The 144,179-nt window shown below is 33.7% G+C and overlaps 13 protein-coding genes, 1 long non-coding RNA gene and 1 pseudogene across 15 annotated transcripts; 7 read left to right on the top strand and 8 right to left on the bottom strand.

The window, feature by feature from the left end:
- Nucleotides 1-1,358: 1,358 nt before the first annotated feature.
- LOC121204924 (pentatricopeptide repeat-containing protein At1g03100, mitochondrial) lies at nt 1,359-4,760 on the bottom strand. The gene is made up of 2 exons (XM_041075742.1): nt 4,216-4,760; nt 1,359-3,881 (listed from the first exon to the last, which is right to left on the bottom strand). Exon 2 carries the CDS (start codon nt 3,826-3,828, stop codon nt 1,492-1,494), a length of 2,337 nt encoding a protein of 778 aa, XP_040931676.1. The 5' UTR covers nt 3,829-3,881; nt 4,216-4,760; the 3' UTR covers nt 1,359-1,491.
- Nucleotides 4,761-6,054: 1,294 nt separating this feature from the next.
- On the bottom strand, nt 6,055-7,420 carry LOC121204923 (COMPASS-like H3K4 histone methylase component WDR5B). Its single transcript, XM_041075741.1, has 2 exons — nt 6,535-7,420; nt 6,055-6,438 (listed from the first exon to the last, which is right to left on the bottom strand). Exons 1-2 carry the CDS (start codon nt 7,195-7,197, stop codon nt 6,148-6,150), a joined length of 954 nt encoding a protein of 317 aa, XP_040931675.1. The 5' UTR covers nt 7,198-7,420; the 3' UTR covers nt 6,055-6,147.
- A 7,795-nt stretch (nt 7,421-15,215) lies between these two features.
- On the top strand, nt 15,216-18,735 carry LOC107960931 (RAN GTPase-activating protein 1). The gene is made up of 3 exons (XM_016897182.2): nt 15,216-15,329; nt 15,579-15,641; nt 16,915-18,735. The coding sequence occupies exon 3, from the start codon at nt 17,526-17,528 to the stop codon at nt 18,540-18,542; it is 1,017 nt and encodes a 338-aa protein (XP_016752671.1). The 5' UTR covers nt 15,216-15,329; nt 15,579-15,641; nt 16,915-17,525; the 3' UTR covers nt 18,543-18,735.
- A 2,870-nt stretch (nt 18,736-21,605) lies between these two features.
- On the top strand, nt 21,606-26,691 carry LOC121204922 (DUF21 domain-containing protein At4g14240). Of its 2 annotated transcripts, XM_041075739.1 has the most exons (13): nt 21,608-21,994; nt 22,353-22,429; nt 22,556-22,639; nt 22,986-23,099; nt 23,317-23,400; nt 23,706-23,777; nt 24,314-24,381; nt 24,845-24,932; nt 25,069-25,142; nt 25,210-25,540; nt 25,626-25,672; nt 25,767-25,851; nt 26,346-26,691. In XM_041075739.1, exons 1-13 carry the CDS (start codon nt 21,745-21,747, stop codon nt 26,370-26,372), a joined length of 1,401 nt encoding a protein of 466 aa, XP_040931673.1. In that variant the 5' UTR covers nt 21,608-21,744; the 3' UTR covers nt 26,373-26,691. The 2 variants fall into 2 exon arrangements, with proteins under 2 accessions (XP_040931674.1, XP_040931673.1); XM_041075740.1 differs by lacking the exon at nt 23,317-23,400 and having other exon boundaries at nt 21,606-21,994.
- A 78-nt stretch (nt 26,692-26,769) lies between these two features.
- LOC107960923 (uncharacterized) lies at nt 26,770-27,806 on the bottom strand. Its single transcript, XR_001701179.2, has 2 exons — nt 27,517-27,806; nt 26,770-27,135 (listed from the first exon to the last, which is right to left on the bottom strand). It is a non-coding gene; the product is annotated as an uncharacterized lncRNA (long non-coding RNA).
- A 4,422-nt stretch (nt 27,807-32,228) lies between these two features.
- LOC107887586 (myosin heavy chain, clone 203-like) lies at nt 32,229-32,801 on the top strand. The gene has a single exon (XM_016811859.1). It carries the CDS (start codon nt 32,229-32,231, stop codon nt 32,799-32,801), a length of 573 nt encoding a protein of 190 aa, XP_016667348.1.
- A 13,009-nt stretch (nt 32,802-45,810) lies between these two features.
- LOC121204921 (CSC1-like protein At4g02900) lies at nt 45,811-58,417 on the top strand. Its single transcript, XM_041075738.1, has 12 exons — nt 45,811-45,979; nt 46,090-46,430; nt 46,570-46,719; nt 47,306-47,441; nt 48,867-48,968; nt 49,172-49,288; nt 49,433-49,513; nt 55,047-55,387; nt 55,856-56,101; nt 56,672-56,996; nt 57,228-57,461; nt 57,875-58,417. Exons 2-12 carry the CDS (start codon nt 46,117-46,119, stop codon nt 58,097-58,099), a joined length of 2,271 nt encoding a protein of 756 aa, XP_040931672.1. The 5' UTR covers nt 45,811-45,979; nt 46,090-46,116; the 3' UTR covers nt 58,100-58,417.
- A 21,234-nt stretch (nt 58,418-79,651) lies between these two features.
- LOC107887501 (mediator of RNA polymerase II transcription subunit 33B) lies at nt 79,652-90,033 on the bottom strand. Its single transcript, XM_041075737.1, has 12 exons — nt 89,484-90,033; nt 88,240-88,350; nt 87,558-87,905; nt 87,023-87,342; nt 86,827-86,918; nt 85,698-86,058; nt 85,030-85,237; nt 84,000-84,114; nt 83,699-83,860; nt 82,227-82,887; nt 81,299-81,505; nt 79,652-80,916 (listed from the first exon to the last, which is right to left on the bottom strand). Exons 1-12 carry the CDS (start codon nt 89,747-89,749, stop codon nt 79,799-79,801), a joined length of 3,969 nt encoding a protein of 1,322 aa, XP_040931671.1. The 5' UTR covers nt 89,750-90,033; the 3' UTR covers nt 79,652-79,798.
- Nucleotides 90,034-91,047: 1,014 nt separating this feature from the next.
- LOC107949949 (BTB/POZ and MATH domain-containing protein 2) lies at nt 91,048-95,615 on the bottom strand. The gene is made up of 4 exons (XM_016884708.2): nt 94,935-95,615; nt 93,081-93,429; nt 92,319-92,595; nt 91,048-91,452 (listed from the first exon to the last, which is right to left on the bottom strand). The coding sequence occupies exons 1-4, from the start codon at nt 95,348-95,350 to the stop codon at nt 91,274-91,276; spliced, it is 1,221 nt and encodes a 406-aa protein (XP_016740197.2). The 5' UTR covers nt 95,351-95,615; the 3' UTR covers nt 91,048-91,273.
- A 6,279-nt stretch (nt 95,616-101,894) lies between these two features.
- LOC107949940 (cyclin-B1-2) lies at nt 101,895-104,504 on the top strand. The gene is made up of 4 exons (XM_016884700.2): nt 101,895-102,207; nt 102,517-102,617; nt 103,995-104,086; nt 104,213-104,504. Exons 1-4 carry the CDS (start codon nt 102,082-102,084, stop codon nt 104,311-104,313), a joined length of 420 nt encoding a protein of 139 aa, XP_016740189.1. The 5' UTR covers nt 101,895-102,081; the 3' UTR covers nt 104,314-104,504.
- A 2,908-nt stretch (nt 104,505-107,412) lies between these two features.
- LOC107949932 (E3 ubiquitin-protein ligase SP1) lies at nt 107,413-112,838 on the top strand. The gene is made up of 11 exons (XM_016884691.2): nt 107,413-107,935; nt 108,072-108,124; nt 109,410-109,534; nt 109,621-109,716; nt 109,901-110,038; nt 110,126-110,191; nt 110,742-110,854; nt 110,952-111,062; nt 111,237-111,280; nt 111,360-111,465; nt 112,423-112,838. Exons 1-11 carry the CDS (start codon nt 107,862-107,864, stop codon nt 112,523-112,525), a joined length of 1,029 nt encoding a protein of 342 aa, XP_016740180.1. The 5' UTR covers nt 107,413-107,861; the 3' UTR covers nt 112,526-112,838.
- Nucleotides 112,839-113,036: 198 nt separating this feature from the next.
- Nucleotides 113,037-125,497, bottom strand: LOC107949918 (sugar transporter ERD6-like 16). Its single transcript, XM_016884681.2, has 17 exons — nt 125,268-125,497; nt 124,086-124,148; nt 123,377-123,466; nt 122,724-122,783; nt 122,509-122,640; nt 116,278-116,353; nt 116,110-116,174; nt 115,110-115,205; nt 114,934-115,014; nt 114,769-114,853; nt 114,650-114,696; nt 114,042-114,104; nt 113,887-113,946; nt 113,701-113,754; nt 113,579-113,638; nt 113,385-113,499; nt 113,037-113,315 (listed from the first exon to the last, which is right to left on the bottom strand). The coding sequence occupies exons 1-17, from the start codon at nt 125,400-125,402 to the stop codon at nt 113,200-113,202; spliced, it is 1,398 nt and encodes a 465-aa protein (XP_016740170.1). The 5' UTR covers nt 125,403-125,497; the 3' UTR covers nt 113,037-113,199.
- Nucleotides 119,339-120,319, top strand: LOC107949926 (agamous-like MADS-box protein AGL80). The gene has a single exon (XM_016884687.2). The coding sequence runs from the start codon at nt 119,433-119,435 to the stop codon at nt 120,174-120,176; it is 744 nt and encodes a 247-aa protein (XP_016740176.1). The 5' UTR covers nt 119,339-119,432; the 3' UTR covers nt 120,177-120,319.
- Nucleotides 125,498-130,015: 4,518 nt separating the features above from the next.
- On the bottom strand, nt 130,016-136,448 carry LOC107949910 (serine/threonine-protein phosphatase BSL1). The gene is made up of 21 exons (XM_016884676.2): nt 135,864-136,448; nt 135,707-135,767; nt 135,531-135,609; nt 135,354-135,433; nt 135,156-135,250; nt 134,751-134,850; nt 134,581-134,650; nt 133,591-133,692; nt 133,402-133,483; nt 133,140-133,310; nt 132,779-132,968; nt 132,500-132,701; nt 132,242-132,409; nt 131,921-132,159; nt 131,690-131,774; nt 131,491-131,589; nt 131,214-131,413; nt 131,057-131,132; nt 130,835-130,970; nt 130,624-130,763; nt 130,016-130,528 (listed from the first exon to the last, which is right to left on the bottom strand). Exons 1-21 carry the CDS (start codon nt 136,066-136,068, stop codon nt 130,445-130,447), a joined length of 2,664 nt encoding a protein of 887 aa, XP_016740165.1. The 5' UTR covers nt 136,069-136,448; the 3' UTR covers nt 130,016-130,444.
- A 6,222-nt stretch (nt 136,449-142,670) lies between these two features.
- Nucleotides 142,671-143,482, bottom strand: LOC107949903 (histone H2AX-like; annotated as a pseudogene).
- Between the last annotated feature and the right edge of the window lie 697 nt (nt 143,483-144,179).

Genomic DNA, 144,179 nt, shown 5'->3' with positions numbered 1-144,179 from the left:
AAAAATGAAGATGTATTTAATATAAGTTTATGTTTAATTTTCAATAAAATTTAAGTGTTTTTCGAGAATCATATGTTAAATTAAATGAGCACAAAACATTATCTCATATGTTAAATTTAAGTGTTTTCAATTTAATTTTAGCATCACACATATTTATATTTCAGTATATTATTTAAGCAGCATAGCCTGTTCAGCACACCATTGTCTCCACAGCAGGTTTCGTAACTGTCTGCTAGGCCTACGATGAAGTCATGTGCATTTGCTGCTTTGGACGCTTCCATAATTTCAGTATATTACAAACTAAAAAAGAATGATTTGACTTGCATATTTTAAGTAACTTGAAGCCTTTTTTTAAGTTCAATTAGGGGGAAAATACAAAACTTTTGACTTATAAAAAAATATTACCAGCAAAGCAACAAATCTGATGATATTTAGCATTTAATTATTAGCTATAAATTAGTAGAAATTTATTCATATGTTGTATATTTTTTTGGATTATGAACTCGGATGAAGCTAATTGTTATGTAGGTTACTTTCTTCTAGAAAAATGAAATGATACTTGGTAAACTGCGGTTACTCATAGTCAATAAAATTTTATAGTACTACAATTATAAAAAATTTTAAATTGGTCACTAAATTTATTGGGCTCGTTTCCTCTTTTTTTTCTTTTCTATTATGTGCTATTAAGCTTGTCATATATTTGATTTTTAATAATAACGCATTCTATCAATTTGATCATGATTCTAAAGAAATTAACTTTCAACATTTATAAATTATCTCGATTTAATTCTCTAACTTAGATTACCATGTGGATGCCATATTAGTAATTTGTTAACTTTTTCATTCATTTTGATGTAATTTAATAAATAATACAAGTTTAAAAATTAAAAAGAGACAAAAAAATTAAATGAATAATTAAAATGACCTTTTTTATAAAATTAAAAGGCCAAATAAATCATTATGCTGAAAAGATTTAGATCAACTTAAAGCATGCCTAAAGTCGACAACCATAAGTATCCACTTATTTATTAAAAAATCATCCATGAATTTGATACACTTAGTCGAATTCCTATTTCATCGCATCGATACAAAGAATTAGGATTTTCAATGCTCACTAGTGTCAGGTATGTCTTTTCGACAAAGAAAATTTATACAAATTCAAAAAATGTACTTTAAGAAATAAATATAAATGTAGCTAGAATTGGAAATAATATTTTATTTAGTTAAATTAAAACAAAAGAACTAAATACTCTTACAAATTTTTTTTTTTAAATATTGTTTTTATCAATGAAGTTTTGGCTCACTGATAGAATTGCAGAGAATTTTAATATTATTTAACTCGAGACACAAATGTAAAATACCTAAAACACAAAAAATTTACATATTATACAAATGTAGAATACCTTAACATGAAAAAATGTAAGGATATACGAATTGCCATCAATGCAGTTGTAGCTCTAAATTACATGTAGCACCCAAATGAATCTCCTTCTAACATATACCAATCCACTTCTTGAAACTCAAAGCAGCTTCCCTCTTCTTTAGCTGGGATTCTGTCAGGAATTTAGGAGTCTTGCCCTTATAAAGTGTTTTATGGTACTTCAAGTAGAGGGTTCGATACTTGTATTTGTCAATGAACATGTTTCCTTTTTCCATCATATTGACAACTTCGTTAGCTCGAACGAAAAATCCGCCCCTCACGAAGGTATATAACAAAGAATCCAGAAGTTCCTGATCAAACTTAATTGGAGCGGAAGAAGCAAGTGATTTCATTTCACCCCAGAGCTCGGTTACCTCGATGTATTTTCCTCCAATAGCAGCGTATCCAGTGACCATAGAATGGAAGGTTTGAGCATTCGGAGTATGCCCCAGGCTCCTCATTTTTGCCAAAGCTTTTTCGGCATCTGCCATTAACCTTTTCTTACAGAAAAAATGTATTACATTATTCCAGTCATGTACTCCACTATCCAGTTTCTGGCCTTCCCTGATTTCTCGCAAGAGCTTCGCCATTAACCCTGCTTCAGCATTGCCTGCACATCCCTCGACCAACTGCTCGAATTCAGGATTACCACCTCCGGGTATCTTAGCCTCCTTCATCTCCTTGAATAGATCAAGAGCTCCTTGAGTATCCTGTTGAAGCACTCGGGATTGTATCAATGTGTCATAACAACTAGAATCTAGTTGGATCCCAGCCTTCTGAGCATCTCGTAAAAGTGAAGTCACTTCTCGTAGGCGGTTTGCTTTACAATATGCTTTTAACAGGGAGGCATATACCGAAGAACCAGTTCTAACTCCAGCAAAACGCATTTCATCCAAGAGGTCATGCGCTTGATCTAACCACCCAAGTGAAATGCATGACTTGATAACGTGAACCAATGCCGAATCATCATTGGAAACTGGGGAATCTTCTTTTTCAGCCTTGATAAGAAACCGAGCCAAATCCTTGAGCTTCCCTGCTTCAAGGAAAGCCTTAACCAATTTCACGTAAATTTTTTCTGTTGGTTGTAGAATGCCATGTTCAGTAGTAATCAATTCAACTTGTGTCTGCAACTTAGCTAGCAAACTAAGAAGTACTTCCTTAGCCTCATTTCCAAGTTTAACAAAATTTCTATCTCTAGAGAACTCCTCATAAGATATAATCTGGTGCTCTATTAATCTGTCCTTATGTGATCCCTCTGGTTCATTTTGGCTCAGATTTGGCCCAGAAATACGTGCAGTAAAGGCTCTGTTATCATTTCTAGCAGCTTCAAGCACAAGCGTAGCAACAGCAAGAGAATTTCGCGCATCCTTTGCTTTCCGTAGCATTTCCAAGACCATATTAGAGGCAGAATCAAGATCACCAAATTTTAAATGGCATGTAAGCAAGCAATTATAAAACTGTCGGAACTGAATATCAGTCAAGTTACAAGCTTCGTCTATGTGCCTCTGAAGTTTCTTCAGCTCTTCCCTTCGCCCATTTCTTTCATATATGTGTGCCATTACAATCAGTAAGTTTGCATCAGCTTTTACACAAATTCGAGGCATTATGTGAAGGAGCTGCTCTGCTTTTCTTGTTGTGCAGAATAAAAGGCACCCGGCCAAAGCAATGTTGAAAGCGGTAGTATTAGGCTTCATAGCAATCAATGGTGCATTACTCTTCTTACGGGGGTCCACCCTCCCATCCTGGAACAAATAACCTATCTCAAGAATCAATTCAGCAGCTAGGTAAGCACCGGGAGCTGTTTGTGACATGTGGGCCAAGATGGCCAACCAGGCTGTTACAGGAGGAAATTTTTCAGTTTCTACCAATTTTCTCAGAATGGTCGATGCAGGAACCGGCAAACCGCATTTGGCAAGACCAAGAGAAAGATATATCAGAGGCTCCTTCTCCAACAAATTCTGTTTACTTTCCTCAAAGGCTTGTTCAACCATCGCATAAGCCTTCTCAAGCCATTTAACATCAAGGGTTTCCGCAAAACCTGCCAGAAGTCTGTTCACAACAGATTTTCGAGGAAACCCTTCCATCTGCATGTGCTGTTCATACAGCTTCCATGTATCTATATATCTTCGTTCATCAATTGCATTAAGTATTTCCATATTTAGTTTGGCTGGGTCTCGAGCCTGGACCAAGATTGTACCAGCCATTGTTGAAAATAGCATCAACCTATAAGGAGAACTTGAAGATGCGTTTAATGTATTGTTTGACAACGAGTCGGAAATCCCACAAACCCACCTATGAGTCCCATAAACAGGAGGCGGGCATCTGCAAATCCTAGCAACACTAAAATGCTTACAAGAAAGTAAGGCAGATAAAAAGGAAGGGGAGACTGACGCGGTTGAACGTCTCATTTTCCTCTTGGCAAGCAATTTCCCGGATATAAAATGTTAACAAGGATCAGAACCTGCAATGTTAGTAGATTTTCTGAGAAACCTAATAGGCTGAAAAAAAAAAAAAACTTGAACTGACTTAAAGAGAGTTCAAATGAATATAAACCTAACTTCTACGTTTAAGAACCTTACAAAAAAAGGTGCAACATGGCAAGGACTCAATCAGCATTTCTATACGAAGAAAAGGGTTAATCATATTTAATCGATTTATAGAAAATAACAGGTTTAAAATTCATGCAAGAAGAAGATAGAAAGCAGCAGTCTACTTCTCTCTGAGACATTTTATCAAATAAATCAAAGACATAAACCAACTGATGACACTTTTGCTACGAAATGCTAAAAACTTACAGTGTAAAAGTCAAGCTAACAGTCGTTATTAAGGGTCATCAAAATTGGCACAGAGAAACAATGCAGGTGAGCTAGAAACTGGAAATAAATGATGAAGAGTTTCCTGCATGCTGTTCTTCACTTGCAGTCTGATTCTCGGTGAGGCATTTTCTCAAATAAATCAAAGACATGGCCAAACTGATTATACTTTTTGCGTAATAGAAAAAATGAAAAAACACCAATCTTCATTAAAGGGTAAAGCAGAAAATATACAGTAACAAAGTGAAGTTGGAAACCATAACTAAGCAAGGGTCATAGAAATTCGCACGATACTGGTGAAGTCGACTCTGCATGATGTTCTTTAAAGGAAGGCGCACAGAAAAAGAAAATAAAGGAATTGGGGGGCCTTTTTTTTTTTAGGTTTGGGCTCCAAAAAAGAAGAGTCCACTTCAATTTTCCTAAACAAGAGAAAGAATCGAATTGATTTATTTTTTTTAGATGATTTTTTTAATTACAATAACATGACAAAATTCGAACAAAAAATAAAATTAGTGCAACTCAAACCTAAGTTACAGCTGAGATGGTGAACTCCCTTAATCATCAAGTTATCACATGAGATTTAATTATGCATTGATTTTAAATCTTCATTACAAAATTCATAGCATAAAATTAATAAAATACTTTCATTGCTAAGCGTTCGTGTAAAATTAATTCAATTGGATAACATTTTTAAACCTTATTTTTTTTAAATCTTGTTAAATCGCTAATTAATAATTCAACAATTTATATGTAATGAAGTAACAAAAATTAGCTGTTCAAACATTTATATGTAACAAATTAATAAAAATTAGTAGTTGATGTGCTAACGACAACTTGAATAACTTTTAAATTAGCACCACAATTAGCGTCGCACTTCACCTCTCCATAGGTTTTGCCATAGTCATCGTTCTTGCATTTTTTGTTACAACCTTCAAAGCATGCATTGAAACGATCGGAGTCTGCCTCGATTGACTAAATGCTTGCCGCCACGAGAACAATGCACATCATAATTCATCTTACAACGAACTCGTTGGCCATTTGTTTTGTTTTCCATTTGAAAATTTAGATAAAATTATTCGAAGATAAAGAATCTAATGATTAGTATTTAAAGAGTGTAACTAAAATTAGATCCCATGATATTTAAATGGTAATATTGAACTTAGTTGCAACCTCCTTCACACCACAATCATCGTTGCACTTCACCCCTCAATAGGCTTTGCCATAGTCTTCGTTCTTGCACTTTTGGTTACAACTTTCGAAGTATGCATTGAAACGATCAGAGTCTACTACTTCGATTAGCTAAATGCTTGCTGTCACAAGAACAATGCACACCATATTTCACCTTACAACGAACTTGTTGACCATTTATTTTGATTTCTATTTGAAAATTTAGACAGGATTATTTGAAGAGGCAAACAAATGCTTATTTTGATTACTCATCCGTAAGATAAAGAATCTAATAATTAAAATTTAAAGGGTGTAACTAAAATTAGATACCATAATTTTAAATACAACAATATCAAAAAAAACTAAAACCTAACTCAATATATTTATATATTCATCAGTCCAAATAGTCAATATAATGTAAACCCATAAAAAGTAAATTCAAATACGTTCAAATAGAAACTGATTTCAAAATCTAAAATATCCCAAAAATTGTTAATCAAATGATTAAAATTCCAACTACATTTTACCTATAACTATTAATTTGACAAAATTTCCTTAGCTAAAGCAAATGAAAGTTGATTTCTAAAAGCTTTAGTTTTTTCCATCATAGGGCGTCTGAATATTAGATGATTATAGACTTTTGTAGATTCAATATTCATAAAATTTCTGGGAGTTCATGTTATTCGAAAATCATTTATGGTGTGGGAAACAAAGGTGGGGACAAACAGATTGAATTTAATGGCGAATTCAAGCATTTTGAACCCAAACCCTAATTGTTCGATCCCCGTCAAGCCCAGCAGAGGCGATTTTATTCTCAACGGGATGGCAAGTCACGGATATAACAGTATCCGAATGGCCTTCGAGTCTCTGAATCATGGCTTTGGATTGAAGATCCCATAGATAAACACATTTATCCTCTGATCCACTAACGATGTACTTCCCGCTCGTAACCGAGAATGTTGATGTTATACAGTAAACTTTGTTTGTATGTCCTTGATAAATTTTCAGAAACTTACCAGTTGAATAATTCCACAGCTTCTGCAATCAAAATCAAGAGGAATTAGGGTTAATTTCTAAAATCTCAATCGGATTCGGTTTGATTTTGAAAGGTTAAAAGATGTTTTTTTAACTTACAAGAGTGCTGTCGAGGGTTGCGACCAGAATGAATTTCCCGTTGGGGGAGAATTTGGTGAACGAGACGGCGGGATCTTTGTCGTCGATTAGGGTTTTCAAGCAAGTACCTTCTTTGGCGGCCCAAATCTTGCATGTCCCGTCGTGGCTGCCTGATACAATCAGCGAACCGTCGCGGTTAAAATGAACCGACGTCACCGGCATGGAGTGGGCTCGGATTACCCTCAAGCACTTGCCGGTTTTCACCTCCCAAATGCGAATCGTCTCGTCGAAGGAGCCTGAGACGATGAGATTCGACTGCGGGTTGAAGTTCACGCAAAAGACGAAGTCGGAGTGTCCCTTGAGGATCTTGAGGCAATCGAACGGGGGTCGTGCATCCCAGATGCGAAGGGTGCGATCGTCGGAGGCGGAGCAGATGTAGTGAGAATCGGAGGACCAGGCGAGGTCTGATATGCCTTCCGAGTGGCCGACAAGGCGGTGGAGGAGGGAGAGGGTCGAGGCGGACCAAATAATTAGGGTTTTGTCGAGGGAGGCGGAGGCTAAGAGGGTACCGTCGTTGGAAAATTTGACACAGGATACGGCGCGTTGGTGGCCAGCTAGCGTTTTCAGGTGACGGTAGGGTTTGTAGGCGGCGGTTGGTTGCTGGTTGGTACCACCACTAGCCATTGTTCAGATACGGCGGAATGAATGTCGAAGCTTTAAAAACCTTTACGATCTCTATATTCTCCACGCCAGCGAGCCTGTTAGCTTGATGAGCACCCAATGTCGACCGCCTTAGAAATGCCATTGGCTAGTTTTTTAATAACCTGATTTTTCATTTTAATCAAACCCCATTATGAAAAGTTAGCATTTGATTAGGGATAAATATCAAAATGTTAAAATTTCTCATAAATCTATATACTCTTCAAACTATTAAATTATTATTTTTATTTATTGATGTGATATTTTAAAATAAAAAATATTAATTTGATAATTATAAAATTAAAAAAATGATGTTTTAATAATATAATTTTAACAGTGTTAACAATTGAATCTGATTTTTAAAATCTGAAAAATGAATAACTAAATTTTTGGAATAAAAGTACAATGACTAAATTCCAAATTTGTGAAGAATATAGAGATTTATTGTTGATTTTAACTATATTAACCTATACTTAATCTTTAATTTAATGTACAATTTGACATATTAATTTTGTGCAATTCTAAACTTTAAACTTTGATTTTGTGCAATTATAAACATAAACTTTGATTTCGGTATAAATGTGTACATAAAATTTTTATTTTGATTCAATCATTCACATTTAAAAATAAACATATCAATTTACTTTTTATATTAGATGAGTATAATTATTTTTACTGTAATATGTAAACATAAAATGATGTTATATTGATAATAATGTTAAGAATTTGTGAAAATTAAATTAAGTCAGAATATCATATATAAAATTACATAAAATTAAACTTCATATATAGTATTGCACATTAAACAAAAAATCATGTATAATTTTAATATTTATCTCATTTGATTATCCATCTATTTTATATTATATTTGTTGACCACGCATGTGTTAATGGACTAAAGGACCAAATGGAAAGAAATTAGAAAATTTAAAGTTTTGAAAAATAAAAAGATATAAAATTTATATAGAAGGATTTTAAAATATAGAAAATTTGAAGGATGAAAAAATAATAAGATGGAAAATATATATTTTTTGTGTTTTGTTGGAAAAATATGGATATCACATCTATAATAAGAATAATTGCATGTTAGTACTTACTATCATAAAATGCTAGCCCAAGTTAAAAGTGATCTAATTTGGTTAAGGCTTATTGGGCTTCGTTATTAAATAAGTTATGAGTCAAATATGTGCAAATACTTTAGTAACTAAATTCTAATTGATGATGGATTGATTAAAAATTAAGGTTAATGTGCAAAATGTATATATTATAGTTATGGTCCCAAATTATAGATATAGATAACTTTTCTAACATTCTATCTTCAAAAAAAGAGAGAGATTCTTTAAAATATTTGTATGTTAATTTGGGAGAACAAACCCACAAGATTCAAAGATCTCAACAAATCAATAGATTCAAGTACGCTTTCACATCTAGTTTTTGTTATTGATGATCTAATATGACAAATTTTGGTTTACGATTTTAAATTTCATATCAAAATTTTATGGTTCTAACATGCTTGGTAAGAAATATGAAAATTTTGAAGAAAAAAAAACATTTTTTCCCATTACTCGGTATAATTAAAAAATGACAAAAAAAATGAAATTATAGATTTGAACAAACATAAAAACCATTCTCATTATCTTTTCTCTCATCATTCTAATTTGGAATGATTTGTTTTTATGCATTAGAATAAAAAATGTCAACTCTCTCTTTTTTTTCCAAACTTTTCTTCTCTATCAAGCACTTCAAATCTATTTCGGGTAAACTACTTTAATGGTAATTGATTATTTCTCATGTATCTGTTTTGGTCATTAAACAATAAAAATTTTCAATTTAGTCACTAAACTACCCAAATTCCCTTAAAGTATAAATGGTTGGATGGCGTGGAATTTTAAAATTTTTATTTAAAGTAGTGGATCCCACCACATCCTTATATTTCTTTCTTTATTATTATTTTTTTTCTCTTTTCCCCTCTTTCACATCATTTTCCTTCATTTATTTATTTATTTCATTTTCATTTTTCATTTTCTCTTAGGGTTCTAAAACCGTTTTTTCTGCACTAGTAAAAATCGCGCTGTTACAAAGTGCATCTTTATTGGATCAGAGGATAAATGTGTTTATCTATGGAATCTTCAATCCAAAGCAATGGTTATATAATGCCTCGGTTTCCAATGGTATTGAAAAATGCAATTTCGAGATCCTATTTTCTTAAATCGAGCCATAGGCTAATTGAATTTTGGATAATTAATTTAGTCGAATTTGTGATTAATCAGGGTCCAGTAACTAAATTGTAAAATCCAATCACTATAGATTTTTAATTAGGAAATGACCTAGGGACATAAATTGCAATTAACTAAAGGTTTAAAATAACAATTAGACCATGTCAAATTAAGTGTTAGTGGACAGTAAGGTTAATCAAGAATTAGCTTGATTAAAATAAAGTTGTTTAATTAAACTAAGATTAATTAACTTAATTAACCTAATAATCCTATTATAAAAGACCAAATTCGATGGATGGAAAGGAAATTCCATCTTGATCAACCGAATGTGAGAAAGAAAAGGGAGCTCCACGTCATTGTTAAAGGATTCCAAGATTTTAACCTTAAATTCAAGTAAGTTCCTAGCCATTTTAATTTGATTTTTATGTTTTTAAGGTCACGGGAGCTTGATTTAGCTAACACATGTGCCAATTTGTAAAAATGTTATAATTTTGTAAAGCTTAGATGTGAAAAAGGAGGTCCCTAATGAACAAATGTGAAATCGGATTTCAATTCAAAGCTTTAAATTGAAAGTTATGCTAGTCTAGGTTTTAGGAACTAAATTGAATAAATTGTAAAATAAGTGTGAGTTTATAATTGACTTTGATTTGAGCTAGAATTTAATATTATGTATATTCGGATTATAATTTGTAGCTAAAGACGACGTGAGAACGTCGAGAGGGAAAGGAAAGACTAGATCTTACGACGAGTAGCTCGATTGTTTGATTTGTATTTCTATAATTCAAATCACTTTATTTGTTGCATATTTCTATTGTTTAGCATGGTAAGATGTGGAGGTAAGCTGAGATTGGTTAGTTGAATCGAATTGGTATGATTATGTTTGATTATAAAGATAGAGGACTAAATTGAATAGAATTAAAAATAGTGAAATTTGCTGAAATTATGGAATTGACTTTGAAATTGAGCTGAAATAGGATATGCTATGTGATAAATTGATGATTTGAACTATGAATTGAATTGATGAGATGCGAATTGAATAAAATGATAATTTGAATAAATTCTTACCTTATTAACTGCTCGGGTAGAGTTGGATATAGTTGGCATGCCATAGGATAGATTATGTACGAGTTACTTTGCCTAGGTGTCGATGAGTACTGGCACAAATTTTACTTTGGTTATTCCAATGAGTGTTGGGCGCAATCTATTTACTTCGAATTTTCCGATAAGGCATTAGGAGTCAAATTTTGTGTGTTGGTTAGGTCTATGTATCCATTCGAATCGGAGTCAGGTTAATAAAGATTTAAAATGTAAAGTTGATAATGATATAGGATTTGAATTGCTATTGAGAAAGAGTATGTGAACTGGATTTACAAGTTTAGAGGATTGATATGCAAATGAGACGAATCAATTGATTCAATTTGGAATTTGGAATGTTATTATGATGTCACACCCGACTTCCTTTGAACCCAAAAATTTGGAACAAATTAAGGATTAAATTGAAAAAAAACCGTAAGTTGGAAGTCTCTACCGAAAAATCAAAGAAAGATAGTAACTGAAATTGGACAAGGTTGAGAACCAAGTCTAGTTCAGTTGGATTAGACCCAACCGATCCCTTAGTGGGAGACATAATGATTTTAAATGGATGGCTCATAAACAATTGAAGACCATATGAGAAGGGTTATAAATAGTTGAGAGGTGACTTCCAAGAATGGATTCATATTAATTCTGTTTCATTTTCTTCTCTTTATTCATCTTCTTCGTCGCTCCGAAGATGGGAAGCTTTGCATGGAGTAATGATCATGAGTTTTAAGTCGAGAAAATAGAGGATCCAGTAAGCTGGTAAAGTTCTAAGTCTTTTAGTGTATGTAATGTTTAAGAACCAAGGTTAAAGGCTTCCAGAAACCATTTCAAGGATTTTGCATGTTTTTGGAAAATTAAGTTTAAAACTGGGATTTCTGTGTTTAACCCATGAATTGGCTGTCTTGCTTAGCTGCCAGAAGAATAGAAGCTCCAGTGTTTGAAAAAGCTAAGCGGACAAGACAAAGATGCATCAAGTGAGTTTTTGCACTCGACCCCTTAAATGCTAGGTATACTGTAAGGTTGCATGGGTTTATGAGTATCTGCCATTTTAGTTCAATGTGTATGAATTAGCTAAGATTCCATGGTATTGCATCCATGAAATGCTTGTAATGCATGTAAGGGAAACATTTTCGAGTTTAGGTGAAGTTAGGAAGGGAAAATGGGATGATTCTGTTAGATACTGTCATATGGTGTTGTTGCGTACACCCATGATGAGCGAAGCATCGGGCCTTGCGGAGGGGACACTGCGGTGTTCGAGCATCAAGGTATAAGATGGTGAAATTGAGGAATTGATGGAATGAAATGGGAAGAGTAAAGATCATATCTAGGCCATAAGACTGGTCAGAGGCTATACGCCTAAAATGAGTAAGATCATAGCTGAAAGATGCTATGGCACCATGACAAGGATGAGTATGACCATAGTTGAAAGATGCTTTGGCATCATGACATAATTAAGTAAGACCATAATTGAAAGATGTTATGGCATCATGGTAAGTAGGTTAAGCTCAGTTCGAGATCTTGAGCATCGATTTCAACATCCATTCAAAATCCTAGACTCAACAATGTTTGAGAACCTCTTTTGTTAATTAAATGGCATATACCTAGTAAAGCCATTTTGGTATTTTGTTATGTTTGATGATGTTGAATTTAAATGTTTGGCATTTGGATTTGAATCATATGAATGCAAAGCTGGTATGTGAATTATCATATGGTATGTAAAGAATAAAAGGTTATTTTTTCTAATGGTAATTGTGGATTAGCATGTATGTATGTGATTGGATAAGTTGTGTTAGGTTGATAGATTATAAGTAATATGGCATAGGTATGTTATTGATTAAGGAACTAATGAACTTGAAATGATGCTTGAGAGGTATTGGTATTGGCTATTTATGTGCTAAGCATGTGTAATAAATGTTTGGGATGAAATTGCAAGTTGATGCCTAATAGAATTTGCAAAAATAGTATGTGATGTAGTGATGTCATACAAGTGTCGTCACGACAAGATATAGGCTCCAGGCCACGACGTGATGAGGAACCCCATTATCGCGACGAGGCCATTAGAGTATGTCACGGTAGGACGAGGAACCCCCTCATGTCATGACGTCCACCTGATGATTTGAAGTTCTTACAATTTGGTCCTAAATCTATTATGAGTTAGCCTTAAAGCTTTCGTAAGCTCGTATAAGACCTGAAAATGCTTGTATATCATATTGAATGCATGTTTTAGCTGAATATAACCATTAAATGGTATAAATTGTTTGTGAATGTTTGTAGTTGTTTCGAAATATGGCACCTTGTAGCTCGGATCCAGCGATCGGGTTAGGTACTTGGTGTTCTAGATTCAAAGACTCAAAAACCATTTAGATATTGTTATATTCGTGACTTGCCATCACATTGAGAATAAAATAACCTTTTCAAGGCTTGAAGGGGATCCAAAAGTTAGGATTTGAGTTCAAGATACTTGAATTCACCGTTAAATTCAATCTGTTTGTCCCCATATTTATTTCCCACACCATAAATGATTTTTGAATAACATGAACTCCTAGAAATTTATAAATATTGAATCTAAAAAATTCTATAATCATCTAATATTCACTACTTTAGAAATTAACTTCCATTTGGTTTAGCTAAGGAAAATTTGTCAATTTAATAGTTATAGGTAAAATGTACTTGGAATTTTAATCATTTGGTTAACATGGGATATTTTAGTTTTTGAATTGAGTTTCTATTTGAATTCATTTTGATTTGAGTCTTATAACGCGGGTTGTATTTGAATTTACATTTATATGGGTTTTTATTTATATTGAATGGATTTTATATTGATGAATATATAAATATTGAGTTCCATTTTAGTTTTTTTGATATTTTTGCATTCAAAATTATGAGATCTAATTTTAGCTACACCCTTTAAATATTTCCCATCTTGCGGATGAGTAGTCGAAATAAGCTTTCATTTGCCTCTTCAAATAATATTGTCTAAATTTTCAAATAGAAATCGTAACAAATGGCGAACAAGTTCATTATAAGGTGGATTACGGTGTGCATTGTTCTCGTGGTGGCAAGTATTAAGCCAATCGAGGCAGACTCTGATCGTTTCAATGCATGCTTCGAAAGTTGTAACGAGAAATGTAAGAACGATGACTATGGCAACGCCTATTGTGAGGTGAAATGCGACTTTGATTGTGGTGCCAAGGAGGTTACAGCCAAGTTTAATATTGCCATTTAGTTACTTTCGTCGTTTCCGTTGACGGAAGTTAATTCCTCTAATGCTTCTTAGTTTAATTAAATTTATGTTTTTTTATTATGTAATATAATTTTGGTCTTAGTTAATTACTAGCTCAATTCTTTTCTTTTTTTGGGTATTTCATTTTTCTCTTCAAAAAAAAAAATTCCTTTTATTTTGTTCTACTCAACACTAAACCTATAGCGGACCAGGTCGAATCTTGAATATGTAATTCAATGATTTAAAATTTGGAGCAAATTGTTCCAATTTTAATAACTAGAAAACAATTTTCCTTTTATTTTTTTTAATCAACATTAAAATCCAAATTAATATTTATATAAAACTTGTAAATATTTAATTTATTAAGCCATATTTTTTAGGTTTAATTATATATTTTTTTCTTTCTACTCTACAATAAAAAAAATTAATTTATCTATTTTAATTTGTCAGAAACGAAAATTTAAAAGCTATTCAAGTTGTCGGTAACACATGAACTACTAAATTTTGTTAATTTATTACATATAAATAATTGAAGTGCTAATTTTTACTAATTTCTTCTGTATAAATTGTTGAATTATTAATTAGAGATTTAACATAAAAATTTTAAGAGGTTTATAGGTATTATTCAATTGAACAAATTTCGCAGGGGCGCCTAGTTTTAAACGGTGGAGGAAGAAGATGCACGCATCTTTTAATTTTCCACCCACTTTCAATTCATCTCCTCCTTCCATTGTTTTCATCAAAGAAAGAAAGAAGCTAAGGTTCAACATTCGACCATTAAAAAGCAAGGTTTCAAGCTATTTTTATTAAATTTTTATAGGTTCTTGATTATAGGAATTTGAATTAGCTAGCTCATGCATTAATTTGTTCAATTAACTACTATTTAGTAAGTTATCATTAGAGAGAAATTGATAATTTAGAGCTTAATTTGAAGGAATTGATAGTTAATATATTTAGATGGTGAAAAGGACTAAATTGTAAAATTAAATAAGTTTGTTTGTTAACTTTGTAAGAATTTGTTATCCAAATGGTAACAGTTAAATTTGTTAGGTCAAATCTACTATTAGTCATGTATTATGCGTATTATGAATTAAGTATTGTTTTAATTTGATAATTTTAATTCTTATATTTTTCAAAATTTAAAATTTCAATCATAACTCAAACCACAGTCATTAAATCTATTAAAAAAAATAACACCATATTTTTAGTATCATATAAAAATAAATAATAAGCTAATATAACATTACATATGTAATAATATGTTTACCCATAAAATTTTTTAAAAAGTATGATTTAATTTAACAAATTTAACATTTAGGTAAAAACTAAAATTTTAAATTTAAGAAAATAATAAACTAAAAATCATCGAATTAAAGTATAAAGATTACATCAATAATTTATGCATACTACAGGGACCTAATAAGACAAAATAATTTTATCATTTGAATTTAAAAACTTAAAAAGAAGCCATCATTTCCCTCCAATTCCGCACGCATTCTTTTGATTTTTCTTATTGCCATCTTCTTCATTACTCTGCACTACTCTTCACTATTATAAAAAAGAAAAGATCAAAAAGAAGAAAACAAGAGAAAAAGAAGGTATTTTATTCTCCGATCTCAATGGAACTCTATCAATCTTTTTTTTCTTTTCTCTTTTTTCCATTCTACGTTTTTGTTATTTCCGTTTGCTTCTCGAGATTTTTTTTTTTAAAAAAAGTCGACCGTTTTCGTCTGTTGTTTGCTTTTTTATTGTATATATAAGATTGCAGATTTGTCTACTTGACTGATAGAATTGAAACCAACTAGAAAATCAAGTGGATAAATATTCGGATTCTTGTTTTGTTTCAGGTTCTCGGTGAAAATCGACTCTGCAATATCAAATTTTGTTTACAAAACCAAGGAGTGTTACAGGTGAGAAATTGAACGATTATTTAATTTAATTTTATATACAAATTTTATGTTATGAACTAAGTAGTTTTGCGAATTTGCATTTTAGGGTTTCGAGCACTATTTTTACTCCCTTTAGGAAGGTTTTCTCGCTTAGTTTCTCACTTATTTTATATTATTTTATTTCATTTCCATATGATCTAGTAACAAGCTAGTAATGAATTTTAGTTATCTTCATTATCTGATTTTGATGGGAAAAAAGAATGATAAGCAGGTTTTATGTGTGTTATACTCTTCATTTTTCTTGAGGTATCCACATCAGATAGATATCTAGATACTGATACAAGGATATAATTCTTCATTTTTCTTGACGTATCAATTTTGGACACTCAGTCACTTCTGAGTTTGAGTAACTTAAGATGTTGGAGTTTTGGAACAATATTAATTAGTCTTATGGACCATTGGAAGACTAATTCTATATTAATTAGGAATAGAATGGAGATGAGTTTTGTCATAAGTGCAAACAACCTTGTATTTTCATATGCTTTGCTCAATAACTATAGAATTTGGGAATATGAGATAGGTTGATTCTTTGTCTAAATCAGAAGTTTTAACCAGTTTGTACAATTTTGCAATTAACAAGGTTCATGTAAGAAAAATACAGTCAATCTGGATCAATACATTAGTTTGAATATTGACTAGTTTCAAGCTTTTTGGCTGTGATGTAACATTATTTACTTTCATCCGGAATTAGCATCGCCTCTGTTATTGCCCTTTTGGTTCTTTCAATCAAGACCGTGGCTTTGTACATTGGGATTTCTCATAGAAGTATATTGCTAACATATTTGATGCCGTTGGCATAGCGATTGTTATGTAAATTAAAGTCTTTTATTAGCATATGGAAATTGTTGGGATTTCGTTTCAGATATTTTATCTTTCTATGCAATTTTTAAGTGTTGCAATGAGCATTTTGTTTCATTATGTTGAACAATTATTTCATTTAACAATACTTCGGAAACCGGCTTCATTTCTCATCTCGTTTGTTCTTGCATTTAAAAGTCCTTTATTTTCTGATTTCGTCTCTATTAGCTGTTTTGTTTCATTCAATGCCACTACCATGTAAATAATATGTAAATAATACTTGTATGATCAGAATGCTGCATTTCTGAAATTGTGGTTTATAGAAATGGTTACAGATCTCTTTGGCCATCTTCATTACTCTTATTTTGTCCTGTGCATGCACCAGCAAAGTATCCTGGTTTTGTTATAATGTATTTGCAACATGTCATGGTCTTAGGTTAATTAAACATGGGATCTGGAACACAAACTTTCCAACACCGCTCGCTGTCTGTGAAATTGTGGCCACCTAGTCATAGCACGAGGCTAATGCTTGTAGAGCGGATGAAGAAGAATCTTACTACTCCATCCATTTTCTCTAGAAATTGTGGCCTATTAAGTAATGATGAGGCCGAGGAGGATGCCAAGAAAATGGAAGAGTTAGCTTTTGCTGCTGCGGATCAACATTACAAGAAGGAGCCTGATGGTGATGGAAGTTCTGCAGTGCAAATATATGCCAAAGAATCCAGTAGACTGATGCTGGAAGTTATTAAAAGAGGCCCAAAAGTTAATTGAGGGTTGGCAGATAGAGCTACTGATCTTCGTGGAACCGTTTTTGATATATCAGGAGGTCGCCGGGCATTTATAGGGGCAGAGGAGGCTAAGGAACTATTGAGACCACTGGGAGAGGCAGGAAATTCCTATACTAAGATATGTTTTAGCAACAGAAGTTTTGGTTTAGATGCTGCAAATGTTGCTGCACCTATCTTATCAACCATTAAAGATCAGTTGACAGAGGTAGACCTTTCGGATTTTATTGCAGGAAGGCCAGAGTTGGAAGCTCTCGATGTTATGAACATTTTTTCTTCAGTCCAGGAAGGTTGTCACTTGAGGTACCTGAATCTTTCAAACAATGCCTTGGGTGAAAAAGGCGTCCGGGCATTTGGGGCACTTCTAAAGTCACAGAATAGTTTACAGGGACTTTATTTGATGAACGATGGTATATCGGAAGAAGCTGCACGAGCCGTTTCCGAGCTAATTCCTTCTACTGAGAAACTGAAAGTACTTCATTTTCATAATAACATGACAGGGGATGAAGGTGCGTTCGCTATCTCCGAGATAGTGAAACGCTCCTGTTCATTGGAGGATTTCCGATGTTCTTCTACAAGAGTTGGCACGGATGGTGGTCTGGCCTTAGCTGAAGCACTAAAGAGATGCGCACATTTAAAGAAACTTGATCTACGTGACAACATGTTTGGTGTTGAAGCTGGAGTTGCTTTGAGTAAAGCAATCTCTCAATTCACAGATCTCACCGAGGTTTACCTCAGTTACTTGAACCTTGAAGATGAAGGAACCGAGGCACTTGCCAATGCTCTAAAACACTCTGCACCTTCACTTGAAGTTCTTGAAATGGCTGGAAACGACATTACAGCCAAAGGCACCGCTTCCTTAGCAGCCTGCATCGCATCGAAACAGTTCCTTACGAAATTAAACTTAGCCGAGAACGAACTTAAGGATGAAGGAGCTATTTTGATTGCCAATGCATTAGGAGAGGATCATGGTCAGTTGAATGAAGTTGATATGAGCACGAATGCCATTAGGCGAGCCGGTGGTAGACATTTGGCTCAGGTGGTTGTGAAAAAACCCGGGTTCAAGTTGCTGCATATCAATGGAAATTTCATATCCGACGAAGGGATAGATGAGGTGAAGGAAATATTTAAAGGTTCCCTCGATATGCTGGGACCTTTGGACGAGAATGATCCAGAAGGAGAAGATGATGAGGAAGAGGAAGATGAAGACGAGGAGGAGAATGCAGAACATGAGAAGGAATTGGAATCCAAGCTTAAGGATCTCAAAATCAACCAATGAGAAGAGTTTGCTGGGAACTGGATTCATTTCAAGCTTTTCTATTCCGTTTGCTTCATGTTCTATATTTAAAATTTAATCCAATACTTTTAAGTAATTTAATTAGGTTAAAAACTAATTTGTATTCTTATGCGATGGATGGATCATGTATATTAAATTTATAATGTTTTTTATAATATTAATTTTCTTTAAAAAATTTAATAAATTTCTTAAAATTCATTAATAAATTTAAAAAATAATATAATTACAAAATGTTATTAAAAATATTTAAAATCAATTATATTAAAGTTATTTAATTTTAAAAATATTTAATATTAAAATAATACAAAAAGTTCATCATGAATATTAATAATATTATATTACAATTTAAATAATATTATTTATAATTTTTTTACATGTTATTTATTTTATATATTGTTAAATTAATCTATTTTAATATTATAAATTATTAATATTCTATTTTTGGTAATTTTGTATTTATATTTGTTTTAGTTTAATAAATGAGTGTAATTAATTTTCATTATATTTGAATTCAATTGGATAAATATTATTATTATAACATTAAAACTTAATTCAATTAAGTAAAATATTAAAAATAAAGAGATAATTTATTTAAAATTAATTTTATATTTTAACATATAAAATTAAAAAAAAATTTTTAAAAATGAAATAACTTTTAAAAATTAAAAGGTAAGAGGTAAAAAAGTAATATATCCAAATTATAAGTAAATGTTTAAATTGAGTGCCATATGTCAAAAAAAAACATATAAGGTAAACATGATTATTATTTTAAGATCATATTGCTATTGCTATAGTATATATACATTTGTCAACGTAGCATGCTTACTTTCCATCAATTCCATCAATTATGTGTCACGTTAAGTTGGGATAATTTAATTAACATGCTACATTGAAAACTTTTGATAAAAAAATAAAATTTTGGATTTTTTTGTAAAATTCATGTTCTTTGTAACATTAAATTTTTTGGTTAAAATCTAGCATAGCTCTTTGTACGGTTTACAAAATAGGAATTCAAGTTTAATTATTACTACTGTTAATTTTTTGTTAAATTTATTGATGTGAAATTTTGAAATAAATAAAATACTCACTTTATCGCAATATAATTAAAAAGTTGACATTATAATGAATTTAAATTTAATAAAATAATCTTAATAATGTTAACGGTTGTATCTAAATTTTGAAATCTTAAAAAAGTATAAAGATTAAATTCTTAATTTATAAAAAAACCAAAAATTTATAACATATTTTAACTTAATTTTTTTATTATATAATTATAAAATTGATATTTAAAAAGTAAATTTCTTTAGAAAAAAAGAAACATCAAACTGTAAATCAAATTCCTTAAAATAATTTAAAGTAAATGAACTACCAAATGGGAGTATTCCAGCTTAAAGAAACTCAAGCTTGACTCAAAATTTAAGGGTGAACTGAATTTTACTTTAAAAAATAAAAACTCGATATCGATTCAATTTAAATATTGAATTGTCCGAGTAGGTTTGAAAATGTGAATCCTCAGAGTAGGTTTGAAAATGTCTTTAATATTATTTTTGTTTTTAATATATTTAAATAAAAGGTTAAATATAGAATTAGTACTTGAATTTATTAACTTTTCTTAAATTGGTACTTAAAATTTTTTTAACCTAATTTGATACTTGAACATTTTTTTCATCCACTAATTTAGTATTTAAACTAACGGTGTTAAAATTTTACTGATGTGACAGCATTAACCACTAATACACTGCCACTTGTCGCCCTCCCAAGACTGGACATTTTTATTTTTTTTACCGATTCTTTTAAATATTATTACTTAATAATATTATTTCCTTTTAAGACATATTTTATTCCTTTAAAAAATTTTCTTCGTCATCGTCTTCAACCTCTTTTTTCTTCTATCTCTTTCGTTTTTCTCTCTTTTGTTCATTTGTTTCTTCCTATTTGATCATCTCTTTCGTTTTCTCCTTCACTTTTTCGTTTCCTATCACTTTCGTTTGCAACGTGAATAGAGTTTTGTGCTCTCTTTCGTTTTCCATCTCTTTCACGTCTTAACGGAACGCGCTTAAGGGTTTTCTACGACTATTGCGGTTTAAGGGCTCCCGTTTGTAATGCGAATACTCCACGGAACAAAGGGAGAAACTTTTTTGGTTGTGCAAACTGAGCGAACTTCAAAAAGATAAATTTTTGCTTTTTAATTGTTGGGTTGATGGAAATTAGGGTTCAAATTTTGGTCCGTTATTGTTGGGTGTGTAAAAAATAAAGAGTTTTGTGATTTGAGTTGAAGCATTTGTGCAATTTTGTTTACTTTCATTTTGTTGCAACTTGGGTTGAAGAATTATTCTACAAATTTTAATATTTTAATGTGTTTATTGTATGTAAGAAAACAGACCGGGGGTTGTGATAATGACTCAAAATTGAAGCAGGGGGAAAAACTTTGTTTATGAAAAAAAATCCAATATAAACCACATCACATGGAAAAAGAAAAAAAAATGAAACCTCAATTGAATACTCAAGAAGACTGAAAAAGATTGAAGATTGAAAAAAAAACCCAAATTAGAGTAATCGATGATGAAACCAGAATTCTCTCAGTGAGATAATGAACAATTTTTTTAGATCATAAAGGTTTCTTCAGGAATCTATGAAAACCCTTCACTAACCTATGCATGAATGTATTTGAATGGATCTTTAATCTTTTAAGAATTATTTGAATCGTTTTTTTTCTAATTAAAGGAATCCCGTCAAACAATTAAAAATTGTTTTTGGGAGTGCGATCAAAATCGTAATGCCGTTAGTTTCAGGACTAAATTTTTGGATTAAAAAAAATTAGGGTACTAATCTGAGATAAAAAACTGTCAGTACCAATTCTGAAGAAATGGACAATTTTGGATATTAATTTTGTATTTAACCCTGGAATAAAATAAATAAAAATGAAATAAAATCAAACATCTATTTGGTTTTTTTTTTCTTTTTTCAAAGACGTAATGTATTAAACGTGGAAAACCCGTATCATTTAATTGAAAGCAGGTGATAGTGAAAGAATGATGAAAGATATGGTTGATACCGACAGCTTCACTGTCTGTTGTTTCCAAATGTCAAAAATTGTCTCTTTCTCTCCCACGTACATAATCCACCCAAACCCACCAATCCTCAATGCTCAAATCACCTTACCTGAAAGAAACAACACAACAAAATGGTGCGAAACGTCGTCGCATTAGCTCCCACAATCATGATGTCGTTGTCGTCGCCGAGGGACATCGTATTTGGCCCCGATGACCTCCCTTTTGGCACAGTTGAGTGGTTCGCTTACGCCGGATTGTCGTGCTTGTTGGTGATCTTCGCCGGGATAATGTCGGGACTTACCTTGGGGTTGATGTCTTTGGGTCTCGTCGAGCTTGAAATTCTACAGAGAAGCGGTACCATCGTCGAGAAGAAACAAGTTTGTAAGACCTTACGTATTTTGCTTTTATTAGTAAATGACAGTACTTCGCTTCACTCGTTCAATTGTAAGTGAGTTCCGAGTTATTTGAGTTTGAATTCAAATCGGTTGTGGTTGAGTGAATTATCTTTTTGTTCTTTAATCGAAGCGTGCATGAGCATTGTATAAATGAGTCTACCGAAGCCAGTTTTATTAATTTAATCTTTAACTTCAATTGAACTTGAGCTTTAAAAGTGGGACTCGGGTCACATTCGAGCTCCTGTTTCTTACTATTTTAGTTTCGGGTCGGCTCGATTACATCCATAGTTTTTAAGTTTTTCTTTAATTCTCAAGAGATGTCTCTCTCTTTCATGTCTCTGCAGCTGCTATTTTACCAGTCGTGAAAAAACAGCATCAACTTCTTGTAACTTTGCTTCTTTGCAATGCTTGTGCAATGGAGGTGAACAATTTATCTGTTTTCTTTACAAAAATTAGTGATTTTTTTTATTTTTATTATTATTTAAAAAAAAAAAAACTAAAGCATTCCTGGATTTATCCTTATTCGTTGGATTTTGTGTTTCTGCAGGCCCTTCCTATATCCCTTGATAAAATCTTTCACCCCTTTGTTGCAGTGTTGCTGTCTGTTACTTTTGTTCTAGCCTTTGGAGAGGTACTATGTTTTTTTGTGCTTCACTTTTCATGTATTTATGTTCGGACTTTGATGCAAGTGTTGGACAAGGGAATGTATCGATACGAGTATATTCATTTTTCTCTAAGTTTACCATGGATTTGGAGGATCCTTGGAGGCTCATATCTCCAGTCATATACACCGGTGTTTCAAGAAAAATGAAGAGTTGGACCCTCTAAGGACACTATATCTGCATGGAAAAATATGGGAAACTTGAACATGCCCGTGTTTAACACATACTTGTGTACAACACTTGCACATGAGTCCGAGTAGAATAACTTAAGCATGTAGATTGAGATTTGTTTATTTTATTTCCACTGTGAATCAGATTATTCCACAAGCCATATGTTCAAGATATGGACTCTCTGTTGGTGCAAGTTTCGTGTGGCTTGTGCGTATTCTGATGATAGTTTGTTATCCAATTGCTTACCCTGTTGGAAAGGTAATATCCCAATGAGTTGTGTTTGAAATTCCTTAGATGTATTATATTTCTTGAAAGCTGTAGGTTTATTGGATATGAAATAATGTTTCAGATTTTAACCCAGCAGTCCTGGACTCGAGAAAATACATGAACATGGCATGAATACATGAATTGTTATGGTTAAGAAATAAACATGTGTGCTTGAATTTCATATTGCTTTCATGGACATGGTTTTTAGGTTCTAGATGTTGTGATTGGCCATGGTGATGTTTTGTTTAGACGAGCTCAGTTAAAAGCCCTTGTTTCTATCCACAGCCAAGAGGTAATTGCTTGGACCAGACAAGATAGTTTTGCTTAAAACAAGTTTAGTCTTATGTTACTCACTCGGGTTTGAGTGTCGATTACAGGTATCTCTCCGGGCGCAAATATGTTCAATCATTTCTAAGATTTTTCATGTATTTCGAGGGTAGTTGGAGGATCAAATCCTTGTACCCATGTTTGAATGTGTGTTGGATATGAGTGTTAAACATGAGTATGTAAAAGAAAAATGAAGAGTCGGAACAACACAATTTGTGTTTGGTTAATTTGAATTTTCAGTAACTTGTCACTATTTTTGTACTTGCTTAGGCTGGCAAGGGTGGTGAACTAACACATGATGAGACAACCATCATTAGTGGTGCACTGGATTTAACTGAAAAGGTAATTATACCATGTCCGAAAATGTGTCAGAAATTAGTGTTTGATAGCTAAGTTACTCAGATTCAGGTGTGGGTCTTGAATATGAGTATGAGTTAGATATGGTATTTTTATTTTTTTTAAAAACTCTTTCAAGTATTTGGAGGGTTCTTGGATGGTCATACCTGTATACTCACGTCTGGAAATGTGTCGGACACATATATCAAACACAAATACTTAAAAGCACAGACACATACACATATTATGTTGTTCTGGCCCTTCATTTATCTTGAAGCACTCGTGTTTGGCATTCGTGTCTGACACATGGTATAGGGATATGACCTCCAAGATTTTCTAACACAAGGAAAAACTTGGAAAAATCTGATTATGCTCATGTTAGACTCATACCTGTATATAACGCTCACCTGAGTCCAAGTTATATAGCAATTAATTAGTTTGACGTCCAATTTTCCACTTAGGGATAACTAAGAACCTGATAAGAGTTCATTGCACTGTCCTTTTCAAAGTGATTGAATCCTAATGCTTTTTAGATCTTGCAGACTGCAGAGGAGGCTATGACACCAATTGAATCGACATTTTCCTTGGACGTAAATTCGAAATTGAATTGGTGAGTTTCAGTTGGATGGTGTTCTTTTATGTTGCCAAATCATTAGTGCTTCTTCATCTTGCATGGTTGGTAACTCATATCACTTGGGCTCGAGTGTGATTGTTGGACATAAGTATGTGTTCCGGTATCTACTTTAAAGATCATCTCCTCTTAAAGTGGTAAAGTTCTGGTGAATAATAGGACCCCTCAAAGGTGGTTTATACATAAAGTGCTTTGTCTACTAGTATACTGCTATGTTGTTCCAACTTTTTATTTTTCATGAAGTACTCATGTTCAATACTTGTGTCTGGCACATGGGTATAGGGATATGATCTCCATTTGGGATGGAAAAACTAAGCAAATTTTCACTATACCTGTATTGACACATATTGTATCCTACACTCGCACCTCAGTTCAACTAACATAGATGTATTATACTGAAGTTAGGTTTTCAATGAATTTGTCTACCCTTTTTCTGATGCAGGGAAGCAATTGGAAAAATTCTTGCACATGGTCATAGTCGTATCCCCATTTATGCCGGGAATCCAAAAAACATCATTGGGCTATTATTGGTGTGTTTAATAACGCATTGAATTTCTTACAGTTTTATTTATGTTGAAAATTTTGTGTTAAAGGTTGCTAGTTTGATGTGGAATCATTTTCCCTTTCTTCGGTTCTTATAAATCCTCCTTTGTTTTTGAGATGTAGGTTAAAAGTCTTCTCACTATACGAGCTGAGATGGAGACTCCGGTCAGTTCTGTTTCAATCCGGAGGATTCTTACGTATACACATATTCTCTCCATTACATTATAATGTTTCTGAATAAATTCTCATGCATTGACATACCAGGGTTCCAGCACAGATGCCTTTGTATGATATCCTCAATGAATTTCAAAAGGGAAGCAGTCATATGGCAACTGTAGTGAAGGTTAAAGGAAAGACCAAAGACCTTCAATTTGTTGATGATGGAGAGAGATTTGGCAATCATAAAGTCACCAACCGGAATTCTCAACTAACTGATCCTTTGCTGACCAAACAAGATAGTGTTTTAGTCGATGTCGAGAAATCTTCAGCCGTCAAGGAAACTATGAATACTTTGCAACGCTTTTCAGAGGATACCGAAGATGGGGAAGTCATTGGTATCATTACCTTAGAAGATGTATTTGAAGAACTTCTTCAAGTAAGTGCTGCTTCCATCACTTTCCTCCATCTCTTATTTATCTTCGAATATGTCATGCATTTGATGATATCTTTCTGCATTGTAGGAGGAAATTGTAGATGAGACCGATGCATATGTTGATGTACATAAAAGGTACAATACCATTCGGGTTAAGTAGCTTTTTTATTCACTGTCACTCTTTCAGTTTTGCTAATTATATCATCCAACATGAAACAACTTCTTCAAGGATACGCGTCGCTGCTGCTGCTGCTGTTGCTTCATCTGTTGCACGGGCTCCATCGGATCGAAGATTGATCGGCCAAAAGCCTACAGTAAGTACACAATGTTTATTTCTTCATATCATGTTTCTCTTGCATGCATCATTTGATCATATTGAGGTGATGTGGGACCTAGGAACAGTGTGCATGTTGGATATCAATATATGTTTGATATGGGCATATTTATTTTAAAACTTGTATATGTATTTGAAGGGTTATATCTATATCCATTTCTAAATATGTGTCAAACATGAATACTTCAAAGAAAATGAAGAGTCGGAGCAACATAAATTGTATCTCTGTAAATTGCACAATGAAGGGAAACTTTTGAGCTATGCATCTTTGGAGGGTTATATACTTGCACCCATGTCCAAATATGCGTCAAATCTCGAAAGATAAAACAAAGGTTCGGAGCAACATAGTATTTGAGACTTTGCCAGATGTGGCTAATAATTTGGAAATAGAACATATAAGCTTGTGGACTTTTATCGATCAGCAAATGAGAAATTTCCGTTATTCATTAATTTTAGCTTTCAATATCCTTTCAGGGTGTTCAAAGCAAGCAGGCCAAATGAACAAAGAAGATTCAAGAACTGGGAGATCTCTAGTTTAACCAGGGAACCCTTTGCAGTTACCATCTAGAGATCTTAGCTAGTCGAAATAGAATCGGATTCGTGTGTTTTTTCGATCTTGCTTTTGTCTGTTGTAAATTCTCGAATTAGTTTGTGTATATTGCAGATTATGCATGTAGTTCAGAGTGAGAAAATTAGGGGAAGTCTTGTATGTGGTAGTGTTACTAGTTCCACCAGCAAAACCGGCTACCTATGTATGAATATGAACCCTAAATATGGTTTTCTTGTACTCAGAATCGAATTCGTGTTTTTCTCGATCTCACTATCATCGGTTGTTAATCTCAAATGAAATTTTTATATATTTGGAGGACACAAGTATAATAAATATTTTTTAATTAAATTAATAGAAAAATGACTTCATTTATTAATAATATAATTTTAACAATTAATTTGATGAAATTAAAAATATGTGACTGATGTTAGAGTTTGAAGACTGTGAGAACCCAAATTTTGAAGACTGTGGGAACCCAAATTTACCCGGCCCCTACAAAACCCAATTAAACCCATTAACCCCAAAATCTATTTCCTAACCCTCAAGCCCAATACCCAAACAAAAGCCTAAACCCTCTAACCCAATGACATACCCCTAAACTGACCCAACTAGCCTAAAATTAGGGTTTCAGAATCTGAAACCCTAAACCACCTAATTCCACCGCCTCCAATCACATCGCCAGTGCAAGTGGCACCTGCCTCCACCGCCGTTCACCTGCAGCATTAAAAGAGAAAGGACAGTGTGCAGAAGAAAAAGAAAAAACACTTGTAAAAATAGGCTATATAAACGAAAGAAAGATGGGGTGTGAGGGACTTTTTTTTTTCTCTTCTCTTTTTCTCTCTCGGGCTCTTGATATTTCTTTCTTTTTTCGAAATATAAGAGGAAAATAATAACAGAGGGCTTCAAGCAAAATTCAGATTTACAGCAAGGAATATTAAAGACCAATCTAAAGGTCTATTTACCGTTTTATTTTCCCCTTTTCTCGTTTATTTTTTTCGAATTTATTGGCATATATCATTGATATTTCATTAGAAATAACACACATACATTAAATAAATATAAAAAAATACAGCAAAAAAATAAAAAGGATCATACCTTAGGCGATTTCACGGTGGCCGGCGCGGCGGAGCCACGGCGGGGCGATGGCCGGACCCCCTGGCCGATTTCGGTTTTCTCCAGAGAGAACCCCCTCTTCTCTCTTCTTTTTTTTTCTCAGAACACAACAAAAATGAAGTTTCAAAAAAAATTTGACTTTTAAAGGCCCCTGATGCGACGCCGTTTTGGGGCAAGCACTCAGCACCCAAAACGGCGTCGTTTAGACAATGACCCGATGACCCGACCCACCTATGCCCAGGATCCGCGTGTTTTTAGACTGAGGGGTTATTTGCGCCCTCAGTCCCTCCGCTTTTGAGGCTTAGTTCAATGGGGTCTCGTCTATTTCTTTTTCCTTTAATTTTATCCCTATGATTTTACTTCTATTTCATTTTAGCTTAGATTAAAACGTTGCGTTTTGGAGAGGGGGATGATTTCCTCCTTGGTCCCTCCTGGTTGTTCGCGCGCTCAGATTAATCCCCTTCTCCTTCATTTATTTTAAATTCGCCACAAAATTCCATTTTTAATTCGATTTCATCCTTTTTTTTTACTTTTCCTTATTATTCTAATTTAATTTTAATATTATTGTTGTATTTTTATTAACAACTCACTATTATTATTTTATTTAATACTTGTATATATATATGTTATAAAGTATTATTAATAGTTTTAATATTATCATTCTTATTAATGCCTACGTATGATAATATTATATGATGTCTATATTTGCATACATATGTATATATATATTATGCACATTTCCCATTTTTAATAATATATATATATTCTTTTTATACATTATGTATATATGTTTTAATATCTAAATATATATTATGCACACACTGTTAGTATCACCATATATTTATTATATACGTATATATATATTTTTTATGTAATACCTTTAATAATTGTTTCCTAACATTATTATCTTTTAATATATATACGTATCTTATATACATCCTTTTAATATTGTGTTCTTCTATATGTCATGTATATATTTTTAATAAATGTATTATACATTACTATATCTATATAGTATTATTTTTATTATTGTTGTTATTCCTAATATATATATACGTCTTTTAATATCGTATTATATATATACTTTTATATCATATTATTGTTATACCTATTTTCACCCCTATTATATTTTATACATGTATATATACCCTTTATATATAGTAATATTATTATATATATATATGTCACATATTATGGCTCATAATATTTTCATTTACTTATTATTTTACTCAAATATTATTATTTATATCACTATTATCCTTACATTTTCACCTATCACCTTTTAAATATACTTATTTTATTCTTTCCTCACTCACATCATATGTTATTTACTTATACACGTACGTATATGCACTTTCATACATTATTTCTAAATCATTACCCGTATTATTACTATTAATATTATTATTACCATTACTATACTATCATTCTTTAGTTTTACATAATAATTGTTTATTACGAGTTCTTTTTTTTTCGAACATCTCCTGCTTTATTCATTATTTTTTTTATTCGTTTTATTCGTTTATCTTTACTTATATCGTTATCATCACTTTCATTATCATTGTCATTTTATTTCGTCATTTTTATTTATTAATTTACTTATGTATTCGATCGTTTCCTTTTCTTCATGCATTTACTTATTAGCCTTGTCATTATTTTACCTATCGTAATTGCTCGTATTATTATGTTTGACACTGTCACGCTTATTTTTACGCATTCGCCTCATTGTTTGCTTTTATATCTCATCATGCTTTTTATTCGATACCTTAAAATAATTCCTTCATAAAAGTGATATTCCATATTTGGTAATTCGAGACAATCGTGTCCTAACTTACTGGGTCTCGATTTTTCTCATTTAACCTAAATAACGGAATACTCTTTTAAATCACTATACGAGTTTTGAAAAATGCTTATTCTCGAAGATGTGAAGTGTTGTGCCCTAACTTACCGGGTATGACATTTTGTCATCTCGAAATAAGAATTTTGTTTCGAAATAAAGGCAATATTCGGTGTTTGAGAATTTGAGAAAACGTGTCCTAACTTACTGGGTTTCGACTTCTCTCGTTTATTCTAAATAATCGAATACCCTTTTAATAAAATACACAGATTTTATAAAAGGCAAACTCGCTCTTGAAAATGCAAGATGTCGTCTCCTAACTCACTGGATGTGACATTTCATATTTTGGGACGGGAAGGTCTTTAATAGTTGAGCATTTTCTTTACAAAGAGGGATCGCATCTCAAAAGCCTTCCAAGTTTTCAATTTTCGACACTAAGACACTAATTAATCAACTAGGTACCAATTTTGGGCGTATCAAGGGTGCTAATCCTTCCTCGTGCGTAACCGACTCCCGAACCTATTTTCTTGATTTGCGTAGACCAAAATTGTTGTTTAAATAAATCCAACTATTTATTAAAAACAACCACTTTTACGAGATGACCCGATCACACCTCGTCAAAAAGGATCGGTGGCGACTCCCGTTCTTTTATTTTTAAAATCCAAGTCGATTCCCGTTTTCGTTTTTCCAAAAAATGGTCACGACAGCTTGGCGACTCCACTGGGGATACGAATGAGAGAGTCAAGCTATAAGTTGATTAACTCTTGTCTTTTTATCGAAAATTGAAAATTTGGTTTTGAAATACGATCTTTTCATTACATTTCATCAGCTATTTTTGTGGTACAATACCTGCTGCGTTGTTTTGAGTCTTTAAATAGTTTTGTATATTGCATTGCATGGCCGCTGTGGTCACACCCCTTTAAGTGGGAGTGAGAAACTACTCCTTCGTGAGGTTTTCACCTCCGTGCAGGATAGTGGATCACTTTCGGGATACATCCGTACCTATGTCTTCGTAAGATTTTCATCTCCGTACAGCCATAGAGAAATGTATTCCCCTGAACTGAACTCGGTCTGTATGAGCCTGTAATGGGTGAAGATCGAGGAATCTGCTGGTTTAGGTATCCTTACTCTAGAACTAAACCCCATGTAGCAAGCCTTAAGAACCCGCCCTAGGTAGAGCCACTCTGAAACCCTAATGGTCACCTGAGCAAGTGCTATATTTATTATTCTTTGTTTGCTTTGAACTGCGTATAAATTACTGACTTGCTTTGTTTTACTTTGATTGTATTTGCATGGCATTTTCATTGTAAAAGGTGTTGATTCGCATTCGGTTCCTAAATAGATAGCTTATCATGGAAAATGGGTTTTTTGGTAAAGTAGAAGACAACACGGCTGTCCGGATATGGGCTGAGACAATACAACAAGAGAAAGGTAACAGTCTTATCGAGGGGTATGTGTCAGAATTGTGGAATTTTACTCGGATCAGCGTAACTCAAAATAATCTCCAAGAGATGAAAGAAATTTGGGGTCAGTGGGATGGTGAGGTCAAACAGCTATTCTATTGTCATTACGGTGATTTACCTTAACTGCTCGATGTCAAGGTAGATGAACACCTGTTTCGAGCCCTTGCCCAATATTGGAATTCTGCTTACAGTTGCTTCATTTTTGGGAAAGTAGATTTGGTACCTACTATAGAAGAATACACGACCTTGCTCCATTGCCCAAAGATTTAGGTTGACAGAATTTATGCCAGACCTGCTAACGTCCCAGCATTTTCAAAAAAGCTGATGAACATCACTGGGATGAGCGAACAGTGGGTGACAACCTGGATCAAACAAAAAGGAGATTGTAAATGCATTCCTTGGAGGAACCTGAGGGATCTAGTCTTAGCGCACCCTGACGTGAAGAAAAGGGTAGATGTCTTCGCCTTGAGCATTTATGGACTGGTCATCTTCCCCAAGGCATTGGGGCATGTAGACGAGGCTGTTGTCGACCTTTTCGACAGGCTTGGTAAAGGAACCACACCTGTACCTGTAATCTTGGCTGAAACTTTCAGATCATTAAATGTTTGTAGAAGAGCGGGCGAAGGGAGATTTATTGGATGCGCACAGTTCTTGCTATCCTGGTTCCACAACCATTTTTAGAAAGTGGAAAAGGTCTCGTATCGCATCTTCTCTGAAAATTACTCTCCGCTGAAAGAGTTAGTGGCTACACCGAGGCGAGATGATGTGACAGAAGAAAATTGGATGACGGTGCTCCAAAATCTGCAAGAAGAAGATGTTGAATGGAGAGCCCCGTGGATGGTTCCTGATGAAATATTATACCGATACGGAGACTTCGATTGGGTTCTCTTGTTAGGAGTATGGGGGGCCGTCGGGTATGTTCCTCTGCTCGCATTGCGACAATACAGATCCAGACAGTTTACACCACCAACATACGGGTTAGCCCAGTGTGAGTTCGTGTTCACAGGGAATAATTACAAAAAGAAAGTTCGCGAGATATCAAATGCCTAGAACCAGACTCGTAGAATGAAGAAGTTTACTACCAATCCCATGACTACTCCTGAGTACGACAGAGGATTAACGACAACATCCCTACATCAGATCAAGGGAATCCTCAGTCGATGGAAGAGCACTTGAAAGTAATCCCATCTAAGCTAGAAATCATCAGGCAAGATTTCGAGAGAAAGAGTCTGGAGCTAGAAAAAAGGATCGAGCAGTTGGAAGAAGAAAAGATGCAGTTAGGGTTATATGTCGATGTCTAGAAACTAAAAGCTAAAATACTCAGAAAAGGGAAAAACAAGGCTGAAGAGGACTTAGACAGTTTGAAAGCAGACTATAAGAAGCTGCGCAGATCAATGAGAACCACTAGGTTAGGAAAAACATCCGAACAATGGCGACATGAAGTTAAAGAAGAACAAAGCAAAGCCAACCAGTGGGAGGAAAAATTTCGCGATGCTCAAGCTCGAGAAAGTGCTCTAAAAAGAAGTTTGGTAGAAAGCCAGAATGAGAAAGAAGGGTTAAAGATCCGGGTATCAGAGTTAGAGAGGTCATTGTATCAGTATCGCTCGCGTAACTCTGCAATCGAGTTGAAAGCTAGTCAAAACAGAATCGAAGAATTAAAAAAGAATATAGAAGAACTCAAAACAGAGCTGCAAAATCGTGAACTTCAGATAGAACTCCTCGAGGTAAATAACGAGCGATGGAAGGAGCAACTTCATCAATCTCAAGACCAAGTCAGGAGCAGGGACTACGTCATGGGCGAAGCTTTGACTCAAGTGCGAGAAGTGGCTGATCACTTGCAAACATTAGCAGTACAAGCCGATGTGCTGAGTTTAAAATACGAGTCAGAATCGGACCGAGGACGAAAGCTAGCTTGGCTTCTTAGGCAGGTCAAAGCCTTAAGTATCAGGGCCAAGCCTTATATGTAATCTATTTTATGTAAAGAAACTTGTTTTCTAGAAAAGTTACTCTAATGAAATCGAATTGGAATCAACGCTTTTTTGCATTCATCGCATTCATTGCATTCATGCATCAGCATTGCATCATACGCACTAAAACTCACAAGAAACCCTAAAAATCATGGCAGTTACCTTGGAACATCGTTATGGTACAAGGGGAAAAACAAGGGCAATGGACCAAAGGTTAGATAGACTGGAACAAATGCAAAAAGAGATGCAGGATCAATTACAAGCACGTATGCAAGAACAGCTTGCCAAAATCCAGTAAGATATGAGGGACCACATGTTGGAGTCCCAGAAAAGCATGATGGACCAATTAACTCATCTATTGGCTAGCGGATTAGAAAAAGGGAAAAGCCCTTTGATCAATGCGGGAGAAGATAATGAAGATCCTACCTACCCTCCGGGTTTCGCCCCAGCGGATGTTCAGACACAACCTGACATGTACCCAAGAAGGCCATCGGTCACAATTAGGCCCCAACCATTTCAGGCCGGTGTTTCAGCACCGATGAATTATCAGGCCAGCTCAGGCTCTAATCCGGGGGACAACCCAACCAACCCTGTGGTCCTCAATCTCGATAAAGTAACAGAAGTAGAAAAGACAAGGGTAGAACTCCCGAGAGAGCTTGAAGAAAGGTGTAGATGGTTGGAAGAAAAAATTAAAGAAATGGAAAACACCGACTATCGTGGTGGAATTGACGCTAAGGAATTAAGTTTGGTTCCAGACTTGGTACTCCCTCCCAAGTTCAAAACTCTGAAATTTGAGAAATACAACGGAACTAGCTGTCCCGAAGCTCACATCACTATGTTTTGCAGACGAATGGCAGGCCATGTCAACAATGACCATCTATTAATTCACTGCTTCCAAGAAAGTCTGGTTGGGGCCGCTTCTAGATGGTACAACCAACTGAGTCGCGCCCAGATCAGCTCATGGAAAGATTTAGCACAAGACTTCATGAAGCAGTACGGTCATGTGGTAGACATAGCCCCTGATAGAATCACTTTACAGAATATGGAAAAAAAACATAATGAGAGCTTTAGGCAATACGCCCAACGATGGAGAGAAGTGGCCACAGAAGTCCAACCCCCTATGTTAGAAAAGGAAACCACTATGCTCTTCATCAATACCCTGAAGGCACCTTTTATTAACCACATGCTGGGTAGCGCAATCAAGAGTTTTTCAGACATAGTAATGTCTGGAGAAATGATAGAAAATGCCATAAGATGTGGGAAAATAGAGGCTGGGGAAAACGCTAAGAGGTCAGCACCGAGAAAGAAAGAGCACGAGGTGAATAATGTGAGCTCATATTCGAAGTCGATCACCGTAAGCCAACCAAGGTCGACAACTACTGGACAACAGGGCCCACCCCGACAAGAGCCCAACATAAAATAAAATAGGGAGAAACTTCAATTTACGCCCATTCCAATGACGTACAAGGAGTTATACCAGAGTTTATTTGATGCACATGTCGTGTCTCCCTTCTATCTAAAGCCAATGCAACCTCCATACCCCAAATGGTATGATGCAAATGCCCAATGCGAATACCATGCGGGAGCCACAGGACACTCGATAGAAAACTGTACCACTTTCAAGAAATTGGTTGAGAGACTCATTAACATAGGGGTTGTGAAATTTGATGATACATCCAGTTCAGAGAATCCATTACCTAACCATGGGGATAAGGGAATAAATGCGATAATCCAGAGTTCGGGGAAAGAAATTAAGATGAATGTTGCAGAAGTGAATACCTCGTTGAAAGAAGTATGGGAAAAAATAGTGGAAAGAGGTTTGATGGCACAGAATTCGGGGGTCAGGCCTCGAGAAGCGAAGAATTATTGTGAGTTCCACGAGCAAGAGGATCATGAGATTCAGAAATGTAGCCAATTCAGGGCTTTAGTACAAGGATTGATGGATAATAAGGAGCTGAAATTCTTCGAATATGTCGGGAACCTGGAAGAAGCAGATGTGTGTACCTCCGAAGAGGGGTCGACGAAGGATGTTTACAAAGTCAACCACTCAGTGGTTATCATATCACGTTCGAGAATGAATGAAGCCGGGGCACGAGTTGCGCCAAAGGTCGTGATCCAAAAGCCCGTCGCTTTTCCTTATAAAGATAGTAAAAGGATCCCGTGGAACTATAACTGCAATGTGACATTCCCGTGAGAGGAGACCCAATTAATGCATCAGAGGAAGTTCAAGACAAAGGTTTTTATACGCGCAGCGGAAGGCGTTATACCCCAAATACAAAAGTCGAGCATGTTAAAGAAAAATTATTAGCAATTGAGCAAAAGAAAGAGAAGCCGGCAGGGCATGAACCAACTGTTAATGAATCAGTGACAGAAAAAGAAGCCAAGGAATTCTTAAAATTCCTAAAGCATAGCGAATATAGTGCCGTAGAACAGTTGCACAAATAGCCAGCGCGTATATCGGTACTGGCCTTACTTTTAAGTTCCGAAACTCATCGCAGCGCATTGATGAAGGTGCTGAATGAAACTTATGTTGCTAACGATATCTCTGTAAACAAACTAGACCGCTTAGTCAACAATATAAATGCCGACAACTTTATATTCTTCAATGACGATGAGGTACCGCCAGAGGGCCGAGGATCAACTAAAGCTTTGCACATCACGACTCGCTGTAAAGGGTACACGTTACTGGGGCTATTGATTGACAATGGGTCTGCACTGAATGTCCTACCCCTATCTACGCTGAGTAGGTTGCCAGTGGATAGTTCCCATATGAAGACATGCCAAAGTGTAGTGAGAGCATTTGATGGCACGGAAAGGAGAGTAATGGGGAGAATTGAAGTACCCCTCTTAATCGGGCCGAGCACATGCGAGGTATATTTCTTGGTCATGGACATTAAGCCTTCGTATAATTGCCTATTGGGGAGGCCATAGATACACTCAGCGGGGGCAGTCCCTTTATCGCTGCATCAAAAGTTGAAATTAGTGACCGAAGGTCGGTTAGTAATAATCAATGCTGAAGAGGAAATCATCGCGGCAATAACCAGTGATGCCCCATATCTGGAGGCAAATAATGAAGTAATCGAGTGCTCATTTCGATCTTTGGAGTTTGTGAACGCGACGTTCATCATCGAAGGAAATAAGATTCCAATGCCCAGGTTATCTGAGACTACAAGAATGAGACTACGGTTAACTGTTGGAAAGGGGGCTCTACCCGGAAGAGGACTCGGGAGATACCTCCAGGGAAGGATTAATATACCAATGATGAAGGACGAACAAGACCATTTTCGGTTAGGGTTTAAGCCGAACATGAAACACAGAAAGAAAGAACTTGAGAAGAAGCAAGAAAGAAGGAGAGCGCGATTAAGCGGGGGAGAAATCGAATGGGAACCAATGATCTTCTCCCAGATATCGAAAACTTTTGTGTCTGGAGGGGACATTCACTCCTAGCAGAAGACGTCGGGAAAGGAAATCTTGGAAGGAATGATGGAGAGTTTGGACATCAACGCCACATATGAAGAAGGGACGGGGGTAGAGAATTTGGCAAGCATTCGCCCCTATGAGCCGGAAAGTGTTCTGAATAATTGGACTGCGAAAGAGATTCCTGTAGTCTTTAGAACTAACTCAGAGTAATGTCCAAAACACACTTATTGCTCTAGGCCTAGGAGTAACAAGTGTCATTTTGTGAAATAGGCTTATGTTCGAAATCGTTATTTCAATGAAATACATCCTTTTGACTTATTCCGTGCAAATATTTTTTTATTCTTTCATTCATGATCATACCACACATATTGTTGTTCTTAGATTCTCTTGTTCTTTGCATCTTCCTTCACACCTACAACAGATCTCCAGATATCAATGATGCGAGTGACGTTGCTACTAATTCAGAATCTCCTTTTGAGCGAGATATGTGTCTGGAGGGATCCCAAGACTTTGAGGATGATGGAGACTGTAACTTATCCCCTGATTTGTTAAGGATGGTAGAACACGAGGAGAATCAGATTCTACCCCACAAAGAGACCGTAGAAGTTGTGAACTTGGGAGAGGAACTAGAAAGAAGAGAAGTAAAGATCGGAGCTTGCATCACCACAGAAACAAAGCGGGACCTTATTGAGTTACTCCAAGAGTTCAAGGATATCTTTGCATGGTCATATCAGGATATGCCTGGGCTAAGTACTGACATTGTGGTACATAGGCTCCCCATCAAAGAAGAATGCAAGCCAGTTCAGCAAAAGCTTCGAAGGATGCGGCCCGATGTTCTGTTGAAGATAAAAAAGGAGGTCAAGAAGCAATTTGATGCTGGTTTCTTACAAGTAGTTAAGTACTCGGAATGGGTAGCCAACATCATCCCCGTCCCTAAAAAAGATGGAAAGATACGGATGTGTGCAGACTACAGAGACTTAAACAAGGCCAGCCCGAATGATAATTTCCCGTTGCCTCATATCGACACCTTAGTGGACAACACGGTAGGTTACTCACTCTTCTCCTTCATGGATGGTTTCTCGGGGTACAATTAGATCAAGACGCATCCTGAAGACATGAATAAAACCACATTTGTGACCATGTGGGGAACCTTTTGCTATAAGGTGATGTCGTTCGGATTGAAAAATACGGGAGCAACATATCAGAGAGCCATGGTAACCCTGTTCCATGATATGATGCATAAAAAAATTAAAGTCTACGTCGACGACCTGATCGCTAAATCTCGGACTGAACAAGAGCATGTGCAAGTCTTGAGGAAGTTATTTTTGAGGTTGAGAAAATTCCAGTTGAAACTCAATCCCGCAAAATGTACCTTCGGGGCCAGGTCAGGAAAACTGCTAAGATTCGTGGTCAGTGAAAAAGGGATTGAGATTGACCCAGATAAGGTCAAAGCCATACAAGAGTTACCTCCACCACGTACTCAGAAAGAAGTTCGAGGATTCCTAGGAAGACTAAATTACATCGCTCGGTTTATTTCACAACTAACCGAGAAATGTGACCCCATATTCCGTTTCCTTAAGAAACATAACCCTGGTGGTTGGGACGAGGAATACCAGAAGACTTTCGACAAAGTCAAGCAATATTTGTCTAATGCCCCAGTGTTGACACCACCTAATCCAGCTAAGCCACTGATACTGTATTTGACGGTATTTGAAAATTTTATGGGATACGTGCTTGGCCAACACAATGAATCGGGAAGGAAAGAAAAAGCGATATATTACCTCAGTAAAAAGTTTACTGAGTGTGAGACGAGATACTCGTTCATTGAAAAGTTGTGCTGTGCTTTGATCTGGACAACCCGAAGACTGAGACAATACATGTTGTACCATACAACTTGGCTGATCTCTAAAATGGATCCTCTGAAATACTTGATGGAGTCGACTACCTTGAATGGGAGAATGGTCCGATGACAAATTCTACTTTCTGAATTCGATATAGTCTATGTGAACCAGAGGGCCGTAAAAGGGAGTGTGATAGCAGACTTCCTAGCCAGCAGAGCCCTAGAAGACTACGAGCCTCTGAACTTTGATTTCCCAAATGAAGATCTAATGTGCATAGCAACCACTGAAGAAGACCCTCAAGAATGTCACCCTTGGAAGCTAAACTTTGACGGAGTATCAAATGCTGTGGGTAACGGAATCGGGGCAGTTTCGGTGTCCCCGAACGGAGATCATTATCCATTCACTAGTAAATTGGATTTTGACTGCACGAATAATATGGCAGAATACGAAGCATGCATCATGGGAATACGCGCGGCCATAGAACGTAAAATCAAGGTGTTAGAGGTATATGGAGATTCTGCCCTAGTGATTTATCAACTCAAAGGTGAATGGAGACAAGAGACGCCAAATTGATCAATTACCGGAGGTTGATCCTTGAGTTAATTAAAGAGTTTGATGATATTATCTTCTACTACCTCCCACGAGAAGAAAATCAGATGGCTGACGCCCTAACAACTTTAGCTTCTATGATTAAGGTGAACCAACCAGAGGATGTGAAACCAATCCAAATGAGCATTTACGAGGCCCCGGCTCATTGTTACAACCTCGAAGAAGAAGAGGAAAATTATGATCACCCTTGGTACCACGATATCCTACGATATATGAAGAATCGTGAGTACCCCGACCAAGCTACTGAGAACGACAAAAGAACGTTGAGAAGACTGGCCAGTGACTATGTCTTAGACGGGGAGATCCTATACAAAAGAAGAAAGGATCAGGTACTGTTAAGATGTGTAGACGCTATTGAGGCTAAAAAAATCTTGGAGGAAGTCCATGAGGGCGTCTGCGGGACACATGCTAATGGTTTTACAATGGCCAGGCAAATTATGAGGTTCGGTTATTATTGGTCTACCATGGAAGGAGACTGTATTAACTACGCCAAAAAATGTCATAAGTGCCAAATCTATAGAGACAAGATTAATGTACCTTCCTCACCTCTGCATGTCATGACTTCGCGATGGCCTTTCTCGATGTGGGGCATGGATGTAATTGGGCCAATTTCGCCAAAAGCTTCAAATAGGCATCGTTTCATCTTTGTGGTCATCGATTATTTCACCAAATGGGTGGAGGCCGCTTCATATGCCAATGTCACTAAATCAGCAGTTAGCAAGTTTATGAAAAAGGAAATCATCTGTCGATATGGAATGCTGGAAAGGATCATATCTGACAACGCATTGAATTTGAACAATAACACGATAGCGGATGTCTGCAGTCAGTTCAAGATCAGACACCACAACTCATCATCGTATCGCCCGAAGATGAACGGTGCAGTCGAAGCAACCAATAAGAACATTAAGAAGATTGTAGGAAAGATGACAGAAACTTATAAAGATTGGCATGAGAAGCTACCATTCGCCCTCTATGCTTATCGAACGTCTATCAGAACTTCTACTGGGGCAACGCCTTTTTCATTAGTCTATGGAATAGAGGCAGTTTTACCTATCGAGTTCGAGATTCCTTCCCTCAGAGTTTTGTCAGAAGTAAAGTTAGATGAAGCAGAATGGATCCAGTCCTGATACGATCAGTTGAATTTGATTGAAGAAAAGAGGCTACGGGCTATTCGACATGGTCAGATGTACCAAAAGCGAATGATGCGAGCTTACAACAAAAAGGTTCGTCTCAGAGAGTTCCACGAGGGAGACCTAGTACTGAAAAAGATCCTGCCCATACAAAAAGACTTCAGAGGAAAATGGATGCCGAATTGGGAAGGGCCTTATGTGGTGAAGAAAGCCTTCTCTGGCGGAGCATTGATATTGGCTGAAATGGATGGCAAGACCTTATCCAATCCCGTGAATTCGGATTCGGTTAAGAAATACTTCGCCTAAAAAAAAAGGAGAGGCCAAGGTGAAAACTCGCAAAGAGCACCTTGAGATAAAAGGGATTTTGAATTGAAAACCCGTAAAGGGCGATTCAAATTTTGATCAAAGGTGGGGCATGCGATGGCCTTATGGTACCTAAATTAACAAGGAGGAGAGATGTTACATCTTGGGGCATCTGCAAGAGTACTCTAGATTCCCTAAACACATATTGGGCAAAAAAAAAAAGAAAAAAAAGGGAGTCCTCAAGAAGTCAGTACAGAGAAACTCACGCTGTGATATCTGGGGCACCTATTCCCTTTTATTCATTTTGTATTCCAGCAATGTTTGTTGACTGTGATTAATCTATTCCCTTCAAATGTTGTTTCTAATAAATTTCAGTTTTGTCATTGTTATGATCTTTTTCAAGCATTTTGCATTGAAATGATGATTAATGGACTAAAGCCATTTTCGCAAAAAGAGTTCTTCATATTACTCTGAAAGTTTCTAAATAGTACAGGAACCTGAAACAGGACTATTTTTTAGAACTAACCAAACTCAAAGATTGGAAGCATCTGAGAAGAAAGAGTTTAAATTGGGACTACCTCTTCGGATTTTCTGTTCAAAATTTGAGCTGAACAAGAAGACAAGGTACCATTTCAGTGAAGGAACCTTGATGAACAAAGAGCAATGGCAACCTAAACGGGGATTCACGCTCACAACATGCTGCACTCATACATTCATCATTCATAAGTGCATCTAATTAGGAACATTTGATTCATTTTGATCATAGCATCCTAATTCCTTGACATAAGCATAAATACATGGAACTGATTCTACAGGTCATGTCCCTAGAATCAGTGAATTCACAGATCTTACCCCATAAGCAGTAGGGAAACAGATCGAAGGCAACGAGCTTTAACCCCATAAGCAGTAGGGTAACAAGCTAAAGTTTATAGATCTTATCACCCTAAGCAGTAGGGAAACAGATCGAAGATAATGAGCTTTAACCCCCTAAGCAGTAGGGTAAGAAGCCAAATTTACAAGCCTTAACCCCCTAAGTAGTAGGGTAATAGGCTGAAAATTACAGATCTTGTCTCCCTGAAGTTGCAGTGGAACAGATCGAATCCAGCAAGTTTCATCTTCCTGAAGTCGCAGTGGAGCAGACTGAAGATTTACAGATCTTACCCCCTAAGCAGTAGGGAAACAGATCGAAAGTGATGGGCTTCAACCCCCTAAGCAATAGGGTAACAAGCCAAATTTTCAAACCTTAAACCCTTAAGCAGTAGGGTAACAGGTTGAATTTATAGATCTAAACCCCTAAGCAGTAGGAAAATAGATCAATGATGACAAGCCTTAACCCCCTAGGCAGTAGGGTAACAGGCTGAAAATCAAATATCTTCTCCCTGAAATGGCGTTGTAGCGGCTGAAGCCACAGCAGATCTCCTTGAAGTTTCAGTGGAATTGATTAAAGCTATAGCAGATCTCCTTGAAGTTTCGACGAAGTTGATTGAAGCCACAGTAGATCTCCTTGAAGTTTCAATAGAGTTAGTCGAAGTCACATGTCTTATCTCCATAGAGTTGCAATAGAGCAATGAAGCGGAGCGAAGCAACAAGATTGAAATGAAGCTACCTGGAGAAAAGGAGCGCTAAACAAGTCCAAACTCGGCAGGTCCCGGCAAATTTGGCCATTTCTATAGTCTTTGCTCTATTCTCATTGCACGAAAATGAGCAAAAAGGGGCAGCTGTGGGAACCCAAATTTACCCGGTCCCTACAAAACCCAATTAAACCCATTAACCCCAAAACCTATTTCCTAACCCTCAAGCCCAATACCCAAACAAAAGCCCAAACCCTCTAACCCAATGACATACCCTTAAACTGACCCAACTAGTCTAAAATTAGGGTTTCAGAATCTGAAACCCTAAACCACCTAATTCCACCGCCTCCAATCACATCCCCAGTGCAAGTGGCACCTGCCTCCACCGCCGTTCACCTGCAGCATTAAAAGAGAAAGGACAGTGTGCAGAAGAAAAAGAAAAAGCACTTGTAAAAACAGGCTATATAAACGAAAGAAGGATGGGGTGTGAGGGACTTTTTTTTTCTCTTCTCTTTTTCTCTCTCGGGCTCTTTATATTTCTTTCTTTTTTCGAAATATAAGAGGAAAATAATAACAAAGGGCTTCAAGCAAACCTCAGATTTACAGCAAGGAATATTAAAGACCAATCTAAAGGTCTATTTACCGTTTTATTTTCCCCTTTTCTCGTTTTTTTTTTGAATTTATTGGCATATATCATTGATATTTCATTAGAAATAACACATATACATGAAATAAATATAAAAAAATACAGTAAAAAAATAAAAAGGATCATACCTGAGGCGATTTCCGGCCACTGTGTACGGTGGCCGGCGCGGCGGAGCCACGGCGGGGCGATGGCTGGACCCTCTGGCTGATTTCGGTTTTCTCCAGAGAGAACCCCCTCTTTTCTCTTCTTTTTTTCTCAAAACACAACAAAAATGAAGTTTCAAAAAAAAATTTGACTTTTAAAGGCCCCTGGTGCGACGTCGTTTTGGGGCAAGCACTCAGCACCCAAAACGGTGTCGTTTAGACAATGACCCGATGACCCGACCCACCTATGCCCAGGATCCACATGTTTTTAGACTGAGGGGTTATTTGCGCCCTCAGTCCCTCCGCTTTTGAGGCTTAGTTCAATGGGGTCTCGTCTATTTCTTTTTCCTTTAATTTTATCCCTATGATTTTACTTCTATTTCATTTTAGCCCAGGTTAAAACGTTGCGTTTTGGAGAGGGGGATAATTTCCCCCTTGGTCCCTTCTGGTTGTTTGCGCGCTCAGATTAATCCCCTTCTCCTTCATTTATTTTAAATTCGCCACAAAATTTCATTTTTAATTCGATTTCGTCCTTTTTTTTACTTTTCCTTATTATTCTAATTTAATTTTAATATTATTGTTGTATTTTTATTAACAGCTCACTATTATTATTTTATTTAATACTTGTATATATATATGTTATAAAGTATTATTAATAGTTTTAATATTATCATTCTTATTAATGCCTATGTATGATAATATTATATGATGTCTATATTTGCATACATATGTATATATATATTATGTACATTTCCCATTTTTAATAATATATATATATTCTTTTTATACATTATGTATATATGTTTTAATATCTAAATATATATTATGCACACACCGTTAGTATCACCATATATTTATTATATACGTATATATATATTTTTTATGTAATATCTTTAATAATTGTTTCCTAACATTATTATCTTTTAATATATATATACGTATCTTATATACATCCTTTTAATATTGTGTTCTTCTATATGTCATGTATATATTTTTAATAAATGTATTATACATTACTATATCTATATAGTATTATTTTTATTATTGTTGTTATTCCTAATATATATATACGTCTTTTAATATCGTATTTTATATATATATACTTTTATATCATATTATTGTTATACCTATTTTCACCCCTATTATATTTTATACATGTATATATACCCTTTATATATAGTAATATTATTATATATATATGTCACATATTATGGCTCATAATATTTTCATTTACTTATTATTTTACTCAAATATTATTATTTATATCACTATTATCCTTACATTTTCACCTATCACCTTTTAAATATACTTATTTTATTCTTTCCTCACTCACATCATATGTTATTTACTTATACACATACGTATATGCACTTTCATACATCATTTCTAAATCATTACCCGTATTATCACTATTAATATTATTATTACCATTACTATACTATCATTCTTTAGTTTTACATAATAATTGTTTATTACGAGTTCTTTTTTTTTCGAACATCTCCTGCTTTATTCATTATTTTCTTTTTATTCGTTTTATTCGTTTATCTTTACTTATATCGTTATCATCACTTTCATTATCATTGTCATTTTATTTCGTCATTTTTATTTATTAATTTACTTATGTATTCGATCGTTTCCTTTTCCTCATGCATTTACTTATTAGCCTTGTCATTATTTTACCTATCGTAATTGCTCGTATTATTATGTTTGACACTGTCACGCTTATTTTTACGCATTCGCCTCATGGTTTGCTTTTATATCTCATCATGCTTTTTATTCGATACCTTAAAATAATTCCTTCATAAAAGTGATATTTCATATTTGGTAATTCGAGACAATCGTGCCCTAACTTATTGGGTCTCGATTTTTCTCATTTAACCTAAATAACGGAATACTCTTTTAAATCACTATACGAGTTTTGAAAAATGCTTATTCTCGAAGATGCGAAGTGTTGTGCCCTAACTTACCGGGTATGACATTTTGTCATCTCGAAATAAGAATTTTGTTTCGAAATAAAGGCAATATTCGGTGTTTGAGAATTCGAGAAAACGTGCCCTAACTTACTGGGTTTCGACTTCTCTCGTTTATTCTAAATAATCGAATACCCTTTTAATAAAATACACAGATTTTATAAAAGGCAAGCTCGCTCTTGAAAATGCAAGATGTCGTGTCCTAACTCACTGGATGTGACATTTCATATTTTGGGACGGGAAGGTCTTTAATATTTGAGCATTTTCTTTACAAAGAGGGATCGTATCTCAAAAGCCTTTCAAGTTTTCAATTTTCGACACTAAGACACTAATTAATCAACTAGGTACCAATTTTGGGCGTATCGAGGGTGCTAATCCTTCCTCGTGCGTAACTGACTCCCGAACCTGTTTTCTTGATTTGCGTAGACCAAAATTGTTGTTTAAATAAATCCAACTATTTATTAAAAACAACCACTTTTACGAGGTGACCCGATTACACATCGTCAAAAAGAATCGGTGGCAACTCCCGTTCTTTCATTTTTAAAATCCAAGTCGATTCCCGTTTTTGTTTTTCTAAAAAATGGTTACGACAAAGACTGTAAATCACTATTAATTAATTTACTCAATATTTAATCCATTTACCTTAAATTTTATATAGGGAAATTAAAAAGCAATTTTTCTAAAGGGGGAAATGTTTTGTACCAATAATAAAATAATTTAACATATAATTATGCAAATTACTAACGGCAAAGTTAGAAGCATCAAAAGTCCAAGTTCTTCGTTTAAATATTTGTCCAAATTTATTTTAGTTTATATTTCAATATTTATTTGATTGAACTGATATCATTTCAATTGAGATATAATTACAAAAATTATTTTTTACAAAATAAATTATATTATTAAAAATATATATTTATTTTTATATAAAATTAATAAAAATCCATGATAAAACTTAAACATAATACACTATAATTTTTCGACATTCAACTTATTATTTCAACCAAAAATTTATATAAATTTTTAATATATATTTTTCCCACGTCATTTGAATGATTATACTTGTAAGGTAAAATAAAATAAAAAATATCGAAGTATTAAGGGGGTAATTTCGTCAACAAAGGAAAAAAAGTGGTTTTACAAAAGTTAAATTGTGCCATAAGTCCCTGTACATTTCACGTTTTTGGAAATAAATATATAAGGATTAAATTTCAAAATTCAGTAGAATACAGGGACTTAATACGTATTTTAACCTTTTAAAAACGCTTCGACTTTAATTGAGTTAGTTTATCAGTTGTACGGACAAGGAAAAACGGTTTTCCGTGCTGTTTTATATTTTTGCCGCCAAATCCCCCATTTCTCTCTCTCCCCCCCAAAACTCTCTCTTCTCAAGAAAAAAGCGGAGACGAGAAGAAAATAAAAGAAGAAAAATATAGAAAAAATCTTCCAAAAAGTTCAACGCAATTTCCAATAGAATCAAGTTCTTGTATATCTCTGAGTTCCGTCGATTCAGGAAAGTCCGGTTCAGAAAAGCTACGCCATTGTTAGGTATCGTTGCTTTGTTTTTGTTTTTAAATGTTTAAATTTTTTTATGCATAGAATTCAAAATTTAAGATGGTAGACCTGATTGACGTTTTATGACGTTTGTTTGATTTCAGAGTGAATTGAATCGGCGAAGGAAAAAAATGGCGTCTCTTCGAGATATAGTTACATCAGCTTCTATCAATCTTCTCTCAGCCTTTGGATTTCTAATGGCTTTTGCAATATTGAGGATCCAGCCGTTCAACGATAGGGTTTATTTCCCGAGATGGTACAAAAAGGGGACAAGGAGCAGCCCTACTCGATCTGGAGCATATGCATCAAAATTTGTCAACTTAGATTGCAGGACATATTTAAATTTTTTGAATTGGATGCCTGCGGCTTTGAGAATGCCTGAACCCGAGCTCATTGATCATGCAGGACTTGATTCTGTTGCCTACATTCGGATTTACCTTCTCGGGTAAGTTCTTTTAGATGCGGTCTGCAACTTTGGTTGATATGTTTGCAAAGAAGGAACATAAAAATGAAATATTTATGTTAGAATTTATGAGCATCATTTATAGTCTAATAATATGATTATGACGGCATTTTTTGCGCAGCTTGAAAATATTTGTCCCCCTCGCTGTGTTGTCGTTCATGGTTTTGGTCCCTGTCAATTGGATAGGGGATACATTAGAGCGTGCTAAGGATTTAAACTTCAGCAACATTGACAAACTCTCAATATCAAATGTTCCAGATGGATCAAAAGGGTGAGTAGTAGTTGTTTTTACTCGGTTCTTTTCGAATGCTATACTCTGGTTTTCATATGGAATTCATCAGTTGCAAACATGGAAAATGTTGGTGTCTCCGTTTAATTTATGCGAAATACTAGACCTTGCCGTTAACACTGGTGCATATGTTGTATTCAAAGCAGACTATGAGACAGATTTCTATTATTTCAATATCTGTGTTATATGCAGCACTGAAGAAGTGGGTTTCAAGCTATACTATATACCGAGTTATTGTATACACATTTTGGTTTCGTGTACCTGTTCTCAAAGTCCTTATGCAATAACTTACATTTTTGGGTTCCATGGTTGAAATCTCTGGTGCTGTTATTCTAATATTAATAAAAGGGCAAAGTAAAGTTTATTAACTGCAAGGCACTCTCATTTGAAAGGTTTGTGCATGAGGAGGCACTATTAGAGATGAAAATCTAGCTTTAGGCCCTGATCAAAACAATATAGTACATTGTCTCTGCTGCTTATAAGCTTTTAAATGAACCTGGGCATTATATCATAAAATTTTCAATTTTCATTTCTCAGTTAGGAGAAAGTCTCAACTTATTCTTTTCAGGTTTTGGGCACATATCGTTATGTCATATGTATTCTCGTTCTGGACATTTTATGTGCTATATTCAGAATACAAAGTGTTAGCTACCATGAGGGCGGAATATCTAGCATCAGAAACTCGTCGTCCTGACCAATTCACAGTGAGTTTTTTTCCGAGGGCTTATTAATTACAGTATTGTTGTTATGCAGATATTCATATGCTTCTTTATTTTATAATATAAAATGCTGCTCATCTGTTTACAACTGTTGATTATCTTAGACAGGTCGATTTGTTGAATGCTTGAGAATTTTTTATTAGAAGGGGAAAATAAATATTAAACAGATACATATCTAGATACTGTCACAATATCTAACGTAAACATTGAAGGGGATTACTTGTCATATTTCAGAAGGTTGTAATTAAAATTTCCAATCATTAAAGGGTATTTGTTTCTCATTTAAGGGCGGCTTAAGATGTTTTTCACTTCTATGAAGAATTTCAGGGATCTCCATCTCTGACTAGACTGGTTATGCACTTATTTGTAATATCTAAAATCAGATGTCAGACTTAATTTAATCTCATAACATAGCATACAATTAGAGTGGAGAAGCTTTGCTTTATATTAAAGGTACTCCAATATTTTTTGTCCATTAATATTAATCATCATTCATAAGTATAGTTTACATAATTCATATGTGGGCTTACACATATAAATGATGATTTGTGTATTGAAAAGCAATAGACAAAAATGTAATAGATCAGATCTCAACAATATATTAATTTAGTATAAATAATTTTTAGGTCTTAGGCCATCTTGTATCTAATAGTGACATTGGGTTTTAACTAAATCTGGAGGGGAGCCAGGTCAGATTTCTAAACAAAGGGCAAAGCTCTCTCAACATTGTTTTCTTCTTTTACAAGACTCAAATTTAGAGCATTAAGTTCCTTATTAGTTGACCCAACAAGCTTTGGTCTACAATTTAGTATGTTAACACATGATTACATACATATATCTTAAATGATGTGAAATATGATCGTATACTGATAAAAAAAATATGTGGTCGTATACTTTCCTATTTATCAGGCTATGACTTTTGAAATGCTTTATAGATGGTTTTGCATCATCATTGCTAATAATTTTAGCAATCATATTTGGGGTTTCCCCCTTTTCTCATTCCCAGTTACGGTGTTGCTGGACTTTTTTTCTATGTAACCACGTATTATTGCTGCCTTATTGAATCATAAACAAATTTTTGGTACACTGACCCTTGGACTACATGACGGGATGTAGCCGTCCCATTCCAAAAACCACACCTCTGTTTAAAACCATGAGAGCCCCGAGTGACATATATGTAAGTCCTAAAATATAGATAGTGGTGTCTGCTTGAGGACCTTTCTGTCATTCTACTTAAAGTTGAAGGAACCAAAGGGCATTGCTGTTTGTGGCAGATAGACGGTAGTTACGGAAAATACCTATCACAATCAACATACATGCGCATGCCTGCTAGAGCAGTTTTATCTCATCCTTCTTTAGTACTTATCTTCCATTTTGCCTTTTTCTGTTTACATTTAAAATGTTTTGCAGGTTCTTGTAAGAAATATTCCTCCTGATCCGGATGAATCAGTTAGTGAGCACGTCCAACATTTTTTTTGTGTAAATCATCCTGATCATTATCTTACTCATCAGGTGTGTTTTCCTTTGACAAGTTTTCACCTATGATAATTTGATTGTTAAATAACTTCTAAGTAGCACTACTGCAGGGAATAAGAAAAATAGGTGTTCTAACAGAAAATTCTATGTTACAGTTTTTGGATTCAAGTATTATATTTCTATTTGCCAGTGATATAAATTTCTATAGCATTAATTGCTTTACTCTGTAACTTTGATAGATTGTATATAATGCAAATAAGCTAGCGTCATTGGTTTCAAAGAAGCGCGACTTGCAAAATTGGTATATTTACTACCAAAATAAGTTCGAGAGAACTTCAAAGAGGCCGCTCACAAAGGTAATATCTTTTTATGACAAACTAAATTTTGCTCGATTTCCTTTCTTGATGGAATAGTTTGTTTAATGTTACAGCAATTGCCACTTAGTATTCCATGTTAATTTCAGCTGTTTAGTTCATTCTCCAAATTTCTTGTTATTATAGACAGGTTTCATGGGTCTCTGGGGCACTAAAGTTGATGCAATCGATCATTATACTTCTCAGATTCAGAAGCTGAATGAAGAAGTAAGTAACATGGTGACTGTACTAGGATTTTTTAGAAAAATATCTTTGTTATGCAAAAACTATCATATGATGAGGAAATAATTATATGATTAGAATTTCCAATTAAGAGTTTATAAATATATAATATATTAATGGTCTATATTACCCGCATTCCCTCTTTTTTTTTTTTTTTGAGAAACGCATTCTCATTTTTTTTGGTATCTATCTATGATTTTCAACACATATCTAGATTTTGGTATGGGGTATAGTACCGTAAAAAATCTCCTATTTGTTAGAAAAAGGCAGCAGCAACAATGAACAACAAAGAGCATAAGCTCATGAAAAACAGGAAGCAAAACAAAACAAAAGAACAAAATCCAAAGAGAAGCAGCAAGTAACCGAATGAGAAAAGTCATAGCTTTCATTTCCATTTCAAAATATAAAGGGGTTACAAAAATAATAATAATAATAAGTAAGTTACCTATACTGTAACTGCTCCTACCAAATTTGGCAAGTTGCCAACTAAAATATTACAAAAGAAAAGCTGAAAAAATTCAGCTGTTACATCCATCAATTTCAAATCTAAAATACTATCTTTAGATATCAAGCAACTTGCCAACTTGTTAACATCACAAAAAATACAAAATTTAAACAAAAGAAAGTAGCTTCTGGTTCAATCTTCAAACATGCTGCTGCTGGAAGTTTGTTGCATTGCAGGCCAATGCTCAACACTCCTCCTTGGACTGTAGGCAACAAACACCGATTGAATCCCTTAGAAATTCAAACCTGATTGTGCCAAGAGGCTTTGTCAAAATGTCAGCCAATTGATCTTGTGAGCTGCAATGTGTTAGACACACTTCTTTGGATTGAACAACTTCTCGAACAAAGTAAAACTTGAGCTTAAAATGTTTGGTTTTGCCATGAAAAACAGGATTTTTGGAGATGGCAACTGCTGACTGGTTATCCACCATAATTTCAGTTGGCTTAAGCTGTTCTTCATTCAAATCACATAGCAACTTCCTAAGCCAAATGGCTTGATTCACTGCTGCAGCTGCTGCTATGTATTCGGCTTCAGCAGTAGACTGAGCAACAGTTTGTTGCTTCTTTGAACTCCAACTGAAAACTCCCAAACCAAGTGTAAAGAAGTAGCCTGAAGTACTTCTCATATCATCAACTGATCCACCCCAGTCACTATCTGAGTAGCCAGTTAATTTCAGCTCACTTCCTTTCTTGAACATTACACCAAACTTCAAAGTACCTTTGACATACCTGAGTATTCTCTTTGCTGCTTTCAAATGAGTTGTATTTCAGCTGTGCATGAATCTAGACAATAGACTTACTGAATGCATAAGATCAGGTCTGGTTGCTGTCAAGTAAAGTAAACAACCAATCAAGCTTCTATACTCCTTTTCATCTACCTTTTCTTCATTTCCAAAGCTGCTTAGTTTCTCCCCCCATAGCTAATGGTGTGCTCACTGGTTTGCAGTTTTCCATATGAAACTTAGTGAGAATTTTTAAGGCAAATGCATGCTGGCTGATAAAAATGCCTTGATCAGACTGGTCTACTTCCATACCAAGGAAGTAAGTCATGATTCCCAAGTCTGTCATGTCAAACATGTCTTGCATATTCTTTTTGAACTCCTGAATCAAATCGACCCTGCTTCCAGTCACTAATAGATCATCCACATATATTGAGACAATCAGCAAAGTCTCATCTTTGGACTTCTTTATAAACAAAGTTGGCTCACTCAAACTTTTCTCGAAATTGAGCCTAGACAGGTAAGCATCTATCCTGTCATACCAGGCTCGAGGAGCCTATTTTAGTCTATAGAGTGCCTTCTTCAGCTTGTAAACCTTGTCCTCCTTTCCTTGGACTTTAAATCCATCAGGCTGTTCAACATAAATTTCCTCTTTAAGGAAGCCATTCAGGAAAGCTGACTTGACATCAAGCTGATGGACCTTCCACTGTTTTTGTGCAACCAAAGCAAACAGGAGCTTTATGGTGTCCAGCCTTGCTACTGGAGCAAATGTCTCCTCAAAATCAATGCCAAACTGTTGATTGTACCCTTTCACCACAAGCCTTGCCTTGTGTTTGTTCAAAGAGCCATCAGCATTGAATTTGGTCCTGAAAACCCACTTGACACCTATAACCTTCTTCTGATTAGGTCTGTCTACTAGATCCCAAGTGTCATTCTTATGGATCATGTCGATTTCAGCCTCCATAGCCTTCTTCCAGCTCTTGCTTCGTGCAACTTCTTCATAGCTTGAAGGCTCAACAATGGCCACATTGCATCTTTGGTAGATATCAGCAATAGACCTGGTCCCTCTCACAGGAGCATCATCTACATTGGCATTACTAACTTCATTTTCTGCCAATTCCAGATTGCTGTCAATCTGCTCTTCTTCAAACTGACTTGTGTTAGAGCCATCTAGACTCCAAACCTTCCTTCATCGAATTTGACATCCCTGCTTACCAAAATCTTCTTGGTTGAAGGATCAAATACTCTGTAGCCCTTCTTGCAGCTACTGTAGCCAACAAATATACCAGGAACTGACCTCTTCTCGAGCTTGGTTCTTCTTTCTGCAGGGACAAGTACAAAACACTTGCAACCAAACACTTTTAAATGGGAAACAGTTGGTTTAAGATCATACCATGCTTCAAAAGGAGTTTTATCATTCACAGCATGTGTTGGCAGCCTATTGAGCAGGTACACTGAGGTGTTGACACCTTCAGCCCAAAAAATGCTTGGAAGCTTGCTTTGAAACAACATACACCTGGTCATGTTCATCACTGTTCTGTTCTTCCTCTCATACACTCCATTTTGCTGAGGAGTGTACACTGTGGTTAACTGATGATGAATCCCAGCCTGCTCACATAGCTTCTGAAATCGTTCAGACAAGTATTCAGAACCATTGTCTGTCCTCAAGGCCTTAATCCTGCAGCCTGTTTGATTTTCTGCCAATGCCTTGAACTTTCCAAAAACTTCAAACACTTCTGACTTCTATTTCATGAAATAAACCCAGCAAAATCTGGTCAGATCATCAATAAACAGTATAAAATACTTACTGCCATTCAGTGAAGGGGTCTTCATTGGTCCACAGACATCTGAGTGCACCAACTCAAGTCTTTCTCGAGCCCTCCATGCTTGGTTAGCTGAAAAGGGCAACCTGGCTTGTTTGCCAAGCTGACACACCTCACAAACACCTTCACTTGCACTAATCTTCACCATGTCCTCTGTCATGTTCATTTTGCGCAGCAAATCAAGTGATTTGAGGTTAACATGGCCAAACCTCTTGTGCCAAAGATCAGTATTGTCAACTGAGCTTGTACATGCACTTTTCTCAAGCTGACTCACATCCAGCATAAAACATTTGTCTCCCATAGGTGCTGAGACAATCTCCCTACCATGAGCATCACTTATAACACAAGAATCATTCTTGAAAACTAGTGAAAAGCCTTTCTTGACTAGCTGGCCTACACTGAGTAAATTTTGGTCTATTTCTGGCACATAGAGCACATCAGAAATGATTTTGTTACCTGAACCAGTGTGAATCACCACATCACCTCTACCTTTTGCTTCAATCAAGTTGCCATTGCCTATCCTGACCTTCGAGACATAGCTCCTGTCAAGGTTCTTGAAAAGGCTCTCATCTGATACCATGTGATGTGAGCAGCTACTATTCACAAGCCAACTGCTCTTGCCGTTAGTTGTAAAACATGAAGCTGTAAATACATGCTCCTCCTGAGCTTGGACATCTTCGGCAGACTTGGCTTGTACTGGTTGTGCTTGTGCATTCTCATGACTTCTACAGATTTTCTCATGATGACCATACTTCTTACAGCTTTTGCACTGTATATCTGGTCTGGTCCAGCAAAATTTTTCCAGGTGATTGGTCTTCTTGCAGTGAATGCATGGTGGAAACCTCCTTCTACCAGCATCTTTCTTTAATCTTTCCCTCTTTTCAAACCAAGGTTTCTTAGCTTTCTGACTCGAGCTGGATCCTTCTCTGACCTTTGCTTGAAAGGCACCTTCAGGACTCTCCTCCTGCCTACTTGCTCTTCTCTGCTCAAGTGCATAGAGTGAGTTAACCAACTCAGACAAAGAAATGGTTGTGAGATCTCTCGAGTCCTCCAATGAGGAGATTTTTGACTCAAACCTTTCAGGTAAGGTGGTAATAACCTTCTCAACAACCCTACTGTCACTGAAATCTTCTCCAAGGAGTCTAATATTATTGACAGTAGCCATAATCCTATCAGAATATTGCTTGATAGTTTCTGACTCCTTCATCTTCAAATTTTCAAACACCCTTCTAAAATTAATTACTTGTTGCTGCCTTGTCTTGTCCGATCCCATGAACTCCTCTTTCAGCCTATCCCATGCTTGTTTAGGTGAGTCACAAGCCATGATGCGAGTAAAAATCACATCAGACACTCCATTCTGTAGGCAGGCCATGGCTTTATGCTTCTTGGCTCGCTCCTCACCATGTTGCCTGATCTGAGCAATGGTTGGATTTGCTCTCAATGGTGGTGGTTCGACGTCATTTTCAACTGCACTCCACAGATCAAGTGCTTGGAGGTAAGTTTTCATTTTAACTACCCAAATGTGGTAGTTTTCTCCAGCAAAAACTGGTGGTGGAGGAGGTGCAAAGCTCATGTTGCTGAAACTAGTTTGACAAACACGATTTTTGAGTTTATTTTGAAACAAAAAAAACTTAAACAACAGAGGTCCTCAAAGACAAGAGGCTCTGATTACCATTTGTTAGAAAAAGGCAGCAGCAACAATGAACAACAAAGAGCATAAGCTCATGAAAAACAGGAAGCAAAACAAAACAAAAGAACAAAATCCAAAGAGAAGCAGTAAGTAACCGAATGAGAAAAGTCATAGCTTTCATTTCCATTTCAAAATATAAAGGGGTTACAAAATAATAATAATAATAAGTAAGTTACCTATACTGTAACTGCTCCTACCAAATTTGGCAAGTTGCCAACTAAAATATTACAAAAGAAAAGCTGAAAAAATTCAGCTGTTACATCCATCAATTTCAAATCTAAAAATACTAGCTTTAGATATCAAGCAACTTGCCAACTTGTTAACATCACAAAAAATACAAAATTTAAACAAAAGAAAGTAGCTTCTGGTTCAATCTTCAAACATGCTGCTGCTGGAAGTTTGTTGCATTGCAGGCCAATGCTCAACACTAATACATAAAAGAAAAATTTAGACATATCCGTGCTGGACACATTCTATATTCGAGACTTACATGGATATTGGCTATAGCTACATTGTTTCTCTTGGTTAAGCATCACCTCCCCAACATCCTTCCAGGCACATATACATTCTATTTTCTATCTTTTTATTCTACTAAGGTAAGAATATCTAATTATGATCGAAACAACATTAAGATGATATACGGTTTACCTTCCAGACAACATAATGTTATCTCCCTCGTCTTGTTTCTTCCCTTAGTATTTGGTTTTCTTTTTCTTTTTCCTGTTGTCAATGTGTAATTTAATTACTCATGAGAAAACTGAAATTCCTTCATTCTAATTTAGGAAGCCGTAGAAAGAGAAAGAGTCAAGAAAGATCCGGATGCTATAGTTCCAGCGGCATTTGTTTCATTCAAATCGCGATGGGCGGCAGCAGTCTGTGCTCAAACACAGCTCTGCCGTAATCCTACACTTTGGTTGACGGAATGGGCCCCCGAGCCTCGTGATGTTTATTGGGATAACTTCGCTATACCATATTTTGAACTCACCATTCGAAGGTTGATAATAGCCGTTGCTCTATTTTTTCTAATTTTCTTCTTCATGATCCCTATAGCTTTTGTTCAATCTCTAGCCAATATTGAGGGGATTCAGAAGGTTTTCCCCTTCTTGAAGCCATTAATACAAATGTAAGTTTCTTGTCGCTGTTTTCTTTCTATTAACAAAGCACCTCCTCATGTCTCTCTTGATATTTTCTCATAGTCATTAAATATGATACTCTGAATTTTCATTTTGCTTGAAGTACCTGTATCTGACATACATTTGGATATGAGTATGGAGATACAACCCTCCAAATAAATGAGAAAACTTAGAAATTTTGAACATATCCGGTGAAGAAAAGGTTTAAAAGACAACTATTTAGTTTTCAGTTATGCTACTTCGACTCTTATTTTCCGTGCTAACACATTTAAATGTGGGTACAAGGTACGATCCTCCAAATTTTATAGGAAAACTTTGAAAAACTTAATTGTACACACTCAAATGTGACACTCAAGTCCGAGTAACTAGGTTTCCCTTCCCTGCTTGCAACTAATACTATGATGTTTTGAGACTTGTAGCGGCTAAAACTTTCCAACTGCTTTAAAACTTTGTTTCAGAGAGTCAGTCAAATCCGTTATCCAAGGCTTTCTCCCTGGGATTGTACTGAAGATATTTCTTGCTGTACTTCCCCAAATCCTTATGACAATGTCTAAAATAGAAGGATATCCATCCATCTCAGCTTTGGATAGAAAATCAGCTGCGAAATATCACATGTTCATTCTTGTCAATATATTTCTTGGAAGCATTATAACTGGCTCAGCACTTCAGCAGCTTAAAACTTTCATCGATCTGCCTCCAACAGAGTATGTACTTTTGCTTTTCCCCAGAAAAATGGATGGGTTTAAATATTTTTACTTAATGATATTCACATGCAACTTGAGTACTGAAATAAATTTATGGTGGACAACCATGGTTGTTACATGAAGAAATTAAGTTAGATCAGCAATTATTGGTAGCTTATTGCACGGAATTCATACATATCGCACAGATATACAACCATAATGGTTCTAAATTGATGCTGGAGATGAACTGATGAATTTCTTCATTTTTTCATCCTTTGGTTCCTTATGTTTTCTTTTCAATTGCAACATTCTACCTTTTTCTATATCCTCCATTAATGTGTTTATGATTTACTATTCTGCTGATGAGCTCGTATACCATTATGTCCGCCTAAATTGCTCGAACTTTTCATTTTTCTTGAAGTTTACACACCACTTGTATTTGATGCATATCCAAGCCCAAGTAATAAAGATGTCCGCACGCAAGAAACATAGCTATCTTTCTGAATACTATTTACATTATATCATAGTATTTTATCTTAACGTATCTGATAATATGGACGTGTGATTAAATTACTTTGCTACTTTGTGCAGGATTCCAAAAACCATTGGGGTATATATCCCAATGAAAGCTAATTTTTTCATTACTTATATAATGGTGGATGGATGGGCAGGGGTTGCTGCAGAAATCCTGAGATTAGTACCATTGGTGTTGTTCCACTTGAAAAATACATTTTTGGTTAAAACAGAACAAGATAGATATGAAGCAATGGAGCCTGGTTCCATTGACTTTCCAGTAGGTGAACCAAAGATCCAATTATACATCTTGCTGGGACTTGTTTATGCTCCCATCACCCCTTTTCTTCTTCCTTTCATCATCATTTTCCTTGCTTTTGCCTATGTGGTATTTCGTAACCAGGTACACTACTAGCCAAACCAAATATCACATTGTCCTCCTTGCATGGTTTATATTGTATGGAGCGTGATATATTCCTTGTTAACCGGATTAAGTGTTGGATATGGATGATGTATCAATCCTAAGTTTTGCTCTTAGTGTAAATCTACTTTTATGTCCAGATATGGGTCGGAAGACAAATTCGATTATTTCTTGCTTTTACTTGAGCGAAATGTTGTTGTTTGTTTGTGCAAGGTTATCAACGTGTATGATCCAAAGTACGAGAGTGCAGCAGCATTTTGGCCAGACGTGCATAAGAGAATGGTGATAGGTTTATTCATATCTCAACTTCTTCTACTGGGATTGTTGAGCACAAAGAAGATCGGGCGTAACTATTTTGCATTGCTTCCCCTTCCCGTTCTGACGATCTGGTTTTTCATGTACTGCAAGGGCCGCTTTGAATCTGCTTTTGTTAGATTCCCTTTACAGGTACCTAACTATCATCTAATCTTTTATTATATCATACTTTTAGTTTGCCATGACCGTGAGCTTAGAGGCGCCTCTTGATGGTTGAAAAGGCAAAATCATGAGTGCTAAGATATAGAGGTCATGTGAGCAAATATCCTAGAGGTTATAGATTAATTATGGACACCGACCATGTATAAAGCTCTTCGTATCATGGTTTCGCAGCATGCAGTGTCATATTTGCCCACATGATATTTATATTCTAGAAGCTGCAAAGTTGTTTAATGGTCATAGTTTCGCTTATTCAGGTATCGAGAGAAGCTCTCTATAAAACCAAACACGATAACATTGTCACCCCAATGCTGCTATACTTTTTATACAAAATGCTTGCAGGACTTATGATATTTGTTTGAAAACACACGCACACACATATACAGGAAGCAATGGTAAAAGATACATTAGAAAAGGCAACGGAGCCACAGTTCAACTTAAAAGCATACCTAAAAGACGCATATATGCATCCTGTATTCAAAAGCAGCGACGTGGAGAAATCAGATTTCACATTTGAAGAAGAGAAGAGCCCACTGGTTGCCACAACCAGGGTAGCCACCAAACTTTCTCCCGATGTGAATTCTTCCTCCTCCGTTCAATCGGATGCTTAATTTGTTTTTCTACTTTCTAACCCGAATACCATCCCTAATTCGCTTCCCCATTTTCAACTTCACATCATATATGTGTATTTATCCTTGTATATATGTATATGATATAACTTTAGCTTCTCAACACTTGATTTATTGGCCTCTCAAGGGGGACAAAAAAATAGAAAACAAAAGGGGAGGGGCAGTTTGCTTAATTGATATATTGTCAGTCACATTTAAATTTAGGGTTTCTTATGTCTTTCTTCTTATTCCTTTTATTCATATATACTTGTACATATATATATATGACGGGTCAGGAATATACACAAAACGTTTCATAGAGATTAATTGATTAAATTAGGTTTATTTAACCTCACTTGAACTAACTCGATTTGTGAAACATATGGAGAAACTCATCTATTTGAAGTCTTAGTAGCCAGGGGTGAAGCTAGAACAATTTTGTAGGGGTGCTGGATGAAATTTTAATTTTTTATAGTTTATATCTTTATAATTTGTAAAGGATTAAATTGAATTTTTATAATTTTAGGGGGTCAAAGTGCAATTTTATCTTTATTAATTTAAAATTTTTAAAAAATTTTAAGGGCCTAAATAGTAATTTTATATTTTAAGGGGGCGGTGCCCATGCCAACCCCTGGCTTCGCCCCTGTTAGTAGCTCAATGAAACTCTTCAATAAAACTGGATAAGATTGTATAGTATTAAATTCCTTAAGACTCATATTATAGATAGACTATGATATCGACTATCGATGTAATTTAAATTATATTGTTGGATTTGGGGACTCAATTATAGATAGAACTCTTCCTTCATTTGCAATTATTCAATTGTATTTCTTCGTTTGTGAGTTTGCTTCTGCTTTATTTCAGTGTCTTAGAGATTTTTTTTTTTAAATTTTCGCATTTTCGAGAGATAGGCTGATTTAGGTGAATTTAAAGCAAATTAATCATCTAAGGTTGTGCGTGATTTGTCAGACTTAAATTTTGGTCTCGTACATATACATGAAAATCAATTATTTTCAAAAACCCAACTTAACGTCAAAATGATTTGATGTTTTGAATCATTCATTTTATTGGTTAGATTCGATTATACTTGAGTTTGGACATTGAAAATGATATTATTGGAAAGAACAATCTCCAATAATTTTTATGAATCATAAAACTAAGATTGTTTGAATTGGATTGGACTGGCCAGTTAGACCAGAAATTAGCGGTGGTATCGGTCCAAAGATGCGCATTGAACCAGTTGATCTGAGAACTGGTATGAACTGGTTGAACAGAACAAAAAAGCAATTGAAGGATTGTTAATATTTTATTTTTATGAATTTTTTAATGATTTATTTAATCGAATCAAATAGATTGTGTAACAGTCCGTTTTTCAATGGAGTCGGAAATAGTGGTTTCGGGACCACAACTCCAACATGTCGGTTCGTAAATATTAAGTAATTAATATTTACAAGGTTATTAGTTTAGTATTAAATTTTAGTTAAGAAATTATATCGTTTAGATAGTTAATTAAGTAAAAAAGACTAAATCATAAAAGTGGAAGAAATTGGTCTCATTAGTTAAAGTTATTAAATAGTTGTAGAAAACTAAATTGAAGGATTAGAATGGAAATTAAACCATCATTATCCTTAGTGGACTGTAATGGACTTGAGGTTGTGAATTTTAGATGACAATTTAAATGGAAAAATGGTAATTAATTAATTAAGTAAATTATAAATTAAAACATGTAAAAATTTCTACCATCTTCTTCCTTGCAATTTTCAACCGAAACCCTAGATGAACTAGAGCACACATTCGGCCAAGCTTGGTTTCATAATAGATCAAGAACGAGCTGAAGGTCGTGGAAAAGAAAAGGTTGTAGAATAGTCCCCGTATTATCGTTAGTGTTGTAGTTTAGTCCGGTAAGTTTTTTCGGTTTAATACTAATGTATTTACACGCATGATTGATGAATTAAATTTTTTTTATTTGAACATTATAATAATGTTATGTATATGAGAATTGAAGTAATGGATTGTTATAGCATTGATCACTAATGAAATGTTCTGAGCCGGATGAACTTAGAATAGAGTACGATTGGCATGCCAATAAGTTATTTGAACGCAGTACGAGATTGATCTAAGTAGTGGAGATTATTTCTATATTTTCCCTATTCACTAGATAAACTGAGGTCCTGCATTAGTTGCAGACTATCATGTTATATTACAATGTTATATAGTGTATTGGTTGGTTTGGCTCATATGAGCATCTGGTGTGTTGGTTGGTTTGGTTCATATGAGCTTCTAGTATATTGGATGGTTAATCGTGTACTCGTATCCATTTATCATTCATCGGGCTATATTTTTATTAATCTCTATCTACTACTGAATTGTGGAAACTGGTTTGCACAATCGTATTAAGCATTACTTACTGTTGTGAGCTGTGATTAATAGGAAATATGTTATTTAAATCTTGTTATTTGAATTGTTATGTTTAATTCGGTAAGATTTTTCGTTTAATCGATGAACGTACTAAGCTTTACGTAAGCTTACTCGTATCTTGTTCCTTTTCTTGTAAATTACATTTTATGGAAGGGAGATTGGATCAACTTGCAAAAAATCACATTATCCCGAGGACTCTTTTGGTAGATTTTGTAAACATTTTGGTTATATGACATGTAATAGGGCAAATGATTATGTTTGTAATGTTTCATAGCCATGTGTGGTATTTTGATATGTTTAATGTTGTAAAATGGTAACCTTATATGGTATGCTTGTTAAACTCAAAGTTGAGGTTGAGTGTTTTGTCCAGGGAATGGTAAATGTCATGTTTAAGTATGGTATAATGAGATTGAAATAGATTAGTTGGTGTGTATGTTATGACTTGTAGGTGATATGAAATGATAATTTTTGGGTATGGGCATTATTTTGTAACTTCATGTATGACACATTGGTTTGGTCATAGGTGGTTGAAATTGGCATGTTTTGGTTACTTTTAGGTGTGGTTATAGTCTTGTGATCATATGTTATGAATTTGTTTAGGTATCTATGTAATTTGATGAAAAATGAGCATAATTTTGCTCACTTTTGGGTACAAACGGCATTTCGACCGTGTGTTACGCACGGGTAACCCACATGGGCATATGCCACTAGCGTGTTAGGTGTAGGGTTCACACGGGCAGACATACAGGCTGCAACGGCCATCTGACCCAAGTCAGAGAGTTACACGGCCCATACACATGAGCGTGTGGGATGGCCACACGACTATGTCTAGAGCTACACAATCTGGGCTCTGTCACACGGCTTGGACACATAGCTGTGTGACTCCTATTTTAATTTTTTTTATTCTTATCCCAAATCTCCTATTTTATTCCGAATTGATCCCTGATTGTTCTTAAACTATTTTTAGGACATCGTAGGCTCGATTTAAGTCTTGTGAATGTATGTATTGCTTCGTTCTGAATTATTTATTAATATTGTTAATTAATTTGATGAATTGGATGCTATTGTTGTGGAATGTTCCAAATTGTATAGTAATACTCCATAAGCTTATTCCAGTGACGGAAACGGGTTATAGATGTTACATTTGTGGTATCAAAGCTACGGTTTAGTTGGTCCTCAGACTGAATGTAGCGTGAATGAAATATAAAAATTACTTGTCATATAAACCTGTGATAGTGTGATATTGATTGATCCAATCTAACCCCAGCTTTCTTGTAGATTTTAAAGATGTCATCTGGTTCTAATAGTGATGAAACTGATGAGGTTAACAGTAATATTCCGACTACTTGTAATAACCCGAATTTTACCGTTACCGAAACAGTGTATTTTCAGGTCTCCGTTTCTGAAAAACGGATTCGTAAATATTTATTAAAAATATTTACGAAGTAAAATGAGTGGTTAATTAGAGTTTAATTAAGTAAATTTAGCTTAATTAAGAGTAATTAGGAAAAATGACAAAATTGAATAAAGGATGAAAGTTGAATTGTAGATTAAAAGAAAATAAAGAGGACCAAAATGGCAATTATGCCATTTGTCCTAAGTGAGGCGGCATAAACATAAAAAGCTGAGATTTTTATGTGTTAAAATATATATTAAATTATTATTATTATTTATTATAGTTTTATATTTAATTATTATTGTTATTGTTATTATTATTTAAATTGATATTATATTATAAAATGAATAAAAGTAAAACAAGTGTGTGGTAAAAAAAATAATTTATATGTGTACCAATGATATACATACACTTGTAATACACATATATGTTTGCTTATTATATAAGTATATTATCTATTATTATTAAAAGTAAAGTAAATAAAAAGGAAATAAAGGAAAGAAACAGAATGAAAAGAAACAGAATGTGGAAACGAAACAGGGAAGAAACAGGGGAGAAAAAAAGAAAGAAAAAGAAAAAGAAAAAGAAAAATTTGGGGTTTCAAGGTTCAAAGTTAATTTGGTAAGGCAATTTAGCCCCTTTTCTTGTAAATTTTGAGTTTATGGAATCCTAGAGATGAATACTACTTGATTTAAGTGAAAATTTTGAAAGTTGTTAGATTTTTAGATATTGTTCTTTTTGAATAAAAAGATGAATTAAGGGCTAAATTGATAGAAATTCAAGTTAGAAATGAAATAAGGATTAAATTGTAAAGTGATTCATAAGTTTTATGCTTTAAGGACTAAATTGAAAGAATTTTGAAATTATGGTTTCATTATGAAAAATAGATAATTATGTCTAAGTTTGGTTAAAAATTGAATAGAAATGAAGTATGAATTGAGATAGAAAAAGTAAGTGAATCTAGTTAAGATTAAATTGAAATTAAAGTAGAAATTGAATAAAAATTGTATTAATTAGATATAAATTAGTAGTGAATTAACGAATATGAATTGTTTTAATTCCCGTAGCTAATGTTGTCTCAAGAAGTTTCGGCTAAGTAAGGAAATAGCAAAGTCGACGAGGAAAAGTTTGGAAAAGCTCGGAAAATATGGTTTGTATTTCTATAATCCGAACTCAGTCATTATTTGTTATATTTATATACATATGACAATTCTTAGTGTTAGAATTATGATGTTTTACTGCTGAAATTGATTGATTTTGGTATGTGATGAATTTATCAAATTTATATTGATTGAAATCATTTTGATTGAATTTATATTGATTGAAATTATAATATATATATATATATATATATATATATATATATATATATGATCTATGTAAAAATTTGAATATTGAATGAATGTTATATTGAAAAATTATATTGATTGGAAATATGAGGGAATTGATATGAATATATGAGATTTGTGATAATTGAATATTTGATATTGAAAAGTGAATTGAGTTATATTGGATTATGAATTAATGTGAATAATTAAAAATATTGTTGAATTGAATGAAATTTTATGAATTGTGAAAATGGGTGAATATATGTAATTATCTGAATGAGATATTGATGAAAGAATTATTAAATTGAGAAAGTGAATGAAATACCCTATTAACTAGTCGGGCTGAGTCGGATATAATTGGCATGCCATAGGATCTGGAAGTGTATGGGATTTGCCGGCTTTATCGATCAGGCACTTTATGTGTCGTATTTCAGGCACCTCGTGTGTCGTATCAGGCACCTCGTGTGTCGTATCAAGCACCTCATGTGTCGTTTTAGGCACTTTATGTGTCGTATACTGATCAGGTACTATGTACTGTTTTAGGCACAATGTGCCGTACTGGTGTGTTTGGGTTGGAATCCGTGTATCCGTCAAAGTCGGGGTTTGTTAATAGGGGTAAATAAGTGAAAGATAAATCGAGTGAATTTGATTGATTGAGCTATTGGAATGAAATGAGAAATTGAATTGAGAATTGAAATTGAGATATGAGATTGAAAACATGAACCAAAAGGTTCATGAAATGAGTGAAGTTCAAATGGATGATGATTGATGTTAGACTGAATTCAAATGGTATATTGTTAAGAAGTAAAGTGTGAATACAAGTAAATTGTGAATATATTGTATATAATTTATACGGTAAGTAAATGAAAAGAATTGAACAAATATGTTATTGTGTTTGTTATATGACTTGTATAGAATTTTTATGGTAAGTAAATGAAATTTATCTATAAAACAAATAAATGAATACTTATAATTGTTATTGTGATTTTAAGTTTAATTGTTATATTATTAAGTGTTCGGATTATGGAAATACCACTGAGTATACCATACTCAGCGTACGGTTTGTTTCCGTGCGCAGGTTTAGTAAAGATAGAACGTTGAATCAGCATCCCAGCTCGATCCCGAATTCATTAAGGTAAAGTGTGTTAATTATTGGTAATGGCATGTACCTAGGATGTCTTATGTGTGTGTCATTTTGAAATTGTAAATGTAAGGATGAAATGATATTGTATGGATTTAGTGAATAATAGTGGTGAATGAATAAATATAGCCTTGGCAGTTTTGGGTTACTGCAGTAGTGTAAATTTTGAAATTTACCATAAATTTTGGAAATTGAATTAAGGGCTGAATAAAATATGAGATTAAAGCCTGATGAGTCTAGTTTCATATAGAGGAAACAGTGCATGCAATTGGATTTTATGTTATGAGATATTTAAATTGTTGTGAGACAGAGTCTGAATAACTTAGAGATCCTCTGTTCTGATTTTAGAAAATCATTAGAAATTATACAAAAATAATTATGAGTTTTAATTTATATAGTTAAAATCCTTATCGAGTCTGTTTTCAAGAGGAATAGACAGGAACATCATCCAAGTCCCGAATTATGAGATAAATAATTTTTAGTGAAGAGAGGTCAGAACCGTTGGACAGCGAAACAGGGGAAATTTTTAGAAATAAACTGTACTAATTGACTAAACCAAAAATTCTGAAAATTTTATGAAAGAAAGGTATATGAGTCTAGTTTTAAGGAAAATTAACGGAACTTAATTTGGAGTTTCGTAGCTCCAGATGTAAATATTTTAGTGACTGTTGCTCAAGAAGACAGTTTTGACATGAACATAAGAAAGTAATGGAATTGTGTGTAATTATTCTGTAAACTCCGGTAATGCTCCATAACCCTCTTCTAGGATGGTTTGGGGTTAGGGGGTGTTACACTACTGATTCTGGTGTCAGTCATAGTATACTAATTCCACTAATGTTTGAAAATGAGGTTAAAAATACGTTCTTCGGTTTAATGGACAATGGTTCTCTAAGTTTATGAGAAATAAATCAATAGCTCAACAACCTCCACCCCCTGTTGTACCCCTCATTAAACCTCCTATGATTATTTCACCCCCTGTTACACGATAACGATTCAGACAATACTCCAGATCCAAATCCAAGATTTGGGGCATATAAACATCCACCCCATATAACCAACATCGACCTCTCTGTAGAGGGTGGTTTAGAGTTCCAACAGCTCCCATACAGAACACCTAGCTATGGAAAGCTAGATATTGGAAATTGGCATGGAGTACCCCAACAAAAATGTTTTTCTTGCTGCACTGAAGCAGTATAGCTTCAAAAAAGGTGTGAACTATCATGTCACAAAATCTCATTTGGAGAGATTCGAGGGAAAGTGCGCAATGCGCAACGAGAGGTGCAAATGGAAATTTATGACATCTTTTCAAAGTAGACATATTTGTGGACGATAATAAGTATTCTAGTCCACATACTTGTGTTGTAACAAGTGCGCGATGCGATCACTCGATTTTCTAACATAATGTAACTTTACCAAGGTCTTCATTTTTTCCAATAATGTAACTTTAACTCATAATTTGTAAGTGTAAGTCAAGATCATCCGAAGCTAGACTCCGACATAATATCTAATATAATTCTACCTATAATGAAAACGAGTTCCAAGATTCTCTTCTTAGTGTTGATTGCCAATATTCGTAGCCAGTACGATTACATGCCATCATACTACAAGGCATTGCTCGCAAAACAAAATGTTATAGATAAGTTGTATCACGGTTGGAATAGTTTGTGGCAATGGTATCAGGTACTAGATAGTTATGTACCAAGTTCTATAACTGATTTAGAAATGCACCCAACGTACTTCGGTGATCAACTAGTCCCTGGAAAAAAAGTATTCCACTGATTCTTTTGGACCTTCATTCAATATAGGGAAGCTTTCCGACACTATAAGCCTTTAGTGTAAATTGACGGCACTTAGTTGTATGAGAAGTATAGCATCAGTTGTTGATGGTCGTTGCCTAGGATGGTAATCAAGAGATTCTGCCGATAACGTTTGCGACAACTCCATCTGAAAAGACAGATGATTGAGATTTCTTTTTTAACTGATTGCGTCGTCATGTTTGCCAGCAGCCAAACATATGTCTCATATCTGACAGGGGAGCCGAATCTCGGTCACTATTGAGTGACATGGTAGCCTTTGGGATTGCACCTATCATAGGTACTATATAAGGCATGTCGGTTCCAACTACTACTCAAAATGGCCTTCAAAAAGTGAGTGAGATCAATGTATTGGCATAGGTACATAGTTACCATTATTTTCATAATCATGCTAAACCATATATGGAGTATATTGTTTGCATTCATGGGTATACATTTTTTGACAGGCTACGAGCTCATCCAACATCATTTTTATGAGATATTGGATAACTTGTGCACCATCAACAACGCTGGTGTAGACTTTCTCGCCAGCATACCTTTCAAACAATGGACGCAATTATATGACGAGGGTTTACGATATGGGCACATGACAATGAACTTATCTGAATGCGCTAATCTCGTACTGAATGGGACGCGACATTTACCGATAACCTTGATTGTCAAAGAAACATACTTTTTCCTGGTTGCCTTATTTCCAAAGTGGGGGACGGTATATATGTCACGTTTGGGGTGAGGATATGATGAAAAAAATTAGATGAAATGTATAGAAAGTAAACACTATGTATATAGTGCATCACTCGCATTCAAACTTGAGATTTTGGGTCACGGAGTACGTTAGGCCTGACCAAGACATGTCAGGGACATCATTCTGTGTTGACCTACCAGAAAGGACTTGCGATTGTGGGAGGTTCCAGACATTTCAATTCCCATGCGCACATGTAATTGTCACATGTGCAAATGTACGAATTAAGTACACGCTTGTATAGATTGGAACGTATGTACAGATTGGAATGTGTGTACAATGTATGGAGATTTGAATTCTCACTCTTCCCTGATTAGAGTATGTAGCCACTAGTGTCCAGTGCCCCGTTCAAGTTGTCCTCGAACATGAACTTACGTCAAATCTTAAAAGGTCATCCAACTTCCACTCAGATACATAGTAATATGGATATTTGGGAGAAGGACAATCAACAAAGGCTATGCAGGTATTGTAGAAATCCAGGGCATGTGAGGACAACATGTTTCTTATTAAAGGATACATTGAGGCCTCAACGTTGTTAGCATTCTTTTTTCTTTTTTTTTTGCGATATAAAATTTATTATAATGCTTCTTTTCTTTTGTACAAAATATGTTCATTCTTTCTTTTTGTATTTCAATTGTATTTGTTACTGTATACTAACATTCATATAGTGGAAAAATTGCTACTTTAAGCACTACTTCAAGTACCAATTACAATTTCTCTAGCTATTAAACTTTTACTATTTTACGATTTAGTCCTTGTACTTTAATTAATCACTAGTTCGATAAAGATACCTATCCAAAGTTACATATTTTATATCAAATATTATATATGGAAAATTACGTAACTTTATATTAGAATTTAACAAAGACAAATATTAGTTGCAACAGAAATAGAAAAAAAAGTGATTATTTTTTATTGATATCATTTATATTTACATCACAAAAAGTAAATAAAAAATAAATCATCGGCGTTGTCGGGATGAATGTGTGTCACAGGGCGATGGTTGACGATTAGACGTAGGATTTTTGCGTAAAAATTGTGGTGCCGGCTCCTACTATTGGTCGTGATTATCTTTTTCATCTTCTTCGTCTTCACCTCGACCCTCGTGCTCATCTTCATCTCTACTCTCGGTTTCATCTTTGTTTTCATCGTCTTCCTCCGTGCTTGAATGCGGTGTCGTCCTAGCCTCCCATTGTGTGTCCTCCACTCCACGAGAAAATGGTTGCATCGATGACCCACCTCAATTAAACAAAAACACGGTGGGTGTTTGTGACACTATTAGTGAATAATCATACGATGTCGTAAAACCCGGATACGTCGACATTGATGTGGGCATCGATACTGGCATTGATGACGACATTGGTTTCACCATCGATGTCGGTACATGCATCAACATTTATGTCAGCATTTGCGTCAACATCGACGTCAGCATCAGGGCTAATATGTTGGGGACGGAGGTACCCTAAAATAAGTACCTGCGAGAGGTTTAGATGCAGGGTGCTGCGGTGGTGCATAATATGGTGCTTGTGAATAGAACACAGGGTTAGTAAAATGAACAGAAATATATGAAGTGAACTGATCAGGATTTAGTGTAGACATCGGTAGCGTTTTATTGGGTTGGAACTAGTGATGAACCCGTCGTGGCATCTTCTGACGAAGTTCCCTACTCTTCGCCTTCACTAATAGCAGACATGGCTTGTCGGCGACTCTGAACCAAGGCATATACTCCAAATAGGCGCATGTTACATAAGAAAATGGTTTGCAGATAGGTAAAAATTTCATTCTATGATCCCAAATGTCGATGTGCTCCTTGTGGTAATCTCGCCAATTTTCATCGGCCTTCCCCTGTAGATCAAGCTTGTACAGTGCTTCCATATCTTACAGTGGCGGCAGAATTTTTTACCTCTACCCGAACTACCACATCACTCAATGCGATTTATGCATCTCCATCGTCGCGTACACTATCAATGGCACATTCGAGTCCCACATACTCCTAATGGCCAAAAATTTGAGCAGGACACATTCTATGATATCCGTATCGACGTATGACATCCATTTAAACTACATGCACAATTATAAATTATATTATGTACGAAATTTTAAATTTTAAATTATTGCGTGATTATTATAGGTTTAAAAAAACCAATAACTAACATCGACTTCTGAGCGTTGATCTAACAGTAGTCGGATATCTTTGAGCTGCTCTAATAGTATCATGTAACTCAGCCCATGGCTCCACCTATTCAAGTGATGTGTTAATTCAAACATATAATAAATAAACAGCATTTACTATATTAACTACATATTATTATCAAATGAATTTTACCTTATCACCAATGGAAACGTATAGGGGTCATTCATTCGAGGACATAGAAATGGTAACCGCTACGACGCCCATGATTGTGGCAAGAGCAAGCAACCACCGATTGACATATTATTCTTTTCCATCATTCGACACAACTCCTGGTGCAACGTGGCCAATACGGCTGATCCCCAACTCAGTCGTTTGCATTCTTTGAAGTCAACTAGGTGTAGTAGCCACCTTATGTGGATCAAATTTGGAGATTTATTAAACATTATAATGCCCCCGATTAACCTCAAACTGAATGCTCGGGCATATTGTTCTTTTACAACATCGTTCGTGCCCTTAGAAAGTTCTTTGAATTATTTTCCAAACACTTCATATCTATCCTACCACCTTGAAACTTGTTCAACACCTTCCCCAAAAATGTCTCGCAAAGGTCCTCTTTACTGGGAATGGCTGCTAACTCTGTAACGAATGGCCCATCCACCAGTAAACCATGTTGTAAAGCTACGTCCTCGAGTGTGATTATACACTCACCGCATAGAAGATGGAAAGTGTGTCTCGAGCCTCCATCTTTCCACCAATGCGTTGATGAGTGTAGGACCGAGTTTGTAACTCCCGAGCATACAAGACGCATTCAAGAATCTCGAGTCTTACAAGTAACCACGAATTTCGATGTCTAAATTTCTTGACAAATTGTGTATGAACCCCTCCAAAACACGATCTAGCTATTTATATAAAAAAAATAAAATATTTTAAAAATTAAAAAAAAAACTTTAAATTTAACTGAATTGAAATAATGAAATTTAAAATTTATTCTTACCATGATTGCTTGAGCAGAGGAAATATACTTGTTGTCGAAATAAATCAAAAAGCTTACCATTCGTGAAAATTTAATCGAAATGAATATACGAAATAATGAAATAAAACTGTAGTATTTTTAAACAAGTGTATAAGAAAATTTCGAACAAAACTTGAGAAAATTGATAGAATAGAGAAAGTTGGATTTGAGTGAAAAGAATGAAAAATGGTCTAGTATTTATAGGGAAAGAAATTATCGTTGGCCCTTTAAAAAAATTTACCATTGCCAACGTTTAAAAAGTTGTTGGAAAAATAATCGTTGGAGGAAAGCGTGCTCATCCCGCCGCCGCCGTTGGCCACCACTATTTTTCTCCATTTTTCTTTCTTTCTCCTCCTCTACTTGTAATTGATTTTGTGAAAAATAAAATAAAATAAAAATAAATAAAAACACACAAATTTTAAGTGGAAACCCTTTCGGGAAAAAACCACGGACAGAGGAGAAGAAAATTCACTATGTCGAAAATTTGAATCGATACAAGAGGAATAGACTATGTCTATTTATAAGCTTGTAAAGCCATATTCTAGTAGGATTGGAACACATTATCCTAATCAATATAAAATAGATGGCGTTTAATAAGGTTTAAAAACCTTATTCTAAAATAAAATAAAAGAAGTCTAGTTCTATATGGATTTTACTTTTATTTTATTTTCCATCGTATTTTATTAAATAAGAATTTGGGTCACTTAATTTTAACAATCTCCACCTTGACACAAATTCTCTATGAACAAGTTCTTCATCGCGAACTTTTAATGAACAAGTTTTCCACCTCTTCCATAAAACCCCTTAAGGGTTTAACTTCAACAATGAACACCAACCAAGTCTAAGCAATGCTCAAACTTGGTTATAGGAAGTGACTTAGTCATCATATCTGCAGGATTTTCATGAGTACTAATTTTGCTCACAATAATATCACCACGAGCAATAATATCACGAACAAAATGATACCGAACATCAATATATTTTGTTCTCTCATGAAACATTTGATCTTTTGTAAGGAAGATGGCACTCTGACTGTCACAAAATACTGTACTGATTTGAAGGTCTTCATTGAGTTCACTAAATAGTCCCTTCAACCAAATAGCTTCTTTACAAGCCTCAGTAATCGCCATGTACTCAGCTTCAATGGTAGACAAAGCGACTGTAGTTTGCAAAGTGGCTTTCTAACTAATTGCACAACCTCCGATTGTAAAGACGTAACCTATGAGAGATCTTCTTCTATCAAGGTCTCCAGCAAAATCAGCATCAACATACCCTATGACTCCATCTTTAGTTCTTCCAAACTGTAAGCAAACATCAGTAGTGCCTCGTAAATATCTTAAAATCCACTGAACTGCTTTCCAATGTTCTTTACCGGATTTGCCATGTATCTGCTAACTGCACTGACTGCATATGATAAATCTGGACGTGAACAAACCATAGCATACATGAGAGATCCTACTACACTAGAGTATGGAACATGTGACATGTACTCAATCTCATCATCTGATTGTGGAGACAAAGCCAATGAAAGTCTGAAATGGGCTGCTAAAAGAGTATTAACAGGCTTAGCACTCTGCATATTGGACCTGCAAAGAACTTTCTCAATGCACCCCTTCTGACTTAGGTACAATTTACTTGCTTTTCTATCTCTGAGAATCTCCATACCAAGTATCTTCTTTGCTGGTCCTAAATCATTCATCTCAAATTCTTCACTTAGTTGGGTTTTGACCTTTCTTATCTCTCCTTTATCTTTTGCTGCTATCAATATGTCATCAACATAAAGAAGTAGATACACAAAAGAACCATCACTGTTTTTCTTAAAGTAAACAGAACTGTCTAAACTTGTAATACCCCGAAAATCTTTACAGTAATATATTATCCTTGATATAATAAAATAAGGAAATAAAGAGATAAAAAGGGAAGTTTTGAGTTATGGCAACATTGGGAAGTAAATTATGATATCTTGATTCAGGAAAGGACTAAATTGTAAAAGTCAGAAAAGTTTTGTTGCCTAAGAGTAAATACTCAAGACTTAAGGGGTTAAAGTGTAAATATAAAAAAGTTAAAGGACCAATAGTGTAAATATTTTAAGGGTAGAATGATCTAGAAACTAAGGAAAATGGATGAATTAGGACCAAATTGAATAAGTGAAGAACTATGAGGGACTAAATTGCAATTTTACCAAATTAAATGATAACTCAAGGATGGAATTCTAAAAGATCATGAAGGGCAAAATGGTCAATTAGTAAGAGAGAGAATTCTAGAATGTAATGATTATGTTGATGATATTTTAAATTAATTAATTAGATAAATATTATTTTATTAATATTTTATGAGATATTTAATATTATTTTATTATTATTTATTTAGTATATAAGGAAAGAAAGATGAAGAATTTTCATCATCTTTCCTTTCCATGCAAACCAACGTGAGAAAGAGTAAGAAGGAAAGAAGTTTTCTTTCTTTACAATTTAGTCCTTTCACCAAAAATTCATTATTCTTACCTAAAATTTGAAAGAATTTCCATAGCCATCAAGAGAGAAAGATAGCAAGGAGATGATGAAGAGCAAGAATATCAAGTTGGACTCAAGAAATAGAAGCTGGAGGAGAGAGAAAAATCAAGTTAAAGATTGAAGTTAATAAGAAAAGGTAAGAACATTAAGATTTCAATATATTTTTAAGTCTAATATTGTTGAAAAAGTATGGAATTGATGTTAATGTAGAGTTTTCTTTTATATGGTTCCATGTTTTTGATATATTAGTGAAGGGAAATGAGAGAAAATAATGGGAAATATGGTAGAAAATGGAAATAAGAGTGTTATAAACTTGGTAATCAATATGTTGCACTAAAGTAATTTTAGACAGCAGTAATAGGCTAACTTTGAAAAATCACCAAAAATTATATAAATTTAATTAGAAGCTAAGGGTGATATGTAATTAAAGCTTATTGAGTCTATTTTTATATAAAATAAATAGAGAAAGTAAAGTAATTCTGTATTCTGAGATATTTATATTTTTGTTAGACTGGTTCAGAATGATTTCAAGATCCCTTGTTCTGATTTGGAAAAATCACTAAAAATTATAAAAAAATAATTTTGTTACATACTTTATATGGTTAAATTCCTTAATGAGTATATTGTTATAAGAAACAAATTATAACATCATTTGAGTTCTGTTTAAAGAGATAATTAAACTTTAGTGAAGAGTGGTCAGAACTGTCAAATAGCAAAACAGGGGAGACTTTAATGAATAAACTGTACTAATTGGCTAAACCAAAAATTCTGAAAATTTTATGGTAAGAATACATGTGAGTCTAGTTTCAGGAAAAATTAACGGATCTTAATTTCGAGTTCTGTAGCTTAATATATAAATAATTTAGTGACTATGACGCAAATGGACAGTTTTGAATGTACATATAAGTAAATAGTGAAATTATTGATAATGTTACTTGTTGCATGTTATATAAATTAAGAATGTGGAATGGAGAGGAGGAGGAGGAAAATATGTATGAATATTCATCTAGCATGGCTAATTTGCATGTTTTAGGCTTAGGGACTAAATTGAATAAAAGTAAAACTTTATGGGAAATTTTGTAAAAATGTCAGAAATAACTAAATTGCATGAAATAGATTATTTTATTATTTAAATTACAAAATTTAACGAAATTATCAATTTAGTTCAAGATTGGGGGAAAACATGTTTTAGGGATTAAATTGAAAAGTGTTGAAATTGTGAAAAATTTTGATATTTTATAGAATTCATGGACTGTTATCGATATGTATGATAATAATAGCTATAAATAAGGATTAAATTGCAAGAATTTTATTTTCTTGACCCTAAGGATGAAATCGTCATTAATTAAAAGTTTAGGGGCAAAATGGTAATTTTGCCTGGAGCATTAATTAAATGCATTAGAATATGAAATGAATGAAAATGATGATCAAATTTATTTTTAAAGATCCAGACGACACAAATACGAGACTTGATCATGGAAAAGAAAATATATCAGAATAATGAAATCATAAACACGAACAATCAATGAGGTAAGTTCATGTAACTTGAATTATATTCATAAATGCTTGAAATGTATGTTATTGATGTGAATATAATTTGATTGTTCATTATATGAAAATTGATAAAATATTGATATATTTGATAAAAAGGGGAAGAAATCCCGATTGAATGAAAGGAAAATTCGATGGATCTCTGAGAAGGAATTGACGGTAAAAAGGATCTAGCCCGGACGGGTGATCCTAACCTGATATAGCCCTCCCGAAGAATATGTGGAAAATGGATTTAACCCAGACGGGTAATCCGAATTAGGGTCTGAATTTAGCCTGGACTGGTAATTCAGATCCAAGCTCATTAGAGTAATTGTCGTTGCAGGGGATTTAGCCTGGACTGGTAATCCCGGCAATACTCTATGAGTTTATATTACAGGGGATTTAGCCTGGACTGGTAATCCCACTGTAAGAATGAGGTTCGTAGGAGTGTGCTCTCTGATATGAAATGTGTAAGACCATAGTTGAAAGATACCATGGCAACCTGATATGAAATGTGTAAGACCATGGTTGAAAGATACCATGGCAACCTGATATGAAATGTGTAAGACCATGGTTGAAAGATACCATGGCAACGTGACATGAAACGTGTAAGACCATGGTTGAAAGATACCATGGCAACGTGATGGGGAAATGAATAAGACCATGGTTGAATGATACCATGGCAACATGATAGAAAATGAGTAAGACCATAGTTGAAAGACACTATGGCATCATGTCGAAGATAAATAAGATCGTGAAGAGAAACGTCAAGATATCTGTTGAACAACCAATATTCAGGTAATATAACAAATGGTTAAATGAATTGGTTATACAAAATGGTAATGTGAAATGTTTACAGGAATTGGTCATATGGAAATAAATATACCTAAGATATAAGGAAATGATGGTGCATGAAATGTTGATATAATGAAATGAATGATATATGTTATTAAAGAAACGGTAAGAGAATGATATGTATCATGACATGTACATATGAGATTATCTTTTATATGTTAACATAAGGAAAATATGTAAGTTAAGACGAGTATTAAATTCAAATATGACATACTGAGAAAATAAGAATTTATATGAAATATGTGTAAGTACACTAACAAGTGTTGTTGTCGATGCTTAGGCAAGTGCCAAGCCATTGATTGAATGGTAATATATTTATTGATGCATTGAATTGATAAGTATTTAAGTGAATTTTTTTTAGTGATTTGCAAGTGGTAGTAATGCTCCAAAACCCTATTCTGGCAGCGGATACGGGTTAGGGGCGTTACAAAACTACTTCTTTTGAAATCATGAGAAGTCATAAAGGAATCAAACTTCTTGTACTATTGTCTTGGTGACTGTTTCAAACCGTAAAGGGACTTTCTCAGCAAGCAAACATAGTCCTCTTTTTCTGAGACTATAAAACCCTCTGGTTGTTGCATGTAAATATCCTCCTCAAGTTCTCCATGAGAAATGCAGTTTTTACATCTAACTGCTCAAGCTCCAAATCATGCATGGCCACAATACCAAGCAAAGCTCGAATCAAACTATGCTTAACAACTGGAGAAAACACATCTGTTAAGTCCACTCCTAGAATTTGACTGTAACCCTTTGCAACAAGCCTTGCTTTATATCTGGGTTCTTCAACTCCTCAAGTCCCTTCTTTTTATTTAAACACCCATTTACAACGAACAACCTTTTTACCTTTAGGAAGTTTCACAAGGTCCCATGTTCTATTTTTGTGGAGTAATTCCATCTCTTTTTGAATAGCAAACATCCACTTTTCTGAGTCTTCACAGCTAACCGCCTCAGAATAATTAGATGGCTCTTGATTCGCATATATATCTTCAGCCACATTTAAAGCATAAGCAACTAGATCAGCCTCGGCATACTTCTTCGGAGGTTTAATTTCTCTTCTAGTTCTGTCTTTGGCGATAGAGTATTGTGGTGAAGAAGCAACTCTATTCTCAATTTTTGTTTTTGCTTGAAGAGTTGACTCTGTATTAATCTGATGCTCCACCTGCTTTTGATTCTCTTTATTGGAAGAGTCTTTAAGAGATAAGTTAGGTAGCATAGCAGTTTCATCAAAAACAACATCTCTGCTAATCATAACTTTTCTATTTTTAGGACACCATAACTTATACCCTTTTACACAGCTTTATAACCAAGAAAAACGTATTTGATGGATCTCGGTTCCAATTTTCCATTATCAACATGAGCATACGCAGGACACCCAAAAATCTTTAAATCAGAATAATTAGCAGGATTACCAGACTATACCTCTTGTGGAGTCTTTTTCTCAATGGCAATGGTTGAAGATCGGTTAATCAAAAAACAAGCAGTAGAGGCTGCTTCTGCCCAAAATGACTTTGGTACGTTGGAATTTGACAACATACATCGAACCTTCTCCATGATCGTTCTGTTCATTCGTTCTGCAACGCCGTTTTGTTGTGGAGTATGACGAACTGTCAAGTGTCTCATGATCCCTTCTGACTTGCACAATCTATTAAACTCATCAAAATAGAACTCTAAGCCATTGTCTGTGCGGATGTATTTTATCTGTTTTCTCGTCTATTTTTCAATCATAACTTTCCAAGACGTAAATGCGGAAAACACATCACTTTTCTGCTTCAGGAAAAACGCCCAAACTTTTCTGGAAAAATCATCAATAAAGGTTAGCATATAATTAGCTCCACCTCTCGAAGGCACTCTAGATGGCCCCCACAGATCAGAATGAATATACTCCAACGTTCCCTTGGTGTTATGGATTCCTCTAGTGAATCGAACTCTTTTTTTCTTCCCAAAAATACAGTGCTCACAGAAATTCAGTTTGCAAATTCCTTGCCCATCAAGAAGTCCTCTTTTGCTCAATTCTGTCGTGCTATTCTCACTCATATGCTTTAGGCGCATATGCCAAAGTTTAGTAATATCATCATCTGACAAGGAAGAGGAAGCGACAACTGCATCACCAGTAACAGTAGAACCTTGCAAAACATATAACTTGGCAATTTTTCTCTGCCCTTTCATCACAATAAGGGACTCTTTGGAAATCTTTAAAACCCCACTTTCAGCTGTGTATCTGTACCCTTTTGAATCAATAGTACTCAACGAAATTAAATTTCTTTTCAATTCTGGAACATTTCGTACATCACTAAGTGTTCTGACAACTCCATCAAACATCTTAACTTTAATTGTTCCAACACCTGCGATTTTACACGAAGTATTGTTTCCCATCAAATCAACACCTTCAGACACTGTTTAGTAAGTTGTAAACCAATCCCGATTGGGACTCATATGAAAGGTGCAGCCTGAATCAAGTATTCACTCCTCGCTTACTTTAGAATCATTGACAGAAGCGACTAGAAGTTCACCATCACTGTAATCTTCTACAACATCAGTTTCACTGGAATTTTCTAGTTGTTTTTCCTTTTAATTTGCAGCCTCCCTTTTAATCTTATTTTGTAACTTATAGCACTCAGATTTAATGTGTCTTTCTTCTTGCAGAAGTTACAAGTTTTACCTCTGCTTGAAGACTTCGATCTATCCTTAGATTTACCACGAGGATTTTGTTCCTGTGTCCTACCACGATCATCATTAGCATTCCGATCTTATCTCCCACAAACAATGAGACCCTCTCCCTGAGAGTCGGGTTTAACCACAAGATGCTTCATATTATCATACGAAGTTAAAGAATCATAAACCTCATCAACTGTGAGAGACTCGCGGCTATATAAAATCGTGTCTCTAAAGGTTGAATAAGACGGGGGCAACGAACAAAGCAGAATCAACCCTAGATCTTTCTTATCATACTGAACCTCCATTGCCTCCAAGTTTGAGAGAATTTCTTTAAACATTGTTAAGTGTTCGTGTACAGACGCACCTTCCTCCAAACAATGAGCATAAAAACGCTGTTTCATATGCAACTTGCTTGTTAGAGTTTTCGACATACATATTTGTTCTAGCCTCTTCCATAATGCAGCGGCAGTCTTCTCTTTCATCACATTCTGCAAAATTTTGTTGAAAAATGCAGATGTAATTGTGTTAACGCCTTTCGATCCTTACGCTTCTTCTCTTCATCTGTTAATATCGAAGGCATCTTATCTATCCCTAGCAGGGCATCCTCCAGATCCATCTGCGCAAGAACTGCTTGCATCTTAATCTACCACAATGCAAATCTGGTGTTGCGATCCAATAGCGGAATTTCATACTTCAAAGACGTCATTACTGTGATTGAGATGAACAACCCGGAAGCTCTAATACCAATTTGTGTAAAATAAAATAAAATAAAAAATACACAAATACACAAATTTTACGTGGAAACCCTTTCGGGAATAAACCACGGGCAGAGGAGAAGAAAATTCACTATGTCGAAAATTTGAATCGGTACAAGAGGAATAGATTATGTCTATTTATAGGCTTGTAAAGCCATATTCTAGTAGGATTGAAACACCTTATCTTAATCAATATAAAATAGATGGAGTTTAATAAGGTTTAAAAACCTTATTCTAAAATAAAATAAAAGAAGTCTAGTTCTATATGGATTTTACTTTTATTTTATTTTCCATCGTATTTTATTAAATAAGAATTCGGGTCACTTAATTCTAACAGATTTTCTATTCGTTCAACTAGTATATTTCTATTTTAGAAAGGATTTATTAACATCTTTTTTTTCTAATCCATCTTTTTATATTTTTAATATTCTGATTAGTTGTGAATCCTCCGTTGGCAGAAAAGTACATCTAGCGAAACGCGTTTTTACAAGCTCCTTACAAAAACGATCTATTTCCCTAATTAAAAAAAACAGCACGCTAATTTAGCGTAAAACCAAAATTTACCAATTTGAGGCTAGTGTTTTGCAAACTTACTTTGATACAAAGAAGAAAACCGGTGATAACGAAGGTATTTATTATTTGGTAACAATGGAATTCATCACTCAATATTAAATAAATCAAATTAATAACTAGATATTGAATTCGCCAGTTAATCTGTTTATAAAAAAATTTATTAAAGGCTATTTTATTTGAAATTTTAGAAAATAAACGAATTTCTCAAAAAAAAAAGTGTATACCATGTTTGTTAAGCCTTATTAAATAAGTTTAATATTGTTGAGAATTTCGAATTATGATTTGACGATTAAAGGTAACGAGCATTGATATAGGCGGTCATCTTTTTATCTTTTTTAAAATCCAAATATCATATTTCAATTTTATGTCTATTACAAATTTGACATTTAATTTCTATATATTAATTTTAAAAATTTAGTCCTTTAATTTATAAATTTTTAAATTTGAATCTAATTATAATTTTTTTAATTATTGATATAATATATTAAAATAAAAAAAACCTACTTAGTGACATTATAATTAACTTAAATTTAATAAAATAATTTATAAATTTATAAAAACTACAAAAACTTATAACATATTTTGCGATCGACATAAATTTCCAAGTCTATAAAAAATGGAAAATTAAATGACAGAAAATTGAATCAAGCAAGCAAAAAAATAAAAACTGTTAATAATCCAAATTAAAATTTACAAAACAAAAAGAATTGCTTGGACTATATTTACAGAAATGTACTTCAGATTAGTTTTCATCAATTCCCTGTTTCAAAATTCTTAGAAAGTAATGAAATGCATCTACATGAAGTGAATAAGTAGAAATAAGGGTATTTGAAAATTTAAGCTCCGATTTCGACAATCAACTCAGCAGCTGTGCCGGCAGCAGTGGCACCGCCAAGTCCGAGCAAAGCTATAGCCAGTTCTTCCTCATTCCACTGCCTCAATCCATTGCTCAGCCTTTTCAAAACATCAACATTGACATCCAAAACCCACTTGTGAGTGCAACCTACCATCAGGCTCACAAAACCAGTTACGTATGCACGCCAAGTGGCATAATCACATCCGAGCGATATTTTCCCATCTAATGCACTTGCAACAAATTCCAAGTGTGAGTCGAGAACTTTTGGTCGCCGTCTTGATTCTGGTGAGACTGAGTCCACACCCCATGCGAATGTACCACAAAGTACAGCAAAGTATGCAAGTGCATAACCCCTTAGCATGGAAACTACACCTCCAGGTTCCCCACGGTCCAGCTCAGGTGTATGGGCTGATATGAACCAAGAAGGTAATGTTTCTTTAATCAATGATTGGACTAAGCTTAATCCACCGGATAGCCAAACCAATGAAGCCCCAAGTGAAGCAGCAAGTTTGACTCGTGTCATTGCTGTTCCAAGAGAAACTTGGCCATATCTCAGTCCAAATGTCGTCTTTTTCAGCTTCTCCATTTTCTCCTGGGATAACCTACTGGCAATCTCTTTTACAGAAAACATTAAAAGAGAAACGATTTCTTCTGTCATAAACATGATATCTCTGATTGTTCGATGTGATCGTAAGTACATAATCCCTGGGGAAACCGGAGCCATTCCCCCTGAGAAATGAGAGCCAAATCCATGACCGAGGAGTGCACCCACTCCACCGTTGCTGCACATGATAGAAGGGCTTAATCCGAGAGTAGCCGTGAAGCAACTCCTAAGAAGCTGAACTACAGCATCGCTGTTGTGGTGGAAGACAGTACGGGCAGAAGAGAATACAAGGAAATCATTCCACCGCTTAACCTTCTGAGCCCATAGTGCAGATATGATGGGCATACATGGCCAAGGACAACTCCCACCTAGGGAACTCATTGCTGGGCCAAGTAATACAAGGGAGCGCTCAGAGGATTTATCAAGTTTATAGGTTATCGTGAGGCTAACGAGAGCAGCCAAGGGCAAAGGAAGCATAGCCGGAGAGCTTCCCCCTGTAAGCAAAAATAAGAGTGCATGACAGAATATTAGCTGACCAATCAGTCAAATCATAAAACTGCCTAATATGCTTGGCGTAAAATTCATTTTTCGGACATTTTTAAAATTGCAAGGACATGTAGGTTGATCCTCAATTTAGATGTCTCATTACATTTAAGATTCCGTCCAGCAATAAAAATTCTATCTTTACTTTCCTCTTTTTCTTTTCTTCTTAATTACATCTAAAAATACAGAAAAAGCAATTCAGTGGCCAGTATTATGGAAGCAACTTTTGTTCAAAAAGTCACTTCTGGGGATACAGATTGATAGAAAAAATATCATTGTCCACAAACTAATAATCGGAAAAGGAGAACAAACATAATGGTATAAAAATAATACCTGTTTCAAGGCTTGGGACATCAACACCAGTGGCAGCAATAAATTTTTTGATTTGTTGCAGAACGACGGATAAATTTGCCAAGGGACTAGGCCAATCTGTTCCATTCATAAAAACGGGCTTCCATATACCTCGTGTTACTTCAGCAGAGAAGTAGCTAATGATGGTTCCCAGGGTTGCCGGAAGGAAATCAGCAAGATCTTTGAGTCCTGAGATATTGCAGGCAAAAGAAAAGAATTATGTTGATATCTTGAAGAACAGGATATTACCATTTCTTTCATAAATTGATTACTGCAGAAGTCCAACACACACTGTTTATGGAAGATATACAATACCTTTTAGCAACTTAAGAAAGACTGTTCAATTAAGCTTGTGTGTGATTGTTTCGATCATGCAATACATAAACAGTTTGCGACAACTGCTATATACTACACTGCATTCCCATATTAGTTTTCAGATATCAATTTAGACTGTCAAACTAAATCCAGTATCATGCTTTAGAATAGGAAAAAACTTGCAATTGAGCGACGTTAAACTTCTTCAGAATACCAGCAATTACCCGTAAGGGTCAATTTACAAAATTACATTTGACCCCAATGGATCACAAAGAAGCATATAAAACTCATATTCAAAAAGTAATTCCTATATCAAGAAAAAAAAAGGAAATTCCAGAAATGTCACTCCAGCATTCGCATGATGTGAGATTGAACCCACTTTTAACTTGACAATAAGATATGATATCAGTCTATTCTTATATAAGCTCTTCGTACACTAATACCAGATCCTGCTATACCTCTACCAATATTGTTTTCCATGCATATATTTACTTTCTATGTTTCTCCAACTCCTAATTTTTCTTGAATCATGTCTGGAACTTACAACTGGGTCTAAGTTACGTGGCTTACTTTTAAGCCAAGAGAAAGGCCAAACCTGTTGCCAGTTCACGGGGTGCGATTCTTCCATGGGCACAGGCTGTCAGCGCTGCATCAAGCACATAGGGAGCTCCTTCCAGGATATCCCATGCTGGCACTTTTAGTCTTGCCAAGATATCCTCAGCTCCAGATGCAGAAGAACAACTACTTCCGGAAGTTGTAGAAGTTGAAGACTGAGCAGCCCTGCCTATCTTCCGAAACATCATATTGAGGAGTGCATCAACAATCTGATGAACAGTGGTCCCTTGTACAAGCCCTGATAGGGTCGAAGCAATGCATTTTTGATGCTGCCGGTACCAGCGTTTTAACTTGGGAAAGGAATCCATAAAAATGGGTTCCATACAGAAGTTTAAAATTTTTGACATTCTTCTAATTTTCAAACGATCCTTCGCTGATTTGCCGAAAGCTGATAATTTAGAGTTTCTAACCAACAACAGATAATCAGGACTTCGTTCAGATCCCACTGGTGTTGCATCTCTCATCACATGTTCAACAGGTGGATGATCAAACTTCCATAACATCAGTAGAATAGTGAATGCATTGCTGAAAACCGCATGACTAGTCAGTTCTTCCCCCGTTGGAAGAGTCCACGAAACATTGGGAGCAGTTGACCCGAAAACCTCACAAAGGGGCATCAATGCACCAGCGAGTAGGGGAACCTGATATCAAATAGCATCAATGAGTAGAGCACATAGGATTTCACATTGTGGATATGTGCCACAAAGGTGCTTCATTATTCACATAACGTATTTATCTCTTTTAAAGCAGAAAGCAACAGCTTCTAATTCTTAGTTATCAAAGTTACATCTAAATCCCCACAGTTATACACAGACTGCAGAAAATCTAGGGTTGGCAAAATTACCCAAACCTGTTGGCTCCAATGAACCCCGACCCTATAGGGAGTTTTTTCCTTTTGGAAACCGGGTTCAGGGGCAAGGCGGGCTTTTACATTAACATTTACTGGATGGAGTCCAAGGTGGTTTTAGATCAAAATGTCCCCACCCTGGGAAAATTACTAAAAGGCCTTCTTTTTAGTTTATAACTAATTTTATAATTCAATCATTATTTGTGAGATTTTATAACATTAATTAGGTTTAGTTCTGTAAAAATTAATATCATAAATAGCATTATGTAAAATTTATGGGCAGGCAAAGGTCGGGGTCAAGGGATATATTTTCTATTCAAGGTCGAGGAGGGAGTTGATGTGTTATATTATTTGATGCAGCTTGCGTATATATACTTAAAAAGTTGGGTTAGAGTCAGGGCAAGCAAAAAAAACTGCCTCGCTCCACCTTGTTGCCGTCCCTAAGAAAAACCATATGCAACTCATTTGCAATATATGATAGCAGGGTCTTTTCAGAAAACTCATTCAAAAAATAGCTCCACGGACCTTTCTTCAATTCACAAGGCACATAAGAATATTCCAATATAAGCCAGCTGAAAACACAAATCATGAAAAATAAAACGCACCATGCCATGTAAAGAGAAGATCTGGATGCAATCTACAGGTGATATTCCAACAAGAAGAACATTAAAAAATGGGGCATATCTGATCAAATGGCTCTCACTCCCAGAATAGTCAGCAGGAACTGGTGGCGACAACAAACTTATAATGAAGAGAACAACTTGTTCCTACAAGGAGTTAGACCAACATAAGCCCCATAAATGGCACAAATAGAAGAAAATATAAAGGGGGAAGTGGATAACTAAACTTGTGAAGCACTTAAGAATGAGTAATGCACACTGTATGAAGTGACCTACTGCAAATTACCTGTATATTCCAACCACGCACTAGAGATGCCCCACAAAGAATGCTAGCAGCAGATATCTTCTCATCATCCGAACCTTTGGTTGCAATCTCGTATATTTTCTCGATCTCTGGTAAGCTTCCATCAAATCCATGAGCTTAAATTCAGTTGCCTTAGGACTGGGTAAATTTACAAAAAAGAGCATCTCATATACCTGGCTTCAGGAAAAAGAATGCCATAACTGAAGACCAGGTCATAGCCAATAGATTACTCTGATTCTACAGTTAATCAGTTGAGATACTTAAAATCCCCACTCCCACTCCCACCCACCCAACCCCATCTCACCCCAACATGGACACATTACCATACATTAATGAGATACGCATAGCTGCCATGCAGATATGCATTTCCAATTTCTCTTTGAATGTATTTATTTTTAAACATATCGTGTTTGTGCATAGGAAACTTATCGTACAGAAATAGAAAGAGAAAATATATGATGAATATTGTAGCATCATCAAACAAGCAGAGCAAAACGGGGAAAAAATGCTAATGTGCGCAATAACTGGAAATAGTATTAAACCCACATTTCTGATGCCCAACTCATACGCTGTACATAGTAACTATAAGGTATAATAATATAACTGACTTGTTGACATCTTTCAACCATCCAATTCAAAAGCTCTCACATTCAGAAAAGCAAAAAGAATGGCCATTGGTGAAAAAAAAGCATATATTTAAATTTAAAAAAAAAAAAAAACCAATTCTAGTGAAGCCAAAAAGGCATTCAGATAAAATCAATGGTACAAGAAACTCTCAAAAAAAAAAACCATGCACTCTTTTTTTAGATATAAGAAAATAATAAAAAATTAATACATGAATGATGTGGATGACAACTCTAACAAGGATAGTATTAGGGTTCAGAATGATGTTTCTGTCATCGGCCCCATCTTAGTGCTTTAATTAAGCAACCAAGCCAACTACCCTCCCATTTCAGTAAAGCAAAGACGAAAGTAAAAATATCTAAAGAAGAAACATCATGTTGCAGCATACCTAGAAGCCGGAGTAGCAACCAACGCATTTATCAACGTAGGAGTTAGAGGGGATCCTTTCATCAACGACGACCAACCAGGCACTTGACTAGGAACACTATGGGGTATATTAGCACGTACATTTACATAGCCTGGCCAGAGATATGCTGACGTGTCCAATAGATTTCTGGAAATACAAGCCTCAATAATCAGATGCCGCAAGTTTCCAGCTGCAAGAAATACATAATAGTGTAAAATAGACCAGAAGTGAGAATATTGCACATGAAATTAGGGGAAAGCATTAGGTGGGGGAAAAAACAAAATCTAAGGAAACAGCTACAAGCAGACAGCAGAGAATTAGAAAATGGGACCAAAAAATCTGTCTGAAATGAATGGAGAGAAAATATCAACAAAATTTTCAGAAACTAAATCTAATATCTAGAAAGAGAAAAAGAGAGCTTTCAATAATTATGCTCTTATATAGAGGAGGGAAAGTTCACAATATTTTGAAATAATAAAAATAGTAACTAGCACTGTTCCGTGTGTACTTCTGATTAGGAGTCTGCACTTAAGTCAACTTATGCAAGAACTCAAAACAACCTTATAATTAACTTGTACAGGAACTCATCTCAAAAAAGACTTAAATAGATAGGTAACTTCATATCAAAAACGAAGGATAACAGTGCTTACAGCAATTCATGGGCATGTCATTAATGCTCATGCACTCATAGTATCCATTGCCAACTGTGAGACCAGAATGAAACATGATTGCTTTGGCAGCAGCCTGGTTGGCTACTGAACAAACTGCTTGAGGTGGAGTCAATAAAGCCTCATAATCGCCCAACATCTGTAAGCTGGATATTAAACCCTTACGACATCTTCCCATGGTTTGCTTCTCTTTTGTTGGATTCGACGGGCTACAATCAGTTTCATCAATCAACTCACTTTCCTCTTCCTCAACAATATTGGCCACCACAAGCGTGGTGATAGACAATAACATGCACAAGCAGGTATCGAGGCGAGGTACAGGACCCTCAATAATGTCCCTTTCCTATGAAACAAATAGGATAGAAAGGAAAGACAGATCAGTTTAAATACATGAAATACTTGGGAAATGAATATCAAAGCATAATTTGTTTTATATCAAAAACATGTGTGCTTCTCTGAAACATACTAAGCCTTTGACAAACCAACTTTACTGATAATGAACCAATCATTTCTCAATATCGTTTCTTCTAGTAGACAGCATTATTATATTATCCTAGTATTTCCCGAGAATATGTATATTACTTACTTGTTTGTCACAACAGGTCTCGTAAAATTGCCTCAGAAATTGACAAGAGTACAAGACCAAAACAGAGAACCAAATTTAGAGTTGCTTTAAAGCAGAAAGTCCAAAGCCACAACAACAAAGATTGTTTACCTGCAGTATACACACACTAATCCATCTGGATACATGTAAGCATATATGTTGTATCATACATACACATAGACCGGACAACTTTGGACACAATATGATTACATGACATAAAAAAGAAACTAAAACATGACATGACATTTATACACGAATGTCTCAGAATCTATATGAAATGAATTATTAACATATCAAAAGTTGTAGAAATGCAAAACCTTAAACATGATTATGACATGTGAAAATATATATAAACACGAGAATGCACCAATTGCCAGGTCTACATATACACAAAAACACATACATATATATATGTACTTCTGTATGTATATTTGGCATCAGTAAATGAAGTGAAGAATGATTACCCTAGGTCAACAAGAGCTCAACTGAGTTTGCACAAATTCTTACCCTTTGAACAAGCCTCAAAGCTGCAATCCATAGACCTAGAAATGTATCGTGCCATGTTGTACCATTGACTGCTTGTAAAGCCTTTACTAAACCTGCAAAGTTTACTCTGCCTTAATAACATGATTGAGAAACTAGAATCTTTTCTGTTTCAAATAAAGAGATGAATTGAGCATCCGAGGCAAGTATTAACGAGTACCAGCAAGTCTATCAATAGCACCACTTGCAGCCACCTGGGGTCCAGCCATAGCATCCTCAAGAAACATATCAATAGGAAGCCAAAGTGCAGATGGACTAGTTCCGTGCCACTGACCAGATGGAGATGTTAGGGACCCATCGCCCATAACAGCATGTAACGCTTGTTGAGATATTCTTTTACATTCTCTAGATAGAACGTTATGTGTATCAGATGTCAGCTGCAGAAGGTTCTCTGGTGTAATATGTTTTGAATTTCTCAATTCCACTGACTTTGCTGCAAGAACTCTTAATTGCTGAATGAAAGCTTCCCAATGTGATGGCCTAAGAAGAGTAACAGAATATAAATGTTAGTCACATCTTACTATCAACTCAAAGCATTACCCAGGGCCCCACCCAACTTCAGTAAATCAAAATCTACACTAAAGGCGCTAAATGAATGGCTATTTTTTTTCTCATTTGCCTCTTATTCATAAGGTATAACTAGCACCATAATCCCTCAACAGAAAGAAAAATTAATAACAGATATAAGGTCTCACATGTTTCTTCGTGCCAAGAAAAGAATCCTAGAAGTCACTTTATTTTGCAGAAATTCCCCAATTATCTCAATAGCTATCATAGTATTTCCTTTATACAGCACATCATGGTGTGCACTTCTCGTCTCATTAAAGTTGTCAGCGGTATCTATTTCCATGTCTTGAGTTACAGTGGGCCATATAGATCTCTTTTCTGGTGTAAGTTCCAGTAACCCTTCATCATCTAGTGAAGCATCAAGCAGTTGCCATACAATTGAAAAAACAAATTCAACTAGAAGCAGACCAGGTTCAGACACTTGAACACCAAATATCAGGGAAAGATGTAGAACATCATCTATTGATTTCATAATCCTGTAATTTCAACGAAACTTGCTTTAATACATATTTCAAGTGTCTCCAAAAAGATATGAAAGCAAAGGCAAAGGTAGAGAAGTTTATACAATCAGATCAAACCATTCATGAACTAGAAGTTGATGTGAATTTAGGTTTCATTATTTTGGCACATATGACATAGTTTTCTTTAATACAATTTAGCTAATAATGTCTTCAAAGAGGGAAAAAATGTAAAAAGTCTTAACTGATCTTAGATTTTATTTTAACCAATAAAGAGGTAACACGAATGGCAACCCATAAACAAACTATACTTTTAAGGAAACAAAAAAAAGGGGGTGAAACTGAAAGTTACTTTTGATAATTTTGCCCATTGATTTGACATTTAAGTGGAAAGGCATGTCTCCTAAGGAGTTCCATGTAAAGCCGATATGCTGTAGGATGAAACTTACGCTTTGGAATGACCCTGTCATAGAAATCAAATGTCAGTTTCAATAAATGAAATAACATATGAATAGGCACCTTCCGACAAAAATCATGATCTCACCAGCCACCCCATTGCTAAACAATATTTGCAGGTGGAAGACCTAAATGTTTTGCCCAAAAACTAAATTATAGCTATTTAGTGATTGCATTCTAACATAAAATTCCAATCAAGCAGAAAATTTCTTCAGAACCAAAAAAGGAATAAAAACAACAACAATAAAAATCCACCAGAAAAGCACAATATTGTAAGATGCCTCAAACTTTGGTCACTCACAAGCAAATAGGATTAAAAATAAAATGTTTAAACTAGCCATTAAAAGAAAGAAAAACAGAACCAAATAATATGTTTAAGTATTTAACCTTTGATGAAGAAACATCATAGTGACTTAATTTTCTTAAAAATATTGGCCTTTTTCATTTTGGTATTTGAATTAAGTAATGCGAAGAAAAAACATAGAAATACAGAATGAAACAAAAAAACAGTTGCGACGCATGCATCCTTCAAATGATGAGCACATATCCGCCATAAAAACTGAACCTAGCTACACCTCAGCACCACCTTCAACTTCCCCATGTATGCATGCATACATGCACACACACAAACATACAAAAAGCTGTAATCATCTTTTAGACTTTTACACCAGCAGTGGAGTTTAAAACAAAATCATATTAGGCAACTAGGGGCAGTGTGTGAGAAGCAAAATTATAACAGATTCCTACACGAAACAGGGGTCAACAGAATCAACAGCATCCTGTATTCATCTGAACTGTTAAGAGTTCTATTGTGTTTAAAAATAAAAACTCAACTAAGGCCTACAAAAGATCGATACTATCAACTCAAAAACCAAAACCAAATACAAGTCACCAACAACAAAATCAAACACAAAAATGCCCCCATAAGAGAAAAAAAACCAAACAATATAGTCACAAATATCATCAATTGTAACCAGACAAATAGGTAAAGTAATAAGAAGCTCGATGTCCTTTATCTCGATTTCGAGTCATGGAGGAAATAGGTGTCGAGAGCTTTTCCGGTCTGAGCCGGCTCGACTCGGATACCGTGGCCTTAGACCATATATTCTAAAACCAAACTTCTAGAGAAGGGAAACGGACCTCGTAGAGAGAAGGGCAAGAACGAGCATAGGAGGCACGAAATTGGCAGTCAAGGCCTTCTCCAGGAACTTCCACGTAATGGGCAAGTGATTATCCCAGCAGATGTGAGAAACAAGAAGATGAGCCAGGTCGATCGAAGGCAATGAAACCCCAGCTGAGTTAAGCCTAGAACTGAGTTGAACCGCCCAAACAAGTGGGTCACTGTTCTTGTCCTGAGCAGATTTAGTCTGCTCCAGAACTGATTCCCATACCGGACCAACCTCCATGAAAGCTGCCGGAGCAAGGTGGTGGTCGGAGATTTGATTATAGTAGCGTTTAGAGTGCACTAGGTCGAGTAGAGAGCGTTGACTCAAGAAGTCTCCGTTGTCCCTTTAAACCTCGGGACAAATATCAACTATGGGGATCGCCATGATTGAAGAAACTAGAACTTCGTAAATCAAAGCAGGGGAGGGTCTTTCTTTATTTTTTTTGTTTTACATATGTGAAAAACAGTGAAAGGGATTTGTTCTTGTTTTTGACTCAATTAAAGCCTTTTAAGGGGACAGTCAATTTTGTGGGCTGCTTGTTTTCCCATGCATCTCTTCCCCTTTGGTATAACGTGGGTTTCAACCATGTTTTAAAAACCGAAAATGTGACCCCCAACTATTTTCGGTTTAACCTATTCCACTATAAATCCAATAATGATAAATTAAATAATTTATAATAAATTTAAAAAATCAAATAAATCAATTCAATTTTTTATTATTAACCAATTTTCAATTCAATCGATTTGACTTATCATCGATTCACCTTCACTATTCAACTATCTAGATATCTCATAATCCAACCCTTAAATCTACTCCACCCATTTAAAATTATTCATCAAGCCATCTAATTCAACTATTGACTAGATCTTATCAGAGATGTTATATCACCTCTACGAGTCCCCTATACGTGTTTCTAACAAGCGAACTACAAACTACACATGTGTCTCTTCCAATTAAACCTTAAACCACTATCAATAACGTGACAAACTCTTGCTAGATCACATTACCTTTGCTTAACCCATAATTATCTTAACATGCCATATCCTTGATTTAAAACATTACATCAGCATCATTGTGAAAGGACAAGATATACCCCCATTGTCAATAAACTCAAGATACGTGAATGTTTCTATTCTCCACAACAACTGAGAGAAAAAGAGACCAAGACACTTTAATACCTTGACTTCCTATCAACCTAACCCAATACTTCTTCCATCCATCTCCGTCCTTACCAACATCATGCAGCTTCTCGCCCTAACCCGAAGTGAATCTGAATCACCACAACTGTCACCTCGTCGATGTTACTTGTCAACAAGAGACTATCCTTCAAATTTAATTACAAAGTGTAGAAATATTATTCTTGACAATATGATCTGAACTGAAAATTTATGAAATCTAAGAACATGGATTACTAACAATGAAATGTATATGTAAAGTGGTAAGCACTTCGCGTGTCCAAATGTTCCCTAGGACGTCAATCTTTGAAAAGCACAGACACAGATATCAGTAATCAAAGTAACACCAACAAGTACTACAAATGACCAAACATACAGATATATAATATATTTATATATTTATATATGGAAATACAAAGCAAACAAAACAATGGACATCAAATGGAAAGCTACATTTACATCTCTCAAAAGTACACCAACAGTGGAAAAAAATTTCCTAGTCCTAGAGAATTATATTTTTGCTCCTCTTTTTTTAAAGGGTTCACAACTACAGAGACAGATGGGAACAGTAGTAGTCAGCCGCTGCAAACTATAGTCGTTGCTTGACCCGCCTACCATTGGCATCACTTCCGTCAAGGATGGCTTCGTTCCCATGCCTGCATACAATCACTGAGTGCTCGTTGACTCTAGCCACATGCTCCAACAGCTCGGTCAAGACAGACGGGCAACTTTCCTTTAAGTACTCGAAACCGTCAGTCTGCATTACAGCTGCAAAACATGAAAAAGAAAATGGGTCAAGAAACAGTTACAAAAAAAGATATTGATCTTTATTGAACATACGAGGAACAGCGCATGAAACAATAATAATAATGGAATTGCATTTAGCAGTAGCATTTATAACTCATAACATCACAACACACCTTTAAAAAAGAAAGGCCAAACCTATTTATACTTTCCAACAAACTCCTGTGTGGAATTGAAAAGTAAGGCAACATAATTAAGGAGTTACAAATGACTTGCCATACTTCAATCTAGAAACCCTGTCATCAATTAGGTTGCATGCAGTGGGCAGCGATGAAACAGCGAAAACCAGTTTGACCTCCATGTCGTCAGTTTAACTGGTTCAACTTGATAATTCAATTAAAATATAAATTTAATATCAAATATATCATTTTAATATTAAATTACTATTAAATAAAGAGACTAGTGATAAAAATATGCATTTTGTTTAATGGCATGGCCATTAATATATGAATAAGAGGTTAAAATTTCAAATTTCATCACTGCCACACATAGCTTTAACAAAAGAAAATTAGAACTGCTATTTCACCAGGTTTTTAACTGGTTCAACCAGTTCATAGGCAGTTCAATGGATCCCCAGTTCTTGATTATGTTCCAGACTGGACAGACCAACAGTTCCCAGTTGATCCGGCTGGTTCAATCCAGGTTTTTCATCATGGTTGGCAGTCCTTAATTTCAATGATTTCATATTAAGAAACAAAGAACCTTGGGAATTGTCCACCTGATAATTAGCATAATCAAATAAAATTTTCCTGCTAAAATAATATCCATACCATAACAAAATCTTGCCACAACATTGATGTAAATAAATATCAAAGCAAAAAATGATCCACCTCTAAGATTTTCTGGCATCGCAACAAACTTGAGACACACAGCTTTCAGCTGGAAACAATGGTGCTGCTCCGCCAAGGCTAATGTAGTTGCCACAGTGTTAATGGTAACATCCTCACAAAGATTGGCCTCACAGAGTAATCTCAGCCTATCAAGCCCATACCTATCTGCAGCGGCAAGCAGGTGCTGAGACATCAAAGCAGAGGCCCACTTTGAGTTGAGACCAGTGAGCTCTTGCATGTCAGGTAGAGAATCCCAGTATATAAAGTGAAGTAAAGCCTGAAAAGTACAAAATTGGACAAAGAGATGGAAAGAGTATCAGTAAACATTACTGATGAATGCATAATTATTAATGGTTGACTTGCTCTAGCTTGATGAGTTAATGGAGGAAGACTTCAAATACAGAATGAATATCATGATTTTTCAGAAATGAACAGTCATGAGTTAAGTATTATCATGCAGAAACACATGTTACATTAAGCAAAAAAGAGCTTAAGACAGTACATGCCACAATCCTGACTTCAAAAGTATAGCACCAGCCAACCCTATCATAAAGGCTCTAGTAAGAAGTTCTCAGTGACTAATTGCTGGCATCAGGTTTGCTACCAATGGCAAGTTGATATCATAGATCCGAGGACAGTTCACATTATCCATAGCAAGTTCACAGTTTGATGCCATGCATCCATTGCTGGTCAATTATCAAGGATAAGAAGTAGTAGCATGAAATTTTGTCCAATATAAGAAGAGAGGGATTTGCACTGAACCTTGAAAACAGGAGCTTCCATATCTTCAATTTTTATTTGCTTCGTATTCTGATCCTTCATCGGTCCAAAAAGTTGTGCCCTAAACACAGGAGAACGAGCAGCAAGTACCAACTTGTGGGCATGAAAGACTTCCCCATCAACCTCAAAGCTTACATCAGTTCCCTTTCCACTTTCTAGTAGTTTCCCAAAATGATGACTGATGTTGGAAGGTGTAACAGCTATGGAGTAGATCTTAGGACCCTCTGTGTATGACTTAACAACACCAACACTACAGTGAACCGAGAGGCAATCATCTTTGAGGTAGTCCGACTGCTCCAGTAGAGTTCTTTTGAAAAATCGTTTATATCCCCTGCAGAAGATCAAACTAATTACTCCAACACTCACCAGTATTTATCATATAGCGTGAGAAATAAGGGAAACGAATAAATCACGCTTCTTTTTGCTCATTTTTCAGGTGAAACACTGGAGAAGGGGTCAGACCCTGGAACTTAATAAATTCCCCAATACAGGGAGCTAAGAACCCATGGACCTAGTGGCTAAGCCTAAATTCTGATATATCACAACCCACAAATGTCTTATTAGCATTTTTTGCCTAGTTAGTTAAGGTCAGGCATGATAAGATCAAAGTACTATAATCAAGAGTTGCATGTTACAAGAGTTACTCAATCACTCTAGCGCTAATGCTATTGTGTATGTCTTTAGGGGATCATGTCTTACTTGATAGTCACCGAATGCTTTATGATGACCAAAAAAAACACAAGCTACTACTAGTTTAAACTGTAGTGATATCAATCATAGTAAAAAGCAGAAATAAGCATAGCTTCAGGTAACAATCCTCCTAGACAAATAATCATAATGGAGGAAATGTGCAAAACACACCACCACCAACAACAACAAATCAAAACTTAACACTCTAACATTCAACATTCAGTGACAATATTCAATAATTGACTTTTTCTTTCTCCTTACTAATCCAAACAACCTCTTCTCAAAACAGAATGTAGAATTTTATACTAAAACATTTATTTCTAAATGAATTTAAATTCACACTGTCATGGGTCTTAATGAGAAAAGGAAAAAAAATAATCAAAATTATAAAGGAAATTTTAAAAAATAAATAATAGCAGTGAAGGTTAACCAGGAAGCTAGTGAACAGGTAATGACTAACGAGCAAACCATATCGCATTTGCATGTACCATAGAATAATGGTGAATAACATTAAGAGCAACAACCATTTTTAGCATATGTCCGGTCCATTATTTGCAAGCCACCCTAACTTCTTTTGATGTCAAAGAGTATGTCACCAGAGAGAAGCTCATTATTCCATATTACCCAAACCTGGCAACTCCTTTTTTTTTTTCAAGATATTCTACATTTATACAACTTTTGACAAGCACATAACTTACTGTATATAGATTTAGACATATTTTTGAATTCGGGTCATGTTCTAGTATAGTGTATACTTGAGTCGAATGCCAGGTCTAATATCCCCCTATTATGTAGCTATTATATGTACTATACAGGCAACACACTTGTTATACAAACATCCGAGCTCCCTAAAAATCAACAAGTTCAATCAACGAAACAAGAGATGACCCCGGATCCAGCCCTTGAATAACAAAGTCAATCAGCGAATTATAATGTTGAAACACAAGAACCACAAGCAAACATCATGAAGTTCTTACTATGCAGCAATACACTTGAACCCCATTAACTATCACAACAGAAGAACCACGATTATCAAATCAAACCCCAAATTCCACCAAACTTCGAACAAGAAAATTCTATTCCAAACCCCAAATCAAAGGCCAATGCACCAAAAAAAAGAGAAAAAGAAAAAATGGGAACACTTACCACATGCTGCCGCGATACTTAAGTGTGTAAGGCCCACTCTCAAGCGTCCTCCCAAAATGGCTATGCACCTTATGCCGTTCTTTCCCGCTCTGATCCAAGAGCGTGAGCTCAAAAAGCGCCCTTACATCGGTCCCCTCGCTTGCCAAAGCAATGAACAATGAAACGTAGGTGGCATTATCTTCGGGGCTCTTTCCATCGGGATAAAAATAGATCGCCCACAAATATCCACCCACCATGAACGTGTCGGAAGCTATGTATTTTCCGATCCCCAAACCTTTAGACAACGAATACCCCGTGATCTTGAACTGGTGAGACCCATTCACTGTCTCCGTCACCGACGTCGAAGTCGTTGTCGTGCTAACGGAGGAGGCCGACGACGAGGATGGCTTCGATGCTTCCAATAGAACCTTCCCCATATGCCCCCCAAGAAAATTCTAATTTCCTTAAACCTGAAATTGGGCTTTAAAATTCCCTTCTTAATTAATATCGAAAAGGATTTTCTCGGGAAAAGGGAGGGTTTTATTGAGAAAATTGGGGGTTCTTTTGATTTTGAGATATTGGGAGGGTGAATTTCTAGGGTTTCGGGCAGAGACAATTGAGAGAAGGGAAAATGATAATGATTGAAGATGATATCTTTATTTGAGCTTTTTTCCTGAATAATAAAATAATTCTTTTATTCCTTTCCCAATATATACATATTAATATTTATCTATTTATTTAAATTCTTTTTTTATCTTTACAATCTTATCGAGGAAGGGAACCCTGCACCTTGAAGTTCCAATAAAAAGCTTTAGGCCTAGTGCTTTGGGGAATGCTTCTCGACATTTATGAGTCTAAATTTGATTGAAAATGGTGATAGGAATACAGCTTTATTTCGTAAAGGAGAAAGATAAATTAGACTGAAGATCCTAATGGCAATTCGCAAGATGAACTTTCTAAAATAATATCAATGTGGTCTATGAGATTCAACACTCGATGAAGAAGAAACAAACAAGGCAGCATAGTTCTTTTGATTTAAAATTAGACATGAAGAGTGGAGTGATATTTTATCGAAGAAATGAGATTGAGCTTTGATTTTTTTAAAAATTACATTAAACTGTTAAATTTATAATGAGTGTGTTAATTTGGTGACGATGACATATATAGTGATTATTAATGAAAGAGCTAACAATAATATCACTTCAACTCGAGAATTGGGAGAAGGAAATCCATTAAGCTCATATTGTTTCTAATTTGCAACGAAATGTTTTCAAAACTTTTGAAACTTGCTAATCAAGGAAGTGTTTGTAGGGAACGACAGTATGTAGAGATCCTCGATTATTTATTTATTTTTTTCGCCGATAATAATATTATTTTTGAAGAGGCATCACTAATGGGGCTTTTATTGTGAAATAAAATATTAAAAATGTGAGAAATGTGAGGCATGTTCGGATCAATGTATTAATTTTGAGAAGTCCTCAATCAATTTTGGCTCCAATGTGAATATGATCTATGGAGAGCGAGGGGCGTATACATTAAGTGTTTGAAGTAGCAACCTTAAACATTACTTAAATCTCTTTATTATGGTGGGATGGAACAAAAAATTTACCTTTTAGAATTTTATAGATAAAGTTCATAACTAAATTTGTAATTGGAACTCCGGAACACTATTTAATAAGACAAAAAAAATCATTAAGTCATTTTTACAAACTATTTCAATGTGTGCAATGTCTTATTTAAGGAACTTGAAGCAATTATCTGACAAAAATCTCGAGGGGAACATGGGATTCACTAGTGTTTTAAGCCTGTCTTGTGTGAATTAAAGGAATGTTGGGGAATGAGTTTTGGTGATTTAAGTTTAATATTGCCCTACTTGCTAAATAACAGTGAAGATTAATCTCTAGCCCCCTATTTCGTTGGTTCTTAATATTTCTAAAGTAGTGACTATATGAGAGTAGGGTTAATCTGGAGTGCCAGAGGACTATTAGGTGCTGGATTAAGGTGGAAGGTTGGTTCAGGGCGAAGGGTCTTACAAAATTCAATCTCCAAGCATTAATAACATTGTATGGGCTTCTGATTTGATACAATCGTAACAACTGGAATTCGCACCATTGTTAGTGCAGGTGAAGCCGACTGTATTCCAAGGAATCATCAAGGAGACAACCGAGAACGCACACAGTCAAAAGCAGATACAATTCCTCCTATTGCTATCAGAAACTTATACAAGCAAATGTGACAAATTACAACCCCAACAAAAATCATACGAGGTTCACTGGTCTCCTCCTTTTATTCGTTTGTCAAAGCAAATTTTGATTTGGGTTCCAATTCTGGATTCAAATAATGGGGATAATAGTGAGAAATAATGATGGACAAGTGATAGGAGTGTGAACAAAGACATACCTAGCTCCTTTGTTATTGAAGTTTTAGCTTGTCTACAGCTGATTCAATTTACTAGTGAAATGGGTTTTAGATTCATTGAAATTGAGACAGACTCACAATCAATCATTAATAAACTCTTTGAGACAAAAGAGGACAACTTTTTGGTTAGTTCTTACATTTGAGATGCCAAAATTATCTCGAAAAGCTTTGAACAAGGCAACACAGTAGCTCATAGTCTTGCAAAAGAATGTTTCAACAGATTAGAGAGTACCTTTTGGGTAGAAGAAGCGCCGATTTCAATGATGGGGGACAGGTTGTGTGGGTGGATCCACCGGATTGATAAGCTTCATTATCGGATTTCTAGCAGGGGAAAGGCTCGTTCTTGGCTTCCCGCCACTATGCATGCTTATAGTTTAGCGTATGTCACAGATAGATCAAAAAATTTGGAGCTAGAGGCATATTTGAGTTGTTGATCAGCTTTCGATTAAATCGAGTGAAAAAAATTCTTATTGATGAGTTTCATTTTATGATTTTAATTCGATTTAAAACTTTTTCAAGTTAAGTTGAATCGAATAAAATTGTTCAAGTTAAATTTAAAAAAGAACAATTAAACATGTCAAATTAATACCGAAAAAAAAAATTGTAAACCTGAAACATGAATTTACTGTTTTAAAAATTATTATTCTAGAATTTTTTAAATTTTTTATATATTCTTTAGCTTTTTAATTTTTATAATTTTTTTAAAATATAAATTTTGAAATTTTTATAAATATTTTGATTTTTTTTGTAATTTTTATTGAGAGATATCAATTTGTTAATTTTTAAAATTAACAGAGACCAAAGGTATATTTATACCGATCTATTATTTTATTCAAATTATACCAGTTATCAAATTATTTGAATTGTAAATTTTAACTTAACTCAAAACTCAAATTACTTATTCAAATTTATTAAAAAAATCGAATAACTTGATTCGGTTAACTTAAAATTTGAATTATTTATTTATTTTGTCAAATCGAATCGAGTTTTACTAATTTTTAATCTAATTAACTTTGAAATGCAAATGAGGAAGAGAGAGAGCTGAAGAAGATGAATTGTTTATCTATTTTTGTTTTTTGAATTTTGAGATGGTTTTATGGCTATCATTTTCTTTTAATTCCTTCTCCTATTGTAACATGTATTAGGAGCTTTTCATCTCACAACTTAGGGGTATGACTGGGAAGGTTATAAATTGTCATTTGCCTATCAAAGGAGTTGTCGTTGACTAGCACAAAATTTTCATTCACATGGTCTTCATCTTCATTTTCTTCTCATTCCTATGTGTAAGATTCTCTTTTAGAGCTTTATAAATTCCATTTGGATAGATTTTAGAGCTTTTTAAATTCCATTTGGATAGACGATGACAGTAGTGCGATGGAATTTTTTATTTTATAGTTATAATAATTAATTTCATCGTTACCACTAATTGAATCTTACTAAAAATAAACGCATAGGGCATTTAAAAACACCCCTAACCTTCCTCGTAACTTAAGTGGCTGAGTAATGATTTTGCGGCTTCACAACGTTAACCATAAGCCGATTATCCCTCTCAACCCTGTTTGTAAAAACTCGAAAAAACAAAACCTGGGCTGGGTCAAGATCAACGTCGATGCTACTGTCTCAAATGGAAGAATGGGTTTCGGGGTTATTGCAAGGGACGACGAGGGCTTTGTGGTGGACGGCTATGGGGGCTCTAAAGAATCGACGTTGAATAGCGAGTGGGCAGAGCTGTTGGCGCTAGAAGAAGGGGTGCAGCTGGCCAGGAAATTAAAGCTTCAAAGAGTGGTCTTTGAATCAGACAACGCAAGCATTGTAAACAAGATTGGAAGAAATGGGCAGGATATCACGATTCTGGGGCAGCGTGCGTACGATACTTGCATGCAATTGAAGACTTTTGAAGCGGCTGACGTGACGTGGGCTCCTAGAAGTTGTAATAAAATAGCCGATTTCATTTGCAATTTTGTTTTAAATAACAATTGTTCTTGGGATTTTGACGTGAATTACCCTAAAGAAATTCACGAGTACGTAATTCATGATGCTATTAATTGAGTCTCGGCCTTTTTAGGTCTTTTTGATCAAAAAAAAAAAAGAAAAAGAAAAACTTAAGTCGCTGAGTAGAGGAGCATACGAAGCGACTCATTGATCATTGGAAGCGAAACGAGTTGACCTTGCTCTAAAACTAATGAAATAAGTTTTGGGGATGGAGTGCTTCAAGAGTGATGATAAGAACATATGACTTAAAGCTGGATTTTGCCATTATTAAAAAGCTGCAACTATTACATAACATATGAATTACATATTTTGATAAAAGAATTCCATAGTTAAGTCTCAACCAAAATTTAAAAAACAAGCTTTATTTTAATATAATTTGTTTTCACCCTACATAAACAATAAGATAAATTTGATTATATGTCGGGTTGAACTGATGTAAAATTTTAGGTTTGTTTTCTATATCCAAATCCAACTAAAAATTTGGATCTAAAATTTTATTCAAACCATTCTATATTAAAAATGCTAAACTTGAGTTTGATCCAACCCGATTGTAATATAATTTTTTAATATTACTTTTATATAAAAAAAATTTTAAAAATATAACATATTAAATACACTAAAAATATTAAAATAAATGTTTCTCCACACATTAAAAATATAAAATATATATATATATAGCCATGTGATTCAGGCCAGCCCGGACCAAAAAAAATTTGCCTTAGGCCCGACTTGTTTAGAAAATGAATTTTATTTTTATTCAAACCTATATTTTTGTTTAAATCTTCTAACTTTTCAAATAAACATTCAGATCTGGATGAATAACTTAACTCATAATCAGGCTTACATCGATATACTAAAACAACTAATAAGTTAAAAGCAAAAGTGTTACTTATAAATATATTTATATAAAAAAATTAAAATTAAAAGTTACAAAACTGTTTTAGTCAAAAAAAAAAGTTCGAAAAATGATTAAAGGTTGAAGATTGTTGTCCACAAAATATGTATCATAACTGCATCTGGTTAGGGAAGAATTAGTCAAGAAATCCATCAATGTGACTCTCACTTGTTGGCAATGGACCACAAATTTGTTAATTGTGATCTCACAGAAGTGGTCTGGTTTGGAGGACCCTTCTCTATCACAATTCAATTTTCAGTCTTAATCTGATCAGATTTAGTAATGGTCACTAGTCGATGATCTAAACAACATGGAAATGAGATATTTTTATACCATCCTCGCATTTACGTAAAATTTTTAGTTGTTGGACTTCATCTTTAGGTTTTGTTTATTGTTACGGTTGAAAAGTATTCTTCAAAATTTTAATTTTAAATGAAAAATTTTAATAAATAAGCAGCTTTTCAAATAAAACATTGATTTTAAATTGATATTTTTCTTTTATGAATTACAATAACAGAGTAAAGCCTAAACAATAAATGCAACTAGTGCGATTTAGACCCAAGCTACATTTAGGGTAATGAACACCCTTTACTATTAAAACATCACATAGGGCTCTTAAATTGAGATTTTAACACAAGCTAAAAGTACTTTTCAATGAAATTACCTTTTTATACCCCGTTAAATATTATATTTTATAACATTATGTCTAAAATTATAATTTTATCTTCTAAAGCACCTTTTGATTTTAATGATAAATACTATCAAATTTTCAAAAGCTCTTTTTTACCTTATTTTTTAACCTTAATGGTAAACTAGTCTTTAGTGCGTTTTATAAAGAATAGAATATCATGGAAGTTATTATGTATTTGAATAGATATTAGATAGGGACCAAAGTATTTGAATAGACGAAGGAATAGAGAGCAAGTGGAATCTCTTACTTAAAACCGAAATATCTTCCTTAACCATAAAGAGAAGAAAAATGGGTAGCTTTAGAGGTGTAGTTATGCAAATGATTAGGCTAACAATATAGTTCTAATAACTTGTAAAAGGTCGTATTCTATTTTATCTTATTTGATTAATTCTACTCCATTGGGGAGAATAAGTATTCGTAATTCCAGATTAATGAATGGAGAGAAGAACTAGAGTAACATCATAGAGGGAAAATCAAAGCTGAATTAGAACATCATCCTAACTCTTATATGTATTGAAACTCTAATGCATGATATGGAATTGATAAAATCGATACAAGAAGACGAACAAGTTATAAGAAAAACTAAAATTGGGCAAAAATGACAACCAATATGGACTTCTCGTTCAGCTGGTACCTACTCTGTTATGTGTTTTTTTTTCTTTTTATTTTTTTCGTCGATTACAAATTTAAGTTTTTAGAATCGAATCAGTGATTGAATTATTAGAATGCTGATTTATTGTTTCAATAAATCTATTCAATTCGATTAAATAAATCATTAAAGATTTATAAAAATAAAAAATATATATTAAAAATCTGATTCAATTGTTTGGTTCAGCGAATTATGTCTAATTCTCGAATTTAGGGTTTACCAAGCTAATTACTTTTTCCCCAATTATAATTTACTTTAAATTTCAGTACTTCAATAAGCTAAGTCCATATTGCAGCCCAACAACAATATAAACCGAGACCCATATGTAGTTTGGCAGGTTTTGAGGAACTGGATTGCTGGCACTTGCACTATTGAATACGACATCGTATGCAAGCTTTTCCCTATATCAGCTCCTTTTCTTGCTCGCAAAGATATAACCCTCCTGCGACATTATAAAAAAATCCCGAAAGAAAAAATTTAACAAGAAGAGACTATATTCAAAAAGGAAAAAAAGAAGAGGAAAATGGAGGCACCAAAGACGATTCAGCACGAAATTGGAGGAGTCCAGAACGACGCCCTGCGATTCGGTCTCCACGGCGTTAAGAGCGACCTCGTCGGATCTCACCCTCTCCAATCTGCTTACGAATCAGTAATCCCTACAACCGTTTGTTTCCCTAGAAAATATACGAGACTTAATATTATTATTTTGTTTGTTTATTTGTGTGTGTGTTTCATCTTGTTGCGTTCATTACTCAGATCTCAAACGCACGCCTGAGCATAGTTGATCGACCGCATTATATTTTTGAAAAAAAAAAGTGGTTTTAGGGTTTTTGTTGCTAGATGGTTCTTATGAAGTTAAAAATAGTTACTTATTTTTTTTAAAGATTTTTAATTAGGTTTTGAGGTAGTATTGGGAATGGAATACTATTTAGTTATATGTGTTTTTTTTTTCTTGTAGGCAAAGAAAACGCAGGAAGAGATGAAGAGAAAAGTTCTGGCCAATACTTATGGGACAGCAATGCCACTCAAAATGGATCTCGATAGGCAAATTCTCTGGCGGTATGTTTCTATCTTTATGCCAAATTACTGCTCTTTTAATCCCAATTTTAAGCTGTTGAAGTTCAACAAATTGCTTTAGACTTGTCTGCATAATTAGAGTTTCATCTTCCCTGATGACATAATTATATGAGCCCTGTCAGTTTCTTAATGGCATAAACATGGAGAATAGAGTTTAGAAGAGGTTTAGAATAAAGAATTCGAATACATTATTTTTATCTCCAAGTGGTGAAGAAAACCAAGAGGGGGATGAATGGTTCTTACAAAAATTGAAGTGAAATTCTCATCCAAGTGAAAAATATCTAGAAATTAAGTACTTGATGAAAAATATAAACAATTCATGCAAGTATATGGCCTGTAAATAAAGTAAAAGAATAGGGAAAGTAGAGCTAACAGAACAATATAGAGTTTCTACCCTTTCTTTCAGCACCTGCATGCTCACTTCGTGCCCTTGTCAAAGTACTCAATCCACTAAATTGATATATATATTTATGCTTTATTCCATGTATAACTTTTAGAATCCCTGTCTTTTCTAGGCTTAGGTAGCAACCTTGTATCCTCTAAGGCTTCTTCCCAAATTTTAGTTGGCCAAGGGTCTTGCACAGCTTGAATCCCTTCTATTTCAAGGATTTTCTTGAATCTCTTAAGAACTTCTAAAGGGTAGGTTTTTGGTACTTTTTAGGCACAAATGAAGAGACTTATTCAATAATATAACAAATGAATCCAAATGATGAAGAAAAGTCATTTCTGGAAGAGAAGGCTTATATGGAAGCACTCATCTTCTTGTCATGTCCAAATTAAGAAACGGGTTGGCCTTATCATTTTTTTTTCATTATTAATGATTGTAGATTGTTGGGAAGTTCTTTTATGAAGATTTTTCTTTCCACCATGGTGTGTATAAAATGTGCTAGTATTATGGTTTTTATTCTTAAAGATCTGTGCATCTATTTGAAATAGGAAGAAATGTCAAAAGCTCTGCTCATACGGGAGTACTTTATTTTTTTGGTTATTTTACTTAGTGTTTGTATCTATTTTCCATGTTATAATCATGTTTAAGGTGTTATATATTTATAAAAATTTTGATCTGGACGCATTAATGATCCATGTTATATAGATTTGACTCATTTGTGTTGTGTTGTGTTAGCGTCTCTTTTATGTTAGGGGACATGCATATATCTAAATGGTAATTAAAAATTTCCCTTACTGGTTTTAGAGAGGGCATGGATTTGGACCAGACAGGTTAGAAAAGCCTAATTATCCCTATAGTGAACAAAGACTACCAAGATGTATATAGTGTATGACATCTTTAGTGGCAATTATCAGATTTAGAATTCACTGCTGAATAACATCTTTTATGTATATTCTTTGAAAATTATGCAGGTTTCAGAGGCCATTGCTACCATCTTCGATGCTAGGGTTGGAAGCGGTGACAGGAACTTTAGATGATTTTGGCTTTGAGGATTATCTGAATGGTATAATAATACATACTAAAATCAAAATAAGCTCTCTTTTCCTTGTGACTATTGCACATATTCATCCCATGGTAATGTTTATTTTGCGGGTTATCTGAAATTTAAAATTAATGTTGTTTGTTGCAGATCCTCGAGATTCGGAGACTGTTCGGCCATTGGACTTGCACCACAGCATGGAAGTTCGTCTCGGCCTCTCCAAGGGACCAGTCTGTCCTAGTTTTATGTGAGATTTTCATTGACTACTTCAGTGTTGTCCCATGAAGGAAGTCACTGCTGAACTTTTTATTTTCCCTTAATGAATTTAGCCGTTCTGGCCTTTGTATAATGCACATCAGCTTTTTTTATTGTGTTGGGTTGAACTTCTTGAAAACCAACTGCTTTGACAACTATTTAATCCAATACCAAGGCCAATACTAAAGCTGGAGATGTTTATGGGTGGAGTCATGTCACTGTTTGAAAACTCACCCAAAGCCACAAGGCTCTTGCTCTTTTATACGCATTCTTGATTGGAAGTAGATTCCCTTTAGTACCTTTTGCCTATTGTTAGAAAGCAAATTATCTAAAAGCCAAAAAAAAAGGAACCAAACCATTATAGAGTTTGGATTGATTGGTGGTCTAACCAATCTGATTGGTTTGATTGCCGGTTCAATTTTAATTAAATTAAACTAAATTATATATTTAAAAATTTGGTTCAAATGGTTTTGAGCTGTTCTTTGAAAAGTTGTTGCTATCTTTTTATTTGGATTGATATATTGATTGAGTTTTCGAGTGAACAATGAAGGAATATTTACTTGTTTAACATTGCTACAATGACAATGCCAAAGAAAGACTAAGAAAATTGGAATTGGAAATATAATGTTCTAATTTGACTTTTTAAAATATAGTTTGGTTTTGATCAAAATTATAATTAAATACATTCGATTTGGATTGATATACATGACAAAAAATCATAATTGCTGGAAACGAATTGAATTGTAATTTTATAATATAAATATTTTATTCCTAAATGAAAAACTAACCCGTAAATTTATTTTGGTTTAAGTTTAAGACCCGACCAACTATACTAATATGGATAGATGGAAGTTAACTTTGTGATACCTAATTTGATTTCATTATATTTTAAATAAGGTTAAATTACACCAACAATCACCCAACTTTGATGTGGCTGGCAAAACAGTCACCTAGGTTTTATTTTAGTCACTCAACTTTCGAAAAGTTACAAAACAGTTACTAACGTTATAAAAAAATGACAAAATAATCACTGATTAACAGTTTCCGTTAGGTTGTTAACAGGATGTTGACGTGGCAAGTTAACCAGCTGATGTGGCAAGTTAACTTGCCACGTTGGTGATGACTGTTGGTATAAAGGTTCCTATCTCCATCCTTCCATCTAACCAAACTGCAATTTTCACTCATCTCCTCTCACCATCTTTTTCGGCCGGGAACTTCCACAAAACGTCACCTTCAAAACAGATCTTAATGTCTTTGAACTCTAGCAGTGCTGCTATATACTCTCCTAAAAAAACAAACAACTCCTCCACCTCTCTTCATCTTCAACCTTTTTCATTTCTATGGCTGCTCATTTTCATCGTCTCACTTAACCATTCTCTTTATGGCTTGCGCCGTCCCTTTCTACAATCGTCGAACCCATTTTTCGAACCTAGTATCTGACCCGTCGAACCCATTTGCTACACCAGTTGCATCATCCACTGCAATTCCAATGCTTGCCTTCTTAAGCGCAGGTGCATCATTCACACCATTTCTAGTCATGCCACAAAGTCATTTGCTGTAATTCATTACAATCTCATATTTGTGCTCATGGGAACCATCAAGCCTGTAACCAGTTTCTTTGCCAATGGCTAATTCACAACTAGTGATCACCTTGATATTGACACCAAGATTTAGAACCAAATGAATTGTCTTCGCACTAAAAGCCTTGAAGGATCGAGCAAATGGAGTATACCCACAAACTCCCATGCTTCTCCTTGAACAACCTTGTGTTTTTCTTGCACAATTTGTCTAACCACATCAAGAGAGCCAAGTCCTCAATCTGCTCTGGCTTTTTTGGGATCACCTAGCATTCCAACAACACAGGCAACAATAGCATCTTGATTCCCAACCGAACTAAGCATATACAAAAGCTTCCCAACCCAACCCAACTATTTTGGAGAAAAAATTTTCTTAGACTTTTTTTTTTTAACGCCGGGAAGGGAAGAGTGAATGAGGTTGAATATGGGAGGGTGAAAGGAAATGAGTGAGGAGCTTGAGGTTGAATATGAGATACAATGAATGGAGGGCCATTGGGTCTACATACAGGGCATAACAATTTTTCTTCTTTTTCTTCTTATTTTCCTCTTCTTCTTCTTTTTTTTTTCTTTTTCTCTAGCTTTAAAATGGTACTGGGAGGGCAGTTAAAGTGAGATTAACCTGCCAACTGGACAGTTTTTTGACAGCAATGACTCTGTCACCTGCCACGTCACTTTACCTTGACATCTATGACGGAAAACGACAAAAAAGACTGTTTTGTAACTTTTCAAAAGTTGAGTGACTAAAATGAAACCTAGGTGACTATTGGTGTAATTTACCCTTTGAATAAAACCAAAGTACATTATCTGTATATTAGTAAAAACTTACCAAGTTATGTTAATGAAAATAAAATCTTTATTTCAAAAAATAAAATCTTTAAAATATTATATCTAAAAATATTTTAGTTTAATAGAAGGTGAAGGAGAGTTCCTTTCGATGCGAATGGTTGTTTTAGACCAATTAAGCCTTCAATCAATATGGAATTATTAAACCAATATTTAACTCTTTTTGTGAATTTTTTAATGATTTCTTTAATTAAATTGGTTGAATTGGCAAATAGTCAGACCGATTTGATCATCAGTCTAGTTTTGAAAACTTTTGATGGATGTTTTGACGACTTTAAGGATTTATATCGAGTCTTATTATATATAAATTATTTTTTAAATTTATTCTGATTGATAGTCCGTTAGTTTATTATTTTATTACAATGATTGATTTTGTTCTCCATTTATGGTTATTTAGATTATATTAAATGTAATTGTCATTATATCTTTACTATTATTAAGCCATTAATTAAATTTGTGTAACAAGTAAATCATAAAACATATCGAAAAAATTTAAAAAATATATTTTATAAGTAATAAATATTATTACAATGATATTTTAATTTTAGATAAAATCTATAAAAAAACTATTTTAACCCGCAATAAATTAAAAAAAAAACCATGAAACCTAAACTTAAGGAAATAAAAATAATCAAAACCTTATATTATTATTTCTAGAATTTATAATTGCAGTAACAGTAGTAACTGTATTTTGTTTAAGAAAGAGGGAAGGGAAGTTTGCGTGCGTAAGATAAGCTTCTTTACCTCGTTCCATAAACTCTGAGTTGGCTTGCCTGTCTGTCTCCTCCACAATTCGCATCTAATTGCTTCTTCATTTTATCCCTCTCTCTTTCTCTCTCATCCCCATAATATATTAAATTAAATAAAAGCTTTTAACTTTACTAATTTCTTGTGTCTTGGACCTTTCTTCACCCATTCTCCTTCAGATTTACTTTCTTTCTTCCTTTCGTTTTCCTTTTCTTTTCTATATTCTTGTTTCACTCGACTTTCGTTTGTTTTTAAACATTCATTATCCGGAATCCGATTGGCTTTCTTTTCTTTTTCTTTTTCAATTTTTTTGGGCAAAATCTGGTGCTGATTTATGGTAAAATTAGGGTTTCGTTTTGAGTTTCCCTCTCTTTAATATGGTTCCGTGGGGCGGCCTCACTTGCTGCTTGAGTGCAGCCGCTCTTTATCTTCTTGGAATCAGCAGTGGCAGGTTAGTTTTTCCGTTAACTGTATCAGTAATACTGATTTTATCTGGTTTTTTTTTTATCCATGCACTTGACAGAAATTTCAGGGAAAAAAAGAAAATAAAGTTTTAATGAAATTCCATGCTTAAAACGGTGGAACAGGGATGCACAGATTCTCAAGACGGTCACTCGAGTCAATCAGCTTAAGGAATTGGGTATGGAGCTAATTTCTCTTTTTGCGTTTTATCATTTATGTGATTTGTTTGATTTCTTCATAATTTTTTGAGATTTATAGCTGTTGGGTATTGGTTTCTGTTGTTTTTATAACTTTTTGAAGGAAATGTGAGAAATAGGCAAATAATTTAGGATTTGGTTTAAGTTTTACCATTTTCTAACTTGTGTCAACTTAATACTATCTGCCCTCTCTATAACATCATTTCATTATAACAATCAAGTTATAATCAAGTTTGTTGTAGAACCGATTTTTTATGTTTATTTTTCATCTATAACAACAACATTGTTACTCTTTAATAAGTTAGTTCTTTATAACATTTTGTCTCAAATTTTGATAAAAGTTGTTCTATTCTTAAATGAAATGAATTTTTTAGTTAAGATATTATTTTAATAAAATTTTAATTTTATATAAAAATATTAATAATACATTATTAAATGAAAATAATCTTGAATAAATGTAATTTCATTTACAAATTTTTATTAAAGATACACTGCAATCTGAATCTCACTAATTAACAATATTATTAATATATTATAGTTTTTAAATTTGAAAATTCAAATATTATCTAAATCTCAAATGCTATTATAGGTGTATAACAACCACCTCATTGTAACATCCAAAATTTTGTCGAAAAATGGGGCTGTTATAGAGAGGATTGATTGCATATCAAGTTCGAGAACTGGTTCTGCATTTATTGATCATTTAAGAATTTATTGGTTATTTTGCTAATTAGTTACCTTGGAACATCCGTTCATTGTCCTTGATCATTGATTTGCCAGCAAGTTTATTGAGTACCAGTTTAACTTTCATTATTTCATGTTAAAAACTTCGGATAACATTGGAAATTATCCTATGGTATGTCAACTCTTCATTTCTTTGAAGTACTTGTGTATTTGTGTTCAGCACATATCCTTGTTCAAAATTAAAACTTCCTATGTTATGTCAACTATTAGGGAAAACGTAGGAAAAATTAAGTATACCCCTGTTAGATAAGTACTTATATCCAACACTTGCATTCGATTCCAAGTAACATAGAAATGATATTGTCCACCTTAAACATTAACTAATGAAAAATGGGTGTTGGACACATGTATTTGATTGTTGGTGTGAGTTTTATTTGCATTTTCACTTGTTATGGCTCTAAAGATGTTCATCATTAAATTAATGTTAGGTGACAGACTTAATCGTTGATGATTTGATTAGTTTCCTTCATTTGAATTTGCTACGCCGTGTCTTGATGATACCATGTTTCTTTCACCTTTCAGCTCAATTGCTAGATATTGAAAGTAAAGTGATTCCTTTAATCGTTACAATCTCCGGAAGAGTTGGTTCTGAGACCCCAATTAATTGTGAACATAGTGGATTAAGAGGTGTTATAGTAGAGGAAACGGTAACTTTCTTTTCTTAAATTAAAAGAGCATTAATGTTGGATTTTTTCCTGCTTGCATGTAATAATTCTTGTTCATGTATCTTTAGGCCGAGCAGCATTTTCTAAAGCACAATGATGCTGGTTCTTGGATACAAGATTCTGCTTTGATGCTTTCTATGAGTAAAGAGGTTCCGTGGTACCTGGTTAGAACATATTTCTCTTCATCCTTTTAGTTTGAGTTGTATGCTGGAATTGTTTATGTTTTCTGGGTTTCTAAGGTGGTTGTCATTTGAAATCACACTTGAAGGAACTATTTTGTGTTGCATAAGAATTGAGGTTGTTAATGTAGCTGATTTTCTGAAATTGTCTTTAAATTATTAATTATAGGATGATGGGACGGGTCGTGCATATGTAGTTGGTGCTCGCAGCGCAGCAGGTTTTGCACTAACTGTTGGAAGTGAAGTGTTTGAAGATTCAGGCCGATCAATTGTACGTGGAACATTAGACTATCTCCAAGGTCTCAAGGTATTTCTTCCAATGTCTTTTTTTGTCCATTTTATTGTAACACTTTCAGTTGAATTAAGCTTATTTGAGGGCCAATTTTGCTTCTAGATGCTTGGAGTGAAGAGAATAGAGCGTGTGCTTCCCATTGGTTCTTCCTTGACTGTTGTTGGTGAGGTAGGTTTTGGATAATGATTGCCTTGAGTTTCTGATGATGCAGGAATATTGATGCAAATTGCAGTGTACAAAAATATATAAATATTAGGAAATTGCAATGCTGTACTAGTTAATATGCTTGGTGCTTTCTGCCTTTCTCCCTACCAAGGTTTTGAAGTTGAATTCTTGGATATGTGTATAGAAGTATCTTGTGCGTGCAATTATGGTAGAAAATCAATTTTTTTTTTTAAATTTTTTTTAAGGAAAGTATAATTTTAAAGCGGTCCATCCTGATGCATATATGGTCCTAAATGAGTAGAAGGTTATGTTTCAATGTGATTGGACACTGAAGTCTTATCTTAAAACATTAAAGGCCCAGTGCTGAAGCAGTTTGATCATAGTTTTTAATGGACATGAAACAAAACTTGATCTAGTATTTGAGATTGATCTTTGGTCCAGGTAACTTAGTCAAGGCCATAGTTTTGGCTCTGCCTAGAAGTTTGTTGCTGCTATTATTGGGTTCATAATTTGTATTTTGGTTATCTCATTTTGCCTCTCCTATACATGGTAGGCTGTCAAGGATGACGTTGGAACAATTCGGATTCAGAAACCCCATAAAGGACCGTTTTATGTGTCCCCCAAATCTATTGATCAACTCATTTCCAACCTTGGAAAGTGGGCTAGGTTGTAAATATTCAGGACTTGGGACTTTTTTTCTCACATTTTCAAGTTTCAGTGATTATTTCAAAAAATTAAGAGAGTAACAGGTCCAATTTTTTAGATTGTACAAGTATGCTTCGTTTGGACTGACCATCTTTGGCGCCTTCCTAATCACCAAGCATGCAATCCTTTATTTCTTGGAGAGAAGACGACGACGTGAATTGCAGCGAAGGTATGCTTGATGAGTGCTTGTAGTAATTGTTGAGAAACACCAGGGTATGAATTGAATATTGAGAGCAATTAACATTTAGTAGTATCCCCCTTTTAAGAGAGGCACGTATTTACAAGCATCTGCTTATGTTATTTGCTGTAATAACAAACTCAATTGTAAACTTTGTTCATTCAGGGTTCTTGCTGCTGCAGCTAAGAGATCCGGGCCAGATAATGAAGGTAATATGCTGTCTAAATGATGGTTGTTGTTATGGTCTTATCTGTGTAAGATTTTGGGATCTCACAGTAATTTCTGTAGATCCAACTTTGAAAGTTGAAAACGGAGCAGAACCCAAGAGAGATCGCATGATGCCAAATATATGTGTAATATGCCTTGAGCAAGAGTACAATGCCGTTTTTATTCAGTAAGTTCAGTAGTTGCATTCTTTTTGAGTAGTCAGATCCAAATTTTAACAAGATGCTGCTTGCTGTGAAAATAAAGGCTTTACATCTGACTAGTTTATGCATTAATTTCCATTAAGTACTTATATGATTTTGCTTAGTTCATATCAGTCTCATTTGAAAATTCTATCAATATCTAATCTGATCCATAAAGTTCTGTTGGATCAGTCACTTCTGTATATAATAGAATTTCTATTGCCTCTATTACATATCGTGAGTTGCAAATAAGATGTTCACTCGTTGTGCAAATATTCCAGTAGACAGCAATATATCACCATTACCATTACCATGTAACGACAATATTCCACATAAATGCTAAGGTTTTCCTTATGAAGGATTGTTGTTTGTCGTATGAAATATGCTGATGCTGTTGATCCAAGAGCATTATATGTATATGTCCTTGTCATTTTCTGTCCCTCCTTTTTGGGTTGTGAATGGAATCACCTAATATTTGCCTTAGACTGCATTTTCTGACTCTTCTTTTTTATTGAAGTGCTCATGTTTGTCGTATATCTGGACGTGGGTATGGGGATATAGCTATTTAAAGATCCTCCAAATACATGAAAAAACTTGGAAAAAATTGAATGTATATGTTGGATATGCATGTGCCTGATTAACATAGGCCTTAGAATATGTCATTCAAGCATTGATTTAGAATTTGGGTTTAGTATTTTCCATATTTGGCTGTTGCTTGAATTCCCTGTCCTCTTTTATGAGCTCAAGCCTGAAGCATTATGCCTGTGGTGATTGCTAGTCCTGCGGAGAGTATTATCTACATGTATACATGCCTTCTTTCAATTTGTTCTAGAATGCTTGGGAAGTTGTGTCTTCATGAATAACTTTAGTCTTGTTTGAAGTCTCACTGCATCGAAATTGTCGGACTCCTAGCAAAGTACTTATTGCTTATGATATTAATGCAGATGTGGCCATATGTGCTGCTGTACAACCTGCGCTTCGCACTTAACCAGCTGCCCTCTTTGCCGGAGGCGTATTGAACAGGTTGTAAAAGTCTTTTGCCATTGAAGTTTCGGGTTATGAGATGTAGGGTTCATTTGGACCCCTGGTGGAAAGCAGCCTGACTGCACAGGGAGTCTCAGTTCTGTGATCGGAACCCCTTAAATAAGTGCCAACGTTATCAGCTGGGAGATGAGGATCTTTATTTTTGGCCAATTATGCAAATCCCTACTTGCTGCAAGCCCTATTATAACTTGCTTGATATCCTGTAAATATTGAAGGTTACTTTTTTTTAAAAAAATAATGTTATTTTGAATAATAGATGTTTTCATTGTTGTAATTTATTGACAGATGCAGTTTTTTAATTTTTGTTTTCCTTTTATTTTTATTTTGTATAAATTTGTTCACCACCTTAAAATATGTTTTTTAACCTATGTTGTCTCGGATGAATAGAGAGTATGTTTTTTAACATGAGTATATTTAATTTTCAATTGCACATCTATATTTATGTAATGTGCTCGTTTAAGATGATAATGTGAATAAATTTGACACCAATTTAGTATGAAAAACTAACTGAAATTTGACTTTTAATAAATTAATAAATATTAATATAAGAGTGTTTCTTTTTTTTTTTATATGAAATGCTTAAATAAAACTAAATATGAAATGTCTAAAAATTCAAGTTTAATTTAATTTAACAATAAAAGGAAAATCATTAATTTGGAAATGATAAGTTGTGAACTTCAAGAATTGATGGAAGCTTGTATTTCTTCAAGGGTTCTTCCTTTAGTTTCTGGCACAACTTTGTTGACGAAAATAATAGAAGCTGCACAAACTCCTGAATATACCAAAAATGTACCTGTTTCCACCAAACATTACTTTGATCAATTCTATACATTATTTTTGTGATGAATTAAAATAGTAATACCTGAAGGGCTCCAATCCATGAGGAAATTGAAAGTGTAAGAAACAGCCCAAGCACCAAACCAGTGTTCTAGATTCACCAAACTTCCTGCTGCTCCCTTTACATTTATGGGAAATATCTGCATCCCCATCCCCATCCCAATTTCAATATCTGTTTACTATTTGCATTAATTATTAGATATTTCAATAGAAGTGTACCTCCGACAACAGGACCCAAGGAACTGCTCCCATTCCAATTGCAAATGAACCCACGAAGATCTGCTTTCATTTTTAAAATTATTTTGTATGAAATAATGATATAATTACATAAAATTTATTACCAGCAATCCACTCAGTACAAGCAATGGAACCCATTGTTGAAGCAAGTTGTGTTCCTGAGAATTTCAGATTTTGTACATAAAAATCAAGTACTAGGAATTCAGACAACATTTATTTATTGTTTTTAAATTAAAGTTGATATTTTTTTTTTTAAAAAAAAGAAAAGAAAAGAAGGATCAATGATTTACCTTCATTAGAAATGATATTGCTGCAATAAAACATCCTAAGAATGTGCCTGTTGATGAAGCCTGAAAAAGACAAACTCATGTTTTTTTAATATTATATTTAAATACACATTAAGCATGAATATTTTAAGAAAAATTGCAAGTAATTAGGGACTTACTAGCAAAAGGGGTTTTCTTCCGCAGTTATCCACTAAGAATGCACTCACAGCTGTTATAGGGATCTGTAATAATTCAATTAGGTATTATTATCACCACAAATTATCCTTAATTTTAAATGCCATACAAACACAATTCCAATAATAACTAAAATGTACCTAATATGGATACATAAATTTATAAATATGTCAAAATTTTATATAATAACATGATAATAAGGTATAAAAATAATTAGGTATATTAGAGATATAAAACAAAAGAAAAAAATATTATACGAAACAGAGATGCCACATCGTCTTGTATCCCTTATCAATTATTTAATGTCATTTTAAACTATTTTTATATGTTATTGACACGTCATTTCTATAAATTTTTAAACTTGTATCTTAAACCGTGAAACCCTAAACTTTGGACTCAAGGTCTAAGGTCTAAGATTTAAGGTTTAAATCTAGGGTCCAAAGTTTAATGTTTACCTTAAAAAATTATAAAAATAATGTGTTAATGATATAAAAAAATTAAAATAATATTAAATAATTGATAAAAAATATAAGATGATACGACGTCTCTGTTTTTTACTATCATTTTTCAAAATAAAAGAGGGAATTAATACCTGAATAGAGGCAAAAGCTATTATAGCAATTTTCGAAGAAGAAAAGCCTGAAACACAGAAATATTCATTAATATATATATATAAAAGAAGTTTAATTATATAAAGAAAATACTGTAAACCTGCAGAGGTGAAAATTTGATTTGCATAGAAAGCAACTCCATTTATCCCTCCAAATTGTTGAAACATCATTAGCCCTACTCCAATCTGAAAAATATCACAAATATAGCCTCATATATATATATATATATCCGTGTGTGTGGATCCTCGAAATTTTGGATGCTTACAATGATGGAATGCATGTATTTTGTTTGGAACAAGTCTAGCATAGTGGCGTTAGATTGGTGCTCTAGGGTTTGCAAATAATCCTGTCAATAAATAAATACAATTTTGAGCAGAACTGTTTTTAGGTAAAAAGAAAAATGTTATAAAATTTAAAAAAGATTGGATGCTTAATTAGTACTTGGATTTCATTTGCTTCATGAGTAACAGCATCTTCATCATCTCCATGGAGTCTCTTCAAAGCATTGTAGAACTCTTTTTCATACCCAACCTTTGCCTGAAATCATAAATCAGTTTTCTTCTTTTTAATGTTTTTTTTAATGTTTTGGAAGGGATTCAATTTAGTGTTATTCCGATTTTTATTTTACAGTTTATGTTCACGGTTTAAAATTATCACTTTTAACATTGTCTCTCCTAAAGTTCGAATCATATTTTTTCTTTGGGAGTGCAATATATACTACTATATATATATATTTTTAGTGTTTGACATATATATATATATATCTATTTCCTTACATGAAATCTGTCCTTACCAGAGAAACTAATGGCCAAATATCAATTCTAATCCCTCCACATTTTCCATGATATACCTATTCAATGCTCTAATGTCGATTGTTTTCTTTTTCTTTTTACATGAGAAGGTGATGGCAAAATATCAATTCTAATCTCTCTACTTTTTTACATGACAGCCATCCAGTACTCTAATGTCAATTGTTCTTTTTTTCTCTCTTTTTGACACGAGATGCTAATTGTCAAATATCAATTCTAATCCTTCTAGTTTTTTGAGATTATATAAAAATGGTTAAATTCTAGATCTAATCCCTACATTTCGCTCAAATATGAAAATTAATCTTTATACTTTAATTTTGAAATAATGTGGTACATCAACTTTTATAATATCATTAGTTAGCTTAAATATTTAATTCTAATTACATATTTAATAGAAGAATTTTAACAGTTTTTACAAATGAGCCTAAATATTTAAATTTAAAAAGTAGAGGGACTAGATTCCTGAAAATAAAGTATTAAGATTAAATTCTAAATATACAAAGAGCACAATAACTTTGAACATATTACAATCTTTAAATTTTTACTTTATAATTTAGTTAAAAAATAAATAATTATCTTAACACGAAGCGCGAGTAAAAACCATACTAATTTAAATATAAATGTGCACTTACCAACCATCTTGGAGACTCACAGATGAAATTAAGACCCAGGAGCTGAATTAAACATGGAATGATTCCTTCAAAAACAAACAAACAAATTTGTTTATTTATTTAAAAAAGACAGCACAATAATGGTGAAGGAGATAGAAAACTCTTTGGTTTTCTTCAATATTATCGTACCAGTTAGAGCTAATAGTCGCCATTCCAAAGCTGTCCCTACTACGAACGTCGTTGATGCTCCGATCACTATCATCAGCTGCAATACCGGATTCAGGTGCGAGTGTCGAGTAAGGATGTTAATTCTACAAACTAATACATACATAAGGGCAAAGTCGGGAAATGTGTGATAGGGGAACAAGATAAGATTAAAAAAAATTAGGGGCAAAGTTAGACCTGATCATGAATCGGGTCGGGTCAATGTAAAATTTTAAGTCCTAAGCGTGGTTAAAAAAATGGGCCTAAAATTCTGCCAAATTTATACATTAGCATTCATTCAATGTACATTGATACGTGAATTTTATGCAATTATATAAATGAATTTTTCCTTTTAATTAATTTATTGTACAAACCACTAGCATTGTGATTAGAGGTAAGCAAAACACGATTTGATTCGAAAAAGTCAAAAAATAAAAATTTGAATTACGTGTTAACCAAATCGAGTTATTCGAGTCAACTTGAATAGGTAATTCGAGTTTCGAATTCAAATTGAGTTAAATTTTATAATTCGAATAACTCAAATAATTCGAATAGTAGATTAGTGTAAGTACGATCCTTGTCAATTTGAAAATGAGCAAATTAATCTCTCAATAACGAACAATAGCAACAATTAACAGAATTTCGACAACCAAAAGTTATGTTGATAACCTTTCAGTCAAACACAAGAAAATACGCTAACTCCCTCAACAGAACAACAACAAAACTAACGAAAGGAAATAAAAGAAAAAGATGAATAGAGGAGAAGGAGAAAATGATAGGAAGGACAAAAAAGAAAAAAATTAAAAGAAAGAAGAGGGAACGGGGGGAAAACAATTTAGTTAGTTTTAAAAATAATCAAATTTTACGGAATTGCACAAAAATTATACTTCCACATTGATTACACAAAAACTCAAACTTCGGATCTCAACACACAATTAAGGCTCTAAACCACTAAAGCATATACTTAGTCATTGAAAGAATCTAGCAAGCAAAGGTTAAATTTTTTGGGCATTACAAGAATCTTTATGAAGAATTAAAGTTCCATTCAAGATAATTTTATTCCGGAAACATGCAATTAACTTTTTTTCCATTAAAGTTGAGCTTCGAAAGAGAGGTATGTCAATTGAAGACACTAGTTTGGTTTGCAGATTACATATTAAATTTTTGGATAAATTGTTTCACAGTTGTACCTTTTCTTGAGTTAGGGTGTAAAAGAGATAGTGGTCTTCGAAAGCATTTCTATTTTGACTAAAAAATGAACTCGATTTGTTAATTATCAAGTCGAGCTTGGGATCAAGCAACTTGAGCTATCAATCGAGTCAAATGTGAGTTTAATAATGCTCGACTCGGATGGCTTGCGAGCCTTATAAAGCATTTCATATTTTTACATAATTAAATTATGATATTAGCCTTAATATATATTGTTATACCTAAGCTTAATCATTAGACTGAGCTTGAGCTTGAGCAGAAAAAATTAGTAAACGAGTTTAATCAAACTCGAGCTCAAGCTCAATTATATCTAGAGCGAAGTTTGAGCTTAAACATAGAAGCTCAATTAAGCTCGAGTCAAGAATCGAGCTCGAAATTTCAAGTTGAGCTTAAGCTCGAGCTTGACAATATTCAAGCTCAACTTCGCTCGATTACAACTCTAGCTTGGGTTGTTTGGATTGATTGCTTAGTTGCAAATATAGTGGAAGCTTATAATTAACATTTCAACCAACATATACTACATTAACATGGATATGTAGATCACCCCAATGCTTCCATTTTGATAATTGCACTATTCTAAGTCGATGAATGTTAGCATTACGAATTGTATTTAATTGGCGATCTGCTCTTCTTCATGGTGCAACATTAGCAGAAGATAAATGATTGCAACATCTCTTTTCATCCAACGGTTAGCTCACCCTTTACACAATTTGGCTATTCATATAGCAAAAAAAGTTGTTATACTTAGTCTAGGTGGCATACTTATCATCTCTATGTTATTTTTGTCGTAACATTAAAATATTTACCAAATTTATAAGAAAAAATATATAGCACATTATTACAATTCTTAGTTAATAATTTACACTACTTAAATACCAAACACTCTAACATGGTAATTATATAACTGCTACATACCTTTTATGCATTATAATGTTATTTTTTACCTTTTTTTTAATTTTCCAAAATAACTGTTGTTTGAAAAAATAATATTTTTTTTTTTTGTTTTTATATGCTTTATTACCATTAATAACTAAAAATTGCCATGGTGTACATGCATGTATGGTATATGTGAACGCTTGCCTTTTATATACCTATGTATGCGTTATATTTATCTGGCATTACCATTTATAGATTAATATACAAAATATTTATGATTCTTTTTAAAATATGGATAAAATATGCTATTAGTCCCTGTACTTCTACCGAATTTAATATTTAGCCATCATACTTTAAAAGCTAATAATTCAATCATTTTACTTTTTTAAATTAAAAATCCTAGTCCCATCATTATCATGGTTGGTAGTTTCCGTTGAAATCTATCAACTTAACATGATTATTTTTTGTCAATCATATAACACTTCATATGAGGACAGTTTAATCAACTTATCAAATTGATAAATTTTGATGGAAAATACTTACGAATTTAATTATTGAACTGATATTTTTAAATAAAAAGTTGGAGGACTTAATTTTTTACTATAAGTACACAGACTAAGTCTCAGATTTTGTTTGTACAAGGACTAGCACCATATCTTTTATATTACGTTAGTTGTATAAATACATAATGAAAGTCGTTTTTATCGTTTTATAACTAACCAAATTATTCGATATTATAAGATTCATATAGATGCGTAATAATTTTTGTTGTAATACATATGACGTCACTTTATGACTAAATAAAATATATATCTAGATAAAACTTTAATCATGGAAAAAATAAAGAATAAAAACCTAACCTATCTGATTGAATTCTTTATAATGCATTACAATGATATCTTTTATATACTAAAATTAGTGGTTATTATTTTCATTTAATTTGAGAAAATTTTCACTCCCTTCACTTCTATATAAAGCATCCAATTTTTGTTTGGGAAAGAAATACATAAGAAAAAGAAAAAGCCATTCCAATATCCCCCTTTGCTTTGAGAGCCATGACTGGGAAGAAGGTTAAGCTTGCTTATATCACCAATGATTCAGCAAGGAAAGCCACCTACAAGAAAAGAACGAAGGGTTTGATGAAAAAACTAAGTGAGCTGAGTTCCCTTTGTGGTATCGACGCTTGTTCTATCATGTACAGTCCTTATAAGTCCCTACCCGAGGTTTGGCCTTCCCCCATGGGAGTCCAACAGGTGCTTTCCAAGCTTGAGACGATCCCCGATATGGAGAAAAGCAAGAATATGTTGAACCAGGAGAGTTTCCTCTCCCAAAAGACCACCAAAGCAGCTGAGCAGCTAAAGAAGCATTGCAAGGAAAACTGGGAAAAAGAGATGACCCATGTCATGTTCAATACGATTTGCGGCAAAGGGGTCATCCATGGTTTGAAATTTGAGGCCTTGAGTGAAATCAACTTGTTGCTCGATAAAAAAATGAGTGATATTGACAAGAGGATAGACGTACTTGCTAAGACACCTATTAATCCTCAAGGGGTGTCATCATCATCATCGTCGTCCCTAATTGCACTGCCACCGATGATGATGGTAACGCCCGAAGCGATGCCAAGGACAGGTATGGAGGATATTGTGCAAGCAGATGTGAACGAAATGGATCCAATGCAAAGGCAACAATGGATCATGGAACTGATGAGCAACAATAACAACAACCCTCAAGCTCATGTGGGAGACAATGGGATGATGTTCCAATTTGGTGACAACATCAATCCCAACAATAGCCTTTAGTCAAATGTTGTTTTCCCTTGGGGAAAATGAGACTTCATTCGATTTATCTATTTGCTTCTATTATGGCCTTTGATCGAAAGGTATTTTGCCATTTTATGTTAGGATGGTGTTGTGTTTGTTGAACTTTGCTCACAGATCATAATTTTTCCCCTTCAACTAAAGCACCTATATCATTTTCCTTTTTAGAATTAAAAAATTATGTTTGTTATTTGAATTTAAAATTGTTATGTTATTCTCATAATTTGGAGTTTTTTATTTTATCTTTTAAATTTTTCTATGCTTCAATCTTAATTACTTTAATGAAGAAATTTTTAAGATCATAAGTTAGATTAGCTCTTATTTTATAATTTTGAGAATGAGAATTCTTATAAAAATATATAAAAGCTATCTTGAATACACGCTATAAAGCAATCTAGGAAGATGCTTTATTATTTTTGAGACAAGTTTGTGAAGGGATTAAAACTTATGAAAGATAATTAGGGAATGATAAAATTAGATTTGTTGTGACTTTCTATCTAATTCTATGGGACCAAAACTATATATTTGGCGTGTGTTTGGTTGGCATTCATATTATTTTTCTATTCAACATAATATAAATTTATATAAATTGGTATTAGTACATTTTAGTAATTCATTTTATGGTATTCATGTGTTTCTTCAATCATATATCTATGTTATGTTATTTTTCTTTATGTTCGTAGGTTGCTAAACATATACCGGCAACTTGTATAAATATTTAAAATATGATAACAAAAAATTAGGTATTGTTTGACAAGTTGCATTTGTTTTAATTAGGTTAATTTGGATTGATTAATTCTTTTTTTCATTTGATTTTGAGAGTTATGGTTGGATTATTTTTAATTTAGATAATAAGGGTTGTTGTTTTTTTTGAGTTATTTCAAGTTCAGGTCAATTTAAGTTAGGGTTGGACGAGTTCGCGTTATTGACCTTTTATAGTCAAATCAAGTTATGTTCTATTTGGATTCAGATTAACTGGGTTGGAGTTTCGAGTTCATATTAGAATTTATAAGCCTGTATAAAATTATATGAATATATAAATAATTTAAAACTTATACAATAAACAATATTGAAACAATATAATAATCTAGGATAAATTAAAAAATTATATATGACCCTTCATTTAGTGCACATTGATACGTGAATTTTATGCAATTGTACGGATGAATTTTTCAGTTTAATTTATTGTATAAACCACTAGCATTATGGTTGATGTAACACTAATTTACATTTACTTACTACATAAAAATAGTTATATTTATCACAAAATACAATTGGATATTCAAAGATACATGTATATAGCCAAATCAATATAAAACTTCTTTTTTGTGTATAATTGAACTAAGTTGTTGTTTAACAAACTAAAGAAAAAATTTTAAGTGCTGAAAATATAATTATTGAGTTTTTAATATTTAATTCAATATGTATTGAATTTGAATTATTAAAGATTTTGGTATTTACTAAAAAAATCGAAATTAAAAATGTTAAACTTGAGTTTAACTTACGCGTATTAAATTTTTTATGATTTTTTTATAAAAATAAATTTAAAAAATATAGTATATCAAATACACTAAAAATATTAAAATAAATGTTTCTCAACAAATTGAAAATACAAAAAAAAAGGTCTTTATATTTAAATAACATTAAGATAATTGCAATTTAACAAGAAAATGCCTCTAAAATAGTAGCAAAAATAACAATAAAACAAGAATTATACAATATCCAAATAATAACAATAAAATAATAGAAATATAATAGTGAAATGGTATCAAAACAATTGATTTGGGTTGGGCCGAGCCTGGGTAAATAATCTTACCCGAGGCCTGACTCGTTTAGAAAATGAGTCTTATCTTCTGTCCAAACCTTCCCACTTTTCAAACAGATTTTTGAGTTTAGGCGGGTGGGTCGACCCATACTTAGGTCTAGACAAAAAAAAATTTAATTGAAATTTTTTACTTGAGGTGAAAACTTTTTTTTTACCTTAAAAGAGAGGAAATGGATAAGATTAAATTGAATTATTAATACTTTGGAGTATGTAATGTTGAAAATTTACCATTAATTAAAGGTGCACCAAGCATTACTGCGCTCCCATTTATATATTAATTATTTAATTTAAGTGTGAGTTTTATCTCGATTGGCATGAGTATTGTTATCAATATAAGAAGATGTGAGTTTGAGTGTGCTGAAACGCATTATTCTCCTATATAATGATTGAAAGAGGCTATAAATAATTTTAAACATTCTATAAAAAAGAGCAGATATAGTCAGAATCTATAATGAGATTTTTATATAATATGAGATGAGATAAACCAACCTGATTCAAGGCAGCTAAGCCACCACGAACATCCTTTGGCGCAATTTCACCTACATAAATTGGTACCACATAAGCGAAAATTCCTATTCCATATCCGCACAGGAATCTTCCAATATCAAGCAACAAAGCTCCCTGTATAATTCAAACCCATTATTTCAATCTATTTTTTTTCTGTTTTTATTTTTATTTTATGATGAGAAAAAAGAGAGTAAAACCTTGGAGAAGTAAATAGCTATCCATCCTGTAATGCTGAAGCCTGAACTTATTCTCATTGCCTGAATCATTTTTAAATATATTAATCAGATATATATTATATGCTTTATTTGTAAAATCTAAATTATATTTAAAATTATTGTTTGGTGAAAAATGGTATTTAATTTATTAATTTTGTTTCATTTTACTCAAATGCCAATATTGACATTGTACCATTTTTGAAGTAAAATGAGATAAAATTAATAATTTAAGTATCATTTTTAATCAAAATAATTTAAATACAATGAGAAAAATATTATAGAATTTACTTGTTGAAGCATATATTTTGTTTCATTTATAAAATAAAGGGTAAATTAATTTTTTTTGCATTAAATCAAAGAGCAAATTGATTATTTTTATTAAAAAATTTATCTATTTTTATTATTAAAAACTGTCATGACTAATAAAAAAAACTAAACAGTTATATGTAACATGCCATGTATACCTTATGATGACGTATAGGGACAAATTTTAATAGTAAAATAAATAAAAATTTTAATAAAAGAACTATTTTATTTTTTAATCTAACCTATATAATGATAAATTTATCTATTTTTTTTAAAAAAAAATCAATGTTAATTCATGGTGTATGATACTTTTACTGAATTTGATTTACCCCTTTCCGGCCCATGAAATCTGCAATTCGCCCACTTGTGATAGCACCAATCATTGCACCAACGTTCAGTATGGAACCAAATACTGAAAACTACATATATTTTCCAAATGTAAAGTAATGAATATTCATAAGAAAATTTAGAATAATTCAATCCGATTTTATATAATTACTTTTAAAAAATAACATTAATCCGAACTTATTTTATAATTTTTTATATATATTAAAATTCCTATCACACATATACGTGTAAAAATCACGAATTTAGAGTTTAAATATATGTTTAAAAATAACATATAATAAATAATAAAAACGTATAATTGAAACTAATGTACGATATTAAAATAAAAAAATATTAAATTGTGAATAAAACAAAACTTAAACACATAAATATATCAAGTTACGAATACTAAATGACTGCAATTGATTTTTTTTTAACGTTTTGCTAACCCAATTGATATGAGGTTAAATCTTACCATACACATATTTTTATTGATTTTTTTAAATAAAAATACTAAATATCTTCCAATAATATAATTTAAATTAAATACAAATAGATATTAAAATATTTTTCATTGAGATCCGATTCATGGATGACACTAACTCAATAAAAACTTTATAAATAATATAAGTTAAAGATATTATTTTTGAAATTACTATACAACTTATTACACTTTATTTATTTGAATAAAATAATTTTTCTTAAACAAACCTCAGCAATGGATAGGTGAAGGTCCTTTGTGATAGCAGATTGAACTGGTGCTGAATATCCCATCTGAAAATTTTTAAAAAATTAATTAGGAATAAATTTTAAATTTATATATAAATTTTGATCTGATCTGTAATTACATAAACTTTGATTTGATGCCATTATACATATTTAAAGAAATAAATATATATTTATTTTCATATTGAATAATATAATTATTTGTGTATGCAATATACTAATACAAAATGTTACTAATTCGATAATGTTGTTAGTGTTTTGTAAAAACTGAATCAAATTATACAAAATCAAAATTCATGTATGACATTATACATTAAACTAAATTTTCTTATTTATCCCTTTTAATTAAAAGTTAAATTCATTTTTACAGTGTGAGCATAAATAAGATACTTGTGCTTGCAATTTATTTAATTTGATTTGAAGAATAAAATTTGAATTACGTTTGATTGTTATTTAGTTGAGTTTGAGAAATTTGTCTCATCAATTGAATCAGATTCAGGTATTGTAACACTTGATTTGAATTAACTTACAAGTTTGATTAAGCTTTATATTATTTTGAATTATTATTGTAAAATTTCAGTTTTGAATTCGAGCTCAAAAAAATAATCGAGTTAAAAGTTAAGCATAAAAATAAAGTTACTTTTATTAATAAATTGTTGAAGGAGTTTTGACCAGTTGGGGAGAAATTTCTGAAGTGTCATCTATAAAAGAATGACGAACCCACTCAACAGATCTGATATTGGTCTCGAAGTGTCAGTATTCGATTTTGTCCTCGAGTTTTTGCCTTCATACTTTGCTAAAAGCTCAAGGAGATGATGAGTTCACAAAGCAGGAACGCCTCCACCCACCAAAGAAATCTCAACGTTTACTCTTAGCAATACTTTGGTAGGTGGCACTTCCACTTTGAAACCTGTCATCTCCTAAAGCTCTAGACAAAGTTATTCTATGAATTTACTCGCGCTTTTGACAAAGTTGGAAGACAAAATTATAGGATAAGATCCTAATATCGAATTTACTGAAAGGGTTTGTTGATTCTCTACAGTTGACACTCCTTAATAAATTTCAAACATTTTAAATAAGCTTGAGCTCAACTCGACCAGATTACAACAAAAACAAAATTCAAAGAAAAGGTAAAAGGAGAGGAGGATTGAGTGAAAGGGTACTTACGCAAGAGCCAAATACATAGGAACCCAGTACTGCAACAAAAGTAGTTAGAAACACCACTTTTAGTGATCTTTTCTTCTTCGCATGGTGCAATAGTAATGGCTCTTTCATACTGCTTTCGCCATTTTCCAGACCCATCTCTTCTCTTAAACAATGTTCAGACCAATTGAAAGAACTTGAGATTAAAGGAGATCCTGTCTGGAATCTGGATATTTAAATTACAATCATTGATTTCCTTTTCAGTCATGTCGTGTTCAAGGGTAGGTTGGTCCAAGCCAACACTATATAGGGCATCAACATGTGCCAAGCGCAGAAAATGGTTTTAAGGAGGGGTTAGAATTTATTTATAAATTTTGAGGGTTAAAATGTAGTTTTATCATTTAATTAATTTGTAATTTGACAGATTTTGAAGGGATTGAATGCTAATTTTACCCTTTTTATAGTAGGTTGGTATTATATATATTATATAGACATAATCATAAATCTAGTCCTTAATGTTTTTCTTATTTGTCTATTTGACCCTATTTTTTAAAAATCATTTTGGCTCTCAACCTTCAAATTTTAGTCAATTTGCTTTTCTTTGAATAAATGTTATCTTAATCAGCAGTCGAAGATTTGATTTTCGTCTTGGGTATGGAACAGTTTTAAAACTCATGATTAGCGTTGACCTTTTAATGGGCTTACAAAACATGAAGAATTAGTCATTGGATTTGCTCTAGTAGATATTTTGGGAAACAAAAAAAACTATCTCAATCGTTCAAATTTTAATAAAAAATTATGTGATAACTTGCACGACAGTTCGTGTATACTACACAAAATTTTAAAAAATAAATATTATTAAAATTTTCAAGAAAAGTAAAAAAAAAATCATAAAAACTTCAAAAATATTATCCACATCAACAATGAAATACACATAAATTATCGTACAAACTACCATGTCATTGTCATCAAAATTTTAACAGACCAACCAACTTACAATTTGATTAAATTTTAAAGGTTTAGAACCCAAAAAATATTAGGATCAAAATTACCAAAAAGAAAAACGTTGGAGTTGAATTTACATAAGATAGACTCGTACCTTAAATATTCAAATCAAAACTTGATTATATATATACACAGTGGCAGAGTCTGAAATTTTTTTGGGGAGGTCGGGAATTAAATTATATATTTTTATGATAGGAAAATTATAATTTTATTATTTTAATAGTTTATGTCTTTATAATTTTTAAATAATTAAATTAATTTTTTATTATTTTTAAGGGTCAAAATATAATTTTATCATTAATAAATTAAAATTTATAAATTATAAAATGTTTAAATTAAAATTTTACCATTTTAGGCTTATCACCTTCTGATCTTCACTACAATCCGCCATTATATATATTTTAAATTATTTTTAGTGTATAATAATTTTATTGGAACCCCTTAATTTATAAATATTGTAAAACTGAATAAGTGTTCAGATCTATATGCTAGATTTGGCAGTATACGCATTCTGTCAGTGCGAGATCTACATTCATGTCACAGACGATTGTCGGTTTGTGTTTTATTTGTAGGGTTAAGTCAAAAAAAAAATCGAGAAATTAAAAATTGATTTAAATCAAAATGTTTAGATGATTTATGGAATATAAAAAAAATAATTATTTAATTTAAATAAAATTTTATTTTTATTTAATTTTAAATTTAAATTTTTATGTAAAAATAAATATTTTATATTTAAAATACTATATAATAATTATTTATTATTTACTTTTAAATTTTTTAGAAATATTTATGGAAAGATTCTTAAAATTTTATCACATAATATTCAAAAATCATTAAAATAAGGCTTATTTTATTAAAATAAACCTGACAACACAAACCATAAAATTATTATGAGAAATCAAAAACTAAACTGAACCGTATTATTATGAATGGTTTAAAAATTATAAAAGATTTAACTAAATTAAATCACCTAAATTTTATTAAAAGATATGTATTGAAATATTGTTGATTTTTATTTTGCTCAATAAAAATGATATATTATTGAAAAGTTTTAGATATGGAAGGGAATTAACTTTGTTCATTCATGGAACAATCACCTAAGTTTTATAATCTATCTTTTCTAGAGGTAGTTACAAATTTATCAAAAGATCTCTTTTGTGATTTTATTAATATTGCTTGAATTTTTTTATTTGTTTTTTACTTTTTCAGTTTTGAATAATCTGATTTATATTTTTTGGTTTACATCTTTTTTATTTTTTATAGAATATGTTTTCGCTCAATATTTAGTAAAGGACTAATATAGACAATAATATTGATTATATAAAAAAAAAAGTTCAAACAAACCAATAATTCAAATTTGGTAAAATATAAACTATTAATATAACTTTTAAAGTTAAAATAATATAATCTGGTTAGAAGTTGGATTGTCAATGATCACTAGAGAAATTCAAAAAGATATTCTTCAATCTTGATTCTTGACAAATATACGGGAGTATCTCAATTCTAAGGCTAAGAAGCGCTAAAGACATGTATAGATATAGCACTAAAAAATACAAAATTTTTCATTTAGGCTTTTTGAAATTTTTAAAATTTTAAATTAGTAAAGGTAAAATTGTACTTTGACCCCCCTTAAAAATAATAAAAATTTGATTTAATCATTTAAAAATTATAAAGATAGATGCTATTAAAATGATAAAATTATATTTTTATTATCGTAAAAATTACAATTTAATTTTGACCCCCTAAAAAAGTTTTCTGGCTCCCCCTGTACGGATATATATATTTTTATGAGAATGGAAGAATTAGAATACTGGTTGCAAGAGGAAAAATATGTTGTTTGATTAATTTAATTATGATAGATAACTTTTAATTAGGAGTCCATAAATAAAAAAGGTAGTTTTCAAAGCTTCATCAGCGGCTAATAAGCTTCCGTCTTTTAATGTTGGCTTTTCCGCTTCTAATACTTTGTTATTGGTAGGCCTAGATTTGTTAAGTAATAATATCAAAGATAATTAAATAATAATACGGCAATTATGTGAATATTTAATTTAGTGATAACATTATGCCATTTGTTGATAATTTAAGTAATTTAAAATTATCAATTAAATCATATTATACTTCAATTTATCTAAGTTTTGTAAGCCAGTTTAGTTGGGTGATTAATAGAGAAAAAAAAAAAGTAAACATTTCATCATGGGATTGCTAGATTTTAGGACGCACGTTCAATTGAGTGATTTTGTTTGTAACTTTAGTAGGAAACGTGAGTGACAAGAGTTTATATTAAGTGTATTTGGATGAGATTATAATTATCGAAATAAATCTTTTTATATCATTAACAATTTTCTTTTTATTTAGAGTTTTTTTTTTTTGGTATGTTAGTGTAACATTCGGTATATTAGCACACTTCACTACTGATTTCAAATATATTATTCTCCAAAAGAGAGACAGAGACCTTGTTCTTTAGACTCTTAAAATTTATAATGTTAATCAAATTGGGATCCCACTCATTGTCTGATATCTTGCTGGAGCATGTGTGTTGAACTCCATAGATTCCTCAAAGTGAGCTCAACAAAACCACACAAATGGCTTAAATATGTTGGTTGTTAGATCTAAGAAAAAGCATTTGTTTTTAGGGTGAATATTTAGTATAGTAGTGTTTCTTTTTAATGTCTTTCTGCACAGATAGTAATATTAATGTCAATTGAGTTAAGACTCAATCAACTCTATATGACCTGTGATGCATGTTAAAGCATGTGACTTTTGGAGAGTTGAGGGGATAAGCTTAAGAAAGTTATGATCAATAACCCATAAGTCAAACAATGTTTGTTCTCACTTTTAAATAAAAAAAACCGTATAATTACATAATTATATTACAAGAAAATATTATTTCGAATTTCGAGTGATTCATATAATTATCTTTAAAAGTTGATATCCAATGTTTGAAACTTGAACCTTAGTATCCACAATCTCCTCTCTTATCCTCATACTATAATCTATATATGAGAAAAATAAAATATCTTCTCTTTTTAATTTCTTCGCGGTAATATTATATCCAATCAATCTTAATTCCACGAAAAAGAAAATCCACCATGAATCATTGGGTTTGAACTTAATTTTTAACTAAAAACAGTTGACTTCTCTATAAGAAGCTTGGCCCAAAATAGTGCTAAGGTTGACTATATTTTCAAAGAAATGCATATTTAAACTTTGAATACAATATTATTAAAAAAAATAATTATAAATTTTAAAATTTTATATAATACTAAAAGAATCTCGTGCAGATTTTAATTTTAGACTTGTTACCTTCATTTGATTTAATAAGTTGTTCTAATAAATCGTTCTGATCATATCTATTTTTTTTTTGAAACAATATATAAAACTACTCATAATCCCTTCCCAACCCATAAATAAAATGACAATATGTTTTAGCATACTCAAACTCTCATTTTCCTATATTAACAACAATAACTATACCAATCGAACTAAAATACAATTAACAAAATAACTTCAGTTCCAATCCCTATATTACAGTGTAATCCTTTGAACCAAAAAAGAAATATACAGTCAAATTCCAAATATTTGTGGGTGGGTAGGAATATATATAATAAAGTTGAAATCTAAGATTTTTTATAAAAAAAAAAAGTTACAAGTACAATTACATTAATTAACACAATACATAGACAACAACATTCAAATTACTACAAAAATAAAATTAATCAATATAAAATACAGAACATAATAAAAAAATATGTTGATAGAGCCCACCATTTACACCAACCTTGAGCTTATGAATATATAATAATAAACTTGAAAGCGCAATACTATCTTTATACTTTATAAAGACAGTGCCTTAAATATTAAATCCAAAGTATAAAGAAAAAAAAATATTTCTTCATATAAAACCTAGATGTATCACCATTAATGCCACAATGCACAAACTGATGAAAAAAGAAAACAAAAAAATTAAGTTGACCCAAATCACTATAAATTATCCTATAAAATCCCTCTTTAAATAACTAACAAAACTATATGCATATATTGAATTTCACTGGTTAAATACTGATCTTCAAACTCCATAGCTATGCATACAATAAACAATGGCTTCCATCTTCGAGAAACTACACGAGCAATAATACGTACACAGAGATTTGTCAATTAGAAAAAGGTTGTAAGTCCTTGAATTTGTAATGCCGTGTTCATATATATGCAAGTGAGCTCCGGTCGTGGTCGGGTTGAGGGCGACCACGAGTTGGTGTTGGTGGTCTTTGGATGTTTAGTTCCTGCAGTGCCGATGGAAATATATTACAAGTTAATGTACTTGCGGTGAGCAGGGATGCATATATACATCGATATATAATATATATATAAGCATTACTTGCATCCATGTGTCGTCTCCAACACGCTCCGGCGATGTTTCTGGAGACTGAATGGGAGGTGGTAAGGGATGTATTAACTTCGGGACGATAACCAGTCCTCTACCAACGACTAATATGGCTCCAGCATTGTTTGCAGTACCTAGATGTACATATATTACCGGATTAGGAAGCGGAAAATTCAGTGACAGGTGGTTCGGTTAGTTTACTTACCACAATAGTTTGTTGCAGAAAAAAGAGTAATTAATTGACCCTGAGCGAATCGTTCGAACCCGTCCATTACACATTCGTGTGCCCTTATAATAAGTTGTAGCTTGTTTTTCTTACAGAAGTCCGTCACACGATCCGGCTGCATATGGCAACATGAATCATTGTAGGATTGCCTTGATGCATTCAAGAAACTATATTTTACACATAAAGCAATAACATGCATACCCCAAAAGTGACAAGACCGGGACCTCGAGCATTAGGTCTCAAACCTTCTATGCTATCATTTTCTGTTGGATCAGACCTGAAAAGGTAAATGAAAGCCAAATTTAGTTGGAAGAAAGATTTATTTTTAATCCGATTAATAGATTTATAACATGCATACCATAACAGGTCCATTAAAATAATGGATCCTGCATCCATTGTTATCGGTCGCTCGAGTTTCTCTATCTGTTCGACCGAATGTATAGATCTTCCTATGCCACCGTGCATGCAGATAATTTTCTTTTCAATAAGAGCAGCAAGTGGAAGATAATTGAATAATTGATTGAACCGTGTCCATGCCCATATACCATCGTTCTCCCCCTACAAGTAAATAATAATGAGCACAATTTATCTGGAAAAGATAAATAACTAATCCGCATGTGAATACTCATTCGGACCATTCGCTCGATGCATTCAATACGAAAACCGAAGAGTGCATTTATGTCAGCAGCCTCATGATTTCCACGAATCAAGTGAACGTTTTCAGGATACTCGATCTGCACAATTGTAACGAACAAGAGAATGGAATCAAATTAGAGAAATGGCACAACATTGCATTCATGCTCAAATTTAAGGCTTGTTTAGTCCAGAGCTTGCCTTAAGAGCAAGGAGCAATGTAATTGTCTCCAAGCTGTGCTGTCCTCGATCGACATAATCTCCTAGAAACAGATAATCAATGTACCTAAAACACGCACACACACACATACAAAAAGAAAGCTTTCAGAACTAGTTCGGCATCATAATAGGAAGTAATAGTCACAGGCCTTACGTTTCAATTCTAACAAGGGGTTATCTGTTTTGGAAGGACAGCAAGACTATCAAACTTACGTAATATCTCCTGCAGTTGAAGGAAATCCATACTCGTCAAATAGCCGCATTAAATCACCAAACTGTCCGTGAAGATCACCAAATACTTTTACCGGAGCTTTCAACTGAAGGACGGTGGGTTCTTGCATAAACAGCTGTTCGGCAGCATAGCAGAGCTCACCCACTTCATAAGAATCCAAGAAAAACCTCCTATTTACCGGAGCTTTCCAGTTACGGGGCCTAAGCAATGTAGAAATGACCTGCAAAAGGATGGTAAATATTCTAACTATGTTTTAAGAAGTTTTAAATGATAGACAACTAATTAATTCCGGTAATGCTTGCCTTTTTATGCAAGCCTTGCGGAGACCTCTGTCTAGCAAACTTTTTGGTAGGGTAGGACAAGTCATTATTTGAGGGAATCATCCTTCGGCTCTCGTTTTCAAACTGGTCCAAAGATAGTTGCCTAACCATCCCACCTAGGTTACCAACAGCCTCTTTAGCTACCACAACCTGTGCGGAAAAAATATACATACAGCCTCATTAGAATACTATGGCTGGACATTTAGAGAACTGTACGGACACGACTTAGAGTATACATACAGCTCGAGGATGCAGGCGAACATCACCCTCATTATCACTACCATCTGATGCTGTTTCAGCAGCAGGTGAGTTGTCATCAGATACAGATGTTTCTTCAGCAGGAACAGCAGATGCAGCCTGTGCAGCTTGCCATACAGCGCTTGCTGCCTCAGCTTCAGCAGCAGAAGCCTCCCTCAGTTTCTCCATCGAATTTTTGTCCATACTATCAAGGTAAATTTTAATCATCAATCAATACTCCCGCATTGTTCGTCAATAAGAGAGAGAGTTATCGAGTCAGACCTCATGCTCCCAGAAGATGAGAACTCTTGGCCATCATCTGAAGTTGGCGATGTTCCAAATGAGCTTAAGTTAGGCTGATTAAATCTGGGGCTCGACAAACTAGAGGCTCGATCAGGGGATAATATAGGAGAACTCAAATCAGATTGGAATGGCGAATTTTCTGCAACTAGGAAATCATCTAATAGCATATCTGCAGAAAATCAAATAATTAATTCAAGACGAGAAATTGACACACGGGACTAGATAAATGATCTAAATTGGTAACTTTTATTTCGACATATAAAACCAAAAGTGAGTTACGGAATTGCACACATCAGTGAGTGAAATGTGTGAATAGTTTCAGACACAACTGTTTCCTTACCTCCTCTAAGACCACCATAAATATATATACGAACACCAACGGATGCAGATGCATGTCGACAACGGCGCATAAGTTCCAAAGATGGATCGTATTCAACATGTCCCTTAGTGTTCCGTGAGGAAGTCACAAGCCCATTCCTGTCCAACCAGACTCCAGCAGCAGTATCCAGTACTACAAAAACAAAGAGAAAATTGGAAAATAAACTTATTTGAGATATGCACGAGACATACCCTCTATCTCAAGATGAGAAGCAAAAGCTTACCTGCAACAGTTGCTTCACCTTCGATTGCTCGTCCTCCTCTAAGAGTACCTCCAGTAACATGCAACCGTGCACCAACAAAAACCTGGTAGAAAGCAAATATCAGGCTGATTGTTTTCACCAAAAAAGTAATTGTATTTTATGTTCAATTGTTCATAACTACCATATGCAATAGCAGTGGCAGCTACTTACCGCAGCATGCTGATACCTTGGTGAAGGGGAAACTCCGGGTGCAAGAGTCCATTCCCATTGACCATTTCTATGCATAAGCAGACCGTATGCATCTGCTAGAGGCTGTTGAAGAACATATATAATCAATAAACTCAAAAACAGCATCTCACATTGGAAAATTGTTAGCGCCGATTATAGTTTGACGTAGAATATCAATTAGAGTAAATTATACTATTCAGTCTAAAAGTTAAATGGCTATATAATGTTCAAGGGCAACAAACTTAAACATTGAGACTTATGTTAAAACAAAGCACACGCTAACGAATAAAGCCGATAAAAGTATCATGGAGGCCCCTATACTAGGAGTCAAATTGCATTTTTTCCACTTTACTCAAAAAATGGGCAAATTAGTCCCTGTATATTAGATTAAAGAGCAAGCTGGTCCTTTCTGTTAAAAATTCTATCTATTTCTTCTGTTAAAAATTGGTGTAGCTGAGAGAATAACCAAACAATTACATGTAATGTGTAACATGTACCTTATGCTGACATACAAGGACCAATTTTTAATGGTAGAAATTAATGGAATTTTTAACAGAAGGACTAGTTTGTTCTTTGGTCTAATGCATAAGGACTAATTTGCCCATTCTTTTAGTAGAGGGGGCAAAATGCAATTTGGCTCCTAGTACAAGGACCTCCATGGTACTGTTACCAATAAAGCCTAATGCACAATGACCTTTGACTTCAGCAATTAAAACCCATGTTACTTGAACTCAGGTGTGAGCGTAGGTTACAGGTTTGTGTCTAACAAAACTTCCGAAGGTTTTTTTTAATCATATCCCCACATCCATGTTCAAATGTATCAGACATGGTGCAAGACAACACAGGTATTTCAAGAAAAATAAAGAGCTGAAGTAACAAATAGTAAGAGTATTCCCTTTTTCCTTGACAAGTGAACCGAATAATCGTAATGCATTATGCATAAAGTACATGTTATACAAGGATTGATCATACCGCCCCAGAGGAATCTCTTCCACCACAAAGCAAAAACATGCCATCCGAGCGGGCACTAGCAGTCGCATACCTATAACAAAAGTAGAGGTAATTGGAACATTTAGAACGCAATTTGTGAAAACATACACAAGTTGATGGCTTGTTTATATTATTAAAATAAACAAACTCACATTCTAGCAGAAGGCCTATCGCCTTCAGGGTTTAGTCTCTGCCATACATATGGTTTCTGGCCAGTATCCAAAGCCCATGCATCTGAAAGAACTCGTTTTCCTATTTAAAAATAAAATAACCATTGCTCAAATGTTAATGCAACCAAATAAACATCATCAAGAGGAAATCACTGGATGAACACGAAAAATCACAAAATTGACAATGCTTTGATCTTAGTTGCCACATAATAAGACAAGCAATATATATAAGTCATCCCAAAGGATTTACGAGCACAAGGATATTGCTGTAGAAGAATGAAGAGTGATCATCAAAGTGAATAAGTTGACCAATATCCAAAACTTGTTGTTTCAATGCATTCAGGTCACTTTTAACAAAATTAAAGCTGGAAAGTGAAATGTTCATACCATCATTGCCGCTTACAGTGACAAGATATCTCTGTGCAACCAAATCCATAACATGGCCATAGCGAGGTCCGGGTCCCTGTCCTTGCACAACAACTCTAGCCAAAAATAAACCGCCGAATTGGAAATATAATCAGATTATATCAAAACAACGGCAATTCACGATGAGAAATAGCCAAAAACCAAAGAACCGAAACTCACCGATGCCATTTAAACTTATCATTGGTCAGATCAAGCACGTAAAGATCATCAGTAGAATGACCAGCTGGTCCTATTCCACCCTAGCCAATGAAACAAATAAACCAATAAAATAACCAATACATCATAAAATGATATAAATGCAGCAATCTTTAGTGATGATTCTGCTGTTTTACAGACCTGAAACACAACCATGGTGCCAACTGCGGCTGCAGCGTGAGCAGCCCTAGGTGAAGGCGGCTCTCCAGCTGGTCTGATTCTGCAAATTTTAATTAAAAACAAAAGATCAGCTATCAATTCCACAGCAAGATTTGAAAAAAAAAAAAAGGGGGGGGGGACAAGACATGAGTAAAAACCTAGTCCACTTTCTGGTAAGAACATCGTATGAATGAACTGAATTGGTAACACCAGCTAATCCTGATTACCAAAAAATGTTTAAAACAAATCACATCCAAAGTATTAAAAAAAAAAAAAGGTGGTCGATAGGCAGATAGAAAGAGGAAGGGTTTTAACTGATTCCAGGAGCAGAAGAGGCAGCACCACCCTCGATGGCGGTGGCACCACCAAAGAGAATAAGTCGAGGACCATGCGTCTTAGTGGCAGCGACGGCGGTAAGAGTGTGACCACATCGTGGACCAGGCGCATCCTCATCGGAATCCCAATAAGTCTCCAAAGTCCGGTAAGTCGGAGCCGGATACAACCACGGTTTCGAACCCATCCCTAAAAAAAAGAAGAAGAAACCCAAAATCCCTTCACAAACAAAAATCAAAACCCAAACCTTCAAATCCTGATCTTCTGTCACAATAACCTCATTTAAGTTTCAACCAAAACAAAACCCAAGATCGGGAGCTCAATGATGTGGACCCAGATTTTGCTTGGGACCATCACTTTTTTTTCCTTCCACTTTCTTTATGGGGTTTTAAGAAATGAAATCACTGTTCATACATGTTGAAAGTTCTAAAACTGATTGCATATAGTAAATCTTTTTTTTCTTTGTTAATGGATTGGAAGAAAAAATTAAATGGGGATGGTGGGAGCAGTAAAAAAAAAAAAAAACTGGGTGCTGCTGAGTTGTGTATTAAGACATGATACACTGTGTGGTATGACCCCACTAAAACTCCCACAAAGAGAGGGTCAACCACTGGTGAGGACTGTAAACCGTGAAGTATTTTATGGGGATGTGTTTGTATAGCTGTCCCTTCTTTGTAATAAATAAATAAAGGTATAATCCTAAATTAGTCCTTAAGGTTTATATTTTGTCAATTGACTCTTACTATTTTTTTAAGTTAATTTTGGTTGAATTGCTTTTTTAACTAGGTTAAAATATGTTATAAGTTCTTGTACTCTTCACAAATTAGGAATTTAGCCTTTGTACTCCTATTTTCAAGAATTTGGTTCATTTACTTTTCAGATTTATAAATTCATATTCAATTATTACTTGTTAAATTTATTGGGGGGACATTTTGAAATAATAAAAAATTTATTTAGTAGCACTATAATTAGAAAAATGACCTTATAATGAACTTAAATTTAACAAATTGATTTTAATAATTTTAATAATTGGACTTGAAATTTGAAACCTAAAAAGTAGAGGACTAAAATCTTAGAAAAAAAATATAGTGTTCCTAATTCAAAAGAGTATAGGAACCTATGGCATATTTTCACCTTTTTAATGAAAATGTACCCTGTGTATCAAATTTCAAAAAAATATAATAAAGTTCATAAAAATAGAAATAAAAAAAAGGCATGAAATTGGCCATACGAATTACCATCATTAAAAAATTAATATTTTAGTTAATATTTCCGTTAAAAAACAAATAATGTAACTTTTTTGAAAGGTTGATTGTCAATTTTGACTTTTTAAAAACGTTTATGGTAAAATTTAACTAAAAAATATAAAGATTAAATTGATAAAAAGATAAATATTAAGGACTAAAATTAAAATTATACTAAAAAGAAAGAAATATGACATAACCGTATAAAATTCAAAAGCTGAACTAAAATCCTTCAAAACGGAAGACTTTTTTTTTTCTCCTTTGCTTTTCTGTTTTTCTGTTTTTTACTTTTCTCTTACGTTGAAAGAAAAGGAAAATGACTTTTCTTTCCCACATTTAGTCATAGCCATACGGGATTTGTTTGGAAATTGCTTTTGCAGACTAAATGTTGGTAGCAAACGTGTATATTTTTTTAATTCAATCGGTTTGATTTTTATTCATAAATAATTGATAAATTTATTATTACTTATTGAACTAATTGAATTTTGTATGTTAAATTAAAATGATTAAATCGCTAAGAAAGTTTTTTTATTAAAAGTTAGATTGTATTTTACTATTTTATTAAAAATATAAGTAAATTAATCCCTGTACATTAGAATAAATAGCAAGTTGATCCAACTATGAGATGTAGTGTAGTGGTTATTAATCTTATCTTTTAACTATGACGTCAATGGTTCAATCTTTAGCTATAAGAATAAAGCACCTTAGTTTTGACCAAAAGAAGAGCTTTTTAATCTTTTGTGCCGAGACCAATTTGACATTTTAAATAAAAGGGAAAAATTGTAATCAGCCTCTTAATATAGAGACCTTCATAATACTTTTACTTAACTAAACCATAATTCAGTTGATTAATTTTAATTTTTTTTTATTTTTAGATTAATTAACTTTCATTAGCTAATGCAATTTTTTATTTTTAATCATAGAGAGCAGATTAGCATAATATCCTAATGCACTAATTACACCACTAAAAATTTTGAAAGTTACATAATAGCCACTAATGTTATCAAATTGTTACATTTTTATCACTTGACTGTTAATTTCAGTTAAAAAAAGTAACGTAACACATTAATTCAAAGGGTTAATAGCTAATTTGGTCTCTAAGCTCTAGTTAAAAAAAATCATTTTGATATTTTTAAAATTTTCTTAACAATAATTGTAAAAAAAAAACAAAAAAAAAACTTAGACTAAAAACTATTAGAAAATATATAAAAGTAATTAAAAATCATGCTTTTCTAAAAATTATTTAAATATGTATAATTCTAAAAGAATCTTAAATGAGCATTTCTTGCAATTTTTCATTATATAAAAATTCTTATAAAATTTTTAACTAAATTTCGTATTTTTTCCGCCGTTAATGAACATTTTCTATCACATTAACAACTTCATGGTGTTTTACTCTGAAATTATTTTCCAAAGTTTATTTTGTTTTATTGTTTTTTTTTCTCAAAACCCTAAAAACTTTAGCAAAATATATCTCAATGCAATATTCGAAAGTTTTCAATAAACAAAATCTAGGATTGCAACACTGCTTTCATTATTGAGAATCGTAAAAGCTTCTACAATCAATGGCCTATCTACGGATTTTCCTGATAATTATTAAAAAAAAAGGAGAAAAAAAATTAAGAAATAAAGCAAGAGAAGAGAGCAAAAATGTTCCATTGTATTATCTGGGTTCTTTGCTAAGTTTTTAATTTTTTGAAATTTGTGAATTTTTTTAAATTTATAATATAAAGTACACTACTTTTTTAAACCTATCATTTCTTTTTAGTAACTCCAATTATTAGATTAATTGGGTTTATATATATATATTTTAGAATTTTAAATTTTATAATATTAAGTGTTTTTCTTTTTTTCTCCAAACTCACCATTTCTTCTCTCGAATTTCATGTTAAGATTTTGCTTTTAACTATAAATAAAACACACGCGCACACACATATATATTGTTTTTAATGATCTGAGAAAAGCAGAGCTAATGTCATGTGCATGAAAAAAGAGGAAAGAAAAAAGCAAAGAAAGATAAAAATGAAAAGAACTTAAAACAACAAAGTAAATAAAAAAATGAGTAGGATATACATGAATCAGTATTTATTTATTTATTCTTTTTGTGAAGGTTCAAATACTGTGAATTGTTATGAGATTGAATGTGAAAAATTAGCTGCAAAATTCTTGATTTTTTCTTGCCGTAATTTATTAGTATATTGATTTTTTTTACAATTATTGTTAAGAAAATTTTTAAAATATCAAAATGACTTTTTAACCGTAGCACAAGACCCAAATTAGCCAAAAATCTTTTGAATTGAGATGCAATGTTACTTTTTTTATGGCAGCTAACAATCAAGTAACAAAAATGTAACAATTTGATAATATTAATGATTATTATAAAATTTTTAAAAGTTTGGTGACTGAAATATAATTTTAAATAAAATTTAGGGACAATCAGTGAAATTTACCCTTAATTATAAAACAATTCAGGTTAGAAAAATTCAAAACCGAAAATGGAATAAATTGCATAAACTAATTACAATGACTGAATAACCTGAGAAATCAACTATTTTTTTACTCACCCTTAATTGCTGTTGGCCAAAAGAGAACACATAATGGGTATTTATGTTCATTAGTAGTTTAACCAATAATTAATTAATTATTGATTCTTTTTAAGAAACAAGAAAAAAAATTATATTTAATTGATAAAGTGACATTAATTCTGCATAAAATCAAAATCATGTTTAATTTTTAACAAATATTTTTTCAGGCTACTTGTTTAATTTAAAGATATTATTATTATATATTTCAGAAAAAAACATAAGATATTATAGAAGTCAGAAATGAGGGTGGGGACCAATTATGATATATTGGGTGACAATGAGAAATGGTCCAATTATGCCTCAAACCCACCATTCCCCTGGAAAACTGGAATGTCCAACGTGTCAAAATAAATTGTGTTGGTTTAAAAGAAACCTTAATTCAATTTAAGATCTTGAACCTGCTGAATTTAACAAGTTTGATGCTTGCTCACCACTTTAATTATTTTTTTAATTAGTAGGAATCAAAATTAGTAAAGAAGGCATCAAGCTTCAACAGTACTTTCAGCCTTAAATTACCTATGTTTAAAATTTGTTCTTCTTTGAGCCTATAAAGAGTGAGCATCTGGTATGTATTTCTTTTACTTCATAAATAATTTTTAAAAATTGGTATAAATTGCTTTTCTTAAATATTTATTTTTAATTCTTTATTACAACTTCGTAAAACATTTATTAATCTCTTCATGGAGTCTAAAAACTTTACTGACAAAATTAAAAGATTAAAAAATGTCTTATAAAAGTATAACAAAATATTAAAAGAATATAAATATAAAAAAACACATATCAATTTTTTAAAATTAATTGTGAAATAAAAAATTCACCTCTATACGCATACTCACCTCACGTTCATTGAAAAATGGCATAAAAGATACTGTGCTCAATTTTTGCAACTCCACAAAATCAAGTCCATCGCCAAGTAGCCTACCCAACCCAATGGGCTAACTTAGACAAGTATTTTTTACACTTCAAACCAGCCTGATCCATTTTAATTTGAATAAGAAAAATATTTTTTTAGTTTTTAATTTAAAAAATATAAAATATTAATTAAAAATATATTTAATATTTTATTAAAATTTAATAACCAAATGGACTTTTTAAAGTGTGCAAGCCAAAAAACAAGTAGAGATTTGAAATTTTTTATTTTTGATAAAATATCTAAAATCACCTATAACCCCTCACCCCTAAGTAAATCCATAAATAGAAGGTACACTCAAACCCATATAGTCCTACATTAATAATAATACCAATACCAATTAAACTAAAATACAATTCACCATACTAACCTTCAAGATTCCAAATATATAAAAAAAAAAAATCTAATCATACCCATATCCATACCTACACAAGTAACACTGGTCATCAACCTATCCCCTAAAGAAATAGATTTGATAAAGATCAAAATAATCCATTTGCAGACACTTCGAAGCCATTAGAGCATAAAAAGTTACACAGCCACCCACAAAGGCATGTGTATCATTCCACTAGAAATCAAATTGTAATAATTATGGTCTTTCATTATCTGGAGTCTTTTACTTTTCCAAAATTCTCCATATCCAATACATATTCAGTCATAAGAATGGAATGAAAGTATAATCATCCAACTATATGGAAAAACTTGGAAAACGATAAGCTTTTCCATAACATTTACCCGAATCTTGGTAAAGTAGATTATTATACTTAGGGTATACAAATATAATTACACTAAAAATCCATTTATACTGATAAGCTAGAGTAGTCCACTTCTACAGAACTACAGGTATATACTATTCATTCAATCTAAAGAAATAAGAATAATATAAGTTTCAAACTTCTACAATTAGGTACTCCAAAAAACACTATTGATTCAAGTAAACAAATAACATGCTATGAAAGAAGACCAAAAAGACCAGCAAGTAAAAGGTTTGAGTATCCAAAATATCAAAAATACCAGAAAGAACAGCTTCAAGGAAATAAATTACATGCTTTTTAAGACACTTGGCCTAAAAGGGTAACTTAACATGCAAGAACAATCAGGAACCAGCAAAAGAATTCACCTTGCTACAAAGTAATAATGAAATTGTACAGAGCAGGTTAGCATAATATCCTAATGCACTAATTACACCAGTAAAAATTTCCAAACAAGGAATAATCCAGACACATTTCCAGTGCAATGATACAGGCGATCATAACATATGGAACTAACATTCTATCTAATCCTCAGTAATATCAGGTCCAACTCATTTGCCTGGATGGCAGGCTAAGTCATCTCACAATTTGCTATACACTGCGGCAAAGATTAATAGATTAACAGATTTACATTATTAGGAAAATAACCCATCTAAAAATTATATTTATACATCATAGGAATCATCATAAGTCTTCACGGCTAGTTCTTGGAACCCTTGTTACTATTCAGACCAATGGATCAAAAGGTATATTAAGGTCCAAGGGATGCAAGCATAAAAAAAAAGCATTTTCTTTTCAAATTGAACCTATTCAGTGTATTTTACTATACTAGTGTTTACACAACCCTGGACTAAAATGTGGAAAACTGAAATTAGATCATGGAATTGAATTTCCTTCTTTCCATGCAATGAGAGTAAACAAAAGCCTGTGCAATCATACTCAAACAAGACAACCCTAGATTAAAGGATATGGTTTTTGATCAAAATGAAAACCGATCATCAGAATCCATCAGCTAATTTTGTTAAGGAAACAAATAAAGGAAGCTAACCTTGGTCGCAATGACAACAGAATCATCAAAGATCTTCCTCTTTGTAACCCATTTTCCAATGTTTTCATCACTCTGCCCTTGAGTCTCAGCAGACTGAGGAACAACTAGATACCTATACTTGCAAAATAGAATAGAACACATATACATCGATACTTAGACCGGAAGGCAGAAGACTGCCAACTACACAGAATACTTTTGAATATATATATGTACATATAAGTTTTGTTTGGCGTGTTGAATTGCAAAAAAATTACTGCAATTGCAAAGTAATTATATATAAGGATATCAATTTTGCACACCCCACTCAACCAAAATCAAAACGAGCCCAAAATATGATTTACAGGACCAGTTGAAAGCTCACAAAACAACCCATCGGAAAACAAAATATAAGATTACCCAATCCTTTTAACAGTTTCCAATTAAAAGAATATAAGAATAAATTTCCGAAACAAAAGAGACTTCTTCACGCTCCAGAATCGTCTAAAATTCTTGTGAAGCCGATCCAATATCACCCTTCCCTTTACCAATCTTCTTCGGCAACAGATTTTGATGAATATTAGGCAAAACACCTCCATTAGCAATGGTAGCAGTCCCCAAAAGTTTACTTAACTCTTCATCGTTCCTAACAGCCAATTGAATATGCCTCGGCACGATCCGATTCTTCTTGTTATCCCTAGCAGCATTTCCAGCAAGTTCAAGAACCTGCAAAAAAAATCGATTAAACTTTTCGTTTACGGTCCCAACATTACCAAAGCAAAATAAGATTAAGAGGATATACCTCAGCAGCAAGGTATTCAAGGACGGCGGAGAGATAAACGGGGGCACCAGCGCCGACACGATCGGCGTATTTCCCGGCTTTAAGGAAACGGGCGATACGGCCAACGGGAAACTGTAGGCCGGCTTTTTGAGATCGGGAGACGGATTTGGAGGACTTAGGCTTGCCTCTCTGCCTCCCTTTGTTGATACTGTTGAGCTCATCTTCTTTTGAAAACCCTAGATTTTGTTAATGGAGATTGTAGAGTCTCGAGTTCTTTTTTGGCGCAATTTTGGTGATTGATGAGAGAAAAAGGCGTGGGAACGAAGTTTATAAAGTGAGTGGGAAACTCGTTTCGGGGAAGGAGTTTATTTCGATTGGTTCAGGAGTTGGATGCCACGGATTGCCAACGTGGATCTGAAGACAGTATTTTCGTATGATTAGAAAAAAAGTTGGTATGTTTTATTTGAGGTCTTATTCTAATTCCAGTCCCTATACTCTTTGCGTGTTTAAAATTTAGTCCCTTCTATTTTTAGTTTTATGAATTTATTTTTTCTACTCTTTTAATTTCTTCTTCGAAAAAGTGCCAGATCCAAATTTAGAATTGAAAATCTTACATTAATCGATGCCCTCTTTTGCATATTTTTCTTCTTTTTTGTTCTTTCAAGCTTTTTGCTTTTTTAATTAAAACATGTTTTAAGTTTTTTATTTTATTTTTAATTAATATTTTTAATTAATAATTTATTTATATAAACAAAATAATAAATATGTAATTATTTAATAAAAATATTTTTTTTATAAATCATTATGTTAAATATTTTATTTAAAAAATTAATTAAATTTTATATGTCAAATATTTATTTTTATATATCAATTAATTTTTATATTATTTTTATATATAATGTAACACCCCTTACCCGTATTCGTCACTAGAATAGGGTAAGAGGCATTACCGGGGTTTACCGAATTAATTTTCTATTAATACTAGTTAAATACTATTCATTT

This window comes from Gossypium hirsutum, chromosome A08 (assembly GCF_007990345.1).
Source record: "Gossypium hirsutum isolate 1008001.06 chromosome A08, Gossypium_hirsutum_v2.1, whole genome shotgun sequence".
Classification (NCBI taxonomy): domain Eukaryota; kingdom Viridiplantae; phylum Streptophyta; class Magnoliopsida; order Malvales; family Malvaceae; genus Gossypium; species Gossypium hirsutum.
The sequence above is the reverse complement of the archived record's forward strand: the minus strand, read 5'-3'. Positions and strand labels throughout refer to the sequence as shown.

Excerpts from the sequence above, each read along its gene's own strand:
- LOC121204924 (XM_041075742.1), bottom strand. The coding sequence starts at position 3,828 with ATGAGACGTTCAACCGCGTCAGTCTCCCCTTCCTTTTTATCTGCCTTA.
- LOC121204923 (XM_041075741.1), bottom strand. The coding sequence starts at position 7,197 with ATGGCTAGTGGTGGTACCAACCAGCAACCAACCGCCGCCTACAAACCC. Across the intron at positions 6,439-6,534 it reads CAACCCTCGACAGCACTCTT|AAGCTGTGGAATTATTCAAC; the intron begins GTAAGTTAAAAA and ends TTTTGATTGCAG.
- LOC107960931 (XM_016897182.2), top strand. The coding sequence starts at position 17,526 with ATGAACATTTTTTCTTCAGTCCAGGAAGGTTGTCACTTGAGGTACCTG.
- LOC121204922 (XM_041075739.1), top strand. The coding sequence starts at position 21,745 with ATGGTGCGAAACGTCGTCGCATTAGCTCCCACAATCATGATGTCGTTG. Across the intron at positions 24,933-25,068 it reads ACATCATTGGGCTATTATTG|GTTAAAAGTCTTCTCACTAT; the intron begins GTGTGTTTAATA and ends TTTGAGATGTAG. Across the intron at positions 25,673-25,766 it reads TATGTTGATGTACATAAAAG|GATACGCGTCGCTGCTGCTG; the intron begins GTACAATACCAT and ends AACTTCTTCAAG.
- LOC107887586 (XM_016811859.1), top strand. The coding sequence starts at position 32,229 with ATGAGAACCACTAGGTTAGGAAAAACATCCGAACAATGGCGACATGAA.
- LOC121204921 (XM_041075738.1), top strand. The coding sequence starts at position 46,117 with ATGGCGTCTCTTCGAGATATAGTTACATCAGCTTCTATCAATCTTCTC. Across the intron at positions 48,969-49,171 it reads ATCATTATCTTACTCATCAG|ATTGTATATAATGCAAATAA; the intron begins GTGTGTTTTCCT and ends TAACTTTGATAG. Across the intron at positions 56,102-56,671 it reads ATCGATCTGCCTCCAACAGA|GATTCCAAAAACCATTGGGG; the intron begins GTATGTACTTTT and ends TACTTTGTGCAG.
- LOC107887501 (XM_041075737.1), bottom strand. The coding sequence starts at position 89,749 with ATGGAGGTTGGTCCGGTATGGGAATCAGTTCTGGAGCAGACTAAATCT. Across the intron at positions 86,059-86,826 it reads CTTTGAGGCTTGTTCAAAGG|GAAAGGGACATTATTGAGGG; the intron begins GTAAGAATTTGT and ends TTTGTTTCATAG. Across the intron at positions 85,238-85,697 it reads TGACATGCCCATGAATTGCT|CTGGAAACTTGCGGCATCTG; the intron begins GTAAGCACTGTT and ends TATTTCTTGCAG.
- LOC107949949 (XM_016884708.2), bottom strand. The coding sequence starts at position 95,350 with ATGGGGAAGGTTCTATTGGAAGCATCGAAGCCATCCTCGTCGTCGGCC. Across the intron at positions 93,430-94,934 it reads AAGTATCGCGGCAGCATGTG|GGGATATAAACGATTTTTCA; the intron begins GTAAGTGTTCCC and ends GATCTTCTGCAG. Across the intron at positions 91,453-92,318 it reads GATGCCAGAAAATCTTAGAG|CTGTAATGCAGACTGACGGT; the intron begins GTGGATCATTTT and ends CATGTTTTGCAG.
- LOC107949940 (XM_016884700.2), top strand. The coding sequence starts at position 102,082 with ATGGAGGCACCAAAGACGATTCAGCACGAAATTGGAGGAGTCCAGAAC. Across the intron at positions 102,208-102,516 it reads TCCAATCTGCTTACGAATCA|GCAAAGAAAACGCAGGAAGA; the intron begins GTAATCCCTACA and ends TTTTTCTTGTAG. Across the intron at positions 104,087-104,212 it reads CTTTGAGGATTATCTGAATG|ATCCTCGAGATTCGGAGACT; the intron begins GTATAATAATAC and ends TGTTTGTTGCAG.
- LOC107949932 (XM_016884691.2), top strand. The coding sequence starts at position 107,862 with ATGGTTCCGTGGGGCGGCCTCACTTGCTGCTTGAGTGCAGCCGCTCTT. Across the intron at positions 110,039-110,125 it reads ACTATCTCCAAGGTCTCAAG|ATGCTTGGAGTGAAGAGAAT; the intron begins GTATTTCTTCCA and ends TTTTGCTTCTAG. Across the intron at positions 111,063-111,236 it reads CGACGTGAATTGCAGCGAAG|GGTTCTTGCTGCTGCAGCTA; the intron begins GTATGCTTGATG and ends TTGTTCATTCAG.
- LOC107949926 (XM_016884687.2), top strand. The coding sequence starts at position 119,433 with ATGACTGGGAAGAAGGTTAAGCTTGCTTATATCACCAATGATTCAGCA.
- LOC107949918 (XM_016884681.2), bottom strand. The coding sequence starts at position 125,402 with ATGGGTCTGGAAAATGGCGAAAGCAGTATGAAAGAGCCATTACTATTG. Across the intron at positions 115,015-115,109 it reads ATGAAGCAAATGAAATCCAA|GATTATTTGCAAACCCTAGA; the intron begins GTACTAATTAAG and ends ATTTATTGACAG. Across the intron at positions 113,947-114,041 it reads GAAGAAAACCCCTTTTGCTA|GCTTCATCAACAGGCACATT; the intron begins GTAAGTCCCTAA and ends TGTCTTTTTCAG.
- LOC107949910 (XM_016884676.2), bottom strand. The coding sequence starts at position 136,068 with ATGGGTTCGAAACCGTGGTTGTATCCGGCTCCGACTTACCGGACTTTG. Across the intron at positions 134,651-134,750 it reads GATAGGCCTTCTGCTAGAAT|GTATGCGACTGCTAGTGCCC; the intron begins GTGAGTTTGTTT and ends CTTTTGTTATAG. Across the intron at positions 133,484-133,590 it reads CAAGGTATCAGCATGCTGCG|GTTTTTGTTGGTGCACGGTT; the intron begins GTAAGTAGCTGC and ends GCTTTCTACCAG.